The sequence below is a fragment of the Pelodiscus sinensis genome, chromosome 14 (assembly GCF_049634645.1).
Source record: "Pelodiscus sinensis isolate JC-2024 chromosome 14, ASM4963464v1, whole genome shotgun sequence".
Taxonomy (NCBI): domain Eukaryota; kingdom Metazoa; phylum Chordata; order Testudines; family Trionychidae; genus Pelodiscus; species Pelodiscus sinensis.
Window position 1 is genome coordinate 25,000,861 of NC_134724.1, and position 131,414 is coordinate 25,132,274.

Consider the following 131,414-nt stretch of genomic DNA (forward strand, 5'->3'; position numbering starts at 1 on the left):
ACATTTTTATAAATAGGTTGAATAGGATTGGCCCCAGTACGAACCCTTGGGGGACACCACTGGTAACATCGCTCAAAACTGAAAACTGACCATTTATCTCTATCCTTTGTTTTCTGTCTTTTAACCAGTTATCAATCCATGAGAGGACTGTCCCTCTTAGCCCATGACAACTTACTTAAGGGTATAGCTTAGTTCTTTCCTACTCACTGACATTTTTTCACCTGGGTTATTAACTGGAGGTCAGCCACAAGCGAAGAGATGGACACAAGCTTTGTTACTTACTTTGTCTTTGTGCTTTGTTACATTCCACAGTTCAGGCCAAGTCATGTGCACCTCCTGCATTTAGGGCCAGATCTGGTGTAATCCAGCGGAGTTCTACTGAAGCTTCCTCCTACCCCGACACATTACCTGTGCTGGGGGAAGGGAGCAGAGTGGATGAAGCTTGCTGTGCTGGCTTTATGCCAGCCAAGGATTCCCCCCAGCACACTGCTTTTTAAAGATAGCTTTAAATCCACTTTGTGCGTAAACCAGATCTAAATTTGCAGGCAAGAGCATTACCAAGGTAACCAGTTTTAAGTTGTGTATCCATGCAGTGGTTTGCACCAGTTTAACAAAATCTGTTTGAAACCCAGTTTCAGTTAAACCAGTGCAGCTCCTGTGTGTGGGTAAGGCCTTAAATGTTAAGGGTATGTCTACACAGCAGGGCTAAAGTCGAATTAAGCTATGCAACTTCAGCTACGTCAATTGCGTAGCTTAAGTCGAAATAGTTTAATTCGGCTTTTGGCGCTGTCTACGCAGCAGGAAGTCAAAGGAAGAACACTCTTCCTTCAACTTCCTTTACTCCTCGTGAAATGAGGGTTACCATGAGTGGGAGTAACAAGTCCCCCAGCTTGACATTATTTCAGAATAACAGCTTGTAGTATAGACATGCACTATGTTATTTCAGAATAATGTCAGCTATTCCAAAATAACGCTGTTGTGTAGACATACCCTAAAGTTTAGCAGTGGTCCCCAACACGGTGCCCGCGGGGGCATTTGTGTGCGCCCGCCAAATGTTCGGGGCTGCCCCCCCCGGGCGCGTGGCGCATGCGCGGTGCTGGAGCTGGCCCCGGGTGCATGGCGCACAAGAAGCGCCGGCCCCGGGAGTGCGGCGAATTGACCGCCTGCACCCCGGGTGCGCAGGTATGGGGGGCACCGGCCCCAGGAGCGTGGCGAATTGGCTGCTCTGGCTCCTGGGTGTGCAGCTATGAGGGGTACCGGCCCCAGGAGCATGGCAAAGTGGCCGCCTGTGCCCCGGGCACGCGGCTATGGGGAGCACCTGCCCTGGGAGCGCGACGAATTGGCCTTCCCAGCCCCCGGGCGCGTGGCTATGGGGGGGAGGTGCTGGCTTTGGGCGTGAGGCTATCGGGGGGTGCTGGCCCTGGGCGCGCGGCTCTGCAGGACGCTGGCCCCAGGCTTGCGGCAAATGGGTGGCCACGTGGTGCATAGGTTTCCTGGCTCCAGGCACATGGCTCATGGGGGTGTGGCGTATTCACGGCCCCGCCCCTGGGTGCGTGACTGTCCCCGCCCTCTGGTGCCCGGCAGGCGAATGGCCACGCCCCCAGCGCCCGGTAGCGTCAAATGGTTGGGAACCACTGCCCTAAAGCATCTGTGATCTCCTATTACTGTTGTGGTTGATTCACAAAAATTAGCTCTTCTTTGTACAAATTCTTTGTCCTTTAACGTTATCACTGCATGACGGGCAGCAATTTGGAGTCGACTTCAGAGGCAGCACTTTTTTAAATTGGTGCTTTAATATCTTGTTTCCGGTTATTGGGAGTGAACTTTCCAGCTTAGTGCATTAGAAATAATCACTTCTTTTATCTGATCGGTGCTTCAAAGCAGGGCATTGTGATGTAAGTCCTGTTTATGCAATAAGGTTCCATTCAACTACGGCACCCAGCAGAGAGAAATGCAAGTATTGACCTAAATCCAAATAGTAGTTATTTTCCTGCTTTCTGCAAATAGCATTTACAGTGTGTTCTCACTTACATTATCCTAACCCATTTTTTCCCAAGGGTTTAGATGAGGGATGTAAAACTTATTCTGTGCAGGGGGCTGTATTGCATTTTGAATTATGGTCCATGGGACATGATTTACATTTAGAACCATGTACGCACCCCCTGCTGCTTTGGTACTGCCACTAATTTTAGTTGGGACCTTGGACAAAACATTTCACCTCTTTGTGCTTCTGTTTGTCCAACTCTAAAATGGAAATAATGGTGCCTCTCTTACTGGGGTTTTGGGGATTAAAATCTATTGATTGCAAAGCTCTTTGAAATTAAGCAGTGCTGCATAAGTGCAGATTTACACTTGTGTTACTGAAAGGAATTTGGCCCCACATAGTAAAGATGTCTGCCTTGCAGTTATCCTATTGAGGCTTTGTCTACACTTAACAGTTTAAAGTGCTTTAAACTGATAGTGTGTCTATAGAATGAGTGCCAAGAAAGATCTCACAATGCTCTAGGGAAACCAGCCCTGGGAGTTGCTGTGGCTTGGTTCACACTGGCACTTTACAACGCTATAGCTTGCTGCACTGGGGCGTGGGGTGTATGTATTTTCGCACCCTTGAGCCAGAAAGTTACAGTGCTATAAAGTGTGTAGATGTGGCCTGAGTGAAATGTTATATAGTGCAGCAAATCACTCATAGCACATGTCAAAGCAAGCAAAGGGAGAGAGAAGGGGCAAATATTTTGAGAAATCAGCAGATTTAAACTCTTGCAATCAAACTTGCTCCACTAGCTCCTTGTTTTCTCTGTGCTTGTGATGTTCCATTGCGTGCAGGTAAAACAACATATCTTGTGATTTGTTAACAGTGTCTCATTACTGGATGTCTCCTGTTTTTCTAATCAGGGAAGATTCCCAAGCCTGTTGTTTCAGTTGGTTTCAGCAGCCAACTAGCTCAGATGAGAAAACTCACATTATTCTGAAACTTCCAAACACGAGACTACCAAATAAGGCTTTGAACTATTCTTGTCCCAGCTAGCCAAGCATTATTCCACTTAGTCAGCCTTCACGCCCATCGCAGAATCCATGCCAATGCTCCCACCCATAGACAGCAGTTACTGTAAAAGCCCATTGTTCCCAAGTATTTGCCGCGGTTCTTTGAATAGTAACACAATGTGACACCAATCAGTACTTTGCCTTCTTCCTCATTGTCACATGAGAAGGAGCAATCTGATATACAGTAATGAGAAGCAAAACAGTGCACATGGTTATTAAGGCAACATGGATTTCACTGGCTTCATGAGGGCATGCAAGCCTTGAGCAGAAAGCCCGTTAGGATTATGCACAGATCTTGAATCAGCCTTTATTACTGATAAATTAGCTGTAAATAGAGCTCAGCATGTTTCTTATATCTTTGTCTTCTCCTTGCTTTTGGACGATACTGTATTAATTGCTTTGCAAAATGTCTACAATATGGCACAGAATGCTTTGTAGAGTCCCAAATGCAAAGGAGAAAAAAATATGGAAACGAGTTTCTCCGAAAGTCTTAATGGTTGCAAGTTTGAGTTGAGGTGACCAAGTCCTATAGCAGATTGATTGATTGTTTTTGCTTTGCTAGCACTAGTGTCTGATAGTGGAGCAAATGGAGCTGCAGCGTGAGAGCGACAATAGGAGCAACAGGTTATGGTCACACCCTCATATAAAATAATAATGATGGAGTTTGACTGCCAGAGTTAACATGTGCACTGGTGGCTTGCCCTTCTTTTGGCTTCTCTTTTAAGGCCGCCTGATTTCCTACATGTCTTCCATCATGTGATCAGGGACCATGCTGGCATGAGGCTGCCTTTGGACTATCAAGTCTTGGTGCCTCAAAGTCACCCTTCATAGACTTTTCTTGTTAGCTGCTTCCATTGCCCTCTCATTCTCTTGCAGGATCTGAACTCCTATCCTAGGACTCAGCTCTTCTATAGCCTCCTGTGACATGTGCAAGGGGTCGGCTCTGAGCATTTAAAGGGTCCACTTACCACAGAATTTTCCACAGTGGATCAGGGGTGGCCAAACTGAGCCTGAGAAGGAACCAGAATTTACATTGCCAAAGAGCTACAGTAAAATATCTGTAGCCACACCTCAGCACCCCTCTCCCTCCCCGCATGCCTCCTCCCACTGCAATCAGGTGTTTTGCAATGTGCAGGAGGCTCTGGGGAAACGAAGAGCGAGGGCATGGCAGGCTCGCAGGAAGGGGCAGAGTGGGGGCAGGGCCTATGACAGAATCAGGGGTTGAACAGTGAGCACCCCCCGACACATTGGGAAGTTGGCACCTGTAACTCCAGCCCTGGAGTTGGCACCTATGCATATTAACTTCTGAAAAGCTGAATGGAGCTCCAGAGCCACAGCTTGGCCACCCCTGTGCTAGTGTCCTGGCTGTATCAAAACACACTGTAGTCTCACCTCAGTGTGCGGGGGACAGGGCCAAAGTATGTCATATCCATGCCCTGTGCTTGGTTCCTCATCCTGGGTGGAATGTCACTCAGTATTGTGACATGGCTATAATGTGATTTGTTCCTGTCCATGCAGGCAAGGCCAAAGAATGTGCTATTTCCATCTCCTGCCATGGCACATGTTGTATAGATGGGCCCTGAGTCTTTTGAGACTCAGTTGTTTTCATGTCGCTGATGCTATTCTATCAGTACATCCAAGGCTGTGCTCTTTCAATCGGAAAAGGGAGTGTTTCTCTCCTGCCTGGCTTGTTTTTTGTGTGCGTGTCTGAATCCATGATTACACTGTGTAGCCGTGATTCACTGGACACAAAAGGATTATGGGCAGGCCCCAAAGTGGGTTAGGTGACTCATTTCATGTTGTCGTATCAGCACCATTTTTTTATTAGTCATGTGTTTGTTTTTGGGAGCAGAACTAAATAAAAACAATGCTGCTATGGCAAATGGAATTGTGTTCGGTGCAAGGAGGAGTCCAGTGGCCATGTAAATATTTCACAAATCCACATCTTGTCCTGGGTTCTGAGCACGTCAGAAAACTTGGGCTGTCTGGGGGTAGTTCTTTCCTCATTGGGAGGGACATGAATGGACAAAGGACAGGCTACTGTAAAGCTAAGCTACATGTGTGTATGTACTCTTGAACTGGGATGAAAGGGAGCAAAAGCAATCTGCATGCTTATATCTGCATGTACCACTTCACAAACTCCATCCAAACAGCTCTGTGTGATCAGGGCACAAGCTACGAGAACAGTTTACTTCATTTCTTAAACCCTCAAATATATTTTGCTGCTTCTCTTGCCACTTTCACTTAGTTATTCATGTCCTTTCCTGCCTGGGGATGTGTCACTTAAAATACCTTGGGCTTTTCACAAACAGGAGCCTAATCAGGTTGCTCAATCCATATTTAGACATCTGAATAAATTGGCTTTGAAAGGGGATGAGAACCCAGCAACTCGTCCTTACTATAGGTCAGGTCTACACTACACACATCTATCGATATAATTATATTGGTCAGAACTAGGCAGATGTGTGACTCCAGACTGAGCAGTGCCAGCAGAAACCCCTACTGTAGACCCAGATACTGGAAATGCTGTACTTTTGCTACTTGGTATAGCTTGTTTCGGTCGGAGGGTGTTCGTGTAAAAGCACAGCTGCGCTAGTATTGCTATGTCCATACTAGGAGTGCTTTGCCTGTATGGTACACCACTATTTTTATACCAGTAAGATGCTCCTGGCATAGACAGGGCCTTACCTGATGCAGGGGAAATCCTTGGTCCATTAGTGGTGTCTAAAATGTGATGCACAGGCTGACATTTAGTTTCTCCAGGCTGAGATTTTCAAAGTTACAGAAGAGATTTAAAGATGTCATTCCCACTAAAGTGAATGGGAATTGGGTGTTCAAGTCACCTAAACAACTTCACAAATCTTAACCCTTCTGTGCAATTGATTATGTAAATAATACCTTTCATTCCAAGAGGTTTAGCACTTAAGTAAGGATTTGTCCACACAGGGACATGCAGGAAAATGTAATTCAAATTAACTTTTAAAATGGATTAGTTAAACTGTATTAAATCCCTTCATGGGACATTTTTGTTCATAATCAAAGTGGATTTAATTCAGTTTACCTTCATTCACTTTGGAAGTCCCATTTTACTGGTGCAAAAACTAAGATGAGCTTAAATGCCAAGAGAAAGAGGAATCAAGACAAATTACTTGGCCCCCCCCTGGGTGAATGGCTAATCTATAGCCTAGAGCTGAGGTCACCAACCAATAGATTGGGATCTACGGGTAGATCTTGGAACCTCTGATAGGTGATCCTGACTGGTTTGGCCAGGAGGCTATCAAGCCCTGGCACTTCAGCTGCCCCTCCCCCCACGGCTGTGCACCTCCTGCCCTTTGCCTTGGAGCTGCCTCCCCTCTCTCCTGAGAGTCTTCTGCTTGCTGTGCAGTGCAGGGTAGGGAAAGGAAGGGTGTTGATGTCAGGGTGCCCCTCTCCCACTCTGTATCCTTTCTCCACAGAGCAGAGAAGGGGCACAACAGGACTTAGGATGGAATTTGCTGGCTACTTTAGGGAGTGGTGCAGGGCCAGGGCAGGGTGAGCCTGCCTTAGCCCCACTGCACCAGGACCCAAGAGCCACCTGAGGTAAGCAGTGCCCAGTCGGAGAACACATCCTGAAACCCTACCCCAGTCATGAACCGCCCCCTCCACCCAAGCCTCTGCCCTAGCCCCAAGCACCCTTCTATCCAAACCTAGAACCCCCCCCCCGGCATCCCAACTGCCTGCCCCAAGCTCAACTCAGAGCCCCTCTCACACTCCAAATCCTTTAATCCCGCGTTTCTCAAACTGGGTCCCGACGCCCCAGAGGGTCGTGAACAATTTAGGGAGGAGTCACAGTATCACAGAGTTTGAGAACCCCTGTGTAATCCAAGACCCGTGCCTGCACCCCAACCCGCTGCCCCTGCCTGGTGAAAGTAAGAGAGGACTGGGGGGAGGGAGGGAGGATAGAGTGAGCAGGGTCAGGGCCTCAGAGAAGGGGCACAAAGGAGGTGGGGCAAGGGTGCTTGGGTTTGAGATGGATCCTGGATTGCACTTTAATTTAAAAAAAAAAAACAGTCTCATGCTTAAAAGGTTGGAGATCCCTAGCCTAGAAATATGGGTTTGAATCCTGGTTTTGACAATGATTTTCTGGGTGACCTTGAGTGACTCAGTTTAATGTTTAGAGCCTCTATTTTCCCCACTCTGTACAATAGGGTAATGATACTGTTGTTCTAATTAACCTCTGCTATGTGCCAAATAAATGCAAAAATTTAAGACCACTTAATTCTGGCAACAGGAATAAATCCTGGGATCTCTGCACCCCTAGATCTGCGCTTAATGCATGAGGATGCATGTCTGGTGTGCCGCCACCATTTGCACCCCCCCAAGTGTGATTAAATTATTTTGATTTCATGGACATTTTGCAAACAAAAACTGGTAATAGCAGTTTTTCCCATCCCCCTTTTTGTGTATTTTAGCCAGCTGAAAAGGGTAATTACATTTACACCTGTTTTATTTGTGGGCAAACTGAATCATGGACAGGTTAAATTATTTGCTTTATGTTTAAACAGCAGTGTTTAGTATCCTGATACCTGATTCTCAGACCTGTCATAACTGCCCCCGCTCTCCCTCCTAGCGTGCTCATGACTGATGTACTGGACTGATGTTTTAGGCAAAATCTTTGAAGCAAATTTCACTGCTTATTACTTTAAATTCCACAGTTGCTCTTTGCAGCAAGCATATGTATTACAGTGGAATTGCAAACCTTGATTCGGAGGATCAAAGCTTTATTGCAAAGCATCTTTATAAAAGATAAAAACAATAAAATAGAGCAATTTTCTGCCTAAATTAGCTCATATTTGGAACACCCCTTTGTGGTGTTACTGCTTGTACACTCACACACAAAAGAGTTTCTAGCAATTAGTGAACATTCTGCAATAATAGGCAGCAAATGGTGGACTCCTCAGACTGTTCCCTATACTACAGCAAATTAATAATCAAGTGTATAATGCTTTGCAACACACTGAAGCTCCTGAATTGAATTCCTGTCATGCATGGCTTGTAATGAAAGTTTTAATAATTATAGCTTGGTTCTGTAATGGCTGAAGAGACCATACACTTGCCCCTTTCTCAATGGCACTAGAATAATGATCATTAATCAATGTTTGGAATAATCTGCTAACGATGGGAACTTGTGCAACCTGAAAACAAAGCAATGGAAACAGAAAATAAGCAGGATGCCTCACATGATAACAGGTTTCTTACAGGGATGCACCTGCTATTTGAAAACACCCTGTATCTTTTCACTGCTTTTGACATTCAGGAAATTAAAAGCAGTGTTGGGTCAGACAATTGGAAAGCTGGCATTTTGTTATGACAGATGTCTGTGCCATGGTGTAGTCCTCACAGCTGATCTGCTTAGTTTGCTGGTCAAATCAGGACCGTGGTTGTTTTTAACACTACTGTCATCCCTGCAGAGAGCTAATCTGTATTCTGCTCCTCCATGTGCTGTATCATCAACAAAATGGCCACCTAAGTTTTGATTGCAGAATGTTTACAGTGACTAGTCAGTGCTGAATCAAGACTTGAGATGCACTCTCTTCACCCTGGCCTCTGTACACTGCTGTGCTGTGCTGGCATAGAGGACCATAAAGAACCAGCCAGGGAAGAATTCCCTTGGGACAAGCTCAGTTTGTGGGTGGCCTATCCTTGCTGCTCTGGCATAGGGCTCCTTTGAGAGGAGAGAGTTGTTGGAGAGGGTGGAGCTTTGACGTAGGCTGCTACAGCACTTCTGCTTTTCACTGCACGTCTAGGCTGCCAAAGTTGTGCCATGAGCTGTTTCGCTGACTGTACAGCCCAAAATTGGGAGAGCAAATGTGGCTTAAAGCCACCATCATCCCCAGTTCTTTCTCCCCATGTTGTGTCTCTGGGAGAAGTAACCCAGAATCCCAGTCATAGGCTGTTATGGGGGCATGGAACCTACCGTCCATGTGCATGTTAAATCAGAAGCATTGCTTTTGTCAAGTACAGTCACTGAGGTGAAGGCAATTGCATGGTGCCTCTTCTACACTGGGGTATTTTCTGTTGCAGTTTGAGAGGACAGATCCCTGGTGGCATGACCAGCTCTCTCAGTTACTAGGAAACTAACATGAAAGAAGCTTGTTCCCATCAAATGTCTCCTATATGATTCTGTTCCCCTTCCCAAAAATATTATCTTGTAAAAGACAATTTGTTTGAAAGGCCCTTTCCTCACTGTCTGAGCTGCTGCCACTAACGTGCTGATTCTGCAGTGAAAGCACATTGGGAAAAGGACAATCCCTTTAATCAGTGTTTGCACTGAGCCTAGAACAATGGGCCAGTGTCCTGGACAGGTACACTTTGGCAATACAAATACAAATGAATAATAGAGCAAAAGAAAATGATGAATAGGTGGAGCTCCCTGTATCCATATGATTCTGAAGCCCCGATGGGCAAAAGACCTGTCTCCCCTCATGGTGACTTGTGACCCTATCTCGGGTTAATTGGGATGCCCTCAACTATATTGTATTTGTTAGATACTTGACAATCAGATGGTGTGACTTATTTATCAGCAGCTTTCAGCTGTGGAGTGTGCCCTACATTGTAGAGCTGGCTGATTGCCAGGATCTGATACACCGCTTCTGACTCAGAAAATTAGAGTGTAAGGAAAGGGGAGGAACAGGGCAAGGCAAGGAAGATGGATGACACATAACAAAGAGAGAGCCCATCACCCTGGGGCGTTGCAGGGTCCTGGAATTTTGGGAGTCCTAACTGGTCGTCCCTCTAAAATAAACATTGTTATTGCTGCCCCTTTGGAGATCAGAGTGTGCAAACCTTCCACACAGATGATGGTTTCAGGGTCTCCAGCATTCTAAACAGAATTTAAATTTTAATTCATTTAAAAAAACCTAACTCTTCTGGTTGTGAGAACCTTCCAAATATACAGGCTGATGGAGTCTGCGGGTGGATTTTCACAATGCCTCTGCTGCCAACCTAGAAGCCTGATGATAGTTTAAATGACAGCATTGTTAGGGATGCATACGTAGATGATTAGCTCATGTCGGTTCACTAGACTTCTCTAGTCCAAAGAGGGATTAATTCCAGGAAGTTCTATAGCCCATCTTATGCAGGAGGTTGGGCTACGTAATCACAATAGTCCTTCTGACCAAGAGATTTCTGACTTTAACTCCAGGGGGTGCAAGATGAGGCCCTCAAAATGACAGTAAAGATATAAATGAGTCTAAGAGTGAGAGGCTCAAAATTAAAAATTCCATTGGCAAAAAGTTAACTGGAGGCATGTCTACCTGAACACTTCCTGCATGACAAGGTGGGGAGTAAATCTATAGCCCTTCAGCATGCTGTGCACAAGTGTCCACACAAGCCGCCACTCATTTCCATGATTCAAACTACAGAACATTAATGAGTGTTAGGGAGCTTTTACCAAACACCAGCAAAATCCACATGGACAGTAAGTGGGCTGCATATGGAGCACTGTAGCTTTACACTCCTGCTAGTGTAGTAGTGCTAGTGTAGACACGTCTAATGTCCTAAGTAAACTGCTTGCAAACTGAACATTGCCAGTGAAAAGCATAAATATGAGATCAGTTGAATTAAAGATTTTTTTTCTTTGTTTTGGGGATGTGATTTTACAAGTCCATTGCAATGCAATATCTGGGCGATTCTTGTATGGTTTAAACACCACACATCCTTCATCTTATCAGAGGAAAGGACTAGATGACCCTTGCAGTCCCTTCCAACCCTAAATTTCTGTGATTCTATATCAAGAGGGAAATGAGCCATAATATACGATGGAGGATGGAATCATTACAATGAGATCTTGGAGTGCTGTTTCTGTAGAGCTATATCTGCACTGCGGAGCTATTTCGGGAGCGTTAAAATTCCACCTGAACACAAAATCACTGAATTACATCAATCCATCTGAATGAACAGTGGAAAAAAAAATAATTTGTGCATTTCTATAGTACCACAGTATCTAGTTTCTGAAGTACAGAAAATATTTAATGCTGCCCATTCATTTACAACTCTATTTTACTTGTATTTTAAATGAAAGTTATGTTAGTCAAATGACCCCTATTATGGGAAGGTTTAATTAAAATAGGAAATTGTGGACAGCAGCGTTATTTCTAAATATAATGGGCTCACTATTCCAATGTCCCTGTAAACCTCGTTCCATGAGGAGTAAGGGACATTTCAGAATAGTTCTCTATTTCAAAATTAACTCGAAATAAGCTACGCAATTTGCATCTAGATGTGCAAGATAGAAGAGGACATAACAGTGTCATTTGTAGACTGTTGAAGACAAGCATTTGTTTGGGTCTGGATTATATAAGATAGAGGGGAGGCTATTTGTCGGTGAGAATTTGTGATCTAATCTGGAAACAAGGTGAAGGGTCAGACAGATATGGCAGCATGGTTGTTGATTGTTAAAAGATGATTGGTTATAAGCAAATGGTAGGTAATAATGAGGCTAGATTTAAAGATGGTTTTGGAACCTTAATTATGAATTTTCACACTTTGAAATATTTTTGTTGTTTTGCTTTTTAACGCCACGTAACATTTCTCACTTTTAAAATGTCTGGATTTTTTATAACTGTATACAGCTAAGTGACAATGTATTTACTACTTTTATCCATTTACAACTTTAACATTCAATGGTTTTTTCCTGGGAATTTTCTTAGATTTTCATAAATTTAAGCACAAATTTCTAGTACCCTGATATATGGGGCTGTTGTTTTCCTCAAATATATATATCAGATTGTATCTGAGACACAAAGCTGTGGTAATTAATTTATTTAGGTCTCCCTCTTGCTCGAATTGTACTAAAGTTTCTTTGAAGCTATGTCTGGAAAGATCATGTCCTTCAACCCTACCAGGTCAGCTCTGACTATTAACAGGTCTCAAGCAACTTTTTGTTGATATCCTAAAGTCTTTCAAGCTAGACCATTTCATCAGGCCCTAATGACTTGACTGTAGTTTCCTAGCAAGAAACCACATACAGTCTATTTTATATGGAAAGTATTTTATCCAAGAAAGTTTAAAAAAATACACGTAGCAGAAGAAATGGGTTTATAACAGAAAGCTATCTGATATAATTAATCAAAGAATAAGATTCCAATTTCTGAATTATCAAGTGCAATTAGCAGTGTGTATTTCTGAGTCTTCAGAAAATAATTGTCAAGATACTTCTCTTCCACCATTTTGGTTTTATAGTGCTTCCCATATTACTTCTGGCTTATGAACTCTTTCACTGTGTAAAGTCTTCTCCCTCTGAGTAAATAACATCTGGTGAGAACTCACGACGATAATTTTAAATAAAAAGACAGTGTCCTCTGGCATTCTGAAATAGAAAGACCAAAAAGCTATATTGTCGTACACTATGATTTGCCTGTGTAGACATGCAACAACAAAGTTACAAAAGATGTTTGATGGTTAAACTTTAGCCAAAGACAAATGGTTTCAAAATTGCTGTCTATTAGTTGTATTATATGATTCTGTATCTTAATTATTCATATTATTCCTCTTCAGAGGGACTGATAAGGAACCAATTCCTATCAGATTTTAACAGTACTTAGCAATCATCTTCAAAATGTAGTAGTAGAAGTACTAATTAATTAACACTCACTGTGCCACTGATGCAAGTCAATAACAATTGTCATAATGTTTAAAATTGCCACAGAAGCTTTGCCTAAAACCAATGACAGAATCCTTGAACACATAAATGGGTTTCAGGGTTGGATTACCCAATAGGCAGACTAATCATGTGCTTAGGGCACCAACAAAGCAGGGGCAGAATAGTATTGTTTTTATTTTGAATTACATATGGGGGGGCACCATAATCTTTTAAGTGCTTAGGGCTTCTAAAGGTCTTAATCCTGCCCTGATTTTACCCACAAAAGCTCATGATACTATATATTTTTTTTAGTCTCTAAGGTGCCATGGGACTACTTATTGTTCTTTGTAAATAGGTTCAAACGGATCCTTTAAAATTAAAAGCCTCCTCACTTAGGCTTTGTGCCTTCTATAGTCCTTTGCTATCTTGAGGTACATCTAGACTACAGGGTTTTTTTTGACAGAGGCTTCGTCGACAGTATCTGTCAACAAAGCCTCTGTTGAAAAAAAGCATCTAGACTGCATTACGTGGATGGAAAAAGCAATCCGCTTTGTCGAAAAAGAGCGTCCGTCGACAATGGAAGGCACCCGGAAGTACTTCTGGCAGGTCACAGAGGCAGCCTTAAAGTCCAAGCACTGCTGCATGCTCTTTGTGAGACACGTGCTTAAAGGGAACCCCCTGGACAGCTGTTGCTCTGCTCCTGCTTCTGGCTTGCCTACCTCCTAGAGGGAAAGCAAAGCTGCTGCAGTTTTTGCTCTGGTTGCCCTGCTTCCTCGGACACCCCAGCAGTTTATTTTCAGATTTGGTTTTGTGCTTTGCACTGTGTTTGTGGCCATAGAGCCTGAGTTACCCCTGGGCAGGTGATGGCCCCACACTGTGATGCTGGATGTTCTGCTGCATCTGCATGAGAGCATCATGACATTTGTGGCAGAGCTGGATTCAGAGCCCAGCTTTGAGCCCCTCACTCAGTCGGCAGCCCTACTGCCCTTGCCCCCGAACTTATTCCTGGAGAGACAAGTTTGGAGGCTGGACACCAGTTCTGACTGGAGGGACCGGCTTGTTATGCAGCAGTGGGATGAAGTCCAATGGCTCCGAAACTTCCAGATGTGGAAGTCCACCTTCCTGGAGCTCTGTGCCTGGCTTGCCCCTGCCCTTGCAATGCCAGGACACTGACTTGCAGCCCGCCATCCCCCGGAGAAGCGCATCATTATTGCTCTGTGGAAGCTGGCCATCCCCAACAGCTACTGCTCCATGGGACATCAGTTTGGCATGGGGAGGTCTATTGTCGGGGCTGTCCTCATGGAGGTAAGTCACTCTTGGGGGACAGTCCATGGGGGCGGGGGCGGGCAGATAAGAGGGATGGTCAAGACCAGGCACAGGGTTTGGAGAGGGAGTGGTAGAAGCCTGTCTGGCCTCACCCTGCAGTGGTGCGTGGAGTACGAGGGGGGGGTACCTGAGGGGGAGCTCTTGGAGTGTGGGAGAGGAGGGGTGAGGGAGCACCTCTCATCAGCTCACACAACTCCTCTAATGTCCTGTTATGTGTATTTGTATTCGTCCCTTTCTGCAGGTGGTGACGTCCATCAACTCAGAGCTGCTTCACAGGACTGTCCACCTCGGAGACCATCTTGGCTGGATTTGCGGGGCTGGGTTTTCCAAACTGCAGTGGAGCACTCGACAGGACTCACATTCCGATCCGCGCACCACCCCATTGAGTAGCACAGTATATTAATAGAAAGGGCTACTTTTCAATGGTGCTACAGGCCCTGGTCGACCGCCAGGGACAATTCACAGACATTTGTGTCGGGTGGTCAGGCCGGGCACATGATGCCCGCATATTTCAGAACTCCTACCTGTACCACAGGCTAGGGAATTCTTTCTGGAGAGGAACTATGTAGTTGGGAATGTGCAGATGCCTACGTGCATCATGGCCGACGTGGCATACTCCCTTATGCCCTGGCTCATGAAGCCATTCACGGGACACCTGGATGCGAGCAGGGAACTCTTTAACTCCTGCCTGAATCAGGCTTGCTTCCAGGTGGAGTGCGCCTTTGGCCGTCTGAAGGGAAGATTTAGATGCCTGCTCACTTGGCTGGACATGGGGGAACACAACATCCCCGATGTGGTTGCTGCATGCTGTGTGCTGCACAACCTAGTGGAGAGGAAAGGGGAGGCCTTCCTCCCTGTGTGGGGGACACGGGCTGATGTGGAGGGGAGGCACTTTGAGCAGCCCCGGACAGCTACCATCCGGCAAGCCCACCAGCTGGGACTGCGCATTTGGGGAGCCCTGAGGGAGCAATTCTCCCAAGGAGCCCGATGATTTTCCCCAGGGCCTTCCTTCCCAAAACCCCTCCCGGCCCACATTCACACATTGTACGCATTCATCACACACTGACAACAGAGACAGGTGTTGGTGAAAAAATGTTCACAGTTTATTTCACTGTTGTTTTTTTGAAAAACTAAAATACTCTTTTGTTCAGAAAAATAAAGTGTTTACAAACAAAGTAAAGTGCTTCCCTTCAGTGACTCTCACAGGTGGGAAGGGGAAATGTTAACCTGGAAGGGGGAGGGATGCTCAGGGCTGAGGGTGCTGCCTTGATGAAGAGCCCCTGGCACTTTGGCTGTGGAGGCCTTCTCGCAGACGGCCGCGCATGCGGGTTGGGACAGTGGGGGGCTGGGCAGGAGTTGGGGCTGTGCCTGGGTCTGGAATGACAGGGGCTGAGGGGAGAGCAGGAGAGCAGGACCAGGGAAGGCCATGGCCTCCCGGATAGCAGCACAAATCTCAGTGCGCTGCTGGACAAACTCGTCCAGCAAGCGCCTGCACCACTCTGCCTCTGCCTCCATCCTCCGGTTCATTGCGTCCTGCATCCCTTGCAGGACCGATATGTGCTGGCGTATCAGGTCCAAGTACGTGCGCCAGTGCTGACGGGTTCCCTGCAGCCATCTGGGTGGTGGGACAAGTGTGGCGTTCCCCTGCTGGTCAGCTGGTCCGGTTGTGGAGGACAAGAGGGAAAAGTCGTCAGTCATGCATGCTCACACTTTTCCCTGAGAGGGCATGCCCTCTTTCTCAGCAGTCAGTGCCTGTCCTAGGGTCAGGGGATGCTCATGTACGTCTCAGCATGGTATGGTGTGGCCTGGCCAGCATCCACGGCCTCCCTGGAGCCCAGAAAGTGTGCAGGCCACCATCCTGCCCCTCCTCATACACATCCCATGGCCAAGTAGCACAGACAAGTGTCAGGCCACAGTTGGGGTTCCACAGGTTGCTGAGAGGCCTGAAGCTGCATGGCAATCCCAGAGTCCCCCAACCCATGCCTGCACCTGGCATCACTCCCTGCAGGAGCAGGTGGTGCCTCGCAGCCATGTGGGTGCAGGTATAGGGCGGCCCTCCCTGAGGTTGGCCATGTGTGTGCCCTCCCCCCCAGGCTGTGATCAACATGACATATCACAGCAGTGCACCATCCACTTTGCTCCCACCTGCCCTGCCCTGTGTGTGTTGGACCCTCACAACACTCACCTGATGTTTCCTCCCCAGTGTCCGAAGTCGTCTGGGAGGCCTCCTGAGTGTGGGCGTCTGGCTCCTGGGTCAGGGTTGCTGTGCTGCTGGTGCTGTCTTCCTCCTCCTCCTCTTGGACCTGCTGGTCTTCTGCTGGGCTCTCACCCTGGAGTTGCGACCACTGCTGCACAGGGGTCTCCAAGCCAGGCTCCACAACCCTCTCAGGAGGCAGGGATTCTCCTGCCCCCAGGATCCGGTCCAGGTCCTCGTAGTAGCTACAATAGTGTGCCATTTCCCCAGAGCAGGAGCTGCACTTACGGGCCCTAATGTACCCTTGCCGCAGCTCCTTGACTTTGGCTCTGACCTGTGCTATGGTGCGGGGGTGGTGGTCTTTCCTTGCCAGGACATCAGCCATTCTGGTGTAGATGTCCGCGTTCCCCCACCTGAACTGTGGGGCCCGAAAAGCCTCCTCCTCAGACCTCAGCTCCAAGAGGGCTTTTATCTTGGGCCCAGACCAAGAGGGTGTCCCGCATTTGGTGTCCCTGGCTTCCTGTGGGGATGTGTCCCTTGAAGGGCCAGCCGGTCTTGGGGAGCTTGTCCCTGGGACATGGCTCTGAGTGGCCCAACCAGAAAGAGCTGCACAGTCAGGGTCCTTGCTGCCCAAATGCTAGTCCTAGGGGCCTGTGCCTTTTAAAGATGACTACAGGCAGGAACAATAGAGTTGAAAGCTGTGGCAGGAGTGTCCACCAGGGCTTCTTCCCAGAGGCCTTTATTGTCGACATAAATTCTTCACCGCGTCCACACTTACCTTTTGGTGACAGAACTCTGTCGACAAAGGAGTTATTCCTCGTAAAATGAGGTTTACCGCCGTCGACAAAACTGCCGCGTTCTGTCGACTTACTGTTGACAGAACTCGGTGTTAGTGTAAACGCAGGTATAGTTTGTCAACAAAAGTCCACTGTTGTCGACAAAACCCTGTAGCCTAGACACGCCCTTATACTGAAGTTTTCCAGGTATTGTCTGACCACCTCTGTCAATCTTTCTGCTATACATGTATAACAACAGCCTTTGAACATAAGCATGGTATTTTTAACAATACACCCACTGGGCTTATTGAAAAACGGAACATGGAGAAGCATATGATTTCTGAATCCTGCTGCCGGGCCAATGTCTGTCCTAAATTAGAGCACCTTTTACCCAAGGAGAGCCTGTTAGCCATCAAGAGGTTACCAGGGAATAGGGATACTATGACCAGGCCCCTTTTTCTTCAGACATGGTCCTGTGTGTTGTGTAGATGGGAAGAGCATGACACAGGAGCTGCTTATAGGCCCTGCTCCCTGTGTACATGGTAGCTCCACCGCAGGGACAGACCATTATGAGAGTTAGTCTGGGCTGGGAACAGGGCCCATGGGGGAAAGTGGGGCTATGAGGGACTCAGAACTACAGCTCAGCTTAGGTGGATGCAGAGTGTCATGCCGACCCAATGTGAAATGAAACTTTGTTACTTCCAAATCAAAGGTTTTTAGAACATTTATATTCTGCAAAAAAAAAAATTGTTTTGTTTTGTTACTTTTCATCCTGAAGATGAAAATGAATATTGGAAAAAATCTGTTTTATGGAATAGAAATTCCTTTTTTTTCAATCAACTCTAGAAGTCATTAACTAGTTTCTCCCCTTAGAAATAATTAAAAGGAGAGAAAACTAAACATCTTAAGGTATGATCCAAAGGTATATAGAAGCCTACCCCATCCTTGAAATCAACTGTCACTGGTCCTTGATGTGGTGTTTGAAGGACTTCTACTGGTATGAGAGAGGTTGTTGGTTTTGGAAACTGGTATTTTCATAACTTGTTGTGTAGAGAGCAACTAAAAATGTCAGTTTTTCTGCTCAGCTGTACCCTTTCCTCTATACAAAACAGAGCTGAAAGCCATAAAAATAAGGAAAAGGCCAAATTTGCAAAAGGTGTGGCTATATTTTTGTTGGTTTCGTTGTGGTTTAACATGGTGAGTAGCTTTGTTGTTTCTTCAGGAAATGAGCTGTAGACTATTAGCAGTTTTCTGCCCCTAGTAACTGGTTGCCCTGACACCTGCTTGTACTGGTTAAATATAGGCAGAAGAGCAGACAGTCTTTGTGGGCCGTTGGGCAAGATGGGAGTGGGCAGCTCTATGCTTCTAGAAGGGGCAGGGCCTCAGGTAGAAGGGGTGTGGCTCGGAGCAGCCAGCTGCCAGCACTGCCCAGAGTGGCCCCTCAAACTTGCACAGACTGTGCAGCACAGCGCTCTGGCAACTATTTAAAGGGCCTGGGGCTCAGGCCTTTGTAGTAGTAGCACTGGTGGCCAGAAGACTAGGCCCCTGTGAATTGCCAGGCCGCTGAATATAGGTAATAACTCTATAAATGCCCTCAGGTTAGCAAATAGCTACGTTCACACAAGCACTGCCATTCTTGTAATGAGTTGAGCTGGCTGGAAACCAGAATTTCCATTCTGTGGGAAATTCCAACATTTTAAAATGTGTTCAGAATAAAAAGCTACGATACCAACTTTCCTCACAGAATGATGAAAACTGAGAAAAATGTTGATTTGGAATGACTGAAACATTTCATGGAGATACTGTTGAAGCATTATAATGTAAGATAAAATAGTATACATATTATACAATATTTTAGTGTTAGACTGAATAAGTTAGAATGAAGTTAACAAGATAGAAAAACTAAACATTTTACCTTAATGAAATAAGGAAGTCAAAAAGATTTCCTTTGTCTTTTCCCCATCCAATATGTTGTAAAAAATCAACAGTAAGTCTTTTGATCAATGAAACTGTGTTCTGACAAAAAATTATGCAGTCCAAATTTTTTCTGACATCTCTACGAGTGAGACTTCAGTCCTCTGAGGTATAAATTGTAAAGGAGCAGATGGTGCATAAAATGGAGCTGCTGACTCTGCTAAGCATGCTGCAGCAATGCTAGCCACCATGCAAAACCACATTTGCTCTGAGTAAATGTATGCCAAATGGGATTCAGCTGAGGACAAAAACAGCCAGAGTCAGCAGCTCATTTTCCAAACAGTGAAACATTGTTTTCACTGGACCAACAGAAGTGAGCAGCTCCGAAATAATGAAGGTTTGGCCATGGAAATAGTAATGATAGATATAGGAGCAGGTTTGCTCTAGTTTTCATGTTATGAAGGGGAAGGGCACATGCTCTCTGCATGCTTTATAATGCTCAGAAATAAAAGAGGTTTATTAATCTCTTTGATTCTTATTGACCTTAACGCAGCTGTTAGAAGTCTGCCAATCTGGCCCTATAGAGCATTCCACATTTCCAGAAGCATTATGAGTTTCTGACGTGTACTTGGCCTAGAAGCCTGGAATAAAGAGGAAATTATATGTTCCCCAGCACTTTCAGTAACTTATGGTTGGGTTCTGGAATAAGTCCTGCCTTTCAGATGTGGATTAAGCAGTGCATTCTCCAGTTTTACCAATGTATATTCTTCTCTCTGCTGATTGCAGCACTTAAGGATGGTTTGAGAGACCTGGATCTCTGTTCAGTTTAAATGTATTTAAACTCTGAAAGCACAGTTCATTTCCTCATATTTCCATACTTTACTTAAAACAGGTTCTGCATTGCAACTGATTTTCTACTGCCTCCACATAGAGGCTGTCTGCATGACTCTTCTGTATAACTTCTTGGATTAAACAAAGGACAGAAATATAGATTAGAAGGGATGTTAACTATCTATTATTTTAGTAGTCGAGTAGTCGATGGAATTTACATCGACTACTTGACTAGTTGATAGGCACTTCCGCATTTCTCCTTTGAAATGTACAAGAGCCCCCCAATGGGAAGTCCTGCTGACTCTGGGCTGCATGCAGCGTGCCAGCTTTGAAATGTACAAGAGTCCCAAGCGGGGGCTCTTGTGCATTTCAAAGTGGCAGCGCAGCATGGACCCTGGGGTCAGCAGGGGACTCAGTGCCCCAATGGCCCTTGGCTCCATGCCGCACTGCCGATTTGAAATGCCACGCGGAACCGGGATCAGCTGGGGATTCCCCAGCTGATCCTGGGCTTCATGCATGGCAGCGCTGCACAGCTAATCCCGGGCAGTGTTTCAAAGGGACAGCACAGCATGGAGCCTGGAGTCAGCAGGGGACTCAGAGTCCCCCACTGACCCTGGGCTCCATGCTGCACTGCCGATCCTGGGCAGTGTTTCAAAGGGACAGCGCTGCACAGCTGAGCCGGGGATTAGCTGTGCGGCACTGCCCCTTGGAACACCGCCTCAGCATTTCAAAGGGGCAGTTGCACAGCTGATCCCCTGCTCAGCTGTGCAGTGCTGCCCCTTTGAAGTACACCCTCTCTTCCCCTCCCTCTTTGCTGCCTCTATCTGATAGAGGCAGCAAAGGCGGGGGGGGGGGGAGGAGGGAGGAATCGACTAGTCCTTAGCATCCCTACTAGGGAGTGAAATATGCTCTTCTGTATCATTGTCCTGGGATCCTAACTCAAGACATACTTAAACAAAATTCACATTGGAAGGAATAGGAGTTTTGACCGAATAAAAGATGGAAAAACTCAGGATTGCCCTTTAGTTCTAAGGCAGCTTTTCACAAATCACTGAATATGACTGAAAGCATCACATTATAAGAGAAGCATCTGAATTTGGCAGCCTTGAATTGTAGAATGACTAGAATAATCTTCACACTTTCATCAGCAGAGTGAAAATTCTTCTGGGGAGCTCTCTGCGGAGTAGCTAGTCTCTGCTGCTCAAATGGCAGAGAGACTGGACTTAGTCCTACTGAATTAATGCTCAAGGCCCCTCCCCATTCTGCTGCCTGCTCTGACATCCCCTTGCTTTGCATAGTGCTGGAGGAATCCTTAACGGTTCCAGGAAGGCAGCTGTAAAGTCACTTGGTGCTGTTCAGCAGGCACAAAGTGACCTTAGTTGATTGAGGGCTTGGCCCTGAGGCCTCTCGGTGAACAGCAATGACTTTTATTGTTGCAAGCTAAAATCCTGTCTCTGAATATTCCCAAAGAAGCCAGTAGAATAGGGCTGTAATTTAAAAAAGAATAGTTAGCTACTGCATTTTAACTCAGTTATATCCTCAGGAGCCAAAAACCTGAACTGCAGACTCCCTAGAGTTGCCAGATAGTTTCAGAAAAAATACTGGGGGGGGAAGGGACCCTGAGAGTTAAGCCAAAAAAAAAGCCCCCGTTAAGAAATGTGTGGTGAGGCTTTTTGGCCCTAACAGGTTGTCAACGGCAGTCCGCCAACTTGCCTCCCTGCGCTGGGCCGGACAGCTCCCTTGTGGAACCCGGTAAGCACTAGGGTTGCCAGGCTGCCTCCGTATTGAGCTGGACAGCCCAGGATTTTTGCCTCCTGGCTGGGAAAAAATCAGAAAGTACTGGACATTTTAGGTGTCCGGTATTTTCCGAATTATTTTACCGGACAGGAGGCGAAAATACTGCACTGTCCGGTTCAATACTGGACACCTGGCAACCCTAAGACTCCCTCTCTTTTCTCTGCCTAACTGGGTATCCTCACAAGCCTCAGAGACAGAGGGGATGAAAGCAGAGGCTTAGAAGAGATTCTCTGGTAACTGTTCATACTGCACTTTCCTTTGTGGTAGAGTCCTTCTTGTGTCTGTCACTCACTGCGGGAACCATGAAATCTGCAGCCCAAGTTTCTCGGGAATCTGTCAGATTAATGGCCATAGTCCCTTTGCTGGAAATCCTCACTCACACTAGAGCCCGCTAATCATGTATAAGGAATGACTCACATTAAGAAAAACTGAAGGATTTGGCTCATTCTTAATGAAAAACCCTATTCTGCAAAAGCTAACTCATGAAAATGGGGACTTAAAATCATAGAAGTGGAAGGAACCTCGGGAGATCAAGTGCAGCCCTCTGCTCCCATGGCAGGACCAAGCACCATCTAGACCAGGGTTTCCCAATCTATGGGTCGGGACCCAAATATGAGTCACCATTACATTTCAAAAGGGTCACCAAGTGTCTCCCCTCTCCTCCCTCTGTTTTTGAATTGCCTTGGGTCACTAAGTCTTCCTGAATTGTCAAAATGGGTGCCCATCTGGAAAGGCTGGGAACCGCTGATCTAGACCATTCCTAATAGGTGTTTGTCCAACCTGCTTTTAAAAATCTCCAATGATGGAGATTCCAGAACCTCCCTAGGCATTTTATTCTAGGGTTTAACCACCCTGACAGTTAGGAAGTTTTTCCCTAATGTCCAACCTAAACCTCCTTTGCTGCAATTTAAGCCCATTGCTTCTTGTCCTATCAGAGGTTAAGGAGAATATTTTTTTCTCCCTCCTCCTTGTAACAACTTTTTAGGTATTTGAAAACTGTTATTATGTCCCCTCTCAGTCTTCTCTTTTCCAGATTAAACAAACCCAACTCTTTCAATCTTCCTTTATAGATCATGTTTTCTAGACCTTTAATAATTTTTGTTGCTCTTCTCTGGACCGTCTTCAGTGTGTCCACATCTTTCCTGAAATGTGACACCCAGAACTTCTGTAAATAAGCAAGGGTTTATAGTTTCTAGGCATACATATTAGCATCAAAGATGGTTAAAGCTGAACATTTATAAATCTCTGGGTGTTTGTTTATATACTGCTTCTCTTCCTACTCTCTTCCATCCCCCTCAGTGCAGCTGTGCAGGAGTGGGGCTTCTACTTTTGATAGCAAGAGGGAGTGGGGATGAGTGGAGCTCTGCCCCTGCAAGAGGTGGGACTAGGTGCTTAGCTTTCAAAGGCCATCACTGCAAGAGGTATGTTGCACTTTTAGCCCTCTAACCTGTGTAGGTAATTGTAAGCACATGAGTAGTCCCACTGATTTCAGTAGAACTGGTCACATTCTTAAAGATAAGAACATGGACTGGTCTTTACAAGATTAGACCTTAAGATGTAACACATATCTCAATGTCATTCTTTGTCTCCACTTAGAGTGGGGCAAATATTTTCTGGAGAGAAAAGCAGATAGTTACCAACGGTTTGTGATTTCGTGTTGATTTCACTGAATTGTTTGGTCAGCAGGGGAAAGTGGGCGGCTAAAAAAAATTGTCCTATTTCCTCAGCCACATGATTTTGGGTCTTAGAGCTGGACTCTAGTTCCCCCGTTTTGTTCCTGCTGAGAACTTTAGCAAATCCATTAGTTTGCTGCTGATGTGTGTCACAGTGGGAAATTATTGCATGCACATTAGTTCCAGGATGCACCAGATCACGGCCTTTCAATGCTCTTGCCGCCTGGGGAGGAAATGGGTCATTTTGTCAAGTGTGTTATTTACTGAACAAGGAAAAGAATGCCTCCAAAACACATAACTAGCCTTAATGGTATCAGTAGCAAAGTGATTATATCCCGTATCAGTTTCTAAATTTAATTAAGTTTTAAAGTAGCACAGATTTAAATGTCCTATTCCATGCCATGACATTGGTCAAACTAAATTTTACAACAGTTAATTAAAAGTCTTTGACTTAAACACTGTTTGCCAAGTTTTATTCCACTGTCACTTGTATAGTCAAACTATAACCTCGTAAAATACCAGTTTACAATGAAAGTCTGAGCACAAATGTACCAGCAAAGGAAGGTGCTGAACATATGCTTATTGTATTTACTAAATTACATCACAACATCTACCTCAGGACATGGAACATCTTGTTACTTTTTGTGCAGTGTTGGTCTCATAGTGTGCTCATGTGAAATACAGTGTCACTTTGGTATGTCTGTCTTTTCTGTGGAAACCTCAGCCACAGACTGAAGTGAGATAATTCCACATTCCCTAACCCAAGAGACATGACGAATTTTTACATGACTCAAGAGTCAATGAGTGCAGGTCTAGCTTAGCTTCTGTTTATCTAGTTCAGACAATATCCTGAAACATGATACTGATTCGGCTAAATTTAAAACACTGTAATTTGGCAAAAACAATGTATAGTCACACCAGATTTTAATAAAGATCTAAGGCCAGTTTTTGTTCAGGCACATGACTGTGCATGACTTCCACTGAAGGCAATGAGACACTATTATGGGTATCTGAGATCAGAATTTGCCTTTAGTTATTAACTATTGTCTTGCTATCAACAGTACAAAAATGTTTGCCATGTGTTTCATTCATGAGAGTTCAATTTTACATTTGCTTCTTGGTGGCCTGATGCAGATATTTTTCTTTTGATAAAATAAATCCTAAGTGCACAAATAATTGAGAATCTGACCCAAAGCTCACTGACGTGAATAGGAGTAGGGCTGCTCTGAAGTACAGCAGCTGGTTAGTGCCCTATGTTGGTCAGTTTGTCAGCTAGACATTGCTGGAGTTCAACAGGGCTGTGGCCAGGCCCCCTTTGTCCCTCTATGCTCCTTTTTGCCATAAGCTAACTGGATTGGCATTGGAATTATCTAAACTAATTGTGTCACATGGGGACAGAGAATCCCTTTGCATTGGTACAAAGGGAAAACGACAATGAAGAGAGTCTGGTTTAGATTTTCTAGTTCTAGTCTTTTGACAAGAAATCTGCATGTTCCAATGGAAGCTAGGATATTTTTTCCCCCAGGAACAAGCGAGTATTTGGTCATGCTCAAATATTTATAGTGCCATAACCTGATAACAGTGTATGACTGTTGTTTTCACAATAGAGAGACTTTTAAATTCTTTTGAGTAAGATTCATTGACTTGTGATTGTACAATATTTGCCAGTTGGATTGATTCTTTTCATCCCCTCACCCATAGTGGTTTCTTGGTTGTTCTTGGGTGGTGGAGAAATCCAACTTATTCAAAAAGTGTCTTAGTGGTTTTCTGGTCTGAATTTCACTCCAGAACAGAAGACCTTTGCTGCCTTATCCGGACATCTATAGCTCTAAGGCATCTATGGCTCAGTTTCTGCACCCTTGTTCTATAACGCATGTCCAATTAGGTTTGTTTCATAACATTGCCAGCTACTCATACACTGGACAAGAGACTTCACCAATAAACCAAAACCATTCATCAGTCTGCCATGTTAATCACCACATGGGCCAGACCTTTAAACAAGTTTTTATTTTATTTTTAGTGCCTCACTCCTCATGCAATTCAAGTACAATTTGATTTGCAGTTTCAGGGTTTGTGTTGATGTACTTTTAGTTAAAAGTCTTCTGTAGCTTGTGCTGGAGAATGGTACACACATCCTGTAATGATAGTAAGCTTGGTTATCACCAGAGACAGAACATGGGATCATCAGAGCTAAAGTAAGAGCAGCTACAGCTTGAGCTAAAGGACTAAGGGCCATATTTTCAGAGGTATTTAGGTGTCTAAAGATTCCAGTGAGGTTAGGCACCTGATCTCCTTAGGCGTTTTTGAAAATCTCACTTGACACCTATCTGCATCCAGAGCCTGAAAGGTATTTTGTTGTCCATATCCCTTAGCTAGCATCTTTAGCTGACTGCTAATTTCTGTGGGCTGAGTACAAAAAAGGGCACAAAACACATCCTGCTGTAAGGTGCACCACACTACAGCACCTATCCTCAGAAGAGCAGAATGAACAATGTGAGTCAACTAGAAAAACCAACGGTAGGGGCCCTACAGCAAAAGCTGATTTTTCAGTCATTTGAGAATCCTCTAGCACCTTATGCTAAGATGACTAATTGGTCCACGCGCTACTACATCTCTTGGGATGCAACCCAGAAGGAGGAGAGGGAAAAAGTGGCTTTAAGTTATCTTTGCATTCTGGGCTGATGCTGCTGGAGCCAAAATGGCATGGAGGTAAGTTCGAGCACCTCCATGGGTTATGCTAGCCTAGTCATACTCACAGCTGGATACGGACTGTGCTGCAGCCCCTAATTACTACAGGGCACACTCCTCCCATTCCCAAACCCTCTTCTCCCAGCCTCGGCACCTCCCCTGTGCTGAGGCCTTCAGAGAGTTGGGTGGGAAGAGAGACTCCTGGGTTCTGGGTCTGTCTTGTAGACATTCCCACGTGGGCTGGTGCTCAAGCTCTGAAAGCCAGCAAGAGGGCCTGGAGCTGGAAGGACTATATGGCTATTTTTAGCACTGTTGTGCAAGCTCATGGGCATGAGTCTATAGACCTGGACTCTGACGGTACATCTACACTGCGGAGCTATTCGGGATACCAGAAGTATCCTGAAATAGCTATTCTGTGTCTATTTACTTTGAAATAGATTTGAAATACAGGCAGTCCCCGGGTTACGTACAAGATAGGGACTGTAGGTTTGTTCTTAAGTTGAATTTGTATGTAAGTCGGAACTGGTACATATTGTAGGGGAAACTCTAGCCAAACATTTCTCCAGAGCTCAGTTTTATTCTCCCACACCTCACTTCCCTCAGTCCTTTATTCTCAAGCTGAGGTGTCTGCTGAGAAAAGCCGCTCCGCGTCTCCCTGGTCTGCTGGGGGGGAGGGGGAGGCGCTAGCTTCGTGTCTCCCTGGTCTGCAGGGGGGGGGAAGCAGCTAGTGCGGGGTTGCCTCACCCCGTTTGTAAGTAGGGATCCGATGTAAGTCGGATCCATGTAACCCGGGGACTGCTTGTAATGGGCGGCTTATTCTAATGTCCTGGTAACCCTGATTCCATGAGGGTTAAGGGGCGATTTGGAATAGCGAATTATTTTGAAATTTGGCAGTGTAGACCATGCTAAATGATGAAATAAGCTATTTTGAGCTAAGGGTGCTGTGTAGACACACCCTGAGACTCTGAGTCTCATGGCTGTGGGTTGTTTTTTGCACTGTACACATACTCTGTGGCTCCCATACACTGCCAGCCCAATGTACAGGGGTGTGGAGCATTCCCATTATCTCTAATAATGCAGCAACAGCATTCATTCTATTGGAGTACCATAAGGGTTGAATGTTGCTGCAGTGTCAGTGCGGAAACAGCTACCAGGACCTTGTCTTGTTTCATGTGCACAAGAAGAATTTCTTCCTTCAGAGCAGAAGGGATCTCTGTGAAAGTTTGGACCAAGCAACAAGAGAACCTCAGAGGTCAGATAACAGGGGTCCTTTTGGATAAAGAAGGAATGTCACTCTGCTGTACAGGGAACACCCTGGAGCCACTGACGTCAATGGCAGGACCTGCATTGACGTAGGCAGGAGCAGGATTTTGTGCTGTGAACCCGAATGCAGGATGACCTCCTGGAACGCCACATGGAGGAACAGGCTTCGTACCAATTCAGATTTTATGCTAGGTCTGGTCTGAAATTGGCTCTTGCATGAGTCAGGAAAAGTCACATACTGATGCTCCCAATACCGTATTTGCTAGTAACACACGAGACCCATAGTTGGGCATTTCAATAAGCACTTCCGATTTCATCTTTACCAGTCTTCCTGCTAATACTCAGTTGCTTCATCAAATGTGTAGTCATAAACATACCTTTGTCCAGACACTTACTTCCAGCCATTCACAGATGTTTCCGCTCCAGCAGATTTCCCTTCCTCTCCTCAGCTGCACTGCAGTGGTCTGTGAATGGAGGTATTTCTTCCTGTAACCGCCAATGAAAGCATTTCAGGGCTCCCGGGTTTAGCCTCATTTTCTGCAATCTGATAATGAGAGAATTCAGACTTGGCTGGCACGACAGTGCCATTCACCACATGCCAAAAACTGGAAAAAATAACCTTGCTAATAGGATCTAGGCTCAAAAGCTGGATCTACCGAACACACTTGTCTCCTAAACAATGCTTTACATTCAAAAGAATCAGCTAGGAAGGCTTTGTGAAAGCCAGCTCCATGAAAATGGCATTTAACAATAGTTAAGGATACTCAGTGAAAACAAGTAAAAGCAGGACCCTGATTGTGCGGTAGCCCCATGCAGGTCTGTCTTGTAATCTGCCCTGCTTCTCTAATCTGCATCCATGGTGCTCAACTGAACCAAGAGAGCATCTGTAGCCCAGTCCTTCTGAGCCACTCAGAACAGCTCCCTTCACCTCCCCAAACGGCATGTTGGCTTGTGGAGAAACAAAGGAAAAGTGGAAAATGAGAAGGAAATAGAGGGCAGATTGGAAAAGGAGAGAGAGGTGGCAACTGTGTGTCTACCTGTTATGCAAGTGACTCCAGAAAGGTTATAGGATGGCCAGGCCCATCTGTTAATTCAGCCGTGGCCTACCTGCGGCTCGTGAGCTGCATGCGGCTCTTCCCCCCTATGGCTTGTAAAGCTTCCCCCACACCCTTGAAAACCGCCCTCTCCTCCCAGCTCCCTGTGCTCACTGGGGTAGGGGAGCCGTCCGGCACTGCCATTAAAGATGGAGTATAAAGATGGTGTCAGCAGCTGGGAGCCTGATGTGGCCAAAAAGCCTATAAACACTTTTTTTCCCCCGACCAAAGGCGACTGGGGACACCTTCCTTCACGCTGCATCCACTGATATCTTGGCTCTTTGCCTGGAATGGGTTGGCCACCCCTGTGCTAATCCATTGCAATCAAGCTCCAGCAAAATAGTCTGGGACCCTATGGTGAAATGTGTAATCCCCAGAGGTGATTAAAGGGTAAACTGGAGCTGGCAAGATACATGGTTGCACCTGGAGAGAATGGCTAGGCCTAAGTGAAGGTGAAGCCTGGCCGCAGAGAAGCTGAGTAGAAGTGGGCTGCAGGGAGAGAAGAAAGGAACCCTGCAGTCAGTAGCATAGCCTGGAACCTGGAGATACAGAGTAGCCACTAGATTGGAGCACAATTCTGCAGTGTGCCCTGACAAATTCAGGTTCATATTTAGGTCAAATTCAGGTTCATACACACATTCAGACTACATAAGTAATTGCACATTTTTAAACTTTTGAATTAATTCTTCATTTTAATTTAAAAAGTTGTGTGTATTTTGGGAATGACCAAAGAGCCATATTTGGTTCCATGCTCAGACAGATTTGGCTCGAAAGCCATAGGTTGCAGACCTCTGTTCTAGTGGAAGACTTTGCAAAAGCCAACAGGTACTAGAACTGCAGGAGACGCGCTGGAGAAGAACTGAGTTCTGCCTGTTTTGATCACAACAATCTGTCTCTTTCTTCAACTGAGTTGAGAAAAGCATAGCTAACCACTGTGACAGCAGCTTGTGTTTACATCTTCACTCTGCCTGAGACCATGGGCACCAGGTGGGTAAGCATGTGAGGAGATAGTGTGTGAGTGTTGATTCTGTTGATACTGCACGCAGGGCAGCTTCTCCATGAATGTTCATTCTCCCCCACTCCCCCCCAAGCCTGGTAATCAAATCTGGAAGAGTGAATGATAAACAACAGCCGTTGTTTCACCACGCGCCTAGGTCAATACGGGGGCTGGTATTGTTTTTCCTCGAATATTTTAAAGAAAGCCAGATAATCAGCTCTCTAAACATGCAGAAATCAGCATTACTGTCATCTTGCCCCTGCTACAAGTTACATGGAAAAATATGGATTTACATAGTTGGCACTGTCCCTTTTTATTGTTTTCACCAAGGGGAACACTGAAATCCAGAGAGGTGAAGCTATTTCCTCAGGCCACACAAATGGTAGTGCCACTTATGAAAAGCCTTACAAACTGCAGACATAGGCAGTGTTGCCAGCTTGTGATTTCGAGGGCTTTTCTTAAAGGTCCAGCGAGTAGGAATCATGAACATTTCTAATTCTTGTGGTTTCAGAGAAAAGCTTGACAATTCGAAGCATGTCCAGCTTGAAGGTGCACAAGCCAGAAGGCAAGCAAAGAACTTTTATTATTTTTAAAAGTCTCTTGATTTTTGCATATCTGGGGTTGGCAAAACCATATTAGAAAACCACCAGTTGTGAGGCATTTTCCTTTATTTCCAATTGCTAAGTCTGATCCCCTCTCTGTAGTATTAGTGACTGACAGCAAGGCAGAGAGATGCAGTTGAGCCAATCTCAGCCCTTAGCGTAGACAGTGCTAGGTTAATGGAAGATTTTTTTCTTTCAACCTAGCTACTGCCCCTCAGAGGTGGATTTAGTACAGCAATGGAAGAACCTGTACAACTGTAGCATTTGTAACGTGGACATACCTTAACACATTGGCTGTGTCTAGACTGGCAAGTTTTTCCGGAAAATCAGCAGCTTTTCCAGAAAAACTTGCCAGCTGTCTACACTGGCCACTTGAATTTCCGGAAAAGCACTGACGATCTCATGTAAAATCATCAGTGCTTTTCCGGAAAAACTATGCTGCTCCCGTTTGGGCAAAAGTCTTTTTCTGAAAGACTTTTGCCCCAAAGGGCCAGTGTAGACAGCATAGTACTGTTTTCCGCCATTTTTGCGATCGGGGCTTTTTTGTGGAAAACCGTGTCTAGATTGGCCACGGACGCTTTTCCGCAAAAAGTGCTTTTGCGGAAAAGCATCCTGCAAATCCAGATGTGCTTTTCCGAAAATGCTTTTAACGGAAAACTTTTCCGTTAAAAGCATTTTTGGAAATTCATGCCAGTGTAGACGTAGCCATTCTGTTGGACCTCTCTCTGCAAAAGGATCCGCTTCTCCTGCTGGAGGTAACTCTCTGCTCTCCGCTCGCTTATTCTGACCTGGAGAATGAAATTGATTGGGAGGAGAGGAGCTACATTGTACAGCACTACATGAAATTACACCAATGAGATGAGATGAAGGGGCAGAGTTAACTAGAAACCTGCAAATAATTCCCAAAACGAGTTAAAAGAACAAATGATTTAATGGGTTTCAGCCACAATGCCAGCTGTCAGTTTTGGCCATTTTACAATCAAGTTTCTCTGGGGGGGTTTTGTGTGTATTCTTCCAGATTTTTGTCCCTCATCTGCTGCTGTGTAAAAAATCATGGGGATCGGAGAAAGGACTCTCTTCTGCACTGGGATCTGATGCCTGTATCCATCAAATGTTGTGGGACTCTCAGCTGCAGGCATCCCATCAGAGCCATGGTCACCAACCCGTCGATCACGATCGACTGGCCAATTGCGAGGCCTCGACCAGTCGATCGCGAGGCGTTTGGGCACCCCCATCCCCCCATTTTCCCCCTACCCCAGAGAAGCCTCACTACCTACCTCTAGTATAGTGCCGACTTCCTGCGGTGTGGACGGAAGTCCTGTCTGAAGCCTGCGTCAATTCTGGGATTCCGGAAGTGCACGGGCTGCTCCCCTTCCACAGCTCTGTTGCGTGCTGGGGGAGGGGGCATCGACCCCGGAGGAGGAGTGCGACGGCTTCCCTGTGCCGCTGGCGCCAGAGGGGTGAGTCGAGCGCAGGGGTTTCCCTGCGCCACGGGAGCAGGGGTCGGCCCTGGGATTTGGCCGGGGCAGGAGGGGCGAGGGTTTGGCCGCGCTGCGGGAGGGGAGGGGGGTTTGGCCCCGGGGCAGGCGCCCACGGGTGTTGGCCATGCTGTGGGAAGGGACAGCAGGGGAGGTTGGCCGGGCCGGGCCGCACCGTGGGAAGGGGGTTTGGCCCTGGGGCAGGCGCCCGCGGGGGTTGGCCATGCTGCGGGAAGCTGTTGGCTGCGCTGTGTCGCAGGAGAGGGGGTTTGGCCCTGGGGCAGGCGCCCGTGGGGGTTTGGCCCTACCACGGAAGGGGGGGTGTTTGGCTCCGGGGCAGGCACACGCGGGGTTTCCTGTGCCATGGAGGCGGGGGGGGAGTCGGGCCTGGAGGAGGCTCGTGCTGGCTTCCCTCTATAAACACGCGATTTTAATTTTATATATCGCATAATTTAAAAATAAACTGTTTATCAGAGTGTGTAAGTAAGGGCTGAGGATAGCAAGTGATGGACAGGAGGAGAATAGAGGGGCGGGGGTTCAAGGAAGGGGCAGGGCTGTAGATCTTCGCCTGTTCTGAGATTTAAAAAGTGATCTTGGGTGTAAAAAGATTGGAGACCACTGCATCAGAGGATCCTGATCCAGGATCAGGACCATCAGCCTAGATTCAAAGGTGCTTAGAAGCCTAACTTCCCTTGAAATCAGTTGTCACGGGTCTCTGATGTGGTGTTTTCAGGGTTTTCTACCATCCTCAGCTGACTTTCTTCCATTAGAGGGCATTAGACCCTGGGCCAGAATAGTTCTTAGCCCTAACTAGAGGCCAGGGCCAGCCATCTCCTGCTGTCACTTTGTGTTTCCAGAGGCCGCTTACTGCAGGGGTTTTGTCCCTTCATTGTCCCAGGCCTGTCTGCCTTCCTCTTCTTTGATGAGCTTTCTTCTTTTATAGCAGGTCTCTTTTACCCTATTGATTGCCGCTGTGGTGCCTGCCTTCAGGATTGGCAGTTAATTTGTGGCAGCTCTATAGGGTGTGGCCGAGCTGCCCATGGTCTCAGGCAGAGTGAAGATGTAAACACAAGCTGCTGTCACAGTGGTTAGCTATGCTTTTCTCAACTCAGTTGAAGAAAGAGACAGATTGTTGTGATCAAAACAGGCAGAACTCAGTTCTTCTCCAGCGCGTCTCCTGCAGTTCTAGTACCTGTTGGCTTTTGCAAAGTCTTCCACTAGAACAGAGGTCTGCAACCTATGGCTTTCGAGCCAAATCTGTCTGAGCATGGAACCAAATATGGCTCTTTGGTCATTCCCAAAATACACACAACTTTTTAAATTAAAATGAAGATTTAATTCAAAAGTTTAAAAATGTGCAATTACTTACCTGTAGACAATAAAGACTATTCTTTCACATACTGGGGAGCGGAGAGCCACTCCAGGCCCCTGGGCAAGGCGGGGAGGGGGAGCGCCATGCTCCTGGAAGGGGTGGGGCTGAGGGTGGAAGGGGCAGGGCCAAGGGCAGCCAGCCCTCAGCACTGCTCGGACTGTGGTGCCCCCCCTCAGCGCTGCCTGGAGCATGCCGTACAATGCCCCCGCCTCCTGAGGCAGCCCTAAGAGCTGCAGTACTCTGTCAGCAATGTAAAGGGCTGACGCCCTGGACCTCTTTGAATCACTGGGCCCCCTTTTCCCCTCCCCCTGTCAGCAGGCCTGCTCTCGCCACTTCCACCTCTGCTTGCTGTGGGGTTTGTAGACCCTGTTATAGAGCCTTGCTGGCTATCCTGAGGACAGAGTGGAACTGGCTCTACACCAAGCACTGCCAAACGCAGAGTAAACAAACTGGAAAATATTTCCCTAAGGTCTTTCATTGAGAGCAATCTCTGGGATTACTCACAGCAAGAATAAATTGAAACAGTTTCTGAGAGAAGAGGGTCTTTGACTGTATTCCTAGAATGACAGTAGCCCAGTGAGTGAGACACTTCACTACTGCATCCTGCATGGAACTTGATTCGTTTCCCACGAGAACGTTATGCTTGTGGTGCATTTAATCTCAATCTTTATTTAGGCATGTAGGGCTGGGTCTCCCTCCCAATGAAGTCTCTGGAAATCTATCCAAAGGGGTAGGACCGAGCTTTAGGACAATCTGATGTCTGAACTCTGAGGGCATGTGCATATTGCAGTTCTGATGTTTAAGGCACTAATCCAACCCCTCCACTTTATGCAGTTGTAAACCTGTATAACTATCAAGGAACAGTATTTTAAAGCAAGTTTTTTTTTCTAAAACCATCTCTCTCTGATTACTTCTGTGGTGCTGTGTCACTTACAGTTAAGGCCCTTTGGAATTTCTGTGTTTGTCTGGCCTGACCTTGTTGTGGCTGGAGTCAGATTTTTCTTTGTTTACTGCGGCAAGGATCTTGGAAGGATGCTTCAGCAAAGAGCTGCTTCTGTCCAGATCTGATAAACAGTGGAGTTTAAAGTTCTCTGTGCAGACTACTCATTGAAATGCAAAACCTAGGATAGTTACACTCTTGTCTGCTATCTCCAGTAATCCATGATAATAGCAATCATACCTCCTTCCTTAAACCAGACTCTTGCAGGATTATATACTGCACAATATAAAAAAGAGAATTGTCTGTTCTACAATAAGCAGGGTGCATGAAAGTTATAACCAAGAGAACAGCACATCTGCATTATGAGTGAGTTGCACTTTATTAGGCTTCTCCTGGACTCAGGCAACAATCCTCTCTAGATTTCCTAACCCAGTGTGCTACTGCAGATATTTTCTCTCTCTGCCCACCTGTACTCTGACTAAAATCTTGGTCCCACTGAAGTTAATGACAGAACTCCTATGTCTACACTACACGCTTTGCTGGAAGAGGCATAAGGATCTTGTGCAAAAAGGAAACGTCCACATTGCTTGTTTTTGCACAAAAACGGACTGGAAGAGATTATGCAAATGAAGCATGAGAAAATGCTAATCTGCACTTCATTTGCATTGCCTATTCTGGCAAAGCGCATAGTGTAGACATACCATTGACGTTAGTTGGGTCAAAATTTCACCCTTGAGATCTCTATTTCTTAGTGGAGATTCTCCACAGTTACTTTTAAAATCTCATTGTCTGGAATTACAGCTCACTGGTCTTGCAGCAGGGTGGATATTGCTTCGCTGGCATTCACAACACTTCTGTTTTTCATGATCATTTTTGCAAGCGGCTTCTTTTCCTTTGCAAGCCCGTGCCCAGAAAGCTAGCATTGTACATGTATTTTAATGCTGTGTGTGTTCGTGTCATCTTACTATGTGATTTAAGTGATCAAACAACTCACGTACTGAGTTTGAGTGATTCATAGGTTGAAATATATTCACATAAAACTTTGATCAATTTTGAATCGTGAACAAGTTTGGACAATTTCCACTCTGTTCAAAGATGACTTGCAACAGGAAAAGGGGCTAAATTCAAAGGTGAATAATGTGGGGTTTTCCCTCTAATTATGAATAAAAATATTTAGCTTTAAACTCTTTATTGCTAATAATTATGCAAGAGGGCATTTATATTGCAAATAATAAAAATAAGTGTATATCCTCCTTCCCAGCAAATGCCTTTCCCCTGGCCTCAGGCTCTATGAATACGAGATACAGAGCAGTTGGATAGGAGGAGAAAGACCTTGACCATTCCCCAGCACGCTTGTGGGTGTTTCTGCATTATGTACCAAATAGCATGTCCAGAATTTTCCCACTCATGAAATCAAGGTGACCTTTTTCTAACTTCCAGGAACAGAATTGCTTTTCTATCTCCAGTCCATGCATGCTTTCCCTGGTTTGCTTTCAATGTTTAAAGAGCTGTTAAACGATCCCTTATCTCATCTGTGGTTTCTGGCATGGATCTCAGCTGGACTTAGAGTTTCTTTCACTCTTCAGATTTCCTTTATCAATAAATTACCTGCCCTATCTCTTCAAGACTTTGGTGTCTGTCTTCCATCAACCTCGTCACAGATGGACAGATTGCAGACTAAAGGTGTACTTTCAGGTTCTGCATTTCTTTCCATTTTCATAGCCTTATTCACATTGTCAGAGTCTCATCTGGTAGCTCCATGAAAGTCACCAGCTGAAAATCTGGACTAATAATTGCTCGTTTTGGGAGAAATTCTTATAAAATGTTTTCTTTTATGTCCTAGAAGTTGTTGGATACCAAGACACACAAATCTGTATAAAAAAGACACAGGTAAAAAAACAAATGTGAGTAACTGCATATACTGATGTGGGATTTACTCCAATCTGCTGGAATACCATTTCATTGCCTACATGCCAGGATCACACCTCCATGAGGCTGATGTCATTTTGAGTCCATTTAAATCTGTATCTGGCATAAATATAAACCTCTTTTTTTTTTTTAGTTAATAAATGAGAGACAAAGGGCTGATTCCTCTGCAGTCAAGATACTGCCTATACCAGGAGGTACAAACTAAAACGGCAGCATTCTAAAGACCAAGGGACTGAACTTGGTATTTCTGCTTACTAAATGGAAGGGCCTTTACTTGCACCATGGGTTGCTTGTTGCGGAAGTGGCAAAGAAAGTGCATCTTGCCCACTGCAAGTAAAGAAATGTGTGCAAACTTCACATAAACAAGGTTGCTGTGTGCAGCACACTGAGGAGAGAAGTGCGCCTGTCAGCCGACGGTCAGGGCAGTGTGTGCGTGTGTGTTACACCCAAGTCTTCAACTGCTGAGACACAAAGTCTCGTTGCAGCGGGCAGCCTAGGAGGCTGGAGGGCGCCCCGAAAAATAGTTTAACGTCCGTGACTTTACTGCTAGGACCGAAGTCCCGTCGCAGAGGGTAGCCAAACAGGCTAACAGACGCCCCAGTGTGTACAGGAAGAGCTTATTACACTTCAGATTTTAGCTGCTAGAATTCATAATTCCTTCGCAGCGGGCAGCCCAGGAAAGGCTGAGAAGTGCCCCAGTGGACCCTGTCACCTGGGAGTGACACAGATCCAAACGCCCAAGCTCTTCCTATAACTGTCCCTTTATGACCGGCTGAAGTTCTTTTAAATTGTGCTTGGTTCTATTACAGCAACTGAAGGAGTCAGGTTAAAACTTAAACAGTTACAGGTTTATTTGAGGAAGCTTATAAATCATATGGTTGCAATGGCTATTGTTCTATTTCTTAACTACTAGCAAAATATAGATCTTAAAAATGGTTACAAAGAAGATAAAGATAGAAAAATAGAAATAATGGTACCAAGTGACAGCTTACTCTTTCTATGTGTACACTTAAGACAGAGGACCACATCCAGGTACAATTTTTACCCCCTTCTGTGCCTCTTGACTCCAGCATGTCAGGCCAGGGCCGGTCCCTCAATTCCTAGGAAAGACGAAAATACGAGGTGGGCGTCCCCATAGAACCTCGGGAGGTCAAACACCTAACCCGACCAGCAGGTAGAGGGTAGAATGACACTCAAAGTGAGTGTGTGCTGGACCTATCTTATATACTCATAGGGTCATGTATTTTCTCTTTCTTATCTGTAATGCCAAATGATGCTGGTCTGTCTTTTGTGAGACCAGTTCTTACAAGGGAGTTGTGAACTTAATTTACACTTGTAAGAGCGATAACTAAATTGGAATTACTGGGGATTCTTTTCTCAGTGGGAAATTCCTCTCCCAGGGACTGTGTGTGTGTTCGAATCAACATGGGTGCCAGCCGGGGCAGTTCTCGCAGCCTCGAGGCCAGCTTATTGACTTAATCGCTCTCTCTCTCTCCACATATCTGTTTTTTCAGCTTCTCAGGATCAGATGAGCCAGCATAGACTATGCTGATTTTACTGCTCCTTCTCTGCCCTGTATGCTTCAGAGAGGCAAATAAGATGGATGATATGGGGGGTTGGTCTGTCTGGCTACAGCGCCTTGGCAGTGCACAGGGCAGACCCTCTGTGTGTAGAACAACATAGTGGATTGGGTGTGGCTTGCAAAAAGATAGGTTCCTCTGCCATGTCTATCTTGACGATCTTTTTAGGTCCTATATATGGCCCCATCACCATGGTATTTGAGTGCCTGCAGTACATTACTCTCTGCCCCAATCGGCCACAAAAAGTATGCTATATAAAAAAGCTTTCCCCCAAACAACTTTCTTGACATGACAGAAGGACTCATCTGTTAGGCATAGGGTGCTCCCAGTGACTTGTGCTATAGTGGAACAATGTGGAAAGGACGGGACTAGCTGCTGACTGTTCTGCTGGGTTGCTTATGACCAAGTATTTGGGACTGGTTCTTCTCTTGTGCTTTTACTGATGTGACCCCATGGACTTCCTGATTTATACCTGTGTAATGGGAGGAGATTCAGAACCTTGTTTCCTTCTCCTGTTTCCTCTGCTGTTCACCAGTGGTGTTGATCTGCATTCACTACTGTGCCTTGGCTGCTACCCCTTACTTATCCAGCAGAGGTGTCGAGGTTGAGCGGAGTCTGCAGGATCTTTTATGGCTGGTCTGTGTCACCAACATGCTACCGTTCCTTATTATGGACAAATTTGGCAGAGATCGATTCCTCCATCCAGTTCCTTCTCGTAGACTGGCATATTTATAAAGATCTCTATCTCGCCACCTTTCTCAGTTATTATACAGTGTTTCTAAAGCATGGATCACTATGGTATCTATGCATCTGGGGATAGTAAGAGCGTAGCTATGTGCCTCCTATTCAGTGTGTTTAATGCATACTCTTGCACTCAGCAAGCTAATCAGAGTCTGAATTTTCATGGTTCTCTCTTTTTCCTCCCACTCCTCACAGCCCACTTCCATCCTACCCACACCCAATAGTACCATGCAAAGAAATATAATGCCCACAGCACTAGAACTCTCTGCACAAACATTAATCGAAATGTTACTGTTTAAACAACTGTTCAGTGTGAAGAAACAGCTGCACCCTTCTTTTCTCCTCATGCATCACATGTACCGCTGTGGTCTCACCACCAGCCTTTCCATACGCAAAGGCTACCGAGACACAAGACAGCAGACGCTCACTGTGGCTGGCATAAAGTTTAAACCTCACTTACTCACTGCTTCCTTCCAACCCCATTCAATGGCACTGCAAGTCTATTGCCACACGGAGGGAATTGAATCTCTGCGCCAGCTGGCTTCAAAGGAACAGTCATAAGGAGGAAGAAGGAAATGATTTCAAATGAGAAACTGAAGTTGTTACAGAAACGGTCCCCGAGGATGGGAGCAGGAACTAAGGATGATTCACTGTAGGCGTGTGGCTTCTGCCGGACAAATCATGTGTCCTCTAGGCAGTGTGGCAATACATAATATATACAAAAATCACTCCCACTGCTTGCCCTGAGATCTAGGGAGAGCACTTTCTCAAGACAAGCAAGAACAAGCATGGCAAAAAAAAAAAAAAAAAGAAAGGTGGCAGCCCTCCTCCATGTAAGTAATGGCTTCTCAGAGCCACTCAGCTATGTGAGATGGCAATGCTTGGTTTATGGTTGGTGGTTGTGTTTAAGTTTTGTAGTACAACTCATCCAACAACTGGAACAGCAAGATCTGATCTACTGCCTTTTCTGTTTCATCTCCAAATACTTTCCGCTCAGTTTGGAATGTGAGCTCTCTGTTTGTTTCCATTCCCTTTGTGATAGGGGCGGAATTCATCTCAGGGGAAGAGAGGGAGGCATGTTCTTGAGAACAGATTCATAGATTCCAGGGCCCTTGTGATTTTCTAGTCTGATGTCTTGTACAACACAAAGGCCACGGAGCTTCCCTAAGATAATTCCTAGAGCAGATCTTGTATAAAACATCCACTCTTAAGTGAAAAATCCCCAGTGACAGAGAATTCCCCCCCAGACTCTTAGTAAATTATCCCCCTGGTTAATTACTCCCACCATTGAAAATGGACCCTTTATTATATTACTATAGCATGAAGAATGTCACCGTCTAATTGGAGCAGCATCAAGAAAGCACCCCCCCTCATGTGATTCAATCTGAGGGTGCATAGGGAGTGGATTTAGACCAGTATCCTTTCTGTCCAGGATCATTGCCAGGAGACTCAATGTATAGTAGTAACAAATTATAATGTGTTAACTTGTCTCCAGTGGCAGAAAACTCCACAGGTTTCAGCCCATGGTGTTCCCTCCTAATTGTTCTGTGCCAAGCATGGGAGGGCCCCACTCTCATGTTCTCAGTGAGGCTGACATCCCATTAAACCAGGGATGATGGACCAAGAATTGTACAGATCAAATGATACTTGCAAATAACAAAGCTAGTTGCATAGTGGATTGGGCCCAGATCCTCATAAGTATTTAGGCACTTAGTTCCCATTGATTTCAGTGGAAGGTAGGAACCTTCACATTGCTGCCAGGACACCCCACACTGCCCCTTTCCCATACAGAAAATCTCCCTTCCCTGCAATTAGCACAGGCCTGGGCAAAATACGACCCGTGGGCTGGATTTGGCCCGCCAAGCCACCTGATCCAGCCCAATGGAAGCAGTGGGGAGCACAAGGCAGGCTCCCCTACTTGACCCACACACTGCTCCAAAATACAGCTGTGAAGCACTTTCTCTTTGAGTCCGGAGGGGAGGGAGGAAGATTCAGATGCTGCTCCCACCCCCAGCACAATCCCATTGGCCGGTTTCTGGAGCTACTTGTTTGAATAACAGGCAGTCACAAAGCACAACCCGGCTCTCTCACTCAAACACATGGCTGAGCAAGCAGAAACATTTTAAGCTCTGGAAGCAGGCAGGCAGGCTGGTAAGTCTCTTGGTGAGAACCTGCCTCTGATACCTCAGCCCTTCCCTTCCCCAAACCTCTGCCCCACACTCCTGCCTCACTATGCTACATGCACCCATAGCTACTCTCAGATATGGCACCCCATCTTCTGCCTGAGATCACAATCCCTCCTACGCTAGGTTACATCCCAAAACCCTGCACCCCATTTTCCTGCCCTAGGTCACAACCACCTGCTTCACCCAAACTCCCTGCCAGACTCCATTCTCCCTCCTGCAACCCAATCCTTTATCCCAAGATCCCTTCTGCACCCAGCCTCCATCCCAGACCCCACGTCTCCTGCATTAATACCATGGAAGAGTACAGCCCTCAACCACTTTCCAAAATCTTGAGAGTGGTCCCCCATCAAAAATGATTTCCCACTCCTGCATTAGCAGCTGTTTCTCCCCATCTGCACTCCACAGCCATTCTTCTGGAGAGGAATTTTACCATATGGGGAGATGGGGATGGGTAAGTCTTCCAACACAAAATACTGTTGGTTGGATCACCATTTTGTATTGCAATGACCGATCTCCACGAAGCTGAAGAGTGAGACAGTACATTGCCGAGCAGCTCTCCAGAACCTGCCACTCTCTGTCCAGCAGAGCCCACCCCTCGGTCGCACACTAGATGGACTTCCAAAGGCTGATAGAAGTGGGACTATACTCCAGAAGTGGGACTATACTCCTGAGCAGGCACTCCCTTCTTCCATACAAGCCGTGCCCCAAATCTACTCAGTCCAGCTCCCATCCAGACACAGGGGCTAGTCAAACCCAGTGTTTCAGGACTATTTTGTTTTCAATGTATTGTAGTAGTTAAGTGAAAGAGACCACTAAGGGCATGTGAGGGCACTCATGTAACGCCGGCAGCAGAGCAATCAGAATCTCCAACTAATTACCTCTTCCTTACATTTTATCCTTTCTCAAACCTGCTGCTGCACTGTTTGCATGATTTCCCTGTGATCCAGTCACATATAGAAGGAAGTATGTTCTCACTGAACCCCCGGGAGGAGCAGTGGAGTACAGCTCCTACTTGGAGATACTGGAGCTCAGTACTTTTTCAGATACTGCTCCCATTGTGCATTGTGTAAAGTACAGAATGGAGGCTGTCAATTCAATGCTTTAGAGTCAGCCAGAGCCTGTTTGTTTTCCCACCCATTGATAGAATAATCTGCTAATGGCGGGAAAATAACATCTTCCCATTACAATCAGAATGGACTAAAGCTACTACAAAGGCTATTGGCCCTGGAGGTCGCACTTGTCACTTGCCAGAATGGCTCAGACCCATGGGCTGTCACTCTGAATCCTGCCTAGTCTGCTTCCAGCCAGCACCAAGATACGTCAGAGGAAAGTATAAGAACCCTGCTGTAAACCCATGTAGAATAATTTGCCCCCTCCCTTCCAAACGGGCCTTGCTTTAAATTTGCCTCCTTCCCCAAGCTCTCCAAGGAAATCAGGCCTTCAGTACCTTGTCATCCAGTCCTCTTCCTGGTGGGGGCCCTCTGTAGACAGGGGCTGTGAGCTGTTGCCACTCTTGCATATGCTCAAGACCAAGCTTGAATACAGCCTTTGCATTTTAATGTTGGGGACTTCCCAGGATTGCTAATGGTGTGGCTGGTTGGGTTTGTAATCCACGGGGCTGCCAGGTGTCAGCTTCTCAACCAGAAAGTCTGCTTGAAAAGGGAAAACGGCAGTGTCTGGGCTGCACCACTGATTGGCTGGTGATAGTCTGGCTCCCTGCAGTAACCAGCTTATGCCACCAGGGGATGGGAAGAGCTGCAGCAGCTGCTGGAGCAGGGGTGGCTCCACTTAGCAACCGCTGCTCTTTGCACCCCCCAGCATGATGGCAAGAACTGGCTGGCTCCAAGACTGGGCTCCGAATTAAGGAGCGGCGTTGTCTAGGGATGTGTGTAACTGCCCTTCCTCATCCCACTGTGCCCCAATTTTCTCCACTGCCCCTTGCTCTGGGGACTGACCTTTGCCATGCCCTAGCTGGGTGTGCTTTGCATCAGCTTCTTCCAGCCCAGTGCTGCAGGCAGCAGGTGAACCATGGGACATAGGAGAGCAGGAAACAGGGGTGAGTGGTGGAGATCAGGAGATGATGGGGGATAGGTGGGACAGGAGATCTGGATTCCGAGGAGGGCGTGTGGCCTAAAAAGAAGGGACTGTTCAGTGCATTCAGTTTTCAGGGATTAGAAAGTTGACCTCCCTACTTTGCTGTGCACTATGGTTTGGCAAATCCATGAAGGTTTTCAGTAGCACCAGGTGGACTGCACCTCTGAGGCCAGTATGAAAGGCATTGCAGCTGCTGTTAGGCCCAGTAGGTGCTAGCCATGGTGGAGCCAGTGAGCACATAGGCACATGGCTACGCGAAGGGGGATTTTTTTAGGGCTAGCAAGAAAGGGGAAGGCTCCAAATACCGTCCGTATCGTGTCTTGAACTGTCACCTTTCAAGGTGCCACATTGCGTTTCCTGGCTTGGCCCATTCAGGCATCAAATAAAGGGTGAGAGCTCTGCAGACTGGGTATCCAGGATGCCTTTTCCAGGCCATTCTTCCATTAGAGGGACGTAGGTTTCCCGGCTGCCGTGTCTCTCTTTGAGGGGCTTCTCTGCATTGTTCTGCTGTTGTGGCAGCACTTTTTACACTGCTCTTGTCCCAGTTGGGGTGGCAATTAGGTTACAGGAATCCCCCTTTGCAACCATAGCAACTCCTTCTCTTAGGTCTCAATATAGGCCTTTGTCTTTCCGTAGGTTTCAATCTCACTATCTTCTTCCCAGACTAATCTCCAATGTTGGAGGGAGGGTACTTGGCTGCAGTAGTCTTCTTCAGATTCCCCTCCCTTTAAGACCAAGGGTTGGATGTTGGCTCTTCTGTACTAGGTTCTTAGGGGCTGCTGCTTCCAACAAGGCCTTCACAGAGCTGCGGCTCTTGCTGCAGTCTCTGCCATTCACAGCCTGCTCTGCATGTGATTCCCCAACATCCCTGCAACCTGCTTCTTAGCTTTGGTTCCAGTTCCCCATGCAGCAGCTTCTCCAGCTCCTGCTCAGCTTTTTGTTTGTCATCTAGCTCCACACAGCCCTCCTAGCAGCTGATAGGGTCTTCTCTTCCACCTAGGAGTGGGAGGGTTTTGGTCAATGGAGGGGGATTGTGTGATGGGAATAGCCGTTCCTGTTTAGCAGATACATCATGAATGCCCTAAGGATACACATTCAAAATAGGTACATTGTTTCAGTTATCTCAAACATCCGGCATTTAGCCTGCTGTTGTCCTTTAACGCTCCCTAAAAGGCAGAGCAGCTTTGCAGAGTCTTTCATCTTTCTCAGTGCAGATGCACAGATACACACAGTGGGGAGTGGAATTGGGAAGGGATGAACATGTGGAGGTGGGATAAGCAGATGTACCTGTGTTCAATGGATATTGCACTATTTGCTTAGCATTGAGAGCAGAGTTTGTGTCTGCCACACAAATGCATGGAGAAGAACTGAAACTATTGGGCAAACTCCTTATTCCTGGTCTCCTGAAGCTGATTTAACTGGCATGGTAGAGTCCTCAGCTGGCTAGTGAAACAAACTTCATGGCCCATTTTTGCCACCAGGATAGTACATAGGGGTTGTAGGAAGGGTCAAGGTCTGTTGCTTTAAGTGTGTATCTCACACAGTTCTATTTTTCATTGGCATCCTAGTCCTGCTTAACCTTGTGCCGCTGATTTCCTGGCCTGTCACCTGTCTCTTAGTCATTCCTGTGCTTTAAAATGTTTGGTCCTAAAACATTTATCAGCTGCTTAGTTTCTTCTTTGGATTCTTTAGGCATTGCCCTCCTAAAAGCCACCTCTGCTTTCAGAGTCCCAGCTCTTTATTTTCCTCTTTCATGCTCTGCTGTACTGTGAAGACCCTGAACCAATTCCACTCATTTCTGTGAGAGTGGCAAATACAGACATGAAGGATGAAATTCCTTTGGGTTTTGCCAGCTAAACAGAGATGGGGCCCAACACACATGTTTTGGTCTAGAACCAGACATGCCTAAAGTTCAAGAGTCTTTAGATCTGACTGTGATTGGATTTTGGCCCATCCCAAAAGCAGTTGCCCTGGCAGAATTGCGGTGACATAAAGATACAATGAGTGACATTTTAAACCTTAAGGTTTCCCAAAGTTCCAGGCAAGTAGGGGAAGCAAAGCTCTGAAATGGGCTTTTTAAAAATGGTTCTTGCAGTAAATTTTGCCAAGTGAAGCCCAGATTTTTCACCCAGGGCAGCGATTGCACATGTCGGCTTTGATTCCATTGCAGCATGGTTCACACTTGCAGGTTGAGTCTTGCACTGGGGCTGAAGCTTTCTCAGGTCCTAGCTATGATTGCAAATCATTGGTACATGTGAAACAGTGACTGTCTCTGCCAGGGGAGGAGTCTATGCCATGATTTCTCTGTGTGATGGAGCACAGGAAGGTATTTTGGTGAGTCATATTTTTGTGAAAACCCTGAAGAATCCCCTTTATCTACCTTCAACCCTCACCCTTTGTGACTTGTGCTCTGCCCACTATCTTCCTGACAGAGAGGGACTAAATGGGATTTTTCTGGGAATTAGTTCCTGCTGCTCCTTATTCTGCCAGAGGCATTGCTGTTGAGAAATATGAGGCACGACTTCCTGCACAGAGACCAAACGTGCTGCTTCTGCACGTGCTGCCTCTCTAGCCCTGTGAGTCCCTGCCATCCGCTGGAATGAGAAACACACGTCTCTTGCATTGCAGCCTGCCAACAGAACAATTCAACTGCATAGATATTGCACATCCATCACTGCTGCAGAGATGTGCTGATTGTCAGGCCCAACCAAAGCAAAATTATATCCGTGATCAAGGACTTTTAACTCCTGAGTTGTCTCCTTTTCCGTGCAGCTTTTGGGGCCGGTCTTTCTCAGTGAAACTGTGTGTGTGCATGTGTTTTACATGTACAAAATTTTAAAATTAGTTACTTTAGAGTAGGATTGCAAAGAAAGCTCATCAGTTCCATTTCCAGAGATTTAAGCATTGCCAGATGGGTTAATTGTAATTATAGCACATCAGAATCCTTTATTGTCTGCCTGAAACTGTTGAGTTTTCACCCAGTAATTAGTTGTATTGATTTTATTTTAACAGCACAATACAGGATTTCTACCACTAACATAGCCCAAGTTAATTAGAAAATACCAGAGTTAATATGTATCTCGGTATAACTCCATTCACATAGGAATGGTCGGATCAGCGAAAATCCTGGTTACGATCTGCTCATCTCTGTTTCCCTTGGTGAGGCTCAGCAACAAAATGATAGTGAGTGGCAAAGTGAAAAGAGACCCCTTCTGTGGAGCGAAGGGACAGGAGTCACAGAAACAGGGGGACAAGAACTGCAGAGAAGTGAAAATAAAATTTAAAAATTGGGGATTTAGAAAACAAACATCTTTGTTTCCTTCCCAATACAATAGAAACCAGAACCCCTCTTTGTGCGGCAACATCATCCAGTGGTTATAGCAGGACATTGGATGTTCAGATACTTCTATTTTATTCCCAGCATTGCAAGTGACTTGTTACATCGAGATGAGCAAGTAAGTAGCTTCACTTCTCAGTGCTTCCGGGACTATTTCCTTGGATAGAAAATGCTCTGTAAGTGTTGTGTACATTATTTTACTTTTCCTTCTTGCATGTTAAGGATTGTGTATCTGAGCCACTCTGGGGGTTGAGTATTTGCCTCATCAGTGAATAGCCCTGTAAACTATTCAGGTTCAAACAATGAAAGGTGCATAATCTCCAGTGAACTGGTCGGGCAAGAAGCAACAATTTCCCGTTCACTTGTATGGAATGCCTTTTAATATATGGTATCTAGTCACCAGTGAGAGACAGGAGGAGAATCTGGGAGTGTAAAATGCATGTCTGTTTCAGTTAAAGTGATGAAACCAGTATTGAGTTTGTATTTTTGAAAATAATTATTTCCTATTATGTATTCTATTAGTGGAAGAAATGAAGTCACTTTTATTCAAAAGGAGAAATATCATTAACTCTATAATCAGGAATTACTTTTTCTTTTCATAAGTTCATCTGTGGTCTTGTGGCAGGCTGATTCTGGGTGCTAAATAGCTCATAGTGCTGATAATAAGACATATGTGGCAGCCCTTCATCTCCAAGCATTCAGTTTGGATGCATGTGTTGCTCCTTTTAATCTAGCCAAAGACTTAGAAGTGCCTTATAAACATTAAAGAAACACATATAAACCTGTGGATGTTCCTACTGTATAGTACTCATTTAAAGGCTGATTATGCTTAGGCACAGAAATGGTCCAAAATTATTCCCTGTCGCAACCATTAGACTACAATGGATCAAATTCAGAAGCGATGATCATGAGAACAGGAACATCCCTACACAATACTTTTAAATTGATGCCCTTATGCCCGATGCAGCCTGGGAGGGGGAGGGGTCTGATGATATTCTAGAGATGTGATATTTATAATCTTCAGCAGCACACTAATGAAATAGTTTTAAAGCAAATTTGAAACTAAGGTCCTGTTCACTAACACAGTAAATTCAGACACTGACAATATACACCCGGGGTGGGCAAATGCCTGTTACATGGCTTCATTACCACTTGAATGGCTCTTACATAGGTTCTATGTGCTGCTCATAGATCTGGCAGACTTCTTCACTTTAAGTTAAGTAGATCCTCTCCAGAGGAAGCGGAGTTGCAGAACAGAGATAGAAAGAGCATGGTGGGTGGACATTAAGACTCGGTGGTTCCCCGGAATTTCGGGTGCCCTACGCAACTGTGTATTCTGCATATGCGTAAGGATGGCCCTGCATGGGGGTTCAAGTTACCTGCCAGTAGGGGGCTGAAGGAAGACTAAGTTGATATAAAGTTCCAGAGAAGCAGCCGTGTTTGTGTCTCTCAACAAAACAATGAGTTCTGACATACCTCAAAGACTGACAAATTTATTAGGGCAGGCCAGTCCTCACTTACAGACAGCCCCCTAACAAATATTCACTAGCAGCTGCTTGCCACACAACAGAAATGCTAACTAAGGAACCAATCCCTGCAAAAAAACCCGTTGCCCACTCTGCCCACATATCTACCCTAAGGACACCGTCATAGGACCTAACCACATCAGCCATGCCATCAGGGGCTTGTTTACCTGCACATCTACTAATGTGATATTTGCCATCATGTGCAGTGTCCCTCTGCCATGTACATTGGACAAACCAGATTCTTTTTCCAAAAAAAAAACAAATGGACACAAATCAGACATCAAGAATGGTGACATACAAAAAACAGTAGGAGAGCATTTTAACTTCACCGGACACAAAAGAGAAGACTTGAAAGCTGCCATACTTGAGAAAAACAACTTCAGGTGTAAAACTGCTGAGCTGGAATTCATATGAAAACTTGACACCTCCAGAATAGCTCCAAATAGAGATCAGGAATAGCTCTCTCATTACAGCAAGTAAGTTTCCCCTTTAGGTCTTCTCACCTTTTATCAAGTGTTGGAAATGGGCTACATCCACCCTAATTGAATTAGCCTCATTAGCACTGATGTGTAATATTCTTATCTCTGTATGTATGTCTAAACCACTGCCAAACTGAAGCTTCCATTTCATGCACCTGATGAAGTGAGCTACAGTCCACAAAAGTTTATGCCCTAATAAATCTGCTAGTCCAGTAGTGGGGAACCTTTTTTGGGTCAGGGGACTATGACCCATAGAAAAATAAGCAGGGGGCTGCACACAAGTGATAAGCAAAACCACTCCCCATATTCCTCTTGCATACCAGAGCCTAGGGGCTACCTAAGCTAGTAGATTTTGTGCTCTCCAGCCCTGCGGAGAGATTGCAGGGTGGTCATGGGCTCCCCAATCCTGGGGGCAGGGGGGAGTCCCAAGTCTCGGGGGCCAGATCCAGGCAAGCCGGAGCGACATTTGGTCCCTGGGCCTTAGGTTCCCCACCTCTATGCTAGTCTTTAAGATGCCACAGGACTCCTTGTTTTTTACATTGGTGTAATTTACATGTTGCGGGACCAGGTGAAGGTGTAAAACACAAAATACACATTCCTAACTTCCCTTCTCTTGTTGTTTCAGACATGCCCTCAAAAGCTTTAATTATAGCAGAGCAAGTCTTGTATTTTGCAAAGCCAAAGCAAGTGCCTTTAAAAGACACTAGCTTGGAAATCTCATTTGTAGTTATTCCCATCCGCAGTGGAAACATTAGACCTTTAACAGACTGTTGTTTCAGTAACTGACTTTCCACTTCCCACTTTGATATAGTTGTTCCCTGCCAGATCGCAGTAAAGTAGAATTCAGTGCTAATGGCTTGTTCCTGTGGGAGTGCTGCTAAATATTTCTGCCAGGGCCTGAGTGCCCTTAACTACCATTGGAGTTGGTGGGAAATCAACACCTCGTGAAGTACTGGGCCCCTTGCACCATTCTTACTGGCATGGCCTTGCAGATGGCACTTCTACTGCTCTGGGAATGATCCAGAAATGGCCTTGCTCTTTTGAGGTACCTTTCTATCCCTCTGTCTAGGAAAGGGGTCTCTCTCATGCAACAGCTGAGGAAGGATGACAGTGCCTTCAGATTTGTAGTTTTTTCTTAAACAGGCATCCTCCAAAAGTCAAACATTGCAAAAGTCAGATAACTGACCTTATAAAAAGCCTATATGTAACTGAATTGTTTGGCACATTGTGGTGAGTTTGTGTAGATAAATTAGTAAAGGAAAGGGCTTTACCCCTCACCTTTCTAAATTGAAATACAGAATCCAGACTTATGTTGGTTACCATGAAGAACAACATTGTTGTTGTTTTTGTGTTGTGGGGGGAAGGGGAGGGAGATGCAGGCAGAGATTTGGATGACAAACTACAATCTCCTGGTTAATTGCTAACGTGGTCAGAACCAGTGGCATACCTAGAAATAGAAATATGGGTGAGCCCCAGTATTGGGGAGAGGAGCAATCACATTAGCTGGAGTCTCTGTTTGAGACACCCAGGAGCTTGGGGATATCTGCAGGTATCTGTGGACTCACTAATGTGCAGACTGTCTCACCAGTCCTGGAACAGAGGATTTAGGTAACAATCAATGCGGGCAGCTGCGTGCTCCAGCCAGCTACCAAAAGTTGCAAAGGCAAACAGGACCTCTTAGACCATGGGCTGTGAGGCTCCCATCCTGGCCCTGCTCTACCCACTCCCCCTCTCTGGGGCACTTCTGGATTTCTAGTTCAAGGCAAAATGGCTTTTGCAGGTTCCACCATCTTGCTGCCTTCGCCCAGCGCTAGATCTGTGGAAGAATTCTTCCCTGAGCTTAGCTCTCTGTACTGAGGGTTGGGTCAATTTAAGTACACTAGAGGTGTGGATTTTTCACAGCCCCCCTGAGTGACATAGCTGGGTCATCTTAACTTTTTACGGTAGACCCAGCTTAACAGTTGTGCCAATAGAAATATGGATAGAGTCACCAAATCTCAATAATTCAATTGTAATACAGTATTGGGGGTGAAATCCTGACTCCACTGACATCAGTGGCAAAAGTCCCCTTGCCTTCAATGGGGCTACAATTTCATCCTTGCTGTTTATTTCTTGCCCTTCTGTTATTTGCTGTCTTGAAAGTGAAAATGTCAGTGTAGGATTCTGAACCAGATCAGATCAGAAAGCAAAAGGTTTTCGCTATTTCTGACTTCCGCTATAATTGCTGATCCTTCCTTTGTTCCTGGGTTCACTCTGACTACAGCAGATTCTTTTTTGTGGTATCACTAGCAGAAAATTTAATCTACTATCTGCTGATGGATGGGAACATATTCATTGTCCACTAATTCATTTCCAGGTCAAGTACAGAAAGAGGAAGAAAGGTAGCTAGTTAACAGAGGTAAAGCTGGTGGGAAGAGAAAAATATGTTGCCATTCTGATGACACATCCTCACTTAGGCCTGGTCTACACTAGACCAGGAAGGTTGGCTTACTGCACGCAACTCCAGCTATGTAAAATGAGGGCGTCTACCCTCAGATGGCCATGTCTGTAACCTTGGGGTTCTGGATCCTTCACTGCTTCCAACTAGTCCAACAGTGACAGCTGCCAAAAAAACACCTTTCATCTACAGTTGGCCAGAAGACCACATCCCAGCCAAGACAAACCATTGGCCAAAAATGGTTTGCAGTCAAACTTCATGGCCTTCAGGCTAGATGGCTGTAACTCTGTTTAGTTGGAAATGAACAGACTGACTTAAAAAAAAATCTAGAACATGGTAGCCCCAGCTTTTTAGGGACACCCATCACCTGGGTGCTATGCTACAGCCACTACATTGACCCCTCCTAGACAAGAGCATCTGATACATTTAAAAGTCATTTTTTGGGAAGAGGGAGAATCCAGCTCACTTGGAATGTTTTTTCCTGCATTGTTCTGTTTTGGAGGCATCATATACTTTGCTAAGTGCCTCTGTTGTTAGAACATAGTGCTCTGCTTATCTATGTTAATGAAGGGGATGCAAGGAAAACCATCTTAACAGTGAGGACATAAGATGTTAAACCCACAGAAATAGACCTACCACTCTTCTGTGTGACCAGTAATGATGTTTAGACTAATACAGATCTAGATGAAACTGTTTTGTTTGTTTTGGTTTTTGTTACACTGGGAGTTGCGTGAACCCTCATTGAAACTGGTAAAAAATAGTCTTTCATTCAAGACAAATGTAAAAAGCATTAAACTCTTTAGTGGCATAGATAGTGAAAACCTAGAAGCCACCAGCCACATGCCAGGCCAGTCAGGAGCTGAGCTTTGAGAGTAGAGGCATAGGTGCCAACTCTGTTCGGAAGTGCTGCTGATCAGCTGTAGCATCTGGCCCTTGCTCTCAGATCTGAAAAGGGGATTCACTTTGGGGAGGGCAGAGAGCAGCAAGAGGTAGGCTGGCAGGGGCTAGGGCAGTGGGCAGAATGGGGGTGGGAAGAGGCAGAGTGAGGGGGGGCTCAAGTGAGAGGTGCAGTGTAGGCGGGGCTTCAGCACACCTTGGGGGCTGGAGCACTCTGGGGAAAACTAGAAATCAGCACCTATGTGTTTCATGGGGGGCTGGATGCAAATACCAGCAGTTGGAATCGTTTGTTGCAGCTGTGTGTATGAGCGAGTCAGCAAGAGAGAGAGAAGCAGCAGGGGCACTGGAGTGGCACACAGGAAAAGCATCAGGCACGCTTCAGAGACAGCCAGAGAAGAAGCTAGGGGAGAGAGAGTGAGCTTTAGGGTAGAGGGCTGGCTGGAAAGAGGCTTGGAATTGTGAGCATAGAAATCATCTACTGTTGTTCCATTCCTGCTTTGTTCAGGGGAACAAGACTTAGGGTTGCCAGATGGTTTCAACAAAAATACCGGACACACTTGACATTACATCACAATCTACATTACATCCTATTTAGAAAATACCGGACATTTATATTTTCTCATTTATATTTTCTCAATTTGTTTCCCAAACAGAAAGCTCAAATTCTGGACTGTCCGGTTCAAAACCGGACACCTGGCAACCCTAAAGATTTTGTGTACATTCTAAATAAATAGAATTGCAACAAAGAAATATCTGACTCTACCACCAATTTCTCCTGATGAAAACAATGCACAAGACCCTGAATATTGGCTGTCTGCTCAGGACAAGAGGGGTAACATTATACCTGTATTATTTAAATACACCATTGAACATATGTTGTGTGTGGTTCTTGATAACAAAAAAAAGATTTTCAAAAAAGAAACACAAGGTGGGTTTTAAATTTGGGGGCTTTTTAGGCAATATTGGTGGAAACTGAACGGTTAAAATAACGCCACCTGCTACAGATATGTTCCATTCAGATCTGGGCTCTGAACAATCAATTGCCTAAACTTGTGAGTTCCATGGGAATTGCAATTCTCATGACTGGTACTTCCTGCTCCCCTTAAGCAGCAACTTCCTGGCTGTGTGAATCCGTGCTTGTTCCTACTGTTTCCAGATGAGCGTGACCCCATGTGTTTATTTTGAAAAGCTGTCGGCAAAACTCTGTATTGTTTTTCCATACTGTTAAAGAAAAACCCCCACCTTTTTGTTTGCTGACTTCCCTGTAGCAGCTGGCTCTTGCTCTCAGATCTGAAAAGGATAGTGGGTAAAACTTTCCAAAGCTTAAGTGACTTAGGAGCCTATTTTCAAAAGTGACTTTGGTTCTGTCTGCATGAGGAGCAATGGGTGTGATTCCCATGTTCGTGCACCCACACTCAAGTAAAAATAACAGTGTAGATGAGGTAGCACTGGAAGCAGCAGCAGAAGAATGGCTGAGGCAGGACAAACACAACCTGCCTGAAACCAGTGGTATTGACACGGCACAGCCCAGCTGTTCCTCCGCAGCCTGCTGCTATTTATAACTAGCATAAGCATGTGGATAGAAGCAGGGGAATCCTACGCCTTGCTCCTATTGTAGATTGTTACCCCAGAGACTTGGATAAACAATTGAAATATAGTCCATTTAAGATGTTAAAGTGTCTCTGCACAGAAGCCAGGTTCGACCTGGTATTCTGTATCTGATCACTGGTGTCATTAACAGCCACAAATCAGGCACACAAGAATTTAGGGCCAAACCATATACTGTTGAAGTAAAATGCACAAACATACAAAGAAGCAGCTTTAAGCAACTGGTCCACCTATCCCTGAAGAAAAGAAGATAGAAAGATCCCTATACAACAAAAGGTAAGTATACTTTACAAAGAGGTTTCCGGCGATTCATGCCCACGACCTACAACCTTTCGGCTAATGGTAAGCCTAGAGGGAGGACTGGTGGGGAGATCCCTCATAGTGATTCACTCCTGCTGAAGATGATGCCCAAGAAATCTTGGTCACTGTGTGGTATGGCTCCTCTTGAACCCGAACCCGTCCGATCCTTCGACCACTCTGGTTGATTCGTTAGGTAAGTAGATGAGTATGGTATAAAGAGTATGGTTCACTGGCCCATGCCAATAATCCAGAGACACGAAGAATTCCCTCACACAGGATAGCAATGCAGGGCAAGATCTAGGCCTCAATTAACTCACCATGAACCATAAAGATGACAAGGAAAAAGGGAACGTCATGGGAAAGCAGGGATGACTAGACAAATGAACAGACGGACAGTGACGAGCCCGACCTCTCCTCAGAGCAGAGTTTATAAGCACTCTGAGGTGGGAAAAGACATTAGGAGCTAGGTGCATAGAATGGGGTTGTGTGCAATGCCTGGAAGGGAGGAGTGCATCATTTCGGGCGATGTGCAGCCTACCTGTGCTGAGTGCACAGTTTGAGCCGGGTACACAGACTAAGGAGAGGGGTGCAATGAGATATAGTGATGTGTGCACAAGTACTAATTTGGCTTGAAAACATATCTGAAGTAAATTTCCTTACTTAAAATGGAAGCCAGCTAGACTCCATTTTGTCTGCCCACAGGGGCTCTCCTTTAAACTCTCCCTTATGGGGCAACAGATTTAATGTGTGACAGGGTCTACTCTGGAAACATTTGCCAGTATAGCAAAGTTGGTTGGGGGATCATTTTTAATTCTATGTATATATCAGCAAATGCCCTAGTCTTTTGTATTGGCATAAAAGTGCTTGTGTTGGTGCAGCTTAATTCACCTGCTAAATGTCTAGCTAGACCAAGAAAAGCCCTCTTTTCCTGGCATAAACTGTGGCTACACAAAACCAAGGAGGAGTCCTATGGCACTTTAAAAACTTAGGGTATGTCTACATTACAAAGTTAATTCGAACTAACAGCCATTAGTTCGAATTAACTTTCATAGTGTCTATACATGCAAACCGCTAGTTCGAACTTAATTCGAACTAGCGGAGCGCTTAATTCAAACTAGGTAAACCTCATTCTACGAGGACTAACGCCTCGTTCGAATTAAGTAGTTCGAATTAAGGGTTGTGTAGCCACTTAATTCGAACTAGTTGGAGGCTAGCCCTCCCCAGCTTTCCCTGGTGGCCACTCTGGGCCAAACCAGGGAAACTTTTCTGCCTCCCTCCCGGCCCTGGAGCACTTAAAGGGGCACGGTCTGGCTACAGTGCTCGTGCCAGTTGCAAGCCTGCCAGCACCCAGCCAGCAGACCCTGCACCTGGCACCCGCTGCCACCCAGTTCTCCGCCTCTTCCCAGGACCAGGCTGGTGGCTCCCAGGAGCCTGCCCGGGGCCACAAGAGGCGGGCGCCCTCCTGGTCTATTGTGGCCGAGTGCAGAGCGGCCCGGTCGGCCGTGAGAATGTGCTGGAGAGCCGAGCACAGAGCGGCCCGGCCGGCTGTGAGTAGTCACTGCAGTGCCGTGCTCAGAGCGGCTCATCGGCCGGCTGTGATCTGCACTTGGCCACATGCTCCAAGCGGCCAGTGGGCCGCACTTTATTCTTTTATAAAAATTTAGTGATGGGCTGCAAAAAATTTTGATTGGGCTGCATGCGGGCTTCCAGACACCTGTTTGACATGCCTGGTCTATAGCATTAACCTATAAGCTTTTGCTTATCAGTTAACCAGTTAATCAACTACTCTGTGACATCCCTACTCAGGACCAGGTGGTTTTTGTTTTAATTTATTGGGAAAATGTACAGAAAAGAGAAACAGCAGCAAAACGTAATGCTGCCACTCAAGTGCAGGAGGCCCCCTATTCGCGACCGCCCAAGTTCTGACCTCCCACACTTGCAACCATTTTTGTAAGTGTGAAAGGGGCTGAAACCCCCTGACTTACGTCCTCTGCCTGCATTTACGTTGGAACATGGTGCCTATCGTAAATGCAGGTTTGAGTTATGACGCCCTCTGATTTGTGATGCTTCCCCCGGAACCAATCGTGTCGCAAGTCGGGAGCCTCCTGTAGTTGAAAGAACCAGAGATGACAAAAGGCCCCTTCCACAAGTGAAAAGCAGTGGGATCCAAATGGAGGGGGAAACACTCTCTAGGTTGGACTGGTATGACCTCACTGGCAGGATAAAGCCTTGACATGAACTTCTTGTTGGCCACGTTCAGCTTGGTGCATAAACTGAAGCATGGCAGCATGAAAGGGAAAGAGAAGGTGTGTCAGAGTCAGAGTGAAAGCACGAGAGAGCTCACTTTTGAGAGTGAATGGATCCAAAATAGCCATTTGTGATTTAGGAGAGCTGTTGAACAGACCTCAAAAGTCATAACACATAGAAACAAACTGCTTTTGTGTCCCAGATTTCTGACATCCCTGTATCTTGTAACCGATAAGGAGGACAGGCTGCTCAAGAGAACTAGTGAAACAGATTCCTAAAATTACAACACTTCTAGAAGGGAAAAACTAGGCTGCTGCTCTGGGCAAAGGAGATGATGTGGCAATTTAACAGAGAGCCACGAGGCTAGGGAAGGTGCAGAGCACTAAGCAAGCACTGCCAAAAACAAACAAAACCACACAGAACAAACATGATGCAGGCACTCAGAAAGGATACAAGACTCTTCCCCTCCCCCATTTCTGTTGTGTGGCAAGTGTAACCCAGAGGCACTGAGAAGGGAGAGCAGAATCTGCTCAACAGCCTTTGCTAATCAGGGGTTGGCTTTTAGCTCATACAGTGGAGGTTCATGATGTTAGCCCCTGAGGTCCCAGGTTCTATCCCACCTGCCAATGATCTGAGGCTGTTGGCTTTACACAAGCCACTCCCTCTCATGATTTTAAGATGCAGTAATTTTGAGGCATAGGATTAGAAGGCTTTACGCAGCTACCTCCCAGTAATGCTAGGCTCTTTGTCTGCTGAGAACAGAACTGAACCTGTAAGGGCTGATGTTCAGGGATGTCACACACACACCAAAATCAGTAAGCACTGTGGGTGTGCAACTCCTCTGAAAATCTGGCCCAAGGAGTCCGATTGTGCCCACTTTGCCTGCACGTCCATACCTGTCATGCATCTGACGAATTTGGTCTTTGCCCACGGAAGTTTATGCTCCAATACATCTGTTAGTCAATAAGGTGCTACCAGACTCCTTGTTGCTTGTCCATACCTCAGTCATTCTGAGAGCATCACAACTTGGTAAATCCTAGGACTGGGAGAAGCTTTTTTGGTAACCAGCTCCTGGGTCCTTCCCCAGGCCAAAATGTGTGCCACCTCTGCCAATCTGGATGGAGACCACACAAAACACAAAGATTTCAGCAGAGTTCTGCTTTAACTTTGGGTGGTCATTTAAATTCAAAATAGAGCTCAGATGGCACCAACCATGACTAACAAAGCAGGGGGAAGAATTCATGCCAGCCCCTTAAAGCTGACACAGCAATTTCATTCTGCTTCAGCACATTCACCTTTTGAAATCCAGGCTTAAGACCCAACAGTTTTAATAGTATTTAGTATCAATAGAAAGGTGACTGGACTGTGTCATAAGCAACACATTTCCCTCCTCTCCATATAGTTTCCTCTTACAAGTTTTCCGTCAACAAGGCTTTTCTTGCTGGGCAGGGTTCTAATAGAAATTAGGGTTTGTTTGTCTTTCCGAACAAAAGCTGTGCACTCACAGTTAAGGAATGTAGGAGGCTTGCTCGCGATAAACCTAACTGATGGGAAAATGAAACCCTGAAGTACAGGGTAGGGTGTGGCTGATTAGAACAGTTTGAGACAGTGCCCCAATTCTAGCTGGGAGGTAGGTTCAGGGCTGGAGGCTAAGAAATAGTCTGCTTGACCTACTGGGCCCTGCAAAGATCATCAGAGATGGAGGGGAGCTGGGCAGGGAGGAGTAACTGGAAAAGTCAGTGTGCTAATGATTGGAGCAGGTGCTCAAAGGTGAGGATTGCCTGTGAGAGGCTAGGAGAGCTGGTTGGATGGGGAGTCATGGAAAGGGAGGAAGGGATTTTAGGAGCAAAGGCAAGAGAGCTCTAAGGGCATGTCTACACTGCAGCATTATTTTGAAATATCAAGGTGAGCATCCACACAGCAAGCCCATTATTTCAAAATAATTTTGAAATAATAGGCTTCTTATTCCGGAATAATAAATCCTTGTTTCACAAGGAATAACGCATATTTTGAAAGAATAGTGTAGACACTGCAGCTGTATTTATTTGAAATAATTGGCCTCCAGGGCTTCTCACAGCTGCCCTAGTGGCCACTCTGTCCACACCCCTCAGAACTCTGTAGTTTCCCTTCTCCTGCAGCCTTTAAAGCTGCAGCCATAGGAGAAACAGTTTGTGGCACAAGGAAGGTCCTGACAGCCCAGTGCCAGAGCACCCTGCTTTGCCTTCCCTGATGCCATGGAAGACCTTTGCACCCCCGCCGAGCCCTCCACAGCTGCAAGCGATCCAGCAGCCAGCTCCCAAGCTCCTGCTCGGGGGTGGAAAGGAGGGTCCCTGCCTGGTCTGGTGCAGCGATCCTGGATCTCCTTGAGATCTGGGGAGAGGAGGCAAACCTCCAGGATTTCCTCACCAGATGCAGGAATGCGGACGTCTATAGCCTGATGGCTGCCAGCCTGGGCCAGAAGGGCCACATGCGCACCCAGGAGCAGGTGTGCATGAAAATTAAAAAACTCAGGCAGACCTCTGTGCCCCTGCAGGACCGTGCCCACTGTCTAGGCCATAGATGGCCTTGCTCGAGGCACATCACCATCCATCGGCTCAGAGATGACGGCTAGGCTTCATGCACACTGTCGCCTGGGATGACTGCCCTTTTCGCGGTTCTGCACAGCGGAACGAGGTGTGAGTGGGTGCGAGTCATACCTCCCGCTCCAGCCTCCCGATGCTGCGAGACCCGCAGGTGCCAGCAGCGGCCCTAGGAATGCCTGGAGCAGGGACCCACTGCCTGCCAGTGTGCCCTGCAGCACTCTCTTGACTGGCAGGAGCAAGGGTTGGACGTTAACCTGGAGCTGCACTGCATCACCTGGCAGGAGCTGTCACAGCAGGCCCATAGCATGTGCACAGCATATACCACCACTGTCGACTGCCTGATCGCCACCATTGAGTGGTCCGGCAGCCACACCCTGCACCTGCTCTTTCCCAAGTCCCCTCTGCACCCACTCTAGCTACTGCCCCCCAGCTTCTCCTCTAGCTCTCTCCCTGTCCTCGTCCCCCCCGTGGCTGCCAAGGGCCCTGTACACAGGACGGTGGGACTATCCGAGCCAGGTGCTAGTCCCTGCTCTGAGTCCCACCTACACATCCCCTGAGACACAGCTGTAGAGGGGAATCCCTTTAAGCATGAGCCTCAGTTAGCCTCAGACAGCAGCTACAGGAAGTGACTGGTCTACTGATGCTCTGCCCGGAGTGCTTCCCAGGGGGTCTTAAATGCAATTCAGACTCCAATCAATGAGAACGCAATATTTCGATATAGCTGTGCGCTGCTTCGATGGGGATTTGTAGTGTGGATGCGCTATTTTGAAATAGCTATTTCAGTAGTTATTATTCTGAAATAAGCATGGAGTGTAGATGTGTCCTAAGAGTCTATTGGTAATTGTGAAGGAGAGCCTATTTGGGGATGAGGAGACGGGTTGGTGGGAGAAGTAGAGGAAGAAGCCCCACTGTGTTAGTGATCTCCTGTCTTAAAAAGGGGAATGAACCCAAGCTGAAGCCCTAGATTAAAGCACCCCCTCACCTTTGATGAGTCATGACCTGAACTTTGCACTGGAGTCCCATATCCAATATGTTGGAACAAAACCCTGGATCCAAAACCATCTTAACTTGGGAGGTGTTTGAATTTTCATCTGTCTTTGGATCTTGATGAGGGGTTTGTAGAAAGGCCAATCTGGCATGATGCTAAAGAATTGTATGTTCTGAATGTGTAAACATTTTAGTCCTTCATGGTAATGTAAATTGAACATACAGGCCCAATCCTAGTGTGGCTTTTTGGTGTGTTGCATCACTGTCACATTCTGGGCCTAGAGCTAGTGTAAGATACCTATACTCCCAGGGAACCACTCCTGGACTCTTTGGGAGTGTCTAGGTTGAACTCTGTAAATAAAAAAAACTGAATTTTTCTATTCTTCTGTGGGCTGGGGTTGAAAGAAAGGTGTTTTCTGGATCTGGGTCTAAATTTTTGTCTCCTCTTGCCCTGTATTTTTAAGAGGGATAGCTCAGTGGTTTGAGCATTGCCCTGTTAAACCCAGGGTTGTGTGTTCATTCCTTGAGGGGGCCATCTGGGGCAAATCTGTCAGGGATGGTACTTGGTCCTGCCATGAGGGCAGGGGGCTGGACTCGATGACCTCTTAAGGTTCCTTCCAGCTCTATGAGATGGGTATATCTCCATATATGATATTAAACGCTAAATATTAACACCCCTGAACTTGGGGATGTCTGTATTAAAATCTAAATGTATGATACTTCAGGGGAGTTATTTTCCTCCCGTATTCTGAAAGTACACACCTCAGATACATGAATGCAGGGCTTGGAAAGCGAGGACTTGGAAGACTCCACCTGTGGATGGGAGACACAGTGCTCCATACATATGACATGATGTATGCTGATCCAATATACTTGGGCTGTGTGCAGGAGCCAGGACATGCTGATGTCTTAGCTGGGAAGTCTAGGTCAGACTCCATTGTTAAGTTCATAGGGGCAGGGACTTAGTCTTCTTCCATATAGCTGCAAACACCGACAACACTTGACTAGTAATGACCAGCCAGCTGAGCATCAACATTTGGGGCTTAAAACACTAGCTCTATATTCCCAATATGCTCTGGAGACCCAGTTAACAAGTAGGGGCCCAATAAGGTGGGATTCTAGTTCTGCGGTGGGCAATAAGCAGTTCTTGGGCTGGATGTGGTTCACCAGGATTAGCCACTGGTGAGCTGCCATATGCTTTATTTATCTGCATGTCTGGAGGTACAGCTGCTTGCAACTCCCATTGGTTGTAGTCTGCAGGAAGTGGTGTTCCGATCTGTGCTGCTTCTGGCAGCTCCTATTGGCTGAGACTAGGGATCTGGGCCAATGGGAGCTGCACACTGCCGCTCCTGCGGACATACAGGTAAATAAAGCATGTAGTGTCTTACTCGGGGCTAACCCTGGTGAGCCATGTCTGGCCTGCACACCACTTATTCCCCACCCCTGTTCTAGTTACTTGCTATTGCACCTGTCCTGCAAGAACGGAATGCTTAGCAGTTGGGATTTTCTTTAACAGACATTCTGTCGAAGTCTCCCAGGTGGCAGGAATTAGCTCTAGGACAGGTAATCCTATAGGGCTCTGGGAGGGTATCTGGTCTATCTGTAACTTGTGGTTTTATGACATAGGCTTTTGTGCCAAGAGAAGTAAGCAGGATACAAGCCGCATTCACCTTTGCAGTGAATGGGCGCTTGTCCTGCATCAGCAAGGCAGGACTTCAGGCCCATTATGACCACTGTTGACAAAAGCAAGGATAATAAAAAAAAATGTGGTAGCAAATAGAATGGCTTGTAGCAAACATAAAACTGAATGAATGGGGAAGGGAGATAATAGAAACAGATTGGGAACATGTGGTATTCTACTCCACATCATGAGAGCAAGGCCATAACTGGATAATCTGGGAAAGACCTGGTCATGGGATAACTAAACTGTGTTTTTCATATAGGAGGAAGATAGTGAATAACACATACTTGTTTTGATTCACAACCAATGGCCTTATTAAATTTCCTCCCCTGTCTCAGCATGACAAGTATTTATTGAATAAGATCCTATCAAATTTTGATGTATGAACAGACTTTAGACAGCTTCCATTTTAACTTGACAAGGTGATCTAAGGAATGTAGTGTAGTATACTCATACATCCACACCAATGTCAGCTCAGCAGACACAGTGTGAAAAACTGATAGTTTAAGTGCTTTGTAACTATGTTCAGCTAGTCCCTAGAAATAGTAAGACACCGAGTCTTCAAAAGCTGCCTGCTATTTTAATCTACTTCTACAAAAACTGGCTTCCCATTTATCTTACTATATATTTTAGAAATGTACATCTGTCTATCCGTCTGTGAGTCCATTTGTTCAAGAAGTCATAAACAGTAAGACCTAGGACCACCAAATTTGTTATGCAGCTTTCTCTTCTCATAACTTAAAGCAATGTAAAGGTTTGGCTGTGTAAGGAAAAGGGAATGGAATGGGATTGCTTCTCATAAAACCAAACAGAAATGAGACAGAATCACCAAAGCAAGTACAGTCTTCACAATTGACACAAGTGTGCAAATGTTGAAAGAGTTTAAACCAAGATGAGCCAGAAGTATAGGCTGAACTTGGAACAGAACTGCTTCTCAATAAACCTTACAGAAAAGAGATAACATGGATAAATTTGGAGTAGTGCTCTGTTTTGGCACAGCTAAATCAATGCTTAAGGTTTGAAAACTAGAAGAAAATATTATTGGAAACCAAATTGACTAAGCCCTTTTTTGTTGAAACATAGCAAATGATAACAGTTTAAAGGGCTGAAGAAAAAATACATTTGATGGAATTCCCATTTTAAAAAAATTCTAAAAACAATTCAATTGAATTAAAGAAATCCCAAATAAAAATTAATTTAATAAAAATAACAGTTTTTTAAACTACAATAATTTAAATAAAGCATGTACATGTTCCTTTTATTTAAAAACTTAATTGAGTTAAGGACTCAGGCAACGCTGGGTAAATCTACTAGTTTTCTATTGGCGTCTTATGGCATTTTTAACTGCCTGATTCTGGAATACAATGCATCTATGTAGAGACTTTCGGGGGTTTTGTTTGTTTTAATGTTTCCCTTTGTGTTCATTGGTCATGCTTGTGAGGAACCTCAGAAGGACCCAACAAAGTTAGGTTAACTGGGTAACAGAATGGTAGAGCATTTTCACTGTAGAAAAAGGAAAGGTACTACAATGCACACTGGAAAGCAGAATATAAACGACAGTAATAATGCACAGTGATAAGTTCTGACCTGGCTGTAAAATCTTAAGTTTAGGGAAGGGAGAATTTATTAGGCCTGTCAATCAAGATGATTTCTCAGTGCAAAATAACAAGTCAAAAGGAAAAGTTAGGATGTATTTAAAAGAGACTGGAGAATATATGCAGGCAGTATCATTGTCAATTTTTATATGTCCCTAGACTTCTGACAGAAGCCTAAATTTTGAAGTGTTTGAAGTCCAGAACAGAACTCTGTAGCCCAGACTCATCTCTAATGTTTCTTTTCCTTCAGTGTTGCATTCCACATTAGACACTCCAAATTTCTTTTGTTTTAAAAGACTTTAGAAAAGGAAGAGCGCAAAAATGTCAAGTCTGAAAGAAGTTGTTCGCAAAGAACCAGAGACCCTTTGCCAAGGGGTCTCTCTGTCACAGTAACTTCATACCAAACTTCAAGAGTGTGCAATGAAAGTGAACAAGTCCATATAAACATCACTCATGGGTTGCAAGCAGTGACTTTTTGAATCTGCCATTAATGAGACAAAAAGGCAATGTGTCAGCAGATGTTCATCTGCCATAGGGCACTCTGTCTTGAACATGCTATTGTATTTAATAGCAATTTATGGGGTAATCTTGAACTCCTTGCTTCCAAGAATGTTCCCTGAGCCGGTGGGATTTTTGGTAAAGAGAACAAGAGTGGGCTTTAAATGAGGAAATGTATCACAGGCTTTTTGAAGCACAGAACTTTTATAACTGAGGGAGGGGAGGAGGTGTGTGAGAGACAGGGAGAATCCTGTCTTGCAAAATTGGGGGCAGGATTGAGTACTTAAAAGTCAATTGAAGTCTGCCACTGAAACCAAGGAGAGAAAGCTCTGGCCCTATGTTGTCATGGAATGAATCCTGAGAATGCTACATACACTCAAATAGATTGAAGGCTAGGATCTTATTATGGCAAATAACCTTATGGGAGTTCCCAAAATCTGACCTTTTCTTTTAAAAAAGCGATTGTGATGACAGTCCCTCCCCTTCTTGCCATGCTCCCCACCCCGCCAGTATCTTGAGTGGCCTTTTAATCATCTGAACAGTACAAGGGGGTGGTAAGTTAGGATTTGAATAGAAATATGAGATAAACCCAGCTGTTCTATTTTAACAACTCTCTCTTTTTATGTCTCTAGATAAGTGCTATGTTAAATGGTTCATAGGCTTTATCGCTTTATATAGTTGGTGCTATAAATAACTACTAGCCTTTTCTGTCTGATCAGCAGTAGTAAGGCTTGCAGTGTTGTGTAACTCAAAACCTAAGCTGAGACCTAAGCAAGAAGAACCCATGCTTCAGAGCATAGCATTCGCCAACTAGCCCCTAATGTCAAAGGTTCACTGTGCCTAAAGTGGAGTCTGGCCTGACCATCAGCTGAAGTGACTGCTTGTTTTCATCTGTTTCATCGAAAATGGCCAAGCAAACAGGACCTGCTTGTGTGGGAAAAGTCAGTATGTACAGATCTCTGGAGCTGGGCATGGTGCCTGGGCTCTGTCTGGAGCTGGGCATGGTGCCTGGCTCTCTGCATCTGACGGTCATGAGTTAAATTTGGAGTGCCACTGGTTACATTAGGATTCAAACGTGTCAAGGGGTTTTGGGGCCAGCTGTAAGTGGGGCTCTTTGTGAAGAGTTAAAAGGTGATCCTAATTGGGTATAGTGGCAACCATAGCACTTGTTCATCCCAGCAAGCCCTTATGCTCTTGGAGTTCATGCTGGAGCACTAAGCTGCCCAGTAATTGCTCCAAAAAAGCATTGCTTTGGGGCACTGAAAATGAACGGATGACATTGTCCCCTCCACACTTCCTTCTTCTGGATGGATGTGGTGCAGCGCAGCCATTTTGCCACTACTAGCACCAGCAAACGGGGGATACTGGAATTAAATATGTAATGTTTCCCCTTTGTTTTATATGGGAAGCCTCACCATGAAGAGCCTCAGTACATCACACAAGTGGGCACTAGCCCAGTTTTGCAGAAGAGGAGCTCAAGGTGCAGGCAGGTTAAGTGGACACACAGGAAGTGAGTGGAGCCAGGAATAGAACCATCATTCCTGGGTCTCATCACTAGACAACATTCCCTTGAATTCTGTCCCATCTCTAAAATACCTGTGTTGCGGCATCACTGCTTTGGGCGAATTTGCTTTTCACTGCAATGAAACTAACAGCATTAGCAAGGGACACAAGGCAGAAAGGCATTGTAAAGGAATAGCCAATCCACCTTGACCTTGAAGGGGATATTACCTAGTCCTAGTCCTTTTCAGAAAAGAGATTTCAGTTTCGGACTAAATTAGCAACTTTTTTTTGCAGTTGAAGCCTAAACAATATCCAAGCCCAGGCATCCAGAAATGATCCCATGTAGTACATTACAGTGATGTAATCCACTGTGCCACCTAGCCCAGTTGGAAACAATGTTTGCCCTTGCAAATAATGAAAACTCTTTTGCGATGTTGGCTCTTTACTGGGGTTATAACTGTCACCTGACCCAATCTGTACTTGACAATGATCTTTATCTCTTGTCATGCCTCCACCTTTAAACTACCCATTCTGGAGAGGTTATTTAACCCTTCCCTGCCATGCTTTTAATATGGAATTTTATTGGCCATCTGTTCTTTTTGCCAGTGCTTACTAATGTCTTCACACTTTTCTTTTTTTTAAAAAGAGGGGAGGCAGAATGGGCAGAAGAGAATAAAAGCCAACATTTCTTTTGCTTCCTACCTGTTGGGAGGTACAGGAAGAGATTAGTGAGGTGATCTGAAAATGTTCTGTGGATTACCCTAATAATTATGTAAATGAATTCTTTGAAAGCTGTACTGCTATTTGTTGCAATAATGACAGAGTTTGGCCCTGAAATACAAACGTCACGGGCATGCATATAATATATACTAGATGAAGAAGATCATTATTCCACAAGATGTAGGAGTAGGCTTCTCTTAAGCCACCTTTGCTCCTAACAGTGTCATAAGAAGCATATGCCCTTGCACGGCTGTGTAATCTCACTGGACCAGCCACTTTCTATATATGGAAAGGGGCGCCACTGCTTCAGTGACCTTTTCCCATCTCCTCTCCTTAGCTTTGCTTCTGGACCCCGCAGAGAAGTTGGTGGAGCGTTGGATGCTCCAGAAGCTGGGCTGGTAGGAGGTTGGGCCACTGGGGGGAAGGGGAGGAGTGAGTTGGGGAATGCAAACACATACATTTGACAGAAAAGATGATACATTCTGGGGCTGTGTCTATCCCTTCTGTATTGCACCCTCCCTCTGCAGCTGTGGCTAGGAAACTAAATAGGGAAGATTGTTTTGGGCATGGAAGGTGGGTCCTGAGTCCTTTTCTGTTTTTGGGGGCACAAACCCCACCCTCCTTACAATGATTAATGTGGTAGTGGTGATGAGCAGTTCCCCATGGAGACATCCTTCCTCCCCTCTCATGGGAGATTGAGATCTATATTCTCTGCCTCTCCTTGTTTTCACAATGCCCAGCACTCAGTGCTGGCTTTCAACACACCCATTTTCATTACTTGATTCAGCTGTTTATTTTCAAGATCCATTGAAATGGCACTTGTATGGGGGGTAATATAAGACTGAAAAAGAAGAGGTTCTGGAGAGAGATGTCCTTTGATAATGCAAACTAATACAGCAGCCATAACTTATGCATACTATGCGAGGCACCAAACATAAAATGACGTGGGAATTTTCATGAACAAGACCTGAGGAATGTGACTTACCAAGCGAGGGAGGGAGGAATGGAGTAGTTGTCTATGTGTTTGTGAGAAAACACCCTTGATATGGAATTTGCCTTTGTGCATTTGGAGTTGATGTCGCAATATTAACATATTAACTAGCTTGTAGGATCTGTACTTCGTATACACTCTTGGCTTTTCATGCCGTATGATGATCTGAATATTTTAGTGGGATTGTTTCTTATCATAACTATTCTGCATTTTGTGGCTACTCCTGAGGTTTGTGTCTTGCCTGACACTTTTCAATGTAAAAGGTACTAAACAACTGTTCTGTAAAACCAAGCACTAGCGGTTCAGCCCAGGCTGTCTTGGTTACAGTCTCTCTCCTAACAAATAGAGGAGTTATGTCAAAACCAAGCATGTGATAGGTGGTATGTATACAGAATCACTGGACACCATTATGCAATCGTGAAAGCAACCAAACATAGCTGGGTTTCCTTGCTTCATCTGGGATGCTACCCAAATTTGTCAGCTGTATTTCAGCATTAGCCATTTCCCTACCTCCCTGGCTCGTGCTGATCCTTTTATCCTTGTCTGTTGCTGTACTAATCTAGGGAGCTCCCTTATGTGGCACTATTCTATCAATACTTCCCCTTCCACACTCTCTCCTTTCTGACCGTCCTACTTCTGTGAACCTTCAGAAGCTCCACCAACTCACTCTGACCTTCAACAAACTGAGGATGAAGGACCAGGTATGGAAGCAAGTATTCCAAAACCCGATGTTTCGTCAGACATTTATTTAGTATTCCTGCCAAGTTACAGAGCAGAGTCAGGATTTCACAGGGGTGGCCGGAGTTCACTAAATCACCTTTTTGTGTAAGTCTTGTGGGAATGTACTCAGCAGTGCAAAGTCCATGCATACATGTTTCAACACTAGTACCCCGTCAGCTGTGTCTGGTTTCTCTTTAATCTCACTTTTAAACACCAAAAGAAAACTAGATCCTATTTATCCTTGGCGTAATTCCATTTAGATCCATGGAGTTACACCAGGGGCGAGTTTGCTCACTCTGTGTGGAAGAAATATTTAAATTACTTCATTCTTTGTAAATTGCAAGAACGTTTACTCTGGATTTTGTAAGACACTTTCTGTATGGATGGTCTATTTTTCTGCCTAAGGGAGGGGAGTGACTACAGCTTAAATCACACACAATCTCACACCCTCCTTCTCTCATTTACATATTTATATGATGAATTATTACTAAAGTAACAGCTGTACACAGTACTCATATCTCAGCAACGTAACCTTCCCCTTCTCATCATATCACTTCTATTTCTGACTAGAAATCTTCTGGTCGACCTTTTCACTTGCTGTGGATATTTTTTAAATTCTGTTAGTTGGTATATTGTTTTATGCAGAGAACAAATATAAATGACACTGAAGACAAGACTTGAGACACAATGAAGACACAAGCCAGCGTAAAAAATGGTAAGTTAAATGTTCATAAATGCTCTCTTCAATGAGATATCCATTAATTTTGGGGGGATAATATGAAGAACTAGAATTTAGGCTCTAACTACCATTAAAACACTGAAACAAAGTGTGTGTGTGTGTGTGTGTGTGTGTGTAATATGCCGACTGGGATCCTGATTATATAGAATATTTTAATGCTTTTATAGAAGACATATTTCAGATCTTATTTTGTTTTGGGGTTTGGTTTGGACTGGTGCATGTGTCTTCACATTGTACCAAGTAGAATTAATACGCTATTCTTTAGACACAGTGAATTTAGTGTCTTTTTTGTGACAATGGATGGAAAAAAATATGAGGATTTGCTGATGATGACTATTTAGATTTACTGTTGTGAAAAAAAGTAGGGATGAAAAATCCAAGAAGCACAGGTATTATTTCAATATGAGGAATTGCCCAAATATGAAGAAGTACAAATGTAAAGTCTTTGTTCTTAACAGAAAGTTTTGTCACATCATAACTTTAAAAATATGAATCATAAAGAAGAGTTCGGTGCTTGTGTGAACCTGTAAATGCCAAATTTTTGAAAAGTACTTTTTTTTGCATGTCTCTTTACAATGTGTTGTATGTATTACATACTACACTACAAGTGGCTTTGTGTTGGGCTTCTGCAGAGAGCTTACTATCATCAATAATATTTTGGTGGCAGTCTAATTGGTACTCTTGCCTCTTAAATTTTAAGGATTTTATTGTACTACAGGGCTTTGGCTTGGTTTGACTAAGCAGATTTCACCTCTAAAATTTACATGGAATTATGATTTTTAAAAAAAAGAATCAATTTTTTTAATTCTTGAAAGGGATTTTGATTCATGATTCTGATTAGATATGAAAATATTGCTTTTTTTGTGTCCAAAGGGATGTTTGTAATTGGAGAGCTATGAGCTTTCTATTGTCATATTAAAGGCAGTTCTAGTGTTTTCATGACACTGTCTTGTGTATCTCTTTCCCCTGAAAGCTTTTCCTAAGGCAATCATAACTGGATATACAGAATGAAATGGTGAAATGAGACAGCAGGCAATGAGAGCTCTCAGGGTCTAATCTTGAGATAGCAAAGGATGATTCCCCTGAGTCAAGGTCTTGCTGAAGTCCATGGGAGTTGGATTGGGTCACAGAAAAGGGCTCTTGTCTTTAAAATTCACTGTTTCGAGGAGAGGCGAGTTATTCTATAAAAGCATAATGAAAGTGTTGGTATCCCAGAGCAGTCGAAAACAGCAGTGTTTTTCAAAATGCCTTAATATCTTGTTAAACTTGTAGTGTATCCCTGAGGTAAAATTGCATTTCAAACAATCCCTTCAGGTGATTGTTACAATCGGTGCAGATAATCTTGCAACTGTCCGGGGCAGAAGAAAAACCCATTGCCAGAACTACAAATAATTTACATAACCCAATTTAAAGCTCTAACAAAATGTTCCAGTGCTAAGAGGATTGTTATACGGTAATTAACATGTGAGAGGAAAATGCATTCTGAAGGGCAGGAACACTCAAAAGATAGATTAGATCTCTAGGAAAGACAAAAATTAGCTTTTAAATATTTTCCTCTGCCAAATTTTCAAGTTGGCGTTCCCCAGACGCTTACATAAGTGGAGCTTTATCTCTGCAAAGGGGAGAGACAGGTGTCAACGTTTCAGATCTGCACCTTGGAAGAAATAGTAATGAACTGGGAATCGAGGCTACGTTTTGCCACCCCTGGCAATGTAAACAAAATGATCTGTTTAAAAACAGCACACTGCACATGATGCTGAAGTATTCCTGAGCGCTGACAGCTCAGGCCGGTTCAACAAGACATTAGGAACAGTAGTTTGTGTTTTGTTGGTGTTGATTTTTTGTTGTTATTTTTGTTGTTGTGTTGTTTTTTTAAGGCTCCCAAAGCACTTCATATACACCTTTAGTGAGCAACACCACTAAAATGCAGCCAGCTGGTACACAGCTCATGCAACAGTGTACATAGGAAGGGGGAGGGAGGAGTTCTAGCTGAGGGCACTGTGCCATGGGATCCCTCATTTTGGACTGCTATGAAATAAATGGATTTACATGTGCAATAAGATGTGAGTAAAGATTTCTTCTGGAGTAAACTTTGGGGCACCCCGTCTATCTAGCTCAAAATGACAAAGGGCTGAATCGACCCTGCTAGGACGAGAGGCTACTCGAAACAATCTGCTACCCTAGACAAAGCTTTCCTAGGTCACACCCCTCGTCCTAGATCTATTGCAGCAGATTTGGCCCTGCTATCCTTCTGTCTGGAGGGGCAGCAGGGCCATATGTGAGTGAGTGGTGTTGCAGCTTCGCAGATGGGTCTGCAGTGCCACTCGAGTTTGGCCCAGCCACCCCAATGTCAGGAAAGGGCCTCTGGGCCAAATCTGTCATCTCAGGCAATCGCCCAGAAATCTGCCACCTGAGGTAGCTACCCATTTTCCTTGTAGCTAAAATGGCCTCTGGCTAGAACTGGAACCTTTGGTTCCAGGAAGCCTGCATAATCCAAGGAAGATTATCGGATCCTTGAGGCTTCTCCTTCTGTTGACCAGTGATTTATTTTATGGTGCTGACGTGTTAAAATGCTCTTCTTAGTTCAGTCAAATCTATAAAATATCAGTTATAATCTCAGCATTATGGATAGCTGAACTCCACAAAAGGATGTCTCCAGGATGCTGGAGGGGAGAAAAACCTGTCCTTGACCAGGTGCTCTGGGTTTTTGCAGTCAGGTAATTTTCCACACAGGTTAGTATGGAACTGAAAGAAAGTAAAAAGAAATGACACTAACTAATCAATGCCATGCGAGGCTGGTGTGTCTCATAGAACCAAACTCAGCCAAGAGCTGAGGTGATGTAATCTGAATCATCAATGTAAAAAACTCTAATAAAGGTTTCGTCTGAGCAGAGCCCAAACCACAGCAGTAGGCAGTAAGGTCTGTACAGCAGGAGAGTGTCTGTGTACATGCAAATCAAAACAAGATGCCAGAACTAACTAAGAACTGAAGCCTGGAGAATGGACCAGCCTTCTCCTGGGCATCCTTCTTCTGCCTGTGTCACATCCCATCCCATGTGCAGAGGGAAGGGGAAGCTGGAGTTAAAACCCCATACACAAGGGGCTGAGCCGAGAGCACTCTTGTCCCAGGCTGTTTCACAGCATGAGATGGGCCCACAAGTCAGCCAGCTCTCACAGATCCTTTTAAGTGCATGATCCACTTTTTCCACTCTGATCTTGCAAGGGAGCTATCAGCACAAATGTGTGGTCGCAGGGGGAGAGCGCCATCATCGAATCTCTACTTGGGTCCGCACCTGAAGACCACAAAGACACTAGAAAAAGTTATCGCAACTCTAGCTTACTCTGCATATGACCTGGAAGGAGCACGAAGGCACAGAAACAGCCCACTGAACTTCTTAATCGGTTGCAGTGTTAATGTGAAAAGTGTCTTCCTGTCTAAGGGCATGATCTCTTATGGCAGTGTATGGGGAAAAGAGGGCTCTCTTCATCGAGTAGATTTAGATTTTTTTTAAGTACCCTAGAGGAGCAGGAATTGAACTGCCTAAGAAAGGTAATACAGGCCCAAGCCTGTATTAGCTTCTGCTGGGCCAGAGGGGGATACTGTGTGTACCCTACCCTCCCCCACTCACTACATTTAGGGATGAAATGTAGGCTAGGGGATTGGAAGCCAAGCTGGGGAAGGGAGATAATGTATGATGAACCATAGGCAAATGCAGAACACTAGAACTGGAAGGAACCACAAGAGGTCAGTCATCAAGTTCAGTCATCAAGTCCCTTCACAGCAGGACCAAGCACCATCTAGATCATGTGATGCCGGTGGGCGGGGTGGGAGAAACAGGACTGACTGGGCAATAAGACTGGGAGGGAGAGACCAGATTATTGACATTATAACTTGCAGGACAAGAGACTGGGGCTGAGATAAGACACCTTAGGAGTGAAGACTATGATTGGCTAAATGAGGAGAATGGGAGTGGGATGAGGCACCAGGGGTGGAAAAGAAACAGGACTGGGAAGGAGCAGAAAGGGATTATGCTTGAGAGAAAAAGGACAGAAGAGTCTCCCCTCTAGAGTCTGGAATGGAATCCAAGATCCCTGAGTCTCCTCTGCTGTCAGCATGTAAGTGTGAAACCCAGTGTCTCGAGGGCTGGTCAAGAGGCACCACAGAAAAGCTCATCTGGAAATGAATAACTGGGTTTAAATAGTGTAAAGTAAGCAAGGAACAGGGCCACACATTGAACAATGAAAGGAAAACAAAATATTTAAGTGAGAACTGTTCATCTGATGCATGAAATGAGGTAAAAGTAAATAATGCTTGGTCACAGAATGACCAGATTAGGGTGCACAGGCAAATTAATTCCGGCATTTTCTAACCTCTGAGTGCTTGACTTTGTAGCCTTCACGTTCTTTTTTATATTGGGAGATGGGGGAGTTTAAGAGAGAGAGAGAGACTGAGAGATGTATTTTCCTTAATCATCGGTTTTAATCCATTCTGTTTGACATATGGTGGGAGCTGTGCTGAGTGTTGCACATTTGGTCTCCTAATAGTTTACTTACTTCTGTGCTCGCCTGCTCTGTGAAACATTAGAGCAATCAACAGGCGGATAGTCTCTTGTTTGTGGCTGTAAGAAGATTTTAAAAAATCCTATGCCCCTCTTGCTATCATATTTAACTAACGCAGCTACACGAGGTTCCTAGTTTAAACATTCCTTGTCATGTAGCAAAATGTAAACCCTGCCACTGACTTGCAATTGACATATAATGATTGCATTTTTATTGTTTACCAACAAATACTATTGGACCTAGGATCATAAACACAAAGGACAGTGTAGAACTTTGATCTGCAATTGTACACTCGCCGTCCTCAAATTGTTTTACCACAAGCCTATGAATTGCCTTAATTATTTAAACAAACATGTTATCTGCAGCCATAATAATCTCAAACATCTCTGCTAGAAAGAATTTAAACAGTCATTGCAGCTGTGGAAGTGCCAGCTTAACTGGTCTCAGGGAGAAAAACGGTTCCCATCTCACATAACCTTGGTAGGGTTAGGGAAAAAAATCATTTAATGGATAGGTGCATCTTCTGTTGGACCATCTCTTTGCTTGAATTCCATGTGTAGTAACTGGTGTCAATTCACCATCTTGGGCAATTTAACTCCTTATTTTATCTTTTGAGCAGGCAAGAGATCAGGCAGTGGTAATAGGGGCTTTTTATAGCTCTGATAGAGGGTGTGAGACTTCCTTCAGTCTTTATGTCCAGTCCATTCTTTGGCAGGGATGTTAACCGGTAAGTATGAGGCTTTGTCATAAGAACAGATCATTTATAAATGATTGGACAGTATTGGTAAACTTCTGAAAAAAGTGAAATGACTCCAAGGTACATGGATAAAGGAGACCAATGACAGAATCCTTTGTTAAAATAAATGATCATACCTTAGCCTACAACTAGCAACAGAAGGCAGAGTATGATGGCTAGATTGTTGTGATGATGTCCAAGGCCAGCTTGTGATATCATGAGTGCCAATCTTCCTCCTTTTTTATAATATATATAAAATTGATGGGTGAAGGAGGAAGAATGGCTCTCATGACATCACAAGCTGGTTTCGGAACCTAAACTTCAGTACAACAGTTAATTAGAACCCACGAGCACTGAGAACTTAAAAAAGTTGTGTTGCTCTGTGGACTGGAGGCTTCACACACTATGGCTGTGTCTAAACTACAGCCCTTTTTTGATAAAGGGATGTAGATTAGGCACGTCGATATTGGAAATGAAGCCAGGATTTAAATATCTCGCATTTCATTTGCATAATGGTGGCTGCTGCTTTTTTTCGAAATGGGGCTTTTTAAAAAAAACCTGGCAGTTTAGATGGGACATTTTCGACAGAAATGCCATTTCAAAATATCCTGTATGCCTCAAAAAATGGATCTTTTGAAATGGGGCATTTCTGTTGAAAATGCCCCATCTAAACTGCTGGGTTTTTTGTTTTTTTTTTCTCGAAAAAGCCCCGTTTCAGAAAAAAGCAGCAGCCGCCATTATGGAAATGAAGCGCGAGATATTTAAATCTGCACCTAGAATAATACTGTCCAGAATGTATTTCTGAACCTTAAAGACTCTTTTCAGGAAGTCATAGTCAGGCCTGGCCAAAGAGTTTGTGGGGCCCAAGGCAGCATGGCTGAGCTGCACGGCTCCCAGTCTGGGCAGCAAGTGAGTGGCCGGGTGGGCGGGGCCAGGAGCTGGGCAGCGCAGGGCCCTGAATGTGTGAGACCCAAGGCAATCGCCTTGCTCGCCTTGCCAAAAGACCAGGCCTGGTCATAGGGGTGTGCTTCATGAAAGTATTTAGGTTCCTGAGGATCTCTTTTGGTTCTAATGCAATCCACAAAACTCCTACCCAGCCCTGTTCAAATAACTTCTCCTCCTGCAGCAGAGAGGGGAGGACTGAACCTGAGTCTCCTTCACTAGGATAAACACTGTAAGGTGGATACCACCGCCAGTGACACCTCCTCCTCTGTCACTTTGTGTAGGGCAAGGCAAGTTCCCATCTCATTCCTGCAAGTGGTGCCTAAGACATCTGACTTCAGTTCACAGGTGTCTGGTCAAACATAGCTAATCTGATGTAGGTGTCCCTCTGCAGCCTGGACATGGAAGTCTATCTGTGAGAAAATGGAGGGACTTAGGACACGCCCCTATATGTCGGTATCTCCCATTGTCTAACAAGTGACATTGCATTCTAAGGTGCCTGTTTATCCCCATTCATTGCATAGAAGCCTAGGCATCTAACTTGGCTTTATGGATTCTAGATTTTCTAGGTACCTAAAAATTAGGCAGTGTAATGCTCAGCATTGCAACACTGCAGTCCCTTTGTGGAGCCCACCCGGGTCAATAAGCTTTCATAGTGCCCAAATAGGAAGCTGCAGAATAGGCAGGGAAGGGAAGTGGTTATTGCTGCTGGGAAAAGAAACCACTTGAAATGAGGATGGAGTTATTATGAAGCAGCATCTTCAGCACATAGGGTGAAATTCAGGCCCTACTGAAGTCCATGGAAGTCTTGCCATGGGCTTGAGTGGAGCCAGGAGTTTACCTATAATCCAGATATTGCCATTATTTAGAGACAAATCAGAAAATGTTTATTCCTAAAAAACATGATCTTATGCCAAGAAATTCCCTATCCCATATTATAACTGCAGAAGAAAACGAATAGGCAGAAGTGAATCCCTAAAAAGCCTTGATTCTAATACCAAGAGTGACTCTCCTGAAATCAAAGCGGCTACCCTGGTTCAGTGGGAAGAGGATTACAGTGCCTAATCTTCATTCAGCATCATGGAAAACTCTACAGCCCAATTAACCCATCACCATTGGTAGGCAGCAAGTAAGCCAGTTACTGCTGAGGGAGAGTGAAGCAACAAACATACCTCTAGCTAGCTGGTCCCACTCAGTCTTGCTGTATTGTAGAGAGTAGTAGTTAGGAAATGTAGTGAATGATATTGCTGAGAAATCCTGAAATAACATAGAAAATATTAATGAACGTTGGTGAGATGAAATGGGGCCAGAAGGGAAGATGCTGTGATATGAAGTGAAAGTCTTAAGAAACAGGTTGCGTAGTATATACCGAGAAACATAATAAGGAGAATAGATTGTGTCATTGCTGCTCAGTTGCTAATAATAGAGCTGTTTTGAAACTTCTACCTTCTAGCTGCTGAGAATTTTAAAAACCATGCAACACAAAGAGCTGGCTTATGGCCTGACTAAAACAAATGAAGGAGGCTCCAGGGAAATGTGCTTCTGCCTTCCTTATATCCATTAATTGGTGACAAAGTGAAATAAAGGGGGAAATGACCTGACCAACTGGAATACAGATAATAACTATCAATGAGGTAGCAGTGCCCAAGGGCTCCAGTCATGGTCTGGAGCCCTGTTGTGTTTGGTGCCATACTAATATAGTCCCTGCTTAAAGAGCTTATAATTTAATTATGATGATGATGGTTTCTCTGATACATTGCACAGTTACCAAGCTACAATCTACAGGTTCTCAAACAGTCTTTATATAGACAGTAATGACTTTCAGCCATCGTTGGCCAGGGCTGGATTTGAACCAGAGTTCTAGTCAAGGAGGCTTCTGCAATATGTTATAAATCTCCATAGTAATACAGTGTTTAAGACCATTACAGTATAGCAAATTGGCATGGACGTTCTGCTCTCCTAATTTGTTCTGGCAGGAACAGATCTCTGTTTAATCTAAGGCAAAAAACAAGATTCTTTCCAGGGTATATGCTGACTTACATAAACAGTTACTGCAGTGGCTTTTTGACAGTATAATGCCCTTCCCATCCTGGTCCTCCCCCGCCACCCTATCCCCTATTGCTTAACCCTTTAGTTAACAAATAGTAGTTACAAATCTGCAACCTCCGATTGCAGAAGTATGCCACCCTTGGATATTTATATGGGGTGTTACCACTATAAGTTTATTTCCAGGGAGTTCTAATGTTCATGAAAATGACCTGTGGCCAAAACCAAAGCTTTTCTACGATATCCACTGCACCATGAGCTTTATTTACAGATGAGCAGCAGCGGTTTCATCTGCATAGTGCAATAAAAGGGCAATGAAAATGCAGCTGTGCTGAGGAATGTTGCAGCTGTTCCACAGTAGGAAGGTTATTCATTCTTCGGGATCCGTGGTCTCCAACTTTTTTAAGCACAAGATCACTTTTTGAATTGAAGTGCAATCCAGGATCTACCTCAGACCTAAATACCCTGGCCCAGCCTCCTTCAAGTCTCTTCTTTGAGGTCCTGCCTCTATTCACTCCATCATCCCTCTTCCACTGTCCACCTTCTTTTTCACCAGGCAGGGGCAAAGGGTTGGGGCACAGGATCAGGCCTTGGGCTAAAGGATTTGGAGTGGTAGCAGGGATTCGGAGCTAGCTCCATCTAGACACTGCTTACCACAGGTGGCTCCTGACTGTGGTGCAGTGGGGCTAAGAAGGCAGGCTCACCCCTGCCTTGGCCCTGCACCGCTCTTAAAAGCAGCCAGCAAACTCCCTCCATCCCAAGTCCTGTTGTCCCCTCCTCCCATTCTGCCGAGACAGAATACAGGGTGGAACAGGGGCACCTAACATCAGTGTCCACCCTCTCTTCCTGCACTGCACAGCAAGCAGCAGGCTCCTGGCAAGGGGAGGCAGCTCCAAGGCTGCACAGCAGTGGGGGGAGAGGCAGCTGCTGTGCTGCACGTGATAGCCTCTTGGCCAAACCAGTCAAGATGACCTGTCAGAGGCTCCAAGATCTACCAGTAGATTGGGATCTACTGGTTGGTGACCCCTGCTCTAGATAAATAAAGGTATTTATACTATAACCTTAAAAACCTTAATATCAGACACTACAATTATTCTCAAACTGAAACATATTTCAACAATTAGCTACAATTAGCTACTTTTATCACAAACAGCTCTTTGCTATTTGAGCACCTCTCTGCATTCAAATATTTACCTAGGGGATGCCAACATAAATAATGTCTGCACAGTATTATACTGACTTTGCAACTGGAGTGATAGTGCTGTCACTGCTATAACTTGAGAAAGATGCCTTAAACAACTGCTCCAGTATCACTTTGGCAAGCCAAGTGTCAGGTTCTCTTAACTACGTCACTTTTAAGGTTTTTTGACAACAGAGAAAACAAACACGAGGAGTCTTGTGGTGCCTTGAGTATACCAGAGTATTAAAGGGAGGTAAGTTCCATCTTTTGCCTGTCTTATCTGGGTTCTGCTTTAGACAGCTACTCTTCCTGCAGATGCTCATTTTGACCAGGCAGTGAGAAAGCTGGGAGATATCTGGGAGAAAGTTGTCCCATATCTTTGACATAAAGGAGATGTGGAACTGGAAGTGGTCTGCTCCCAGATTGCTTTTCAGCACCTGTTGTCATGTTGGCTCTCCCAGTAACTTCATATTGAATTCTATCATGGGAGAGGAGTGAGCCTTTCTGCTTTACGTGTTTAATGTCATTACATTTTTGCTGTAGTAGCACAAACCCTGATCTCTCAGATCTTGCACAGAAGAGTGTGTTTACTTCTAGAATGCATTCATTTGAAACTTGAGGACTAAACATTTTCTGTTAATGCTTTTAGATACTACATTGTTTTTACTGTTTCACTTCCCAATTGCACATATGAATTGCATTTTCACTGTATTCATCACTTTGCTAATACAGTTTGAACTCCCTCATTCTTACTACTATTTTGCATAGGAAGGGTGGTTTCAGTAATCTCCCAAGCCCTTTTTCTTATTAGAATGCAGATGAAGACAGAAGTACTACTATCTTTTCTTATTCTTAATTCCACCAAATGAGGAGATAATAAAGTGCATCTTCATAATTGCTTCCTTGCCCATCAAGTTGTGCACCGTCCCCACTTGTTTCTGTGGGAGCCCAGTGCAAAAGGCAGCCCTCAAATTAAAGTGCTACACAGTCCTGTATTTTGTCTCAGATTATACAAAACTCAAAAGAATTTTAACTGAATCAGCATTTCAGGAATTGTCCCCAATATACAACTGAAAGCTGAATAAAAATCACTTGCTTTGATAAATGGAGCTTTCCTATCATGGCTAATGACACTTACATAAAATGGTCTTTTCAGACTTTCCAGGGGAAAACTATTTAACTATGAAGAATCTAGAGAGCTGTAACTTAGGAAGTGCATATTTGAGATTAAAAAACCTATTTGTACACATACTAACTGTCTTTACAATGAGGGTACGTCTACACTGTGGACCTATTTCAGGATACCGGAAATATCCTGAAATAGCTATTTCGTGTCTATTGAAGCATCCCATTATTTCTGTATAGATTTCGAAATAACAAGTGGCTTATTCCGACGTCCCGGTAACCCTCGTTCCATGAGGGCTAAGGGGCATTTTGGAATAGCGAGTTATTTCTAAAATCGGTGCTGTGCCAAATCACAACATAAGCTATTTCAAAATACACTCAAAATACGCTATGCAATTATTTTGAGCTAAGGGTGCTGTGTAGACGCACCCTGACCTGTTCCACCAAGCAGAAACACTGCAAAATGGTACCTTGCGGAATGACACTGGAACAGCTTTTATAGTAGGGATGCTAAAAGCCCCTGGACAAAACTGCAAATCCCTGTATATGATCAAAACCTCTTCAAGCCATAGGGGGCTGCCACATCTCCATTCCAATTGCCCTGCTTTGCAGGTAAGATCAGCCAAACTGCAGCGTTCTCAGTTAAACCCCACACTACCTGCCCTGGATGCTGAGTGCTGGCCCTGAGAAGCTGCAAACTGAAACAGCAATTGGCTTTTAAGGGTGACATGTTAGGAATGTGTCATGTGTATAACTGGGCCAAAAAGAGAAGGCAGCAGTTAGACGATATCTGACCACGCTGCCAGGCAGGTCAGTGGAGCTGCACCAGTAAACCTGATCCATACTGCAGATCTCAAATTGCTTCCTCCCATGGGACAAATCAGTAGGGTAGGACAGGGGCCGAGGGCAGAAAACTGTTTGTTCTTGGAGAGTTTCTCCCTACTACTTTTAATTGGGTGGGATTTGTCCTTCCAGCCCTTGTTCCCAATACAGAATAAGTCACAGGGACTGCCCAGAAATCCTGCCCCTCCTCAAGGTCAGATTTTAATGGATTGTAGAAGATCTACAGGAGGCCAAATCCATTGATGAGAAGGGCCTGTACCTCCCCAGGAACTCTATACCTGCACCCATACCCCCTCCACAAGCACATGGTAGCATATACTTAAAAACTTCCTTGCCCCGCCTTCCCAAAAGAGGGACCCCTCACCTTCACTGCAGACTGGGTTCTGTGGGATGGACAACCCAGGACTGTCTTACTTCAGAATCTCTGTGAGGGTGAAGATTGGTTGAAGTGTGTGTCCATTTAGTCCCTGTCTCCTCCCACTGAGCACATCTTGTGTGGCCTGCAGGAATATATGAAGTATAAATTACAGTGGCAGTCTGCTGTTGCTGAGAACACACTATTAAATCATTTATGAATGTTCACTGAAAATGTACCCAATTTCTATCCAAACATTCTGGGACCACTAGGGAAATATGTATAAATTCTAAAAAATATGATTTTTTGAAAAGTTCACTTTAATTATAGAACTGAAACAAAACATTGGCGTTTCCTAGTTACTTTGGAAGAACTGTACAATCTGGATATGTTTTCTTTAGCCAGTTGTGGATCTGAATGAGCGAGGCTATTTACGGCTATATTATGGCCTTTGTGTCACAACTCATGATAGTACAATAATGCATCAGTGTTTGCAGTTTAATCAGTGGTTTGATCTAGCTTCACTTTCACAAGTTACTTTAAACAGCAATGATATAGTCATGTACTTTTAATTGCTGGGCTTATTGGGCTTTTTGGACATGCCTCTTTATTGTACATTTTTAATTATAATGATATTTCCAGATGTATTGGGATGAGATGGCCTACCGCAGCACATGAAATGTGAGCTACAGTATGTACACTTGGATAGACCACTATCGCACGGTAATTTATAGCCATCTACAGGCACTGCAGAAATCTGGAAGCAGAAAACATCTGTAGTGTGGGTTAGTGATTTGCTGGATTTGATATTTATAAATGAGTGTCAAATTTATGGTTGAATTCTGACCATGTCCATCATATTCAGTTGCCCATATGCATGTGAATTGCTAAATTAGAAATACAGATGTTGGAGAGAGGCACGAGAATAATATTTCTGCTTTAGATCCTCTTACATGATTTTTTTCCCCTCTGGCCCCCATCCTCCTGTTCCACAGAGAACTCTGAGAAAAAGATACACCTGTATTACATACCTTCTGTGTTAAGAGGACATGAGGAAAAGCTGATGCTTTATGCTCTTGAAAGATAGAGGAAAATTGGCATTTGCACAGAAATAAATAGGATGTTGCCACCTAGCCTTGCACAGCCCCATCTATGGATGCATTTATCATGCTTATCTCTGGTGTCCAACGATCCATAGGAAGTCATCCTTTCAGCCCTGTGGAGATCCTGCCTCTCTGACCCTCCCAAGCCCACCTAAAAAAAACAGATCTGTGTTTGGCTCAGGTGCAACGCTGCCATTGGTCCCCTTGGGACATGTACATGCTTCCTCCCCATCGGAGGATAGTTAAAGGAACAGAGGGGTGCAACAAACAGTGCTACTTTACATGGAAAATTGCCGTGGGCCTTGACTGGGAGCATGCTGTACAGGGTAAATAGTCCCTTACCGCCATCCTTTATAGACAGCCATGTTCATCAAACTGCATTTTTAACCTGGTCAGGTGAAGTCACAGAGCAAGTGTTACTCATTTGTCCTTTCCGCCTGCTTTTAATGGCAAACATAGTTATGGAGCCAATCTACACCTAGTACAGTAGAAGAGACTGTCGTAGGAGAATAAGATCACGGCCTTTTCTGTTGCTATAGATGAGGAGCATTTTACTCTTGTCCTTAATTCTTTTCAGTCCATAGCTGCAATAAGATAGTGACTGTATAGGTGGGAGGATTCTTATAATATAATAAAAGTCACTTTGGTTTTAGAAAGAATATGGCTGCACCAAGCTTAGGGCCCCAAATCTCTCTCTAATGCAGGTAACCCCCATCTCCACCCCTGAATGTTTTGCTCTGCTGCTGTCTTTAAAAATCCCAATGCTGCATTTTGGGGATTTTACTTAAACATAGGCCTCATCCCCTGTGCAATGGCTAGTACCCTGATTGCTGCATAGTCCTCATTCTCAATGAGGCATAATAACTGCAATTATTCCATTCCTTACCCCCGCTGCCCTTCCAAGCACATGCACCCTATTGGGGCCTGGGAGGAAAGACAAGAACAATCGGTTTATGCATGTGAATGGGGACAGAGTTTTTTCCCTTTCTCTGTCTAATAACTTGGGGGCTCCGGGAGTCCACTGGTCATGGTTTATGCTAAGATTCCATTTGATAAAGGGTTAAATATTTTAACCCACTGTTAGTGCCACAGGGCAACAGGTTGGTTATACCCATTTATAACGCCTACTGTTGTGCTCCTAACTACAACCCATACTGCTCATTTCTGGACCAGGCTTACAATATCTGTTATCATTTGGAATGTTTAGTATCAAGTACGACCAGCTAACAGATGGATTCCATACACATTTTGGGTCACAGGTTCCATGTCGTAGTACAAAGGTCTCAGAATTTCTAAGGTCACCTGTTTTTCCATCCTTACAGGGCCCACAGGAGTGTGTAGTAGGGGAGAAAGAATCCACAAAACCTCGCTGTATTTTCTGTACAGTGTCCTTTGCTCTAGGAAATGCTTATGGGGCTGTAGAACAGGGGTCAAGGCAGGACTCTCAATGCCATAGATCATGGTGGTTCACAAGAAAGGGAACCCCAGCATTAGGGGCTTTCTGCAGGGATACAATTTATACCTTGGTAGCAAGGCTCTTGCTGTAGTTGTTGGTTGGGTCATTGGGTATGCTGAGCAACATGCATGTTCAGGGACTTGGAGAGAGTTAACAGAACATGGAACATGACTCCCAATTGGTTTTCTATACAGAAAGCCACCTACTTTGTAGGCAATGGTGCAATACTGGAATAACTTTGGCTGAGGGGCAGAGCAGAAATTCTCCAAAAATAATGAATCATCAGAGTCCTTTTTGCACTGAGCACCCAGGGATCAATATTGTAGGGGCATGTGACAGGGTGTGCATACCCTGCACTGAAGCAGGTGGGATTAAAACCCTGTGAGTGGAGGAAATCCCGCCCCTCCATCCAGACTGGGCATGCCCCAAATTCTGGGGTAGCATAAAAGGCAGCAATGCAGCTCAGTGTGGTCAGCTCTCTGAAGGAGAAGGACCTTCAGCCAGAGCTCCAGAGATTTACCAGCCAGCGGGAGCCAGAGCCCCAGGAGACGGCTGCCACTCAGCCCCAGAACCACCCCAGGGAGAATCAGCTGCCGGGGAACCAGAAGACTCAGCCACTACATTGGACGTCACCCCACCAGCAAAAGTGACCTAAGGAGGGTGCAGGAGTGGCGTCTCCCACCCAGGTAAACGTGGCATGTTTCAGGTAGATTCCCCGCCAATGGAATGACCGACTGCTCTGCTGTGCACAGGGCCCCGGGCTGGGACCTGGTGGAGTAGGATGGGCCCAGATCCCCCCGCCTGGGTGATTGGTCCCAACCCCCAGCTTATTGAGTTTGGCCACTGGGCTGTACCACCCTGAATTAAAGGGCCATTTCCTACTGACTGTAGTCACTAGACTGAGTTTGCCCTGAACCAAGGACTATCCCTTATGGACCCTGGCTGTCAGGCCACACCTCCCTGATCGAAGAGCTATCCTATTACTTTAACCATTGAGCTGCTCTAACCTAGAGTGCGGGCAGGTTTTCAGAGACTAAGGGAGATTGCCAACGGCCCGGCAGCCGATGGGGCAACATCCACACCCCGGACAACTCTCCCTGCAAGGGACTGGGTGTGCATACAACACAACAGGGTGCTAGGGCAAGAAAGGGCCAGAGCTCTGGAAGAGGAAAGTGGCACACCAGAGGCTCCCTCTGCACCCATGCAGAAAAGATGCACTGGGATATCCCGATGCTTCCCACAAAACTGATGTGTGTGTCAATGTGTGTCCTGCCACCTACTCATGAGTGGGGGGCAGGAGAAAAGTGTTTAGCAGTTGATGAAGAGCATGGCTTGAAACACACACTAAAGTGTTGATGATGTGACTGTAGGGATTGCATTTTTAAAAACTTATAATAAGATGCCACAGCCACACACGGACACATGCAGCAAATTTCCAAGCCTCTGGGAGTCTGATAGTCCCCAGTCCTTCTCCACATACAGACATTGCCTGTTGTGCTCTTAGCAAAAGAAACATTTATAATTTCCAGTGCTTATTCTCTGCCACAAATTAATTTTTGATAGTTCATGGTAATATTCTGGTTCCTGCCACACCTCCTCTATTCCCCACCCCCCAAATGCTTTGCCCTCCTCTTTGCAGGGAACCATTTTTGAGCTGCAGGTCAGTACAAAGTGGCAGCATACCAAGTAGTAGGTTTTAGATTATATAGAATTTGGAAGGAAGCTTAGTAATAAATTGATACATTGTTCAGCACGTAATCCATGGGAGCCTATGGCCCACTGTTCTATGCACTTGAAGTGCTGGCACTGAGTAGGAGAATTACATCAATAGAATTACATGCAAGATACTTCTTTTTATTTTGCAGAAGAGTTAGTTACACATCTGGCTAAGTTTGAGCACTAACACTTGGCTTTATAAATGGAGATTTTGACTCTGCTCAAAGGAGTTTCCAGAATTTCATAGGGAAGAAATAATCCTTCATTAGAGGCTGGCATATGACTGACTGTTCTGAGTTACCTGTCAAAGTGTTAGGGTGTATTTACACAGCAAAGTTATTTCGGAATACCAGCTGTTATTCCGATTTCTGTAAATCTCATTCTGTGAAGAATAATGTCTATTCCAAAATAGCTATTTCAAAATAAGGTGTGTGTAGATGCTCCACCTCTGCTATTTTGAAATAGCCCCTCTCCAGCGCCCCTCATTCTAATTTTTTCCTCCTGGGGCTCTAAATTGAGATAGCATGTCTACATTAGGGAAGCCTGCCTCGGACTAATTTTGAGGCATCCCTGCAGTGTAGACATGCTAAAGGTATTTCAGAATAACTATTCTGGAATAGTTTATTCCAAAATAACTGCAAATTATTGGGTTCTTTTCAAATATGGAGCTGCCATGACCCTGTTCAATTAAATTTGACAGCAGATGTATGCGCAACACCCTTAGCTAGTACTGGTGTAAAATTTTTTGTGTTAGTTTCTGTTCCAATAGGTAATGTGTTAACTGGTGGAAGATGGTGGGGTTTTTTGTTTTGTTTTGTTTTGTTTTAAACATGGGGAATCCCACAGCCTCCACCTTGTTAGTCATGTTATGCTAAGCAGTTCACACAAGGAACAATAACGGGGGGAACTCCACTCTGCCCTGAAGAGTTAGAGTGAAACTGGATTGGTGACAGCTAACAGACTTCTTCCTGTTACAGGTAGAACCAGTACTTAGAGATGCCTCTGATTAACAAGTGAAAATCAGAGTGTTCTTTCTCTCTCTCCCATGATTTATTGTGCATAAATTGTTCTGAGCCACAAAAGCCTCACAAGGAAATCTTCAAAAAGTATTAGTTGTTGCTCTATTTTTGTTTTTAATCTTTCTCCATCGGTTCCTTCTATGTGCAGAGGGAGAGAGAGGCAATGTCACGGTGTGAGAAATGAAAACTGATTTCTGAAGGGGCAGATGCAGATTGATGGACTCAGGGCCAATAGTGAGAACAAGGCTGCAGACCATGATACAGATGTGAAATCTGAGTCAATACAGTTATGTTTGAAGATGGTTTGGCATTTGGGGTTTATTTCTCTCTTCTTGTTTCAAACAAGAAGGGCCTGCCTTCAGGCCTATCCTGATAGTTTCCAGCCATGGCTTTAGTTTAACCACATAGTGACAGAGCTCTGAAACAGTTATGTCAAGGAGCGTTATTGAACTTGGTCCCCATGGGCACTTCTACACAGCAGGGCTAAAGCCGAAATAAGCTATGCAACTTGAGCTACGTCAATTGTGGAGCTTAAGTTGAAATAGCTTATTTCGGCTGTTGGCATTGTCTACACAGCAGGAAGTCCAAGAAAGAGCACTCTTCCTCCAACTTCCCTTACTCCTCATAAAATGAGGGTTACAGGAGTCAGAGTAAGAAGTCCTCTAGCATGACAGTATTTCAACATTATGTTGAAATAACTGCTCGTAGTGTAGACACAGACTAAGTTATTTCAGAATACCACTGCTGTGTAGACATAGTCCATATTAGCTTCTCTGCCAAAACTGTGCTAACCATGTATTCACATCCAAATTGACGATGCTGCCTAAGAATGTCTATGCATTGGCACATAGTGGGAAAGTCTGAGCAGCTATTGTGTAGTGCTTCCATTGGTGCAGAGCATTTGGGATCAGATTTTTCCAAGATGTCCCCTACTCATTATCCAAGACTGGGATTTACCTACAAGTCCCAGAACTCTTTGGTCTCTTTCCATTATGGATCCCTCCTTGGCAAGTCAGGTGGCTTTGTTCTTCAACTTTGGAAGTTAGTTGCTTGACAGTCTTGAAAGCAAAGAGGGGAGAAATGATATTAAACTGTTTAAGATAGTCAAGACAGAAGCAGACTGTGAAGAACTTCAAAAAGATCTCACCAAACTGAGTGAGTGGGCAACAAAATGGCAAATGAAATTTAATGTGTACAAGTGTAAAGTAATGCACATTGGAAAAAATAACCCCAACTATACGTATAGTATGATGGGAGCTAATTTGGCTATGACAAATCAGGAAAGAGATCTTGGCGTTACCGTGGATAGTTCTCTGAAAACTTCCACACAGTGTGCAGAGGCAGTCAAAAGGTGAATAGGATGTTAGGAATTATTAAGAAAGAGATAGAAAATAAGATCCAGAATATCTTACTGCCCCTGTATAAAACTATGGTACGCCCACCTCTTGAATACTGGGTACAGATGTGGTCTCCTCACCTCAAAAAAAATATTTTAGCCTTGGAAAGGGTTCAGAAAAGGGCAACTAAAATGATTAGGGGTTTGGAACGGGTCCCATATGAAGAGAGGCTAAAGCGACTGGGACTTTTCAGTTTAGAAAAGAGGAGACTAAGGGGGGATATGATAGAGGTATATAATATCATGAGTGGTGTGGAGAGGGTGAATAAAGAAAAGTTATTTATTTGTTCCCATAATAGAAGAACTCGAGGACACCAAATGAAATAAATGGGTATCAGGTTTAAAACTAAGAAAAGAAAGTTCTTCTTCACACAGCATGTAGTCAACCTGTGGAACTCCTTGCTAGAGGAGGCTGTGAAGGCTAGGACTATAACTGAGTTTAAAGAGAAGCTAGATAATTTCATGGAGGTTAGGTCCATACAAGGCTATTAGCCAAGGGATAGAAATGGTGTCCCTGGCCTCTGTTTGTCAGAGGCTGGAGATGGATGGCACGAGACAAATTGCTTGACCATTGTCTTTGGTCCACCCCTTCTGGGGCACCTGGTGCTGGCCACTGTCAGCAGACAGGCTACTGGGGTATATGGACCTTTGGTCTGACTCAGTATGGCCATTCTTATGTTCTTATGATTACAGAAGACAGACAATTTCTGTCCCTACACATTGCTGAGCTGAACTGCAGGGAATCTAGATTAATTCTAGGATAGGCCCAGTTCTGCCCACTATTGGGAGGCTGGTTTGGTTGACAACTCAGATGATGAAGTGAGTTTTATCCACTAGGGATGTAAGCGAGTAGTTGAATAGTCGACTACCCAATAAGCCTAGGTTTATCAAGTAGTTGAGTTGAGTACTCTCTTCCACCCCCTTGCTGCCTCTATATCAGAGACAGCAAGTGGGGAGTGGGAACTTATGCTGAGGGGTGCCGGCTTAAAAGCTGGTTCCCCCCCCAACACTGTCTCTGCAGTGCCGCCTGCTCCCTCCTCCCCACTCCTGCCTCTATCAGAAGCAGCCTCTGTCAGCAAGGGATCCAGGCTCGCTGCAGGCAGAGGCTGCTCCATCAGCAGCCCCTGTCCACGGGGGAATGCTAGCTCCCCACTGAGACCCCCCCATGGACAGGGATTGCTCAACGCAGCGTAAGCCAAGACTAAGCAAGTCTGGCTCAGTACTGGCTCGCACTGGGTCCGGGACCTACACCTGCTGTGCCTCTGCAGTTTAAATGTAGTAGGAGCTGGCTTCTACTACATTTAAACTGCAGAGCTTCCACTGGGGTAGCTCCTGGACCCGGCGCAAGCTGGGACTTAGAAAGTCTTCTCTTATTGACCAATTGGGTAGTCGATAAAAAAAATTATCAACTACATGATTAGTGAATTACCCGCCTCTTAACATAGGGTATGTCTACACTACCACCCTAGTTCGAACTAGGGTGGTTAATATAGACAACCGAAGTTGCAAATGAAGCCCGGGATTTAAATATCCCGGGCTTCATTTGCATCTTGCCGGGTGCCGCCATTTTTAAAGCCCCAGTAGTTCGGACTCTGTGCCCGCGGCTACACGCGGCACGGAGTAGGTAGTTCGGATTAGGCTCGCTAATCCGAACTACCGTTACTCCTCGTGGAACAAGGTGTACCGGTAGTTCGGATTAGAGAGCCTAATCCGAACTACCTACTCCGTGCCACGTGTAGTCGCGGGCACAGAGTCCGAACTACCGGGGCTTTAAAAATGGCGGCGTCCGGCAAGATGCAAATGAAACCCGGGATATTTAAATCCCGGGCTTCATTTGCAACTTCGGTTGCCTACATTAACCACCCTAGTTCGAACTAGGGTGGTAGTGTAGACATACCCATACCTATTACCCACAAAAGCTCATGATCCTATATAGAACTACTGTTGGTTAACATTGTATGCAACATTGCATGCAGAATCAAAATGTGGTTACTGAGACTTTTGTCATTTATAAAAAGAAATATAGAGGTTCATCTTGAAGGTTGCACATTAATTCCCACAATAATTTCATGATCCTCAATACACTTTCATACAGCTTATGCTACAGTTAGTTTCTAATGTTTTAAGCATAAGGAAAAAAGAGTAATTTTTAAAATTGCTAGAAACTCACCCATGAAAAACGTTACAAGAAAATTGCATTCATGTTACTGATATTTTGTGTTCTGCAAAACCACTTCAGTTTTTCCTTTCTGATAGTTTGAAATTTATAAGAGGTTTTTTTCCCTTTCTTTCTTTGTACCAAGTGATGTCTTCATTGTCTCTGGTGCTTTAGGGGCTGTTTCTGCTTGCTGAGGCAAATGAGGGCAGCAAAGGCCGCAGGAAATTCTGTTACTGGTTTCCCAGTGGTTGACTCCTTTTTTTCCTCAGCTCCTGCCTTTTGGTGCCTGCAGCTCAGCCCCACAGACATTTTTTCCCCTTCCATCCTCTCTGTCTTAGAAAGCAGGCATGCCCCTCAACAAAACAAGAAAGCGGGAACATGAGAGAGAAACCATTATGGCAATATGACAAAATTCAAGAAGTTGAATGAGCTAATAGATTTACTTCAGAAAAACAAAATTAATAGGGGTAATATATTTGAAATGGAGGGGTAGAGGGCAGAGTAGAATGTAAGTGGGTGCACCCCGGTGCACAGCTCCAGCAAGAGTTGGCTGAGCTGCAGCAAAAGCCAGCAGAGAGCTATTTAAAGAACTGGAAGGGACTCGGGTTGCAATAGGACAGTACCTGTAAGAAACGTTAAGTTACTTTCACTGCTGGGACGGGGTATACTATTCTAAACCCCATTCACAAACAACTCTGCTCATATGACTAATCAAAATGAGATGCTATTCACAGGATCTGTGGATGTTTACGATATGATACTGTGTGGCATTTCACTGAGATCCTTAAACCTAGCTATCCCTCTCTTGAGCTTAAATTTGCCTACGGGCTTGTTGGCTCTTTCTTAATGGAGAGAGGAGTAGTGAATATATGTTGTGTCTCAAATCCCACCCCATTTGTGACACCCAAGTCACCAATTCAGGATACTTTGTACAAATACTTTGTAGTCTTGTACAAAAGTTTGGGGAGTTTTCACACTAGACTTTACAATGTTATACACCTCAAGTTCATCAGCATTCAAAAATTAGTGAAGCTAAGCCCAAAGATGAATGGGGAAGTTCACACCTCCCAAAGCTACTGTTCCAGGTTCTCTGCAGCCTTTTCTCCAACAGTGTGTATTTTGAGGTTTTCTTAATCAAACCATCAGATCTATACTAGAAAAAGTTTGCCTTGCAATTTCCTCCTAGTGTAGATGCAGCTTCTGTTGGTATCAGAATGGTTTCTCAGGCATAGTTTATATCACTATATTGTCTTAAAGCCGTGGCCCACTGTTTGACTACATGTGCAGTTTATTCTTAAGAATGGTCAAGAGGCCAGATAACCAAATTTACGGCTGGTCTACACTAGAAAAATAGATCAACCCATCTGTGTCACTCAGGATTCTACCCCCATGTGTGAAGTAGTTGATCCAACCTAAGTCCCCATGTAGACAGCGCTAGGTAAGTGGAAGAATTCTTCTGGAGACCTTGCTACTGTGTCTCAGGGAGGTGGATTATCTATGCTGACAGAAGAAACCCTTTTGTCACAATAGGTGGTATCTGCACTGAAGCATTTCAAGTGTACACAAGCACTTAGCCAAATTTATTGTCTAAAGACAAAGCAATGCAATATGAAAAGGAGATGTGGATAGTCTCCCGGGAAACAATTCTAAACAGCCTGTTCACATTATACAGAAGGTGTATTACAAAGACACACATTTTCACTATTTGCATTTATAATATATTTACAAGTTACAAAAGTCCTGACACATCACTAAAATCTAGCCCACCAGTCCATAACAGTTCCTTAGCTTTTTCCTTGGTTTTGTACTTTTCTTGTCTCTGGTTTGGAAACTACATTCCAAACCCTCTGCCCAGGACGGTAACTATACTAGGACACAGAACAAATATATTTTGATTTTGACAGATTTTATGTTTGCTAGTGCCAAAGCTGACCAGCTTTGCAGTGTGTGATGGGATAAGTTGCAAGAGTAAGTATGCCTCTCAAATATTAAACTTTGGGTAAATATGTATATATAATGTATATAGGTTTGACCTGTATGGTCCAGACTTCTACAGTCCTGCACCATCTGTAGTCCAGTTTCCCCATGGGTGTTCACTAGCTGGAGCACTCATGGGGAAAAGCCAGCATCCCTGCTGAGCAACTACACCCCCACTCTCCCAGAGGACAGCAAGCTCAGGGAGGGAGGGGGAGAGGAGGAGATATGACGTGCTTGAGGGAAGAGGCAGGGTGGCTGCAGAGTCCAGCAGCCAGAATCTGGAAGCATAGCCTTGCAGTGGGGTCCGGGAAGGCAGCCCAGCTGCCATGGGCCTCGGTGCGCTCCCATGGGGCTGCGCTTCTAGACCCCGTTTTGCCTTACCTTGAGTGCCTCCCCCTCCAATCCTTGCTTAGTCAATACTAACCCCCTGCTGCCGCCAAAGTGCAGCCCAGCAGCCAGTTGCAGCAGAAGGGCCAGCACTGACCTCCCCAGGCCTGCTAAAATTGTCTGGGACCAGGAGAAACAACCTGTAATACATATTAATATGGTATAACATGTGCCAGGTATACTGGCTAACCACTATCTCAAGCAAAATCAACTTTTGTATGCAGCTAGTTCTTCATCTACACATAAGGGGGTTACCAATACTGAAATTCTGCAAAGCCTCTGCCCCTGGTCAATTGCTATTACCAGTGGTCCCCAACGCGGTGCCCGTGGGCGCCATGGTGCCCGCCGGGCCATTTATGTGCGCCTGCGGAGCAATCTGGGCTGGCCCCGCCCCCGGGCGTGCGGCAGGTGCCAGCCCCGGGCACATGGCCGGCCCCGGGTGTGCCGCACGTGCTGGTGCTGACCATGACCATGACCCTGCCCCCGCCAGCCCTGGCCCTGGCCCCGGGGATGCCACGTGTACTGGTGCCGGCCCTGGCCCTGGCCGCGCTGCGCGAGCCGGCCCCGACCCCGGGGGCGTCGCGCGTGCCGGCCCCGGCACTGGCCCCGGCCGCGCCGGCCCTGGGCATGCGGCACCTGGGCAGCCCCTGCCCGGGGTCGCGGCACATGTCGGTGCCGGTCGCAGCACATGTCGGTGCCGGTCTCGGGCATACGCTGCATGCTTGGCCCTGCCCCCAGTCACGTGGCCTGTGAGTGGCCCCGCCCCTGTACGCGCAGCGCGTGAGCGGCCCCGCCCCCAGGCGCCCGGCAGCCCCAAAACGTTGGGGACCACTGCTATTACTATATCAAATAGGTTCTAATTGTAGGACTGGCCTAAATTCAAGATTTATTTCAAAAAATGAAAACAAACAGTTTGTAGCAAGCAAGAGAGCACCTTCACAGAGGGGCTAGTGTCCTGGACCACTGCCTACTAATTTAATCTGAGCCCTGGATAGGAGCATAAACTCTGTCAAGTACGATGCAGGAATTAAATAGGAGGGATTACTTTTAAGGCCTGGTATATTAATATAATGTTTATAAATTGATGTTAGGTAGGGCTGTGACTGTAACTGATATAGTTATACAGATACATTCCCTAGCATGAATTAGCGATATGATGAAGTCTGATACCTGCCAAAGGGCTTTAGACATTATGAACTGACTCTTCCAGAAGAGAGCGTCTACACTGGCATGTGCTTTTGCGCAAGAGCATCCATGCCAGCGTAGACGCTCTCTTGTGCAAGAAAGCTCTGATGGCATTTTAACCATAGGGGTTTCTTGCGCAAGAAATTCATGTTGCCTGTCTACACTGGCCTCTTCTGGAAGAGCTCTTGTGCAAGTGGGCTTATTCCTGAGAGGGAACGTCAGAGTTCTCGTGCAAGAAGCCTTGATTTTCTACAGTACAAAGTCAGTTTACATTGGCCGTGTGTTCTTGCGCAAGTAGCCAGGCAGCAAGTTTTTGTGCAAGAGCGGCCACTTTTGCACAAGATCGCACCAGTGTAGACACAGTCTAGGAGGACAAACTTTTTTCAACTGTAAAACAAGGTCCCTGGATGTTCCTGAGACCTAGGTCTGTAGTGGTCTTTACCATGGTGTATGATAGGGAGACACTTACTCTTTTCAAGTAATACACATGAAGTAGTATGAGGGCTGGAGTGGCAGAGGTGTATATAATGATCTGGGAGTAGTCAGCCAATCTTGCACAATACACAGGGTTGGGGGGAAGAGGTTCAGACATTGATGGGCAATTGGAGAAAAGTAGGACATAGAGAGAGATAATAACATAAATGGATCCGGGTGCTGATAAAGGTTATTATAGCAAGGAATTTATTGGGGGTGAGAAGGGGAGACTGTCAGAATATAAAGGGGCTTTAAGGGCTACAATCTAGGGCCCTAGGCTAAGGGTTCTGCCCATAGCCTCAGGATGCAGTCACTAAGCCCTGTGTGCTGCATTCCCGGCTGGCTCTACTGGGCATGGGGTAGAGGTGGTTCTCTGCACTGCTGGTTTTTTTTTTTTTAAATTAACGGAGATTGCCTATCTCCTAGAACTGGAAGGGACCTTGAAAGGTCATTGAGTCCAGTCCCCTGCCTTCACAGCAGGACCAAGTACCATCCCTGATGAATTTTTGCCCCAAATCCCTAAATAGCCTCCACAAGGATTGAACTCACAACCCTTGGTTTAGCAGGCCAATGTGCAAAGCACTGAGCTATCCCTCCCCCAAAGCTGGTCCCTCTCTCCCCAGTCTGGAGCCACATTGCCGTGAGCACAGGGACGCTCTCTGTCCCTGCTCTCATCTGTAGGCTTTTTCCTTGTCGCTCCCGTAGCTGGGAATTGTGGCCAATGGGAGTCGCGGCCAATGGGAGCAGCAAGGGGAGGTGCCTGAAACTGCAGGGCAGCACAGAACTACCTGTTCCCCTGGGAGCTGTGCCAGGTAAGTGCTTAAATCCCCTGCCCACTCCTCCCACACCTGAAACCATCTCTCTGTTACTGCATCCTACCTCCTACCCAGACCCCACAACCCTACCCACTCCTGTACCCCACCTCCTGCACAGACCCCTACCTCCCATCCTGATCTCACGTGCCTACCCCCAGCCTGCTCCCTGGCAACCCCTCCCACAGATTGAACCCCTCATTTTTCACCCCATGTCCTAGCCTAGGCCCTCCCCAAAATCTTCTAGCCTCAACAGGCCACTAGAAGCGTTAATCTGGCCCTGCCTAGAACTACTTTTTATGAAAAGATTGTGTGTTTTTAATCCCTTGATATACTTTGTTCTTAAATTCCTGCTGTTTTTGTTGTTGTTATTTTACCCCAGCTGGTTGAGGTGATCAGTGTGATTATAAAGTGAAAAGCACTATCCTGGTCAACTCTCACTACTACAGTTGGGGTTGGCTCCTGCTGTTTGCTCCTCAGTGTGCTCCAGGAAGATTGCCTTGCTAGGATTACACAACCTGTATAGTCACTTGCCTGGGCCCTGTATCCTCAGCACCCAATCCACAGGACCCCTCCCCATCAGCTGTTTCTACCATAAGGCAGGCTGAGCCCCCCAGGCCCACTTCCCAGTCATGTGTGGCCCCCCCCAGCCATTTCCTCCAATCCAGGGGGATTCCCCATTCCCACCCCAGACCTGCCAAGGCGCCTGTGCTCCCCCCCCCCCCGCAGCCCCTCACGAGGCCCTGCCCCCTCCCCAATCGTCCTCCCTCAAATCCGCAGCCCCCCCTCACCGCTTACGTCACCGCCTCCTCCCTCCGAATCCGCGCCAGCTCCGCCCCCCGAGGCGGAGTTGCAGCCTCGGCCCCGCCCCTCTCCCCACGGAGGCGGAGCCAGCCGGTGCCCGCCCCTCTCTGTCCCGGAGCCGGGTTACATGGCGGCGGCTGGAGCGGCAGCGAGGCAGCCGGGAGCCGGAGCGGAGCCCGCCGTGAGAGCCGGGCGGTGCAGGAGCCTGCGCGGCGCAGTCCCCCAATGAGCCTGGGAAGCCCCGTGAGTGCGGCCGGCGAGCGGGCGGGGGCCAGGCCGCGCTGCGCGCCGCGCCGGGCCCGGCCGCACAAAGGCGCTTTGTTCCCTCCCTGCTGCCCGGCAGCCCCCCGCCCGCTGCGGGCCCGCGGCACACGGGCCGGGAGCCTCCGCAGTGCGGCGGGCACGTGTCCCCCGGGCAGCAGGGGCCGCAGCCGCCCCGGGGAGCGGCGCCACGCGGGGCCCATGGGGCCGGGGACCGTGCCCCGCATCGGCCTGAGGCAGCTCGGCCGGCCCGCGCGGGCGCTTCTCCCCTGCGGCTGTGCGCTGCGGGGAGGGACTGGCTGCCGCCCGGGGCCCTGCTTCCCCCGGGCCACGGGGCTCCGCAGCCTGCCCTGGGCCCTTCCTCCCGGCTGCGCCTCGCTCTTCTGTCCCGTGTGGGCAGCGGGTGACACAGCGGCTGCCTTACGGGAAAGGGTTAGTGAGCAATACGCGGGGCTGTCCCCGCGGAGTTCCCCACGGCTGCGCCTGGCCCGAGCCCGGGAGCGGGGAGGCCGCTCTGTGGGTGGCGGGGCTCCAGCCCAGAGAGGGACCCCAGCGCTGCGGCTGAGTGTGTAGTGCCCTGTGGGAGCCCCGGCGCTGGAGGAAGCCGTGTAAGTGTGAGGCTTTGTCTCCGCCTGCCAGCGAGTCGAAGGACATTTGAAGGTAGATCGCCTTTGTGCCGGGGGGGGGGGGGGGGGCTCGCTGCTACGATAGGCTGTCAGTGTCAAGACAGGTGTAATAGGTAGCAGGGGCAAGGTCAGTGCTGAATTGCCTTTTGCACATTACTCTTGTGGCTATCTTAACGTTTTCCAGTCATGGCAGAGGGCCAGTAGAATAGGGGGCAGAAGTAATGGAATTGTTCCCCTTTCAGGACCCATGGAATTGAGATGCTGTGCATCTATGGATAGTGTCTTGTTTATCACACTGGCCTGGTCTTTCACTAATGAACACAGGATGTGTGGGTTGTTTATCAGGTACAAAAAAGCAGTCGTTTAGGGAAATGTGTGTTTCACTGGTTAATGTTCTTTGAAAGGATCAGCTGAGTATAGTTTCTTGGTGCTTGTCTTTTTTCTTTTAAAATAAACTATAATGGATTTGGCCACCAGTTGGTAATTTTGAGGGGCCAAACTAGTATCATAGTGCTTTGTGCTACCATTTGGGACATCAAATTCTTGGGCTGAAATCCTGGCTCCCCTGAACTCAATGCAAGTCAGTTGTTTTCAGCAACAGAACATGGAAAACGGGGACTTGTGACTCTTGAAGCACAGCAGTGCTTGGTAGCTGAGGAAATCTTTCTGGTATTTTTTACTATCACTCAGCTGAAAGGAGTTGTCAGTATTCAGAAGGATGATGGCAGGTACAGTCTTGAGGTGAGACATGTTCATGGATCTTCCCCAGGGACTTTGGAGGAGGATCCTGTGAGGAAATGGAAATTATTTAATTTGTTTATAAGTAGTTAAATTACATAACAAAATTTAGTATGAATACTATCAGTTTATATTTACATTATTTTGATTAACAGATTAATGATTAATAGAAATGGGCACACTTGATCAAAGTAGCAAAATGCAGTAATGTTTAAAGCAACGGTTATTGGTACTTTTTGTTACATTCATTAATATAGCGTTATTCTTGATCAGTTTGGTAATGGTCAAATTAGCTGGTGTAAAAAAAGATTGTGATCAATCTAGTGAAAACATACTAGGTTCTACCACCATCAAATGTTTTGTGCAATTTAATACAAGTATTTTAGTCTAGCTATGAATACCAGAAAGTGGTGGTTGATAATGGAAATATATGTGGACTCTAGGTAGGAGCAGTAATATAATCTGATGTTTTTTGAAAAAGGATAGTGGAAACTACGGTTGGAATTTAGATTAGCAGTCAAAAGCCAGACTGAATATATGTTCTTGTGATAAATCTTTTTATATTTATTCTGGAGATGCTGGTTGAAAATCCTATCCTGGGGAAGCAACATATTTACAGATATCTTGCAAAATTGCTATTCTCATAGTTTACCAAATGATGCTTTTGTATGTGAAATATTAACTATTTCATGAAATTGCAATAATACGGCAGCTAAATATTGGTGTTATCTGTCCATTAGTTTTGAGAGTAAGCTAATAGTAACATCTGCTGACTCTCAGCACAGTTCCTTAAACTGTGTCCCTACACAGTAAGAGAGTTTAGAAAAGCAGCAATTTCATGAGTTTCATGATGACTCACTCTGCCTACTGACTGCAACGTGGCTGATATTAAAAAAAAAAAATGTGCACTGAATCTTTTGTAGTTTAAGGGACGGGGTATATCAGGTTGTGTAATCACTTTCTTTAGTGATTCCTTCTTAATCTTGTATTTTCCTTATGAGTTAGTTCTTGCGCTAACTGATTACATAATTATAAAACTAACTTTTTTCAGTAACTGGGAGCCCTGAAAAAAAGTATCTTATGTAATACTTTCCACTAGTATCTTACTGTCTGTAACATTTATTATATTTAAATGTAAAGATTGATGTAGTATGCAGTGAGGGAGAAATTAGGGAGATATTTAAAAGGCCTTTTCCAAAATGCATTAAGCTTGATGATGTTACTTGCATTAATGTCAGTTCTGCTGGACGGACAGTTTCAGAGATGATCTGGCAGGTGACTTCTGTAAAAGCAATTTTGTTAGGTCAAAACTGATCTTCCTATAAAATATGTTTGTACAGAGAGAGCAATCTTTGTTCATTTACTTGAAATTTATTTGAAGAGGGGGGTAACCTGGAGTTGTAAGAGTCCTACTTAGTGTGATCACCTGGAATAGTACCTGGTATCTCACACAGTCTGAACTGAAAACTAAAGTACTGTATTTAATAAGTAGGTTCTATTCAATATGTGTAAGAGGGCAGAGTCTGGCATTGTATAAGAGACTAAGGGCACTCCTTTTATAAGCATCACATCTGTCCTGGTTGATTTGATTATTATGAGCTGCTGTTTCTTACAAGCAGAGTATAGGTTAGTATAGTGATGGTTTTTGTGTCTGGTTTTGATCACCATATGTGTTTGTAAGTAACACTGATATAAGAATCAAACACAGTGCACTGTACTGTCTCATACTACTCTATATTTAGCATGAAGATACATTATACAGGCTGCATTCTCAAATATTTATAGATGTTCAGTATATCTGTTGTATCACAACTTGAAAAAGTATTAGTAGCTACAGATAGCCACGTGATTATCCTTTTCTATGGGGTCCTGAGACAGGGAATTGGATTGATAGTTCAGAATTGAGGCCTTGATTGCATTGTATGAGATCTGGATTTTACTGACTTGTTTCATAAATGTAATTCTTGGCAGATTGATGTTTTTATAAGAGCTCAGTTTTATTTGTAAAAATATAAAAGGCACAATTGAACTTGTTACTTGTTACAGTTCACAGAAAAAAAACAACCACCTTGCATATCACTTGAGGTTACTTTGAGGTTGGCATAGAAAGACCTTAACAAGAAGTTTCAGATAACTTATTGACCCTTCACTTTGACTGGAGCATACAATAATGACTTCAAGGAAAGCTGGGCTTAATCTCCCTCACCGCTTAGGTTCTAATGGTCTGCAGGACTATTGTGTTAGTAACAACCATAAACACTGTACTTAACTGTTTTGATAAAACAGTTGTTATAATTGAGACTACAGTGTTGCTGCTTAACCAGCCACTAGAGGAGGCAAAAGTATGATGCAAGCTATTCTTTTCCAGGAATCCAGCTTTCAACTGTCAGTTTTTATCCAAAGCCAATCCAAGAGGGGAAAATGATGAGGATACAGGCAGTCCCCGGGTTACGTACAAGATAGGGACTGTAGGTTTGTTCTTAAGTTGAATCTGTATGTAAGTCGGAACTGGCGTCCAGATTCAGCCGCTGCCGAAACTGATCAGTTTCAACAGCGGCTGAATCTGGACGCCAGTTCTGACTTACATACAGATTCAACTTAAGAACCCCAGGCATCCCCAAGTCAGCTGCTGCTGAAACTGATCAGCGGCTGATTCCAGGAAGCCCGGGGCAGGGGCTTCCTGTAGTCAGCCACTGGTCAGTTTCAGCAGCGGCTGACTTGGGGACGCCTGGGGCAGAGCAGCTGGGGTGCTGCCGGGTTGGTCCAGTAGCGCCCAGAGCGGTGCTACAGGACCAACCGGCAGCGCCCCAGCTGCTGTACCACAGGCGTCCGGAACAAAGACGCAGAGCACGTGGGCAGCGGGACAGCCCAGACGCGCCGTGGCTGTCCTGCTGCCCGTGTGCTTCGCCGCTTTGCTTCCTCTCCCTGGTCTGCTGGAGACCAGGGAGACGGGCCCCGTTCTTAACTGCGGATCCGACATAAGTCGGATCCGCGTAACTCGGGGACTGCCTGTACTATAGAATTTGAGTACAGTATTGTACTATTTAAAAAACTATCAAGTTAGTCCTTCATGTGCTTAACTTTTTAGGTGGACGAGATGCGTAGCTAAAGAGAAAAGGTAACAGGGAATTAATCATTAATGGCAACATTTTTTATTTGTTTGCTGAAAACATTTATAGTCAGAATTGTGGTTCGTCTTACTCGTTGGTGTGAGAGATGCTTAGGTGGTGATAGAAACCTCTCCACCACAGTTTAGAAGCCAATTTATTCATTCTATCCACGATGTAAAAGTATAAACACTTATAGCATGATAAACTCTTGTTGCCATGTTGGTCTTACGATATTAGAAGCAAAATGTGTGAGGTCATATCTTTTGTTGGACCACCTGCTGTTGGTGAAACAGACAAGCTTTAAAGCTTACAAAGATCTCTTCTTCATATCTAGGAAAAGTACCTACAGTGTCACAGCTAAATACAAGGTTAAACAGATCATTTGGCATAAAAAGTTGAATGGTCTCTTACAAGGTGATATGGATAGTTACACTACTGCAGTTTTAGCATAAAGGGTTATAATGTGATAGTCCAGTGAGTTAGTGTGCTTTAACATGATTGTTTTATAGGAACTAAATGCAAGATCCTTTTCAAATGATTGAGTGCATGTATGTCCACTTAAATGCTTTCATGGCTCCTATTACTGTTGTATCTGAGTGCCTCACAATCTTTAATATCGTTATCATAGAATGAAAAGTTTTATTGAGTGAATGTTTAAAACGAAGGCAAGTTTAATTCTATCAAGTACAGTGGATCTGGGATTCCAGGGGAGGGTAAAGGGAAACAAGCAAACAAACGTTCAAAAGTGATACGTGTAACCCACTTTGTCCCAGATGTAGGTGGGGAATATTTAAAATTCAGTCCATGAATGTCCTTGGGGGCACCACCCATAATGAAAAACAGAGTCTTAGTCTCTAGCAAAGTTCATCAGTTCATGGGTGGAGCATGCCCCTTGATGAGATGAGTTCTGCATCCTCTTTGGTCCATAGAATACTAGACTGGAAGGGATCTCGAGAGAGCATCAAGTTCAGTCTCGATCTTACAGCAGGACCAAGCACCATCTAGATCATCCCTGACAAATGTTTATCTAACCTGCTCTTAAATATTTCCAATAATGGGGATTCCACATCCTCCCTAGGCAAGTTATTCCAGTCTTTAACCACCTTGACGGTAAGAAAGTTTTTCCTAATGTCCAACCTAAACCTCCCTTGGTGCAGTTTAAGCCCACTGCTGCTTATCCTATTATCAGAGCTCAAGGAGAACAATTTTTTTTCCTCCTCCTTGTTACACCCTTTAGGTACTTGAAAGCTGCTATCATGTCCCCTTCTCAGTTTTCTCTTTTCCAAGTTAAACAGACCCAATTCTTTCAGTCTTCCCTCATAGGTCATGTTTTCTAGACCTTTAATTCTTTTTATTGCTCTTCTCTGGACCCTCTCCAATTTTTCCATATCTTTCTTGAAATGTGGTTCTCAGAACTGGACACAATACTCCAGTCGAGGCCTAATGCGCACAGTAAAGTGGAAGAATTATTTCTCGTGTCTTTCTCACACCACTCATCACAACACTTTGATATAGGGAAATACTTTTATTCCCATTTTACAGAAAGAGAATGGATGCTTAGAAAGTCTAGTGACTTGTCTATGGTCACAGGAAAAGTCTATGCATTAGTGTTAACTCTCCAGTTTTTTTCCATATTTCCTTTCCAGCTAATGCAACTTATATTTTTTGTTTTCATTTTGATAGAGTTCTTATGAAAATTGTCTTAATTTGTCATCCGGAAGAAGGATATTGTATGCTTTTTATTTTATATCAGGTCAACTTTTAATGGGATTAGGAATGAGACATGGGAAAAGAAGGAATGGGGGACTGCAACTTCCTTTTCACATAAAGTTAATACAGCTGCCTCTGCTGGTTTTTGACTTTGTGTTGCCACTTAGGTGGAAACTAAAGTAGTGGTGATGATGGGTAGAGAAGCTGATTCTACTTGCTACTTCTATTTTCCAGCTGAAGGACTGACCAGATATCATCTTTCCTATTCCTATCCTGTTCGATGAAACATACTAAAAGTGTAGACTCTGGACTAGGCATGTGATAGTGTCTGGGCAATTATTGGTGGCTTTCTTTTTTGAAGTTATAGGTGTTGTAGTCAGTTTTGAACACATCTTGGCTGGTGCAGTCTAAAAGATTTGTTTTGTTTTTGGTATCAAAACACTAATCTATTTTTTTTTTCCTCTCTCTCTCTCTCTCTCTCTTTCTCCTCCCCTTTCTCCAGGTTGTCACGGAATAAAATGGATGGTAGCTTTGATTGTGATTGTGGTGAGCTGGAGCCACCTGATCATTAACAGAAGGCATCTTTTGTAAACCAAGAGCTGCCAATTTCCTGTTTAACTATACTGTAAACAAAGGAGAAAAAAGGAAGACAAAACATAGTGCTTATCAGCACCATAGAATGATGCTGCTCAGGACCAGTCCAACACTGAATGTATCTGCACTGTGAGGAGGAGGAGGAGGATGTTATTAGAAGCCCATTATGTGCATATTTATTCACATTTTTGTTAAATGTTACCCAGTTGCATAGTAAAGCTGAGTGCATAGTATGTCATTTCATTTCGTTTGAGTTTCTTCTGAATATTTTCTTTCATGTCTGCAGAGATTCTGCACCTTTCATGAACTATGAATGCTGCAAGCTTTCTATCTTGTGCTCAGTTTGAGTTATAGCATTTGTCCGCTCTAAATTTAAGGGGACACAACAGGCCTGGTTGGCAAATAATGCAATGAGAGTATCAAAAAAAATCATCTTGCAGTCAAAGCCGAGTTTTTCTTCTCCCTTTCTGTGAGATCTTTCCTTCAGATACCAGTGGAAGAGTGTCTACGTATTTATAGAAGCTTCATAGCTTAAGAGGAAAAGAAACGAAGAATTTCAAAATGGCAGAAAAGTTTGAAAGTCTCATGAACATTCATGGTTTTGATCTGGGCTCTCGGTATATGGACTTGAAACCACTGGGCTGTGGTGGAAATGGCTTAGTTTTTTCTGCTGTCGACAATGACTGTGATAAAAGAGTGGCTGTCAAGAAAATTGTCCTCACAGATCCTCAGAGTGTTAAACATGCTCTACGTGAGATTAAAATTATTAGAAGACTTGACCATGATAACATTGTGAAAGTATTTGAAATTCTTGGTCCCAATGGAAGCCAGTTAATGGATGATGTGGGCTCCCTTACGGAACTGAACTGTGTTTACATTGTTCAAGAGTACATGGAGACAGATCTGGCTAACCTGTTAGAGCAGGGCCCTTTACTGGAAGAACACGCCAGGCTTTTCATGTACCAGCTGCTACGTGGGCTCAAGTATATTCACTCTGCAAACGTTCTGCACAGGGATCTCAAGCCAGCTAATCTTTTCATTAATACTGAAGACTTGGTGCTGAAGATTGGCGACTTTGGTCTTGCACGGATCATGGATCCTCATTATTCCCATAAGGTTTGTGGAGAGATGGATTCACTTTTTAAAAAGTGATATCCCTGGTATCCTATCCAGTTTGGAATGGTCTCTTTGTCTAGGTACTTTAATAGTATTCATCATTATAGTACGAGTCTTTGTGGCAGGGTTAGTGTAAGCGTAGTTTCTTAAACCTATCCTGGATTGTAAAATATTGTGAGGGAAAGCTGGTTGCCAAAGTTACAGCATTTGTTCCTTAGCTAAGAACACTGTCAGATTAAGGCTATGTCTAGGCTACTCACCTTTCAAGAGCGGGCTATATCTTCGTTGCCTGTAGCATGGCTGCTGTCCACGAAGCATTGTCCACACTGGCTTTCTTCATTTTTAAAACTTTTGTTGTTCAGGGGGTGTTTTTTCATTTTTAATGATAAAAGTGCCAGTATGGCCATAACCTGAGTGAACATATCATTATCTCCTTAAGTAGGCATTAATGGATGCCAGCATACCATGAATGTCTTGCCAATAGCCACAAAATATTGAGATTTTTTCACATTAATGGTTTTGTATCTTAATCTGGCCTTTTGAAAGTTCTGAGCATACTACTGTAGTTAACTATAGTAAAACTCCATTGGCCCGGCATCCAATGCTCCGGCACTCCTGATGGTCCAGCACCATCAGGAACCCGGAAGTGCTCCAGCTGCCGGCTTCCCCGATTCAGCTGCTGCTGAAACTGACCAGCAGCAGCTGAATCGGGGATGCCTGGGGCAGAGCTGGACTATTGGAAGGGGGGGGCTATGAGGGGTCTGGGATGGCACCCCCCCACCCAAGACCCCTCATAGCCCCCCCCTTCCAATAGTCTGGCATATTTGATAATCCGGCACCCCCTGGGTCCTAAAGGTGCCGGATTATTGGAAGTTTACTGTATATCACATTGCAAGTACATTAATCTAGAGTCCCAGTGTTTAAAATGTTGGCAAATGCAGTGGATGGGGGAGCACTGTTTTTTTTTTTAATAGTCATAAATTTAATATTTAAGGTGTAGGTTCTGCCCTCATAGAACTTGTTTACTTCTAGGGGGAGATTACATGGAGGAAGAGACTATAACTGAGTATTTATAAAAAGTGTTTAGATGAACAAATGCACAGCTGAGGTTTTAAGAGCAATGTGTAGATGCAGAGGTACAGGAACTTTAGTTTAAAATATCTGTATATCCCCAGTGTCCAAATGTCACTGCTCATTGGGATTTATTAGTGGTAGAGAGATCTTCCTGTTTGTTGTTTAATGTCTCAGAAGGGATTTGTTTATTATCTCCATTAATTTGATGTTTGGAAATAAGGAACTTTAGGAGCTATACCTCATTTGACTAATAAAATAGTATCATACCATTTGATGTAAATCAGGTTGCAAATGATTGATTAAATACAATCTCCATTCTACTTATTAACAGTTTGAAAGAGCTATTTTATATAGCAACCTTTAAAGATCAAACTTGCAGCTCATTGCAAACAGCATTTAAACTTTAGTGTGCTTATACCATATAGGCATGTATAGTACATTAAATGTAATAAGTAGGCCAATATTTGTGATCAAATGGTCTAAAATTGTCTACCTCTGGAGACTTGGATTAAAATAATTTTTGTCTTGAGACTATTTAATTCTCTTTTTACTTTCTTAGGGTCATCTTTCTGAGGGATTGGTTACTAAATGGTACAGATCACCCCGTCTTTTACTTTCTCCTAACAATTACACTAAAGCCATTGACATGTGGGCTGCAGGTTGCATCTTTGCTGAAATGCTGACTGGGAAAACCCTCTTTGCAGGTTGGTAGTGTACTAACTGTCATTCACTTATATGTGCTGGATGAGTCCATATACAAAATGTCAAGCATAGAATATATGTTGCTGTAAGAAACTTATTTTTCCCATCTAACAATGCCATAAGTACCTCCTTGAAACAAAACATAGTTGAAAATGACAGAAGTTTCTCACAGTAACATTGATTTGTCCAGATTGCATATCATTTGTAAATGTTGTAGGTCTACATTTAACTGTCTTGAGCAGTAATTAGACCTGTAAAGTTAACATTACTATAGAAAACAAAGTTTATTTTGAATATTATGCTTCTTAATGTAAGTTACTATTTCAAATTGTCGTTTGCATGTGAAAACTCCAACTTAATGTTTGTGCAATATTTACATCTATGAAGTAGATGAGCAGTACTTTCTCCATTTTGCAGATTGTCATATATTGAGAGAGTGATTCTGAAGTTAAGGTTATCAAATATGGGCTTATGTTAATTTTATACATCGCTTAAGGGGGGAAAAATCTTTTCTATTTACAGTCGTTGCTGGATTGTCTGTGTTGAGAGTAGACTTCTGATGCTATGAAGCTATTTGTACAGGTGCTTTGGATTTAACATTTTAAAATACCCTTTCAGTTTCTGAAAAGTGACTTGAACAAATATCTTTCTGCTTATTTCAATAAAGAATTTCAGACTTTGATTAAACCATATCCTTTGAGAATGAGGCCGTAGGACTATCTTTGGCAAATTAGAATGTAAAGACTTTTAGTTTTTGCTATAAAATATAGTTCAAATAAAATCCAGTTAATTTTTTAATTGAATTTCAAATCTTGCCTAGGTAAATAGTACCCCACCCTTGCACCTGTTCATAAAAGGGGCTTTTTTCAATTGGTTCCAGGTTCCATTCCTGTACAATGAGCTCTCTAAATCGTGCAGGAAAGTTATGGTAAAGTCCTCCTTCCAAAGTAGTTCATGTACATAGGTGTTACAAAGTAAACTGGTTTGGCTTATTGCTTGGATATCAGGATGTCTGAAAGACCCAGTTGGCGCATGTGATTTTTGGACAGTGGGGGAAATCCTTATGCTCCTTCCTGGAACTGCTTTTGGCTATTTCAGCCACACAGGCTCAACAAGGGATTGGGTTGAAGGAGTGTGCTGACCTGGGGAGATTCTCTAGCTGTATGTTCTGGGCAGGTTTACAATCCACTTCTGGTGCTCCGTTGGTGCAGAAAGGACGTTACTCAGGGTAGGATATGTCCCTTTGGATTTAATGAGGCTCACAACCCTTACGAGTTTGTGGGTGTGCCCACAAAACTTGTGATTTCCATTAATTCTTCTGATCGTGCAGGATGCAAACTTCTACTCTCCAAGAACTGCATTTATTCAGGAGTTAACTCTGCCAGCATAAAATATACATAATTGATTAAATACACGCGAATGTCACAAGCAGAATCCATTCCACTGTTTCAATTGGGAATGTGACAACATTTTTCCATACACTTAAAAATATGCTGTAAGGAAATTCCTAACTTCAGGCATTAATATAAAAGTCAAGCTCAGAGCATTTTGCATTTTAAAATGCCATTAATTGGATGTCACATCTTTGAAAATCACTAGGAACTTGAAGTTACATAGATCTGCCTTTCTTCAGAAGTCTGTCCTGGAATTAGTAAATGTACAGGTTGGACCTCCCTGGTCCGGCACCCTTGGGACCTAATCGGTCCTGGACGAGGGATTTTGCCAGACATGGGGAGGTCATAGTTGGCTCCCCTTCTACCGTCTCCTCCCAACCCTGGACCAACCACCAGTCTCCTGCCCAGTTCCCACTTGCCACCAGCCTTGCTGCCCTGCCAGTCTTCCCATCTCCTTCCCTGGTCTGCTGAGCAGCCCAGCTCCCTGGACTGCTGGGTGCCTGGCCCCACTGAGCAGCCTGTTGTGGTGTGCTTTGCTTCTGGCCCCACTGACTTGTGCCTGGCAGCCCATTTGCGGTGCTCTGGGCAGCCCACCTGCAGGGACCCCAGACGCCAGCCTGCCAACAGGACTCTCTGGTCCTGGAACACCTGTGGTCCTGCTGGACGATGGATGTTGACGGAGTAGGGATTCCCGGATTACAGAGGTTCAGCCAGTATTAAATCTTTCAGTGATCACTAGGTATTAAAGTGTCTTAGTGGCAGAATGTTTAATACTCAAAAAATGGAAATATAATGTCCCTCTAGCTCATTGAGAATGGTTGAAAGAAAGGTTAGACAGCTTTACTGGGAAAAAATGCTAGTCAGTAACAAAAATCCTGAAATTTGGGGATATGGATCTATTGATGCAGTTCTAATACAGCATAAACATAGAATCGCTGGTATATTAAAAATGGAATCTAAATACTAGGATTTAACATTGCTACTAAAATATGTTTAGATTACATTTTTTAGTACATGTTGATCCTAGGATTATGTTCTGGCCCTTTCCTATGTCAAAACTATTACAAAGATAAAAGCATAAAGCCATGTACTCATGCATTCATTCTCATCTGGATATATTTCATAATTGCAGCTTAATTTTAATTCTTGTTCAACTTTCTATTTTTCTTGACGAGTCAAAGGACAAACATTTATATTTGTATTTCAATTTCAATCTTAACATGACATCACAATGCTCACCACCTATGGATTATAGCAAATCAACCCCATTACATGTGAGCCAAAGACTCTGCTTCAGGACACCCTATCTCTTCCCTACTTCTCTTGGCTAGGTAGACAGTGTTTTGAATTTTGCCTTTTTGTATCATGCTTTCCTTCTCCACAATATAGTGGCATGCTTAATCTACTCTAAGCTTCATAGAGGGGGTTTTCCAGCTGCTGCTTTCTGTTTTGCCCTCTAGACATTGGTAGGGGATCATATTCTCCCTTTACAGACAGATTCACCATTACACTCATTTATGCCCTTAGACTTAGACTTGTTCTTTATCTTTAACTTATTAGATTTTAAATCAAGAGTATTAGTCCAGATGTTCATTTTATTACCTAAAAAGAGAGGGCTAAAAAGAGTATTCAGATTAAAGTGTGTGTGTGTGTGTGTGTCTTGAAATGCAACAGTACAACTTAACTTTGTATGTAGAAGGCATGGAAGCTATAATCATCTTACAGGGAAAAGGAGTTAGGCTGGACTGTTGACCAGGATGTATGTGGATAATTTTATAAAGAGACTTGTCTAGAGGAGGTGCTTTGAAATTAACAATTAATAGGAGTTTGACACAAATACTTATAGACTTCTTTCATATTTGTTAGGTATAACAAAAAATAGGATGCCTTTATATTTGTGATGCAGAGTCTGGTGAGTGGTTGAGAGCTTAATGCTGTTGTCTGAAGATCTGCTATGAGGTGGTTTTTCCAGAAAAGCCAATGACTTTTAATGGCAAAATGTCACTGTAGCTGTAAAGAGAAGTGCAGTTCATGCTTGTGCGTGTTGTACAGTATTGTAAGGTACATCTTGTGAAATTGCTTGTATTGTGATAGTAACTGCAAAAGGCTTATGCTGTTTTTCTTGCTAATGCAGTAATGTCCAATTTAAAAGCACTGCAAGCCAAACTTCCAAAAGTGCTTAGTGCCCACAATTGGGGTCAAATTTTTGAGAGAACTAATTATTCTCGAGGGAAAATTGTTGGCAGCTGAGCACTTTGACAATATGGCCACTTCATTTAACTGTCTGAATGGGAAAGTAACTGAGCTCACTTGAAAATTGACCCTAATTTCTTAATAAAGATTTTTTTCTCTCTAGTGCTCTAGTTTTGTCAGCAGGTGTGAGATTCTTGCATTTAATATATCCTATGGCCACCGGCTGTAAAGATGACTATTTGAGCCTCTCGTTTGCTACCAAGTAGAATACATGTACATCTTTATTCCTGTATGGCATCATTTGGAAAAAAAAAAAGAGTAAATCATAAGAAACTGGAGTTGTAAGCCTGTGTATCTGGAAATATACATTTTCCATTATCCTGACTTTTCTGAGTTTTAGTTTAGTCTTTATAGAGAGAATCCCAAATTTAGCATATCTGGTTACAGGAACCTGTGCCTATGATATCAAATAAAGAAGCAATTATAAAAGGCTCATGCTAAGTCTTAATTTGGGAAGCTATTTGGTATCATCTTAGCTTCCTGAATAAGTAAGCTTTTTAATGCTTTTAGATACTTTGTATCTACAAAATCCAGAGGTATTTTAAACAGTTGTATGTAACGTGTTAATATCAAGATGTTCATTCCCTGTCTGTGCTTCCAAGTTATCCCTCAGAATCCTGGTTATTGCAAAGGAACTTTAATGAAAAAGGAAACCTGTAGACCCCTCACAATACTTGGGTTTGGGGTAGAAAGTTGATTTAAAATGCCTTGTAAAATTTCCTTTATAGTTATGAGAGTAGTGTAAAATATTGAAATGATATATTCACAGTTATACATTCACATTTCCACACATTTAAACACTGTGGCTCATTTTGGGGAGATTTCATTTTCTTTGACAGATTCTTAAATACACTGAGAGAAACAAAAGTAGCAGCTTCTTGTTATCCAGGCAAGTGAGGTACAGTCTAACCCAGGGTGGGCAAGGTATACAGCCCATGGGCTAGATCCGGCCTGCCAAGCCTTTTAATCCAGTCCGCCAGCCCCTGTGACATGAAGCAACACCACTCAAAGCAGCTAGCTGTCCCTGTGGCTTTCTGCACCCCAAGGGGGAGGAGGGAGGCTTCATGCGCTGCCCCCAGCCCCTGCAATGTCTTTAAGCTCCTATTGACCAGAAACCAGTCAGTGGGAACTAAGAGATTTTACTGGGGGCAGAGGCAGTTCGCAAAGCCTTTCTAACCCTAGCACTGAGAGCAACATGGTACAGCCAGCTTGGAAGTACTGCTGGATAGAAGCTGCTTCTGTACGAACCTCCCAGTCAGAGCCTTCCTCTGGCATTCTACCCCTTCCCACACCCAATTTCCTCCCAGATACTGCACCCCTCCCCCATGCCAGAATCGTCCTTGAACCCCTACCCGGGTCCTGCATCCCAATCTCTTGCCCCAGATCAAAACTCCCACCTTTGCCCAAACACACACTCAGACTCCACACCCTCCCCTGCATCCCAATCCTCTATCCCAAACACTCTTTTGTACCGAATTTTGGTTCCAGACCCCGCACCCTTCCATAGAAAAGTGTGGCCTTTGACCACTTATCCAAATCTTGGAGTGGCTCCCCCCCGCCAGCAAAAATTATTGCTCACTACTGGTGTTCCCAAAGAATTAAAAAACTGCTTTTTTGTATATGTGTATACTTTTAGGCAGAGTCAAGCATGTATATATTTAAATAAGCTTAACTCCAGCAGAAGTGCTTGTGATTTTCTTTAAATCAAATCACGTCACTTCTCCCCCATCTCAATAGAGAAATGCAATGTCAGAAAACGTAAATATGGGCGTGGCTCAAATTGTGGCATAGGTAACAACTCTGCCTCTGGATGCTGCCTGGTTACCATGGAAACTTACCATGCCCAGGAGTCATTTTGTGAAGGTGTTGCCATGGTAACCACAGCTTGGTGAGACTGCAGCAGGATTGCAGTAGTTGGGCCCAGTTCTGACAATAGGGCTGAGGTGGGCTCAGGTCACTGTGTGGCCATGGACTCTTCACACCAGGGTACGGTGTGTGGGGGAAGCTCCTGCAGTCGTCCTGCCCAGTGCAGCAGAGATCACCAAGATTATAAGGAGGATGAGAAGACCCCAACCACAGAGCATGCCACCCCCCTGCTGAGCAGTTCCTGTTTGGGGACAGCTCCTGGTTGACCAATGAGGGAGTGGGGCTGTGACAGCACTTTAGAGATCACCCTGCACTGCTGCAGTGTGAGAGCGCGTTCCCTGCACCTGCAGGAAGTGGGGTGTGGTTCCTTCATGGCAGAGCAGCGATCCCTAGCCAGGACTATGAGGATGAATCCCTTGCAGTGAGAGAGGCTGCCCTGCCAATGATTGGTTCCTTCTGGGGTTCATCTCCTTGCAATATTGACCAGCCTGTTTTCCTCCTGCACCTTGTGACTGCAGGGATCAAGTGTCAGCAGCGCTGCGTCAATGCAGGGCATCCTCTACGGCAGTGGTCCCCAACCTTTTCAGGGCCCCCCCCGTAAGTGCCGCGCGCCCGGGGGCGGGGCCCCCCCCGTAAGTGCCGCGCGCCCGGGGGCGGGGCCCCCCCCGTAAGTGCCGCGCGCCCGGGGGCGGGGCCCCCCCCGTAAGTGCCGCGCGCCCGGGGGCGGGGCCCCCCCCGTAAGTGCCGCGCGCCCGGGGGCGGGGCAGGCGCCCGGGGCTGGCACCTGCCGCACGCCCAGGGGCAGGGCCAGCCCAGATTGCTCCGCGGGCGCATGTGAAGAGCCCGGCGGGCGCCATGGCACCTGCGGGCACCAGGTTGGGGACCACGGCTCTATGGATTTGCTCGCTTGCTTGTCAGCTGGGAGTGCGCGAGGGCCATCTTGTGTAGGAGACATTCAGCCATGGAGCAGTGTCCCCAGTGGCAAGGGTCTTGCCGTCCTGGCTGGCAGCATGAGCTCTGTCCTGCCAGGACCTACTCGCGCTCACCCATGGCTGCAGGTGGCACCCTGCATTCCATGTTGATGACACCTGACCCAAACTCTGAAAGAGCAAGGTGTATGAGGGAAGTTGCACTCCTGACTGGGCAGAGCAGAGATCCTGGCCAGGACTGCAAGGAGGATGAGACCCTGGGCTTGGCCACGGTGGTGGAGGGGCAGCCCATTATCGAATGGCTACTGGTAGAGGCTCATCATCATAGTCATGGCCCATTGAGCAATGAAAAAGCTCCCTTCTGATTTAGTAAGCATTTTGTGTTGAACATGTCTTTATGCCTGGTGTCCTATATTTAAGTTTGTTTTTGAATAGTCGTCTTAAAGGCAGTGTTGCATGGCTGCCATTTTATTATACAGGCAGTCCCCGACTTACGTGTATCCGACTTATGTCGGATCCGCACTTACGAACGGGGCTTTCTCGCCCCGGAGGTCGAGGTGGCGGATTGCTACCTGCGAGCTCCGGGGCGAGAGCCCCGTTTGTAAGCTGCTCCGGTGCCCCTGGTCTGCTGGAGACTGTCTCCAGCAGACCAGGGGCACCGGGCGGGTTCCCGCGCTTCTGAGGCTTTGCCACAGCAAAGCCTCAGAAGCGTGGGAACCCGCCGCTGCTGCGGCTTCAGTCCCGGTGCCTGTGGTCTGCTGGGGACCGTCCCCAGCAGACCACAGGCACCGGGACTGAAGCCGGGACTGAAGCCGCAGCAGTGGCGGGTTCCCACGCCTCTGAGGCTTTGCTCTGGCAACGTCTCAGAGGTGCAGGACCCCGCTGCAGCTCTGCTCCCCGTGTCCCTGGTCTGCTGGGGGGGAGGGGGGCGCAGCTAGTGTGCCCTCCTCCCCCCCAGCAGACCAGGCTTTTGTTTTGGACCCTGGGACAGAGCAGCTGGGGCGCTGCCGATTGGTCCTGCAGCGCCACTCTGGGCACTACTGGACCAACCCGGCAGCACCCCAGCTGCTCTGCCCCAGGTCCTGATTCAGCCGCTGCTGGTCAGTTTCAGCAGTGGCTGAATCAGGACGCCTGGGGCAGAGCAGCTGGGGTGCTGCTGGGTTGGTCCAGTAGCGCCGAGGAGCGGTGCTACTGGAGCAACCCAGCAGCACCCCAGCTGCTCTGCCCCAGGAGTCCCCAAGTCAGCTGCTGCTGAAACTGACCAGTGCTGACTACAGGAAGCCCGAGGCAGAGTTGCTCTGCCCCAGGCTTCCTGGAATCAGCCGCTGATCAGTTTCAGCAGCAGCTGACTTGGGGACGCTTGGGGTTCTTAAGTTGAATCTGTATGTAAGTCAGAACTGGCGGTCAGTTTCAGCAGCGGCTGAATCTGGACGCCAGTTCCGACTTACATACAGATTCAACTTAAGAACAAACCTACAGTCCCTATCTTGTACGTAACCCGGGGACTGCCTGTACATAACTATACTTCATTAAGTATTTAATCTTTTTAAAAATATTAATGCTACACTTCAAAACTAAAATACAATATTAGTACAATTTTTATGTGGAACACTTTGCTTAATCAGCTGATATTAATGTATTAGTATTCCTGACGTTACTACAAGATTTCAGATCAGAATTGTCTTGCAGATGGATCAGTTGGTGGATCTGTCAGTTTTATGTTCAAGTAAATAAAGGCTGAGATGAATCATCACTGTTCTGATGCTAGAATAGCACAAAAGCTGAAGTGCTCCTGATATGGAATGAATTATTGAGTGAGCAGAATGGAGGGGGTAGGATATTGCCAAAAACAAGTAGTGAGACCCACACTTGGTGTTTGTACAGTAACTTAAGGCACTATATACTAATATCTAGACATTATACACTAATTCCTTTAAAGCGGGGGTTGGCAACCTATGGATCCTGAGCCAAATATGGCTTAGTAGGTAGCCAAAACTGGCTCTTGCAGCTCAAGCTCAGCGCTCCCCCTGCAACAGCGAACGCACACTGGCGCTCTAGCTTCACAGTGCCCCAAGATTGGAGCACTAGCTTCCTGCGGGAAGTGTGGGGAGAGCCCTGAATCTCCCCTCTGAATCTGATTCGCTGGGAAGAAGTAGAACCAGAAGTGACTTTGTGCGCTGCCACTCCCCCCTTTCCCCCCCGATGGGACAGGGGGGACGGGAAGAGCAGCAGCATGGACATACTTTCCTGGATGCTTTTCATGCTGCTCCAATTGGCAGGAATCTGGTATATGGGAACAGGGGGAGGCCATGTCTGGGACATGGCACTGGGAGTGGGGTGAGAAAACAAGTAGGTGCCCCCTCACCCTCTCATGCCCAGACCCCACCAACCCCCCTCACTCATCCCTTTCACCGAGACCCCACATCCCTACCTTGCTCCTGCACCCTCCCCCCCAGCCAGACAGGTAGGAAAGTGTTTCAGTTGGGGGGCCACATCAGTGAGGGTTGGGAGTTTTTGGAGAGGGTTTTTTTGGCTTCTCACTTATCTGATCTGTGACTGATTTGTCTGCGTGTCAGTGGCCCCGACCCAAAAAAGGTTCCCCACTCCTGCCATAAATAAAGACAATGTTGAAACTTTTTGTGTTTTGACATATTTTACTTTATTTAAAATGAAGCCTGGCCAACAAAGCTCCAGTCGGTGTCCAGCCCCCATCTGGCTACAGCGTCCTGTCCCTGGCTCCAATCCTGGGGCAGGGCCCACAGTCCAGCCCCCATCTGGCAGCAGGAAGGGCTGGTGGCAGCCCCCCTCCTGCTACAACGTGGGTAGGAGGGGAGGCCACGATCTGGCTGCAGCAATCCTCACCTCTGGCCCCTTGTCCAACCACTGCTACCTGGGTGCAGCAGCCCAGCTCCAGCCAGGTAAGTTAATCCACCTCCAGGGAACACCGCATACTCTATTCCCCACCCCCAGCACTCTGCCCTGCCTCCTGCACCTTCCACACCTCCTCTGCCCTGAGTCCCTAATACATCCCAACCCTAACTCCTGCACCCCCAGCAGCAGCTGAAGTCCCATTAAATAAAGTCTGAGAGTACAATGTTTCATTTATGTTGTTAATCATCATGTCAGTTATCAATAAAAAATTGTATATTTTCAGTCATGCAAATGGGCAGTTTTATGTGTCTCTCTGTTGACTACTTCTGAATTTTGATGTGGTTTGGCTCTTTGGTTTGAAAAGGCTGCCGACCCCTGCTTTAAAGTGTTCTAAACTACTTTTGAGCTCTGTTTTTAAGGCATGTGTTTGTCAGAAATTAAGGCAAATTCTTTGGAACATAAGTATCTTGTTTGCTTAACAAATAGGTGCACATGAACTTGAACAAATGCAGCTGATTTTAGAATCAATTCCTGTTGTGCATGAGGAGGACCGTCAGGATCTTCTCACTGTAATCCCAGTTTACATTAAAAATGATATGACTGAGCCACACAAACCTTTAACACAGCTGCTTCCAGGCATCAGTCCTGAAGGTAAGTGCTTCTGGTTTAAAAAACAAACAAACAAAAAACAACAAAAATAATTTTAGTCCTGTAAATTAAAAACATTAATCCTTGCAGACAGCTTTTACAGTGAACATTTTCAGAACCAAAAGCATGTTTCCATTTTTGACAAAGGATTGATGATATGTTAATGTTTGACTATGGCCTTCTCCAGAATAGGACCTTTGTGGAGGCAGGTGTCTCCAGGCCTTGTGAGAAATGGACCATCTTGTATCACATTATAGCTACTTCCGTTGTCCTAGAGGAGTGCTATGTGGCATTTTTGCAGGGAGGTGTAAAAAGATGGGCTCTTGGGCATCTCTGTGACAATTCAAATAATGCTGTAGAGGAGAGAGGGTTATTGAGACATTAGTCTTCTAAAAGTATGTGAGTGATGTAATTGGTTCAGGGGTGTACAGTAATTTTTCTGAAAACATTGTAGGCACTATTTTTTCAAAATAAAGTAGTTTGGAGTCAGGTATTTATGAATATTTTGTTCAAACAATTTTTTTGACCATTCGTGGCAGTATTGTATAGAAGTCAGTGGCACTTGCTAACTTGATTTAGAGGATGCTAACTCAACTAACTTATAACGAAGAAAAACCCTCTCTTAAAATCTGCCTTTCCAGTTTTATATCTACAGAATACATTTTTGTACAGGTTGACTTTATCAACTGGTGGCTTTGTCTTTACAAATAATTCTGTAGCGTTTAAGTCTCAGTGTTTTCAGCAGTTTTTCACATGGGCATACACATCTGCAAAATTAGGCACTGTGTTTATAATCCCCAAGTATAATTGTTTCAGGAATGAATATTTTTATTTTCTAATTACTGATCATTGATGTGTGTTTACTCTCTCCTAGCACTGGACTTCCTAGAGCAAATTTTGACATTTAGTCCCATGGATCGATTGACAGCAGAAGAAGCTTTATCCCATCCTTATATGAGCATTTACTCCTTTCCAACGGACGAGCCCATTTCAAGCCATCCTTTTCACATTGAAGATGAGGTTGATGACATTCTGCTCATGGATGAAAGTCACAGCCATATTTATAATTGGGAAAGGTAAACTTATTCCCAATGTTGATGTTTAGATATTCATGAATTGCCTTATGTTTCTGAATCATGACATGTTCCTTAAATCTAAAATGAGGCTATATCTGAGATACCATGAACACCTCACTTTTAAGAGTAGTAGAACTTGGCAGAAAGCAGGAATAAGTATTCCCATGGAGTTTTTCCTCCTCCCTCCCTCCCTCCCTCAACCTCCAGGGACACCAACTCCATTTCAATTGTTATTTCTAAATTAACTTGAGGATAAGAATTTTCCCACAGCTGGTCTCTGTAATTAGTCTTTATGCACTTTATAATTGTCTGCAATATAAAGCAGAACAAAGACTGACACGGATATGCTTATATATAACTATACTATGATTTTCTGGCTCCATAAATAAGTCTTGATTTTTTTTTACACACATTAAAACATTCATTTTTCAGTCTGTCAGGCTTTTAAGATTTTTTTTTTAATTTCAGTAAGACAAATGTGTCAAATACAAATGATTTCCTTATTCAGCATTCAATAAATATACTAGTAAAGGCATATATAATTGCATTAATCATATTTTAAAATGATAGCTTAAAATATAATTTCTAATAAAAACATTTTGAGGGGATTCTTAAATTGGCTTAAATCTCCTATTTTATATTCTGGGATTTACAATTATTAGAGTTATGCATATATGTTACCATATTTGGAATGCATTAAAAACCTTAAATACAGATACAACCCACTAGAGTTGAGAAAATATAACTTGCATATGTTGAATTGTAAATGGTCTAGTGGTATTCCTAATCACAGCTCATTTTGTGTGGGATGATTTGTAATCAGAAGTCTTTTTTTTTTTTTTTTTTTGTTCACTAACTCTAAAAAAATTAATTATTACAGATACCATGAAAGTCAGTTTTCAGATCATGACTGGCCTATTCATAATAACTTTGAAGCTGATGAAGTTCAGCGTGATCCAAGGGCTCTTTCTGATGTCACTGATGAGGAAGAAGTGCAAGTAGATCCTCGCAAATATTTGGATGGAGATCGTGAAAAGTATCTGGAAGATCCTGCTTTTGACACGCACTTCTCAGAATCTTGCTGGCAATACCCTGATCACCATGAAAATAAGTACTGTGATCTTGAATGTAATCACACTTGTAACTATAAAATGAGGTCATCTTCATTCCTAGATAACTTAGTTTGGCGAGATAGTGAAGTTAACCATTACTATGAGCCCAAGCTTATTATAGATCTTTCTAACTGGAAGGAGCAGAGCAAAGAGAAGTCTGATAAGAAAGGCAAGTCAAAATGTGAAAGGAATGGACTAGTGAAAGCTCAGATAGCTCTTGAGGAAGCATCACAGCAGCTTGTTGAAAAAGAAAGGGAGAAGAATCAGGGGTTTGACTTTGATTCATTTATAGCAGGAACAATTCAACTTAGTTTACAACATGAGTCTACTGATGTTGATAAATTAAATGACTTCAATAGTTCAGTGTCCCAACTGGAATTGAAAGGGTTAATATCAAAGTCAGTAAGCAGAGAGAAACAGGAAAAAGGAATGGCCAACTTGGCACAGTTGGAAGCGCTGTACCAAACCTCTTGGGATAGCCAGTTTGTAAGTGGTGGGGAGGAGTGCTTCCTCATAGACCAGTTTTGTTGTGAAGTCAGGAAAGATGAACACATTGAGAAAGAAAATACTTACACCAGTTACTTGGACAAATTCTTTAGTAAGAAGGAAGATACAGAAATGCTAGAAACTGAGCCAGTAGAAGATGGAAAGCTTGGGGAGAAGGAAAGAGAAGAGAGCTTTCTTAGTAATAGTGGGGAGTTTTTCTTTAACAAGCAGTTAGAGGCAATAGGAATTCCTCAGTTTCACAGTCCTGTTGGTTCACCACTTAAATCAATTCAGGCCACGTTAACGCCTTCTGCTATGAAATCGTCTCCCCAAATTCCCCATAAAACATACAGCAGCATTCTGAAACATCTAAATTAAAACACTCAGCAGACTTTTTTTAAATATTCTTCATGAGATGTTTGTCTTTTTTATTAGTGTAAGTAATTTTTTTTTACTTGAATCAGATGGTGTACTTTTGGTATGGATTTCATTAGCTTTCTGTTTACCATCATTTTTACAGTTTCTGTACATGTTACCTTTTTGTTTTTAAACTGGCATGTCGTTTGCACACAAAATTAAAGAATAGAGCAGAATAATGCAAAATGCAGGAGGAAACAGCAAAAATGCACTAAACCAAGTAAAAACATTCTGTCAGTAAAACAGTTGTCCATGTTTTGCAGAAAAAATAATCTTGCCTTGAAATTTACACAGTGAGATTGTACATAATTGCATGAAAATATCTATTTTTCCCCTGAAACATTTTTTCATTCATGTATTAGTTTTTCATACTGTATACATTTCTTAAACACATGATACCAGCAGCAACTGAAAATGAATGCAGAATTTGGTACGCATGTGTTATCTACCTCAAGGTAACAGCAGTATGTGGCAAAACATTAACTACCCATAGTGCTTCTCATTATGCACTTCTCTTTAGCCAGCATTATTCTAGTAGCTATTTTTCCTGAAAAATCATTCAATATTTATAAATGTCCTGGTATACATTCTTTATAGTGAAGTGTTAATATGCCGCACTTTTATTTATTTAACAAATAAGTATGTTTTCTGTAATTACAGAAAGTCAACTTAATTTTTGAAGTTACTTGGCAGATAAGGTTTTTGTTTAGCACTATGGTTTATTGCCTACATAGCTGATTATATAATAACATTGGCTTATTCTGAGGCTGTCCAATACATCTTTTTTTTTTTTAGTTTTCACTTCAAGTAAAGCACTCACTGTGTATAGGAATTTGTAATTTGGGGGTGCTTGATCTCTCTACAAAAATTAGGAATTGCTTTATTATAAAATGCTCCTAGAAGTCTTAATTGTGTTCATTTTTTTTAAATTTTGTAATGTTAGTTGTGTGCATGGAAATAATTAAGGTACAACATTATTGTAGGTTAAAAGTTCTATATGGTGAGACATTTTTGCTTTTACTGTATGTTTTTACTGAATAATTCCCACCCCCAAAGCAAGCATGAATAAAATTAGGTTACATGTAGCATGTAGCATCTCGGTCTTCTGGAAATTCGTTTTATTTTATTTTATTTTATATTTTTGGGATACTGTATGTATCATTGGCTCCCCTATTTAAAAAAAAAAACCTAATAAAACATGGCCAGCAAAAACTGACTCTGGTTTCACTACTTGAACAATGAGAATTATCTGCTATGTTGTAATTTAGGTGGACATGACATACTTTATATCGTGGCAGTGTGTTTGCCTTCAGTTTCAAATGGTTTCTTTTGCACCCTCAGCATGTGGTAGCTTTGTTTGGTCCCCCTTAGTGCCAAAGTGACTTTTAGATCACTTTTTAAGTGGCCTACAACTTGCAATTTTTGCAGTTAATTCAAATTGCTTTTATTTAAAACCAAGCTGCAGGTTTTAAATAATTCAATGTTTTCTGTGAATCTGAAAAAAATTGGTACTAATTTTAAAAACTACTTGTTGACTTTGCATGCTGAGAGAATAATGTATATATTACATAACAGGGAGGTCAACATGTAGACAACTACAGGATTAACCAATAAGCCTGGGCTTATTGGTTCATCTTGTCGACTACATGCACTCCCTCTCCCTTGCTGCCTCTGTTAGAGGACCAGATCCACCCCTCTGCTGCTCCCCCTGTCTGGGGGGGGTTTGAGCTCCCTGCAGACAGGGGCTGCTGGTTTTTAAATTAGCTCTTCTCACCAACCTGCTCCCACCTGCCACTCCGTGCAGGTACCTTTAATAGAAAGGTAGTAGCACAGGGTGGTAGACAGCTCCCCAGGAGCAGGGCTGGGAGTGCACGGACTGCTGGCCTCACCTCCAGGGATTATTGAATATTTGTGTAACAGCTAAAATTTCATGTGGTTACATGACTATTCAGTTACACGCTATCTGACATCCCTATTACATAACACAGATGTCCACTGATTAATGCTCCAAATAGAATAATTTGGTTTTACTGAAAGAAATGTAATGGTCAGTCTCCTGTGCTTCCTCCGACCCCTGAAACAAAATATGAACAAATGTCAAAGGGCTTGGTTAACTCTGTAAATTGAGTTTGTTCTTCATTCTGCTTTTTAATTGCCCGGTTGCATTTGGTTATTGCCCTGACTTCCTTTTTGTGTCTAACATCACTTTCAGATCTCTAGAATTATGAAAGTGGACATTCACCAAGCTAAGGTGTGTGTGGCGGGGAGGAGGGACACAGCAGAATTATGGTAGTACTTTGTAAAAAGCTTCAGTATTCTCTTCATTGCCAGGAAAGTCCACATTGCAGTTAGCCCAAGTTACTCCCCTTGTGGGTGAGTGGACCAGCAGCACTCAAGGGGTGCTAGTCTACACCAGCATGGTTGTTAGTAGGGTTGTAAAATCTCGTTCCATTGGTTAACCAGTTAAAGTTAGGAGGCCCTGGCCCAGAGGAGGGGGTGGAGGGCTACTGGCACCGGCTCTAGTGGCCCCAGGCTGCTCTCGGGTATCAGTTGTGAACAGATAACTGGTTATATGGTAAGCATTCTTAGTAGTTAGCAGCTGATGGAGTTGTACTTGCTCAAGGTTTAGCCTGTGCCCCAACAGCCAGTTGTACTGGGTTGAAAAGTACCATCTCACACAGGTTAACTTTGTAGTGGAAACAAGGCCAATGTGGAATCCTGTAATAGCCTACTATAGCAGTATCCTGTAATACTCCAATGGTGACGGTCTCAGGTGTATTGAGTCTATAATGTTTGGAGACAGGTGACTAACAGCTTCTGTACATTCAGTCAATGAAAATTCAATTATTGTTGGTGAAGTTCTTTATAAATAAGGATTGCATTTTTTGGCTCATCCCCAAAGTAAAAATAAAAATGACATTTAAATTAGTTCTTCAGCAGTGACCTGGCAACTTGGAGGCTTTTTTTAAAAACAATAGAGTAGAATTAAATGTGAGCCAGATGAAGGGTCCTCTGCTAAAAGCTAAGATGCTTGCCAACTCAAATTCTGTTGCTTAATTTGAGAAGAAAAATCAATAAGGAGAAATACTAATCGTTTTTTAAATTTGTTTTCCCAACTTCAGAGAGGCTTTCTAAGTTTTTGTTAAATAGAATATGATTAACGATAACTAAGCTAGATGAGATAGCTTAATAACATAGGCCAGCACAAAGTGTGTTGAGTGTTCTATAATGTACCAGAGGCTTAATCACAATTACCTGACACTGAGCTGAGCACAATTTGTCCTGATTTACACTTGCCACTATTTAGCATTGTCAACTTACTTAATTGTTCACAACTGTATTCAACACAATAAAAGAGGGGTGACCAACCCGATACAGATGAAGAGCCAAAATAGTGGTGGATACAGTGCAAAGAGCCAAGGGAAAAGTTGTTGAACCAAAAAAAAACAAAAACCCACGGCCCCCTTTAAGAGCTGGGTATGACCCAAGCAGGCTTCCATCGCCTGCAGCATCAGATCTCACTGTGCCCAGTGGCGCCCTGTCCAAAGAAAAAAGGTCAGAGCAGGGGACTGAGTCAAGAGCTGCAAGTGTGGGAGCTGCAATTTTTCCTTTGAAAAGCCACATGCTGCTCGTGAGCCACGGGTTGGCCACCCCGGAATAAAACTGCAACGTACACAAGCCCAAAGATCTGAGTGTCCTCACACACATACTTTTTCCCCCTTCTCTCCTGTTCTATTCTCCTGTTGTTTTTTAAAAAAAGGTCTTAATCTTTTATACTATGCAAGATTCTTGTATCTTGCGTGGCTCCTAATTGGCATGGAAGATTCTCCCCTTTCTCTTGGGTTTAGTTCATTGCTTGTCCACACCGTTTCAAGGGAACATATTGAAAATAACTAGTTTTCTCCTCAGACAATTTTCTTCCCAATGTGTTTGATAACATTGAATGGTCCTGTGAATTCTTTTCTCTACCCCTTCTGAACTCCATTGTAGTCAGCAAAAGAGAAGCTTTGGTTTTTGGTTCCCAGTTTATGTAGTAAGTGGGCTTTTTACACACACACAAAATGGCCATCAAGGAAAAATCAAGTGAGGAGGGAAAAAGAGAGACCTTCCCTACATTTGTTGTCTTGAGTCTTCCCCAAGCTGTATTCCTGAGTTGCTCTTCCTCTGCAGAGCAGTTGACTTAAATCCATCAGGGATAAAGGAAGGGAAAGACCACCACTTAGCTCCCAGTATGTTCAAATGTTTATCTCTATTGTGGGATGGTCACAGCAGTCCTAACCCCTTTTGCATTTTAGTTCTTGGATTATTTCTGTGCTTTACTCCTGCTGCTTCTTGCTTGTTGTTCTAAGTTTGTTAGCTCTAAGATCAGGTTTACACTGGGGGACAAAATCAAACTAAGATACACAGCTCCAGCTACATGAATAGCATAACCAGAGTCAACATACCTTAGTTTGAGTTTCTGTGGTTTTCCCCCTGCAGGTCAATGGGAGAAACTCTCCTGTCAACTCCCCTTATTCCTCCTGACCCAGCAGATACCAGAGTCAACAGAAGCACGATCAGCAGTCAATTTCTGAAGCGTTGCTCTCCTGGTAAATGGAGACAAGGCCTAAATCCAAAGATTACTTCTAACAATCTTTGGAATAATAATTTCCCCATGTGTTGTAAGAAACCAGGTTATCAGCATAACCATTCATACCTGGAAGACTTACAAACAGGTGCCAGTATATTTGAAATGGTTGTCTTTTTATTTTGAATGGTATTTAACAACTGTCCAAAATATTAATTCCCTGAAAGTTCAATAGCCTCAATTCTTTCCCTAAGAATCCATGCTAATGACTGTAATTTACATTCAAGAATCAGTATGTGGTGAAAGTCCTGCTATGATAGCGCTCTCATTGATATTTAGGTACTGCAGTGTTCTAGAAATAGTTTTGTTAATGATTGCCTTAGGTTGCTACAACATTATTTAAATGCTGTTCTATCATTTGTCTGTCACATGCTGGCTGCAGTCAAGGCAAACCTTTTATAGTGAACTCAGCCACTAATATTCCTATTATAAGTAATATATTCTAGTGTCAGGCAAAATAATTGTTAATCTCTGTGCATCACCCATGTTGAATGACGTCATTATGAAAGTCAGTTTTGGGATCAGAGAGATGTGCTTTCATGGTCTGGATGCATAAATGGAGGCTAGAAACTTGGAGTCTATTGCTGGTTATCATGCAGCCTTCTGCTGTGACATTGGGCAAATCAACTAACCTGTTGCATTAATTTCCCTATTAATATAATGGAAATGATACCCCTATCATGTTGCTGTTATAAGGATCCCATGCTGGTGTTTCTAAGCACTTTGGTGAGGAGAAGACTAGCACTATGCAGGATGACTATGCATACGATGGTGTACTTCAATTGTATTTTCCCCCTGTTATAGACCCATATCAAAAACAAATGCATCCCTAATCCTTAATGGGGTTGTTGGCTTTGATGTCCAGCAGGTACACTTGACCACTTAGGACCCCATTTTTGAAGTAAGTGGGACTTTATTGACAAATGGGAGGTGCATCAACCCCAGAGTTAAAGTTCCTTTCCTGTGCCATCTAGAATTTAACCATTCAAGGTGTGTGCTAGCTCTTTATTTCATTGTGCCAGTTATAAGTGATGAGCAACATAAAACATTGCAATGTGATTGATTCTCTTTATGTGCATTCAGTCTAGAATGTGGCTTTAACAGTTTCCTGGTATGCCTAGACACTCCTGATAAAACTATGCCACATATAAGTGACTTTCTTCTCTTATTTGAATCCGTTATATAATATTGCAGTATAGCTCCTATTCTCAAAATGACTTACAGTCATAGTTCCCTGTACAGTATGCATCTGAGTGGCTGTGCAGGAAGAAATTAAGATCCGCCCACCTCATTAGTGGAGCCGTGCAGCATGTCTGCACTAATTAGCTACCTACTCCTGAGTCCTGACCCTGAGAAGGTGGAAAAAGGCTTGGTGGGGGGGGAGTCAGCAGTGGGATCGAGAGGGAGAGTTGACTCTGACAGGAGAGTCCAACTCTCTTGGGCAGCTCTAGCTGCCGTCACTGTGCCTGTAGAAACCACACCACCTTCTCAGCAAGCCCCAGCAGCTGGGCTACCATCAGTGAATGTGCCTGTAAATAGAAACGGCACCTCTTCTCTGGTCCCCCTGTTAGGCAACCCCGTGTGCTGGACTGCTTTTGAATAAAAGCCAATGGCAGCTCCCTGTCCCCCCTCCACCTCTTCCCTCTCCCAGGTAGCCTCATGTATTGGGCTGCTTTGAATAAAGTGGGGAAAGTTCCCTGTCCCCTTCATTCTTCCTGCTTCCTCCAGGCAGCCTTCCCAGGTGCTGGGCTGCTTTGAGTAAAAGTGGCACCTTCTTATCCCCTTCGTCCCTTCTGCCCAGGTAACTCCAGCTGCTTGTCTACTGTTCAGAGTACAAGGCAGGAAGCACCCGTAAAACAGAGCAATTTAGATCTGAGAATGAGACTGTGCTAACTTGGTGCTAACATACTGAAGTTTGTTGTCCACCCCTGTTGTTCTGACATTGCTTAGGTGCAGAAATAAAAATAAATGGATAAAATGTTCAGAAGGATTTCATTCTGCAATATTCCTAGAATCACACCAGCTTTGATGAAAGGCAAAGTAAATTGTCTGAAAGTTTTGAGATATGCAAACAGAACTGACATACATACATACACACACACACACACACATATATATATATATATATAGTTAGTTTATTGGTAATAGGGAGCAATGTGTGCCCCAAAAAGTGTTCAGAAGTGACCTCATTAAATCACAGTTAGCCAGTAGTTGAAAACAACTTAAAACATCTCTCCCAACAGCCCAACCCAATCACTGCCAACTCAGGCCCCAGTGCTTTCAATTCTACTTTCCTGGCAAATACAACAACAGCAGACACCTTTTTAATAAGATACCAAATGGCTACTGAAAAATTTGCAGTATTAATTTCCTTTTAATTTGATTTCCTATTAAATAAACATTTAGGCTGTGTCTACACTGGCATGAATTTCTGGAACTGCTTAAAATGGAATACTATTCCGTTTTCAGTTTTTCCGGAAAAGGAGCGTCTACATTGGCCCCGGAGTTATCGTCATAACGATGCGCTTTTCCGGAAAAGCGCATCTACATTGGCGGCGCGCTTTTCCGGAAAAGCAGAAGCCCGGAGCCATTTTGAAGAGGGCAAAGGCCACCAGACCTTTCCGGGGGCGGGGCCAGAGCGCTGTTCAGACACGTGCTTAAGGGGGTCTCACCGGACAGCCGTTGGTCTCCTGCTCCCGTGCCTTGGGGCGTCTGCCAGGGACTGGCACTCTTTGCAGGGTCAGGGGTTGCCCTCTGAGTTTTGGGGACACCACCCTTTGGCCCCCAACTGCTTTTCCTGGAGTTTTGTTTTGTCTGCCCTGCTCTGTCTGCTATGGAGCCGTGGGTGGCCATGTGCCTGGTCGGGCCCCTGTTGGGGCTGTATAGGTGCCTGCGGCTCATGCTGCAGGCCGGTGCCCTGCTGTTCATGGACCAGGAGGCAGAGATCGCCTTGGACTCCCTCACCAGGGAGGCTGTGGCAACCGTGTGGCATCAGCACCCGACCGTAGACAGGCTCATCTGGAGTTTGGACAGCAGCACCGACTGGTGGGACCGGGTGGTCCTCGGACTATGGGACGACCACCAGTGGATCTGGAATTTCCGGATAAGAAAGCGGACCTTCCTGCAGCTGTGCACCTGGCTCACCCCCGCACTGCAGAGAGCCACCACCCGGCTGCGGGCACCCATCCCCGTGAAGATGAGGGTAGCCATCGCGCTCTGGAAGCTGGCCACACCGGACAGCTACCTCTCGGTGGCCCAGCAGTTCGGGGTGGGAAGATCAACCGTTGGAGTGATCGTCATGGAGGTAAGTCCCAGGGGGAGTGGGATGGGGGGAGGGTGCTGCACTCCAGGCCCAGGGACAGCCAAGACTCCCGGCTGGGTCGCCCAGGGGTTTGGGCCGTCCCTCCCTTGCACAGGCCCAGTGGGGAGGGGGGCGTGTGGCGAGGGGGGCCCTGGGGTGTGTGTGTGTGTGTGTGAGAGGACAGAGGGAATCAAGGGGGAGGGCCCAAGGGAGCGCACACTCACCCCTGGTGTATGTGATGTGTTCCCTTGTGTTTCTCTGCACCCTTCTGCAGGTCGTCCACGCCATCAACGACGTCCTGCGCCCGCGAATCATCCGCCTGCACGACATGAATGATACCATGGCCGGCTTCGCTGCCCTCGGGTTCCCCAACTGCGGGGGAGCCCTGGACGCCACCCACATCCCCATCCAGGCCCCGGAGCATCGAGCGGGCCATTTCATGAACCGCAAGGGGTACTGCTCCATTGTTCTGCAGGCCCTCGTGGACCACCGGGGCCGCTTCCTGGACATTTACGGGGGCTGGTCCGGCCAGGCACACGACGCCCGCATCCTCTGGAACTCTGGACTGTTTTGCAGGTTGGAGGTGGGCACCTACTTCCCCCGGTGGGACTTGACTGTCAGGGATGTGCCTATGCCCATCTGCGTCGTCAGGCCTACCCCTGATACCCTGGCTAATGTGGCCCTACACGGGGCAGCCAGACCAGAACCAGGCCCGGTTCAACGACCGCCTCAACCGGGCCCGAAACCCAGTGGAGCTGGCCTTTGGACGTTTAAAGGCCCGCTTCCGTTGCTTGCTCACCCGTCTCAAGATGGGTGAGCAGAATGCAACGGAGGTCCTGGCCGCGTGCTGCGTGCTCCACAACGTTGTGGAGCGCAGTGGGAGGCCTTCCTCCCTGCATGGATGGCAGCCGAGGCACAGACCTTGGAACAGCCCGACACAGCTGCCGTCCGCCAGGCGCGCCAGGATGCGGTGCGCATCAGAGAGGCCCTGGTGGACATGTTTGCCCAAGCCCCGTAGTAGGGTCGCCTGGGTCTCCCCAGACTACTCCCACCCGTCCCCTACCCTTCCTCACCCCCTCCCCTTACCTCCCCCCCAATTGTAAAGCGTCGGGTCAAAGCACATCGGCCGTCATCGTGACTGTTCGTCGGGTGCGTCGGGCTTAGTTAGGGTTTTTCTTTTTAGCTTAGGCTAGGGTTAAGGCCACCATCGCCTGTCCCGAAGAACAGCCACGAGGATTCGGGGTTCGTGCGGAAGGCTGAAGTCAGCGTACCTGATTCCAGTCATCTTCCGTCGAGGGATCTCCTGGCTGTTCCTCTCCTGAGGCCCGGAAGGACCAAAGGATTGAGGTGGCCAGCAACACCACCAATTGTCCTCCCTGCGCCTAGAGTATGTTTAATTATCTGTAGTGTGCATCTTGTAACCGTTCTTGCTAGTTTGTTAGCTATGTAAATATAGTTTGTGGTTTACATTTTACTGAAAAGTCTCAGTATTTATTTATGTACCACAAACCACTGACCACTTAAGAAGGGCCCCCCCCAGTGATAGAGTACAGATTTTGTTGTCCACAGTTTGCAACCATGTTAAAGTTAAGTGGCTACTTGGCATCTCACATCATTTCTTACACTAACTAGAGTTACACAATTACCAACACAGGAATGAACAGCAAAATAGAGAACTGTTTATTTACAAGGGAGTGGGAGACCTTCAACTGGGATGGGGGCGGGGGGAGACCTTCAACTGGGACAGGGAGGGCGGGCAGTTACTGGGACGGGCAGCCACTGCGAGCGCTCCTCCGGGGGCCGGCCTGCCCATGCTGGGCAGACCGTGTCGGGGCAGGCTGCACGCGGAGGTGCCGGGGAGGTGGGCAGGGGCAGGGGCAGGGGCAGGAGCTGGGATAGGAGGAGGAGGGGCAGGAACAGGGGCAGGAGCTGGGATAGGAGCAGGGATAGGAGGGGGCATGAGCTGTGCTACAGGAGGGATGGCGAGGGCCTGGGCTCTGCCCATGCCATAATGAATGGCATGCACAACATGTGCCGTCAGCGTGTCCATGGTGGTGCGCATCCCTCGGCATTCGTCGAGGAAGGCAGCCCAGCCCTCCTGCCGCCACTGCAGGTCCCCCTGCACCCGCTCAGCGATGGAGGCCTGGATTACCTCCACGGCGTTGACGTGCTGGCAAAGCAGCTGGTCCCTCTGTCTGAGCCTGTGCCTCTGGGGTTGTCCAGCTGGGGGTGCCGCTGCTGCTGGAGTCGAGGGTCTTGTGCTCGGTCCCGCTGCAGGGAAGAGAAGAAAGGACGGGTCAGTCAGGCAGGCCGTCCACTGTCCCCACACCGCATGCCCTCCACCCCTGAGCCCAGGTGACCCCACAGTTGTGTGGCTTGGGCCCACTCGGTGCCCCTCCTGCCCCCATGTTGTATGTTTGCAAGGAGGACCGCCCCTGGAGTAGGGTCCTCCCTCCAGTAATGTAAGCCTGTATCCTGTAAGTCTGTATCCTGGCCCTGTGGAGGGTGGGAGGGTGCTTGTGCTGCGTTCACCTGTGGAACTCCCTGCCGGTGGAGACTGTGAAAAGCTTTGGGCTAATCACTGGTGTTTGATAGGGAGCGAGATGCATCCCCACGCAGTGCCTGGGAGCACATCTGGCAGAGGCGGTCTGGGCTCTCAGATCCCCTCGCGTGGGATATCTCCTGGACGGAACCAGAAGAGTGACTGGGTGGGGGGGATGTTCCATCCTTGCAGCAAAACTCAGGGGCCCTTCTCCCTCCCACTATCCCTCCCGCAAGCCTGGTAGCCCAGGGACATGTGTGGCCACAGTGGGGACTTCCCTCGGGGAGGCAGCCAAGGCACCGGGAGCAGGCGAGGGGCTCGGTGGGGGTCCACGGTCACAGGACCGTGACGCTGCGGTGTACCCAATAGCAGCTGGCTGTGCCTCACAGCGAGGCATGGGACAGTGTGCCGTTCTCCGTGCTGCACCCTTGGCGGAGCTACGAGCTCTGGGCTGAGTCCCTGGGGCCCTGGCCGGTTCTAGCCAGCATCCACCCTTTCCCCTGGTCCCGCTGAATGTGTGTGAGCAGCACGGTCCCAGGCGTGCCCTGCAGCTGCCTGCCGCGGCCACGTGCCGCTCGGTCACCAGGCTGCATGTGGTTGCACATGCTGCTTGCTGCCTCATGCTACGCAGCGTGCAGCTCATGTGGCCTGAGTGACATGCTCTCCCCCTCCTCCCTCCGAGCACCTGGATCCCCCCCCGCCCTCCACCCCCCGCCCTTTGGGAGTGCAAACTGCACAAACTCACCAGTGGGTTCCTCCCTGGCCTTGGAGGAGCTGCTGGAGGGGGCCGGCTGGGCGGTGGCTATGCTGGCCTCCTCACCGCCGGACGCGCTGCCGCTGTCCTCTCCCTCCCCTGGCTCGGTGGGACGGTTGATGGGGGGGCGCTGGCAGGTGTCCATGGGGACAGCTGGGGCTTGCGGGGCTGGCTGGCCCAGAAAGGAATTCAGCCGGTCATAATAGGGGCAGGCATCGGGTCCTGCCCCCCTACCCTCAGTGGCCCGCACATACCCCAGCCGCAGCTCTTTGACCTTAGAGTGCACCTGCTCGCAGTTGCAGCCGGGGTGTCCCTGCTGCGCCAGGTTCTGCGCCAGCCGCCTATACAGGTTGGCATTGCGGCGGCGGGACTGCAGGGCGTGGAGACCCTCCTCCTCCTGCCACAGATCCAGGAGGGTCTCCAGCTCCCTGGGGGTCCAGGATGGGGCCCAGCGTTTCCGGCCCCTGGGGGCTTCCTCCCCTGCGGGTGCAGGTGGCTTACCACCCGGAGCTGCCATGCTGGGCTGAGAGGTGGCTGTTGGGCAGCACAGCGGCACGTGGCAGAGCTGAAGCAGCAGGGTCTCCGGCAGGCTCCTGCCTCGGGCACCCAGCAGCCTCCGAGCTCTTTAAGAGCTCGGGTTACCAGGAAGTCCGGGCTTCTACAGGGTCTCCCGGCATCCAAACCGCTTTTTTCCGTTTCTTCTGCTTTTCCAGAAAAGCTCTCTACACTGGCCCTTTTCCGGAACAGTTTTCTGGAATAAGGACTTATGCCCGAGCGGGAGCAGCGTAGCTTTTCCGGAATAGCGGCTGATTTTGTACAGTAGAGCGTCGTTGCTTTTCCGGAAATTCAAGTGGCCAGTGTAGATAGCTTGCAGCTTATTCCGGAAAAGCGGCTGATTTTCCGGAATAAGTGGCCCAGTGTAGATACAGCCTTAATGTCATGCTCCTTCTTAATTATCCCTTGTTTTAGCATTTTTACTTCTTCCATAACATTTTAAAAATATATATATTATATCTAGGATTTTTGTTAGTAATTGGCGAGCACCGTGGTGGCACTCATCTGCACAAGTGCAGATGACCTCAATATTGGTGCACATGAGAAAACCCACTCCGTTTATGGATGGAAAAACTTAGAGGGAACACTGCTTACAGTCAGCTTTGTTTTCCAGTCACATGTTTTCTGAGAGCATGTTAGAGATGTCTAAATACAATAGAATTTTTTTATAAAGCAAGGTGATTTAGCCATCAGATATTTACATGCTTCCACTACATTTCTTTCCCAACCATAAATCATAAGTAGTCACATTACATGACATGAATGAAGTCTTTCATTTAAAACATTTTTTCATCCCTATGTCAAATTAGAGTGAAGGAAAAGCTGTTAGTAATGGGCTGCATGGGTAGATAGACCGAGAAAGGGAAGCTGAAGGATTAATGTTGCGATGTTTATTGAATCTGTTCATTCTCGGTAGTCCAGAAATGGCTCCCACCCTCATGTTCTGAACTTTAATTAGTCTTTCATATAAGGCTGTTTTTATTGTTGTTGTGATTCATTCTTGGATTGTTGGCCTTATGTTCTAGTATTTTTGATAACAGAAGGTTGATGATTATCTATTCTGTTGCTACTTATTCTGTTCATGTCAATTATGCTTTCAAATACAATCTTTGTTTCAATTTCATTAAAACTTCAGTTTCGTTTAGTACATTTTTTCCAATACTTGGTTATGGTTAGATACAGCCTAGAATGTGTAGCTGGTCCTCTGCTTGATTTGTTTAATATAATTGGACTATAGCAAAACAGATAATACATTTAATCAAATCATAAGTAATGTTTTGTGTTTGAATTTTGGTATGTCCCTCCAGCTGTATTCCAAAGCTACGGGGTGGGAGAAGATTTTTTTAATGTGTTCTAAACTGTAAGAAAAGACTGAACAATTGAATGACAGATTTAATGTGACTCATGTTTCTGTTTGGACAAAGATGTATATAGCACATTTCTTGAAATGACTGGATAACTGGCACAGACACATTTCCAAAACCTATGATTAAGACAACATGTGGGTTAGGTTTTTTTATTCTAAATTTTGTCCATCTCACCTTATTTAGGGGGCAATTTTCTTTATTGCATGTGTTTCTTAGCAAATTCAGTAGTGTCTATGCATACTGAAAGATTATGGTAACTTTATATTCTAAAAGATCCTATTAGATGCTCATGGCTATAACCTGATACTCCCGCCCCCCCCCCCCCCCCCCCCCGCCCTTTTGGTATAGTACTTTTGCATTAAAAGACCCATACTTACAAATATTGATGTCTTCTGTTGGTATTGACCAACTTCATCCACATTTTTTTTTCCAGGAAACCAGTCAGGGTATGTTTCTTCAAAGTTTATGTTGATGTCAATGTTAGCTCCTCCTCTCTCCTACTTCCGTGAAATTGTCTATACTAGATGTTTATATCTTGAATGAATTGCCAATTAACTTAAGGAATTAAATTGTGTGTAAAGGCATATGTTTAAGCCAAGCTCCAGAAGTTCATGGCCTCTAAGGCAGGCAGTCAGCTTGAGGTAAAAAGGTCTAGTAGCCTTCAAGAGTCCAGGCCTGTAGGTTAGTAGCCACCTCCTCCTGATGTGCAGGATGCTGTCAGCATTCAGTGCATTTCAGCACTTTGCAGCATCAGCTTCTGACTCAGCTCACTAACACGTAAGGCCTCAGTTCTGTGAGGTACTGAGCATCCTTAACTCTTACTGACTTCAGTGCAGGGATGCCCAACTCCTAACATGAGGGAGAAGTGTAACCCATAGCTACCTACTGCTGGTATCTCCAGTGTGGGAAGAAAATTTGCAGGCTTTTATTGTTACTGAACTAAGTCTACCAGTAATTCCTAGCCACCTGTAGAGGAAAACACAGGCATGAGCAAACTGTAAGGTTGCATGTGTAAAGCTGCTGGATCTGGGTCATCAGCGGGTGAGATTAAACTGAGATGTTAGAGGCTAAAGTCATGTGCCTCTACCACATGAGCTCAAAGCCAACTGGCTCTCAGCTAAGGTTGTAGAGCAGACTTCACTCTGGCCTTGTCAATGGTCTTATTGCCTCTGGGTTACACATACATTGAATTTTTGATAAAATTTACATATAACTTAAATGTGATTCTTGGCAAATTGCCAATGTGCCTCCCAAAGTTTGGTCACACCTACTTCCCTCTTGCCAAGCTACTGCTGTGCCTTATTTGCATTGCACCAACAGTGCTAGATGGTTCATTCGGCTGCACAGTTACAGTCCCTTCCACAGGGAGCTAGTTATCTCTACACACAACACAGAACAAGGGAGCAATGTGACTGAAGGCGTCAGGCTAATGCATGTGCCCACTGCTACAATCTGTAGGATGTGTGTGCGCTGGGGACAGGCTCATGTTCAAAGGGTCCTTTGAAGAAGAGTGATGTCAGGAAGAGAGGGTGGAGGAAAGGCAGTTTGTTGTTCTGAGGAGATCCTTATGCCTAAGGCAGCACAGTGGGCAGACAGTACAGAGAGGCTACAGTCACACAGCTTGGATGGAGTAAAGACAGTGTAAGCAGACATTTTGTTTTTAAAGGGACCATTCCATATTTAAGCCCTCCAGCAGGTGTCCCAATTTTTTCTTAAAAATATGAATTGTCCCATATATTCTGTCTCCTCCCCCCATCATTACTGGTAGTTCCTGCTGCTGGCCAGATCCCAGCTGGCCAGCCACAAGCAATGGGAGGGGGTCCAGAGACCATGGATGCCATTTGGGGGGGAAGGGCACCAAGTCATGTGCTCCGGGACATGGTTTGCTTTTCATCCTGTTCCCTGGACTAAGGGAGTGAGGGGAAAGTGCTCGCATTCCATGCATTCCTCTCACATGTGGCTGGCGCAAGATGACATTGTGCTGCAAATTAGCTAACCCTATTGCACAAACAGTCTGTGTTTGAA

At 45.2% G+C, this 131,414-nt stretch overlaps 1 protein-coding gene and 1 long non-coding RNA gene across 11 annotated transcripts; one reads left to right on the forward strand and one right to left on the reverse strand.

The window, feature by feature from the left end:
- Positions 1-24,906: 24,906 nt before the first annotated feature.
- On the reverse strand, positions 24,907-93,378 carry LOC112545051 (uncharacterized). 10 transcript variants are annotated; one of them, XR_012895768.1, is made up of 8 exons: positions 93,248-93,378; positions 78,783-78,918; positions 74,397-74,481; positions 36,531-36,638; positions 35,218-35,480; positions 33,645-33,733; positions 27,504-27,670; positions 24,907-25,310 (listed from the first exon to the last, which is right to left on the reverse strand). It is a non-coding gene; the product is annotated as an uncharacterized LOC112545051 (long non-coding RNA). The 10 variants fall into 10 exon arrangements; XR_012895773.1 differs by having other exon boundaries at positions 27,522-27,612; positions 33,604-33,733; XR_012895769.1 differs by having other exon boundaries at positions 27,504-27,612; positions 33,604-33,733.
- Positions 93,379-100,644: 7,266 nt separating this feature from the next.
- Positions 100,645-117,034, forward strand: MAPK6 (mitogen-activated protein kinase 6). Its single transcript, XM_006118513.4, has 5 exons — positions 100,645-101,415; positions 103,049-103,193; positions 112,991-113,155; positions 114,027-114,228; positions 115,109-117,034. The coding sequence occupies exons 1-5, from the start codon at positions 100,861-100,863 to the stop codon at positions 116,202-116,204; spliced, it is 2,163 nt and encodes a 720-aa protein (XP_006118575.1). The 5' UTR covers positions 100,645-100,860; the 3' UTR covers positions 116,205-117,034.
- The last annotated feature ends 14,380 nt before the right edge of the window (positions 117,035-131,414 follow it).

Bases quoted from the DNA above. Each gene is read 5' to 3' on its own strand.
- MAPK6 (XM_006118513.4), top strand. From the start codon at position 100,861: ATGGCAGAAAAGTTTGAAAGTCTCATGAACATTCATGGTTTTGATCTG. The intron at 101,416-103,048 runs GTTTGTGGAGAG...TTACTTTCTTAG, and splicing joins ATCCTCATTATTCCCATAAG to GGTCATCTTTCTGAGGGATT. The intron at 113,156-114,026 runs GTAAGTGCTTCT...ACTCTCTCCTAG, and splicing joins TCCAGGCATCAGTCCTGAAG to CACTGGACTTCCTAGAGCAA.